The sequence below is a fragment of the Poeciliopsis prolifica genome, unplaced genomic scaffold, assembly GCF_027474105.1.
Source record: "Poeciliopsis prolifica strain line A6 unplaced genomic scaffold, Auburn_PproV2 SCAFFOLD009, whole genome shotgun sequence".
Classification (NCBI taxonomy): domain Eukaryota; kingdom Metazoa; phylum Chordata; class Actinopteri; order Cyprinodontiformes; family Poeciliidae; genus Poeciliopsis; species Poeciliopsis prolifica.
The window spans coordinates 7,104,034-7,245,792 of record NW_026562384.1 but is presented as its reverse complement, the minus strand read 5'-3'; the positions used below and the strand labels follow the sequence as shown (position 1 = coordinate 7,245,792).

At 39.8% G+C, this 141,759-nt stretch overlaps 9 protein-coding genes across 15 annotated transcripts in view; 5 read left to right on the top strand and 4 right to left on the bottom strand.

Moving 5' to 3' along the window:
• flt4 (fms related receptor tyrosine kinase 4) overlaps window positions 1-39,065 on the bottom strand; it is a 46,348-nt gene extending 7,283 nt beyond the window's left edge. The window contains exons 1-17 of the mRNA XM_055034666.1: window positions 38,719-39,065; window positions 20,013-20,109; window positions 18,113-18,387; window positions 13,682-13,815; window positions 13,415-13,577; window positions 12,162-12,301; window positions 11,909-12,080; window positions 10,102-10,219; window positions 9,754-9,938; window positions 8,595-8,760; window positions 5,819-5,954; window positions 5,140-5,248; window positions 4,215-4,574; window positions 3,534-3,680; window positions 2,578-2,709; window positions 2,015-2,121; window positions 20-155 (exon numbers count right to left, since the gene is read on the bottom strand). Of these exons, the coding sequence (XP_054890641.1) occupies window positions 20-155; window positions 2,015-2,121; window positions 2,578-2,709; window positions 3,534-3,680; window positions 4,215-4,574; window positions 5,140-5,248; window positions 5,819-5,954; window positions 8,595-8,760; window positions 9,754-9,938; window positions 10,102-10,219; window positions 11,909-12,080; window positions 12,162-12,301; window positions 13,415-13,577; window positions 13,682-13,815; window positions 18,113-18,387; window positions 20,013-20,109; window positions 38,719-38,776 (2,635 nt within the window). The 5' untranslated portion in view covers window positions 38,777-39,065. The remainder of the gene's footprint in view (window positions 1-19; window positions 156-2,014; window positions 2,122-2,577; window positions 2,710-3,533; window positions 3,681-4,214; window positions 4,575-5,139; window positions 5,249-5,818; window positions 5,955-8,594; window positions 8,761-9,753; window positions 9,939-10,101; window positions 10,220-11,908; window positions 12,081-12,161; window positions 12,302-13,414; window positions 13,578-13,681; window positions 13,816-18,112; window positions 18,388-20,012; window positions 20,110-38,718) is intronic.
• A 4,316-nt stretch (window positions 39,066-43,381) lies between these two features.
• Window positions 43,382-48,975, bottom strand: trim105 (tripartite motif containing 105). Its single transcript, XM_055034720.1, has 7 exons — window positions 48,874-48,975; window positions 48,141-48,466; window positions 47,172-47,267; window positions 45,442-45,660; window positions 45,260-45,273; window positions 45,019-45,134; window positions 43,382-44,425 (listed from the first exon to the last, which is right to left on the bottom strand). Exons 2-7 carry the CDS (start codon window positions 48,432-48,434, stop codon window positions 43,875-43,877), a joined length of 1,290 nt encoding a protein of 429 aa, XP_054890695.1. The 5' UTR covers window positions 48,435-48,466; window positions 48,874-48,975; the 3' UTR covers window positions 43,382-43,874.
• Window positions 48,976-54,191: 5,216 nt separating this feature from the next.
• Window positions 54,192-62,293, top strand: npy7r (neuropeptide Y receptor Y7). Of its 4 annotated transcripts, none has more exons than XM_055034502.1 (3): window positions 58,440-58,501; window positions 58,683-58,725; window positions 60,105-62,293. In XM_055034502.1, the coding sequence occupies exons 2-3, from the start codon at window positions 58,700-58,702 to the stop codon at window positions 61,258-61,260; spliced, it is 1,182 nt and encodes a 393-aa protein (XP_054890477.1). In that variant the 5' UTR covers window positions 58,440-58,501; window positions 58,683-58,699; the 3' UTR covers window positions 61,261-62,293. The 4 variants fall into 4 exon arrangements, with proteins under 4 accessions (XP_054890479.1, XP_054890477.1, XP_054890478.1 ...); XM_055034503.1 differs by having other exon boundaries at window positions 58,464-58,501; window positions 58,683-58,743; XM_055034504.1 differs by lacking the exons at window positions 58,440-58,501; window positions 58,683-58,725 and adding an exon at window positions 54,192-54,287.
• Window positions 62,294-62,619: 326 nt separating this feature from the next.
• prelid1a (PRELI domain containing 1a) lies at window positions 62,620-67,011 on the top strand. 3 transcript variants are annotated; one of them, XM_055034507.1, is made up of 7 exons: window positions 62,620-62,773; window positions 62,844-62,928; window positions 63,359-63,486; window positions 64,762-64,987; window positions 65,087-65,200; window positions 65,427-65,505; window positions 66,154-67,011. In XM_055034507.1, the coding sequence occupies exons 3-7, from the start codon at window positions 63,395-63,397 to the stop codon at window positions 66,273-66,275; spliced, it is 633 nt and encodes a 210-aa protein (XP_054890482.1). In that variant the 5' UTR covers window positions 62,620-62,773; window positions 62,844-62,928; window positions 63,359-63,394; the 3' UTR covers window positions 66,276-67,011. The 3 variants fall into 3 exon arrangements, with proteins under 3 accessions (XP_054890482.1, XP_054890481.1, XP_054890483.1); XM_055034506.1 differs by lacking the exon at window positions 62,844-62,928 and having other exon boundaries at window positions 62,624-62,843; XM_055034508.1 differs by lacking the exon at window positions 62,620-62,773 and having other exon boundaries at window positions 62,925-63,013.
• Window positions 67,012-67,387: 376 nt separating this feature from the next.
• On the bottom strand, window positions 67,388-70,937 carry mxd3 (MAX dimerization protein 3). Of its 2 annotated transcripts, XM_055034509.1 has the most exons (6): window positions 70,748-70,937; window positions 70,002-70,104; window positions 69,822-69,851; window positions 69,264-69,378; window positions 68,995-69,160; window positions 67,390-68,767 (listed from the first exon to the last, which is right to left on the bottom strand). In XM_055034509.1, the coding sequence occupies exons 1-6, from the start codon at window positions 70,815-70,817 to the stop codon at window positions 68,649-68,651; spliced, it is 603 nt and encodes a 200-aa protein (XP_054890484.1). In that variant the 5' UTR covers window positions 70,818-70,937; the 3' UTR covers window positions 67,390-68,648. The 2 variants fall into 2 exon arrangements, with proteins under 2 accessions (XP_054890485.1, XP_054890484.1); XM_055034510.1 differs by lacking the exon at window positions 69,822-69,851 and having other exon boundaries at window positions 67,388-68,767.
• An 870-nt stretch (window positions 70,938-71,807) lies between these two features.
• fam193b (family with sequence similarity 193 member B) lies at window positions 71,808-84,101 on the top strand. Its single transcript, XM_055034345.1, has 10 exons — window positions 71,808-72,080; window positions 74,328-74,606; window positions 75,318-75,516; window positions 77,468-77,677; window positions 78,428-78,839; window positions 78,934-79,117; window positions 79,208-79,441; window positions 80,243-81,299; window positions 81,386-81,461; window positions 82,413-84,101. The coding sequence occupies exons 1-10, from the start codon at window positions 71,919-71,921 to the stop codon at window positions 82,507-82,509; spliced, it is 2,910 nt and encodes a 969-aa protein (XP_054890320.1). The 5' UTR covers window positions 71,808-71,918; the 3' UTR covers window positions 82,510-84,101.
• An 86-nt stretch (window positions 84,102-84,187) lies between these two features.
• On the top strand, window positions 84,188-92,355 carry LOC129362664 (probable ATP-dependent RNA helicase DDX41). Its single transcript, XM_055034346.1, has 17 exons — window positions 84,188-84,357; window positions 84,867-84,962; window positions 85,322-85,472; window positions 85,569-85,643; window positions 85,745-85,805; window positions 85,900-86,036; window positions 86,126-86,198; window positions 86,274-86,427; window positions 87,150-87,286; window positions 87,491-87,653; window positions 88,729-88,860; window positions 88,956-89,027; window positions 89,105-89,201; window positions 89,424-89,573; window positions 89,669-89,740; window positions 91,756-91,866; window positions 91,969-92,355. Exons 1-17 carry the CDS (start codon window positions 84,331-84,333, stop codon window positions 92,103-92,105), a joined length of 1,845 nt encoding a protein of 614 aa, XP_054890321.1. The 5' UTR covers window positions 84,188-84,330; the 3' UTR covers window positions 92,106-92,355.
• A 141-nt stretch (window positions 92,356-92,496) lies between these two features.
• dok3 (docking protein 3) lies at window positions 92,497-103,493 on the top strand. The gene is made up of 5 exons (XM_055034482.1): window positions 92,497-92,764; window positions 97,386-97,676; window positions 97,919-98,009; window positions 100,336-100,523; window positions 101,632-103,493. The coding sequence occupies exons 1-5, from the start codon at window positions 92,708-92,710 to the stop codon at window positions 102,463-102,465; spliced, it is 1,461 nt and encodes a 486-aa protein (XP_054890457.1). The 5' UTR covers window positions 92,497-92,707; the 3' UTR covers window positions 102,466-103,493.
• Window positions 103,494-103,543: 50 nt separating this feature from the next.
• On the bottom strand, window positions 103,544-104,656 carry atoh1b (atonal bHLH transcription factor 1b). The gene has a single exon (XM_055034533.1). It carries the CDS (start codon window positions 104,610-104,612, stop codon window positions 103,866-103,868), a length of 747 nt encoding a protein of 248 aa, XP_054890508.1. The 5' UTR covers window positions 104,613-104,656; the 3' UTR covers window positions 103,544-103,865.
• Between the last annotated feature and the right edge of the window lie 37,103 nt (window positions 104,657-141,759).

The following is a 141,759-nucleotide window of genomic DNA, read 5'->3' as shown; positions in this document are numbered from 1 at the left end:
CTTTCCCCAAGCTGCTCACCCAGTCGGAGTCTGTCTCTGGAGATCTCCCACTGTGACGAGTCGTAGGGCAGGTACTCCGACTGCTCATCCAGCGGCACCTCCCCAGGGTCCATTATGATTGACAGATAGCCTGTCTTTATGTCTGCTGGGTTAACCTGCAGTTCACAGAGGGACACGACTCTTGTAAGGCAAGGAGGAAAGAGGTCTGGACAAACGTTAGACAGGAAGAATACAGGCTAAAAGATGTCACTTAACATTTAGGTTGTTTTTTTTGTCTGTTTGTTTGACAGCATTAAGTAGACCGTCATTTAGCAGAGCAAAAAAAAAAAAACGACAAAAAGTGTCGACTAACAGCCGGAACGCTGTGGTTTTAAAAAACAGATTATTTAAAATTACTTAAAAATCTTTATGACAATACCTAGAAATGCTTATAACAAAGAGTCTTATAGCAGGTATGAGTCCAGTACAGTGGTAAAGTGTAATGCAGAGGGAACGTAAAGACGTTTCCTAAGCTTAATGTTATAACATGAAAGAAAACATGGTTTTTGTTATATAAGAAAACCTCAGAGACAATGTGGGCTGCTGCTCATAAAAAGCTCAAACATGACGTCAAGCCTTTAGTCACTGTGGCTGTTTATAGAGCATCACTGAGTGATTATGTTGATGATTTATGTATTTGTGGTTTAAGTCCACTGACCCAGAGAGGGAATACCTGTTTGTATAACCAGCACAGTGCTATTTCATGTACATAATTTCATTCTTTTTAAGCTTTTTTGAGGTGACAAGAAAATATCAGATGATGATTAAATCATTTGTGATTTACAAATATAAGTTTGAAGAGCAGCTTAATTTAGAGCAGATTATTTCCTCATGAGATCTAGAATAGTTTACATCTCGCCAAAGATATTTCAAGGTCTAAAAGCTAAACCCTTTTTCAATTATTGGATTTTGTGAGCAAATAATAACGATCTGATACTTCAGTGGTGGATCTGAGCGCCACTTTGGGCTGAACTCAGAGATACTATGAGTCTAACACGTGCTCCAAACAAACTCCAGTCCACTTCTGGTCATGTCAATCCAAAATTGCAAGGCAACTGAACATCCACTGCAAACAGACTGACCAAGTCCAAACATTTCACAAAATGCTCCGAATGGGAAGACAAGACAAGGCCAACAGAAATGATGAAATCCACGGGTTCAGCCCACTACCTCATCCATCAAAAACCAGTATGCCAGTAAGCATGCCGGTCATTCCTCCTGGTACACACTCCCACATCAACTCGTCCACCATCCAAATTTCCCAACGTTCCAGCTTGGCATTTAATCAAGTTTGGTTTTAGAACTCAATTGGGCTATTAGAAGAAATAGATTTTCTTTCATAGTTATAATCACTCCAATAAAGCTTTGTTTGATTGAGTAGCTTTTTTTTTTTTACCTTTGAAACCGTTTCTTTGTATTAAAATTAGACAAAAAATGGACAAAAGAGGAGACAAAAACAGAATACATGTGTAAGCCATACTTTCAAATAGTACAGCCATGGGCATTTAAAATACAAAATTTGTAGAACCTAAGATGGGGGTCCTTTGTGAATCATCTTTACTGTTTGAATGATTGACTTTAAATCACATTACAGCCCCTGCCTGATGGCACTTCCTAAAGGCCAGGACATTTTTTCGTCCAGAAACAATAAAATCTAGTGCACCACAAAATTGACAAAAACTAATATAAGGCTACTTTTTTACCCAGGCATTTTCTTCTTGACTTGTATATCATGAAAAACTGCTTATGAACAGCAACAATTAAAAAAAGGACAAAAAGAAAAAAAGACAACCAAAAAGAATATCTGAATGACAGATAAAAGGAGAGTCGGAAATCTCCAGATTAATCACAAAGTGAGTAAAAGAAACAGCAGAAGGAATGTCATCATGTTCAAGGTTGTCAGCAGCTGCTGTTATTGATGAGAAGGCATGTTGTAAGACACAAACACAGAAGGTGAAAAGTAGCGGCGTCTGACCCGTTTCACGTTGCAGAAGATGAGGATGAGCAAAGCCCAGAAGAACACAGCAATGACTCCTGTCCCGATCAGGATAACTATCTCCACATTGGCCTTGTCGCTTGAACCTTTTCAAAAGGAAGAAAAAATTCATTTATAATAAGAAATTACCCCCCCGACCCCCATCCTCACCATCCTGCCTCGCTCTGTGCCGCCTACAGGGGGTGCTGTAGTACAAAGCATCTGCCCCATCTCTCCGACATTAAATCTTGTGCTGAAATCAGTGTGCTGAGCAGGCTCCTTTCAGGTATTTGTGTTGGAACCACTTCTAGCGATCCCATTAGATTATTCACTCTGCATACAAAATGTCCCAGAAGTCAATGACTTTAATTTGCTTCTGGAGAGCCGTGCCTCGGGTAAGCACAAAACGTCAGCAGTGAAAGGTCTGAGAGTTGGAAAACCAGGCACGCTCTGTGTGTGAGGCAGGAGGTCAGGCGCAGCGGTGATTTCAGGCCCGAGTGCACCCGAGAGTTATCTGTGTGTGTGTGTGTGTGTGTGTGTGTATGTGTGTGTAGCTGTCTCACCGATGACCCTCACGGCGGCTGAGGAGTGGACGCAGCCTCGCTGGTTGCAGGCGGTGCAGGTGTAAAGTCCAGCATCCTCCTCTGTGACCCGCTGGATACTCAGCGTGCGGTTCGAGTCATGCAGCTGGATCCCTGAGGGGGAAATGAAGAGTGATCCGTGGCCCTTGCTTGCACATTCTGTGGAAAACTTTTTCACCTCTCATCAGATTTTTCTTGATTTATAAAGATTTTTGTCAGAGGTCTGGACTTCCAAGCAGAAGCTCTCATTTATTATTCCATCAACCTGCACATCTGAGGAGCCTGTCAGAGCAACCTCAGAAAATTAGCTGTCACTCAACCCTGTGCTGACTCACTCATCTTCACCTCTTTATGAGAGATTTTTAGAATGAAAGTAAATATGAAATTAAAATTCTGTCTAATCTTGTTCCTTGAAATTCTATTCTTATATGCACTGTGGCTGTTTTGTCACTTTACTACAGCAAATGTAAATGCATCTTATGGGGATGTTACGTGAGAAATCAAAATAAAGAAGTGCATCCACTTCAGCTGGAAGAATATTTTCTTTTTCAAATAAAAATGTGAAAATGTAGCTTGAATGCTAACTCAGCTTTCCCAGAGTCAATACTTTGATTGAACCATTTTACCAAAAGCAAAACCTTTGGATATAAATTCTTCAGTTGTACTTCAGGTTCATTGTTTGGGGTTGTTGCTTCAGCTCCTTTCCTCACCCTGGATTTAACTCCATCCTTCTTCCCCATCAACATTGACTAAGCTTCCTGCACCATGTTTTGTCATAGAGATGGTTTGATTGTTTACCTTTCCACCACACAGTGTTTTGAATGTAGAGTAAGTTTAATCTCATCTGACCGGAGCGTCTTCTTGTTTTCTTGTTTGAGTGTGACTTTCCAGGTGAGCTGTGGCTCTGCTGGATCACCTGTGTGCATATGTCGGCTCACCTGACATTTGGTGGAGAGGTTGGTTGTCTTTGAACCAGGACAGGCGGGGCAGTGGTCGTCCCTCCACGTCGCACTCCATCCGCAGAGACCCGGTAACGTTCACCGTCTGGTTGCTGAGGCTGCGCTTGTAGCGAGGAGCCTCCAGGGCTGTGGAGGTAAACAGAGATGCACAATCGCAAAGAGAGTTTAGATTTATGGTCCGAGCCTAAGGCATGCCCAACCTGAAATTTGGGCAGAAACCCACTAACGAGCTAAAATTATTTGCTTGGCGGTCGGTTCCGGTCAGGGTCAAGCTTCGAAGGCACGTTAGATAAGTGTGCCAAACATACAGGACAGAGAAAACCAAACCAGAATGCACAATGTAAAGTTGTTTTAATCTCCTTATACTTGCATAAATAGAGAAGTAGCTAACCTTCAGTTTTTCTACTGTTTTCTGTCAGCACATATCTGTTCCATAAAAACACCAGGTGCTCTCTGTGTCTAGCGTGGCTGTGGGTACCTCAGTGCGTGGGCATTAGTGAGTAGGTGTAATTGCGCGCCTCCAGCATTTAAGTACCAGCTTCTCACTGCTGCAACCCTTGTGTATCCCCAGTGCTGAGAGCGGAACTTGAAATAGCTCCAGTTAGGCTGAATCCTTCCTGTGATGTGGGCATATCAGTGTTTGGTGCTTTTCTTGCTCACCTTTGACGGAGATGTATCGAAACAGGCACTGTTTCTCCTCACTGCGTCTTCCCTGAGCTTTGCACACGTAGTGTCCCTCGTCCTGCAGCCGTACAGACTCCATGGTGAAGTCCAGGACCCAGCTGTTGGAGTGCGGCTGGAAGGACGGCTCGGCCAGCAGGGGCTCAGCGTAGTGGTGCACGCTGCCGCAGTCCAGCCCCTGGGGCTTGCCCTGCTGGTCCTGCAGAGCCTGGGGGTCAAGGCGAAACCACTGCAGCTGATCGTAGGTGTAGTTGTCGGCGCTGCAGGACAGAGACACTTTGTCCTGCTCCAGGGGATTTTCAGAAGGACGAACATCCACGCTGAAACCTTCAGGAATGGCTTCAAGGTGGAGAGACAGGGGGCAGTGAGAGGTTTGCAATATGAATTTATGGAAAGAATTGCTTTTTTAAAGCCAAGCCATCTGAACTGCAACAATATATAAAAAGGGCTTGCAAAAGGTTTTCCAAAGGCCCGTAGCCACAAAACGCAGATGAAATGGTCTTTGTTTGAAGTATCTCAATAAAATGGTGCAGAGGAATGTAATTTGGGGTGCTCACAGTGGATTACCTGGAGGCTCAGCTTTTTTTGGGAAGTTTTATTAAGTCGACTTCTTTGGCATTAAAGTATTACAGGTTATACAGGTTATAGTCCTCCAAAAGTACTCATTCTTTTTGAAGTTTTAATATTTCGCAAATGATAAATGTCAGTGCCCCAACACAAGGTACTGCATAATTTGTTCATCTAAAAGAGTCAAAGAATGAAAATATATGATTTGGAAAATGGATTGGAGAAAATTGTTATAAAGCAGGTTATACGATTATGAAAGGTTATAAAATAATAATAGTAGTTTGCGTTTTTATCAAACCAACTTGTGTGTAAGAGACACCAAACCAAGCATACTTACTGGTCACATAAAAGTAGATAGGGAACTCATCTTTGCCCACTTTGTTTTCAGCAGAGCACTTATAGATGACGGAAACGCTGGCGTTGCGTATCTGAAGCCTGCTCACAATCTATCAGGAGAGAACACCAGAGTTAAAAGTTGGTTTTATGCTGAGGAAGAGTGCAAATTTAAAAAGGAAGTGATGTGATGCTGTGATGTGGTGTGATCTGGATTTAGATCATGTTTATTGCTGACTGGCCAAAAAACTGGCAAACCTAAATTGGTGTGATTGAAAGAAATAGGATGTTTATATGTGTGAGCATGAGTATGCATTATTGTGGCCATTTCCTTTAATAGCAGTGGTGTGCAAACGTGCAGGCGTGTGTATGTGTTACACACACACACACACGTGTCTGGATGTGTTTATAACCGACTCCTAAAGGAAGTCTGCAAAGGAAGCCTGTTCTAAACATTTCTACAGTGGAAATGGCTCTTGACTGGTAAGCTATTTTGTTTTGGGGCTCAGAAATCTGGACACTTTTGTAAAACAGCAAAACGATTAGTCTTATTTAACAATTGGATTTACAGGTTCTTAATCAAATCTCAACATGCAATGTATTTTTCTTAAGTATAGAAACATAGTAGTCTTATATTCCTAAGGAATTTCAATAAAAAGCAAATATAAAGAGTTGTGATGAACCTTCTCTTGATTATCCACCACTTCAACAGATGTGTCAACAGATTCAATTTCATTCATGGTGCTGTCTGAGTAAATGTCCTGCCAGTTCTGACAGTCTGCGGTCCTGTCGCTCCCGCTCTTCCTGTCTCGCTGCACTCTGGAGGGAAGCACAGACACACCTCATGACATCTCCTCCTATTGACTTGTGCAGCAGAGCAACCAGTTGGCAAGAATTCAGAAGCATCAAACTACATCCTGGGCTTTAAAATAGGACTTTTTGTTCCCCCTCTTGCCCAAGTTGGACTTTGAAATGATCCTACCAGTCAATTATCACACGTCTCCAAGCAACTAATGGAAAAACCCATTTGTATCATGGCGATCCACAGTGTGAACGTCGTAGCAGAGCTAATGAAACATAAAATAGAATATTTTCGCTTTCTTGCCCAAAGGCAACGTTAATGTATTAGAAGAAGGTAATGGGATTAAGTTTCACTTTACTGCCTAAATAATCGTCAAAAATTCACAGGCTACCTAAACATTTCTAATGACTTAAGAAATCAGTACAATCATTAGGACGTTATAATATTAACTAACCTTATCATCAATATATTGGCACCCTCAGCATGCCAGGACTGGAATTAGACCGTCATACTTTCCTAAATACAGACCCAGATGGACGTATAAAAGTACCTTGAAGTATCTTGAGCAGCACTCAATTCAAGGTACTTCAAGTTATAAGGTACTGTGTTCCATTTCGCAATAATAGTAATATAACATGCAGTCAATGTCCATCCCGCTGACCAGATATAAAGAGTGAGAACGCAAAATAACCTACCAAGTTTACACCAAAGAAGTCATTTGTGATCATGATTAGACATACTTTGATAAAGCACAGATGCGATGTAACCCTAACCCTCAGGGCTATTCATCATGATCGTGTTCTTTAGAAGAAAAATACTTTTGACTGAGACGATAAACTCCAGAGGTTACTGTGAACATTGTGATTATTGATAAATCTCTATCCTCTCTCCTTAAAAGTTTCACCATCTCCTGATAAAAAATACATCTAAAACACAGTGGTTACATCAAACTAAAATTATTTCTGGAAATTATTCTTTTCTTTAATTGAAGATGTTAAATTATTTACCCCTACATTTTATCATTACACATTCACCTGTGGGGTGCACCTTCTAGCTTGAAGTTGAATTTTTCTACTTTCCAGATGGAATTACAACAAGATCCCTAAAGTCTGAATTGTGACTGCAAAGGTCAGAGGTCGCTGACCAGCCCAGTTTTCACTATTGCTGCTTTGTACAGCAAAATGCTGCGATGCACTTCTGACAGTTTCTGCCTCCTAAACTGAAGTCACACTGCACAGCTTCCATCTTGTGTTTAAAGGCATGAAATGGTAACAGGTGTATTGTTCTGAAAACAATTTGAAAATCTCAATGGTTTTCTGACCTGCAATTTTGCCAAATGTGGCATTAAAGGCAGATCAGAGCTTCTACTTCCAAAACAAATAAAGTGCACCATTAAAACCACAAATAATAATAATAATAATAATGTTTCCTACAACAGATGCCATCAGACCAATCATGAAATAAAATCTTATAGAAAGATGAATTTATTTTGATTATATGTGGAATATTTCTTTAATGACAGTGAGCCCTTTTTATGCTTTTTTATGCAATAATTAGCAGTGTCAATAGAAAAGATTAATTAATTGCTTGATTATTATTTTTTTATACCAGAAAAGTTCAATAGTTTAGCAGTAGAATAAGCTGAAATAGCAACATTTAATGACATGGAAATGGCTTGGCACCTTTTATTCACAGCTTGTAGTTGCAAATCAATTCCTGGTGGGCAAATCCAATATTGATGATCAGCAATTCATCTGCATAATGTACAGCTTGAATTTCAACATTCACAGACATGAAGATCAGAAACTAAAGGTCAAACTATTAAAGTAGCAAACACATTGATTAAAAAGTCAAAACTTTTTGATTTATGTTTGTACATAAAGCCTCTAATTTCAAAATCATCCTAGTATTCGTAGTGTGGTAGTCATAAGCTGTAGTGACACAAGGCAGTTTTTCTCTTTTATATTAGAACATAAAAGAAAATTAAATTTGGAAACACTACAAAAGGTCAAAATGTAAATACATCAGTCACTGTCCATGAAATGTTACATTAAATGTTTGACACAGAACATGAAGTGGGCATTTTGAGCTTAATTTTGGCAAAACATGTTACTCTTGTGTGTTTCCATTAAGTCTGTATCTATGCTGCCATTGTCGCTCGGTGGCTCAGACCCGCATAAAAAGGTTAGAGCTGCGAAAGCTTCAGAAATTAAGCCTGAGGGGAAGATGGTGGAGGTGTATAGCTATCTGAAGAACTGTCAAATAGAAGTAGGCATAACATAGAGGCTTACAGAAATAGGAACCAAAGTAAATATGGTCTGTCTGGAAAATCCATTATATCGCGCTGTGCCCTTCAGTGGAGATAGAGACAGGAAGAAAAAAAAACAACCCCGGAGCAATGCTTAGTATTAAGGCTTTGTGTGTTTATTTTTTTTTTCCTCGAAGAATGCATGTGTTTTATATATCACCATGACAAACTAAAGCACACCAGAGTAGTTCATGTGTCGTTCTAACATGCAAATGAATCTGGTTTATCTGCATCTGTGCCCCATAAAATGTTATTTTATGCAATTCCAACGTCTCTTTCTCCCAAACTGCTTAAAGGGTGTAATATCTGTGATGTGTATTGATCTAATGAGGACAAAAGTGTTTCTTACGGCCGTTTTTCAGTGTTGTTGAGGACACAGGGCCCCCAGGCTCTCCACTGCCAGCTGATGTTGGGTGCAGGGAGTCCGTAGGCAGTGCATTTCAGCGTCTGGCTGCTGCCAATGCGATAAGGACTGGAAGGAGCAGCTGCTTTTTTCTCATAAATCTCTGGGGGAACTGAAGAACATGAGAGCAGATCTATAAACCTAACAGTCCAGCCACAGGAAAAAATCACAGTGGAAGGAAACAAGAAGGAAACAAGAAAATGGTAGCCTGAATTTCTCCAAGGCTTTTCCTGTCTGATACCAATTTTCGGTTTTCTTTAGGTTGGACCTATTGATTTCAGTTGTGACTGATTTTTAGAATATTTTCTTACTTATAGGACTTTAACAAATAAAAGGAGTGTGTAAAAATACAAAATAACTTAATGTAAACCAAGAAAAGTTAAGTCAGACGATAAGAAAAAACGTGTTGTCTTTTTAGTCGGTGTTCATGAATATCAGGAATCAACTGCATAAATACAGACTGTCTAGATTTTAATGGACTAGATTTGTCTAGGCATGTTACACCACCATCACTTTTGCATTTGATGCTTATTTACAGTAAGGGCACTTTGAATAGTTTGTCTAATAATAAAACAAAACATGCCATCTGATGCATCATGTTAAAGTGTGACAAGCAAAGAGCTCAAAACTGTAAAAAAAAAAAAAAAACATTTGTAGTTTCACATTCTCTAAAGCAGATTTTTCTAAAAAGGTACTAATAAATGTCTCCACAAAATCTGACTTTGGAAATTATGTACTGTCCCTTTAAAGTTAAAGCTGAAAAAATGTTTTCTTATTGGTTCAAAGAATTTTAGGAAATGACAAAATACAAATTGTATTACATCATGATGTTGAAAGATATTTTGGGTAAAACACATTAAAGTCATTATTAAAGTCAGTATTTTTTGTGTTTTATTAAAATTTCATTGGTATGAATTGACGCTCAATGATTTTTGGTCTTATAAATTCCTAACTTCTATTTTTGTAGCGTTTTAAGGCTCTTCATCTTTCTGTGACTTTGCAAAATCTAATAAGCTTCAAACCAAACTGAAATCAAAGTTTAATACCAGGAATACCGGCCTCTGCCACAAATCCTTTTGAAGAAAGTGACACACCAGGTACATACCATTGACAACAAGAGTGATGTTTAGCCTCTTCTCTAGCAAAGCAACACTGTTTTTCAGCACCACAGTGTACAGACCAGAATCTTCCTGACAAACATCTTTAATCTCCAAAGCGTGGTTAGAGTGCATTCTTATCCTTTTCTTCTTGAACTCCGCCCGTTGGTTTATCAGCATGCCATCCTTGTACCTGGAAAAGCCACACACACACACCTGCCTCAGCACAAAACACACTGCTCCTCAGGTGCTCTGCCCCTCAGTTAATCTCTAAATTGCAGCCATGTCAGGCCTAATTATGCTTCTGAAAATATCCCATTGCTTTACTGTGAACACACCAAAGTAGCTTATCTTACCATTGCGTTTCAGGTGTGGGAAAGGCAGAGACGTTTAATTGTAATTTGAAGGACTTCTGGCCAGCAGTGACCTCCACCACAGGCCCATCTGTATAGTCCAGGTTGATAAATGGCCCTTCTGGAATTGAGGACATTCAGTTTTTACATAAAACACTTCTGGCCTTAAAAAACTTTATGTGTGAATGGCTGGCATTCACCTCGATGGATTGGTTTTTCAAATGTTTTTATTGATGTCTTCTCACATCGTGCTGTGGTTTCACACTTTTCAACACGTCTTGGGTTTGAAAGCAAAGTCTTTCATCAGCATTTGTGAATAAATCTGAAGATTTGTGCGAAAAATGTCAGTTTGCGTTCCAGAGATCCATGACTGAACCCCCGCTTTTGTCGTTTTTGCAACAAAAAGAACAAAAGATGAGTTTCGACTGAACTCAACTTTCATTACAGGTTTGTAATGTGGATAAGAAATTGTGAAATGTTGCAAAACATTTAGATTCGCTATTTATTTTAAAGTATTTACTTTTGATATGTGGGATGCTATGATGAAATGAAATGTAAGAGTTAAGCGTGAAGCTTCATCTCAATAACATAAAAAAGAGACATGTATTTAAATAAAAGAACTGATATTTGCTTCCTAATTCATGATCCTCTGTTTTTTTTACCTGAGACAGGATACAGGATGAGATGGCATGTGAAAGAAACACAGTGATCCGTAGATGTGTAGAAAGCTCAGACAATGAAAGAAAGAGGGATCCACAGTATATTTAATCAAAGTTATTGTGGTGTTACCAATATCCACACTTTCAATACTGCACTGACTTCTTGGACTGTAATATATGGTAGCTTATTATACTGCAAGTGGCATATCGAAAGGAGATATCATGCTGTATGCTGCTCCAGATACCAGCTGTAAGATATACACGTGGAAAATTGATGAATGAGAATAATGTGGACTAGTTGCAACTGATACCATTCAAAAATAACATTGGAATTGCATGCTCCCCTCAGTTCATGCAGGCCAAATATGTAATTTTACAGATTATATTCTGACATCTTATAATAAATCTTTCACAGAAATCCAAATGTAATGAAATGAAGTTTGTTTTTGCAAAAATTGAGACTTGCCATGCCTTTGGGGTATGTGTGTTGCTTAAGATGCATTCTATTTGTAAATTTTATGTATATTCTAAAAAAGCCTGTAGAAATGTACAATTTGCTGCTTTGCAGAGAAGATGTAAGTTACACTTACTGTAACATTTATATTTATGTATCCCATGACCACCTAGGAATGAATGTTCAGAGTTTTTTGTAAACAGACAATTTTTAAACAAATTGATCTCAAGACATGTCAGGTTGTGCTGGTGTCACCTCAAGCACTCAGCATGGCGAGGTTAGTGAATCAATGCAAATGGAGCATCTGAATTGTGTAGCAAAATGATTGGATTATCGGTATGGCATTTCAGTAACAATTAAGTAATTTTTTGGGGTATGTACAAAAACATATATGGCACCTTCACAGAGCTAGAGATCAAATTTTGCGTGCTAAAGTCAATGCCAAAGCTTAAGTTCACATATTTTCATATACTATTGCAAAGAAAGGCAAAAGTGTAATAAGAGTATTATAGTTTAGACAACATTTTGCTTTTGTAGGTAAGGCAGTTTTCTAAAGTCTTAAACTCTTTCACTGAGTTGCTAGCATGTTTGTCGCGTTTTAATTTTAGGTATTTTTCACAGATTACCAAACTTTATGGAATTTTGAAGCCTTTAAAATAAACCTAATTGGTGTAGTAATCCGTTCTGCATTGCTCACCATGAACGATGACTTGAGTCTGGAGAATTTCTGTGCTTTCCATGCTAGTGACATTGCAGACGTACGGTCCAGTGTCTGTGACGTTGACATAGTGGATGGTCAAGACTTGAACCGCCTCTGTGGCATGAGACAGAGCTTCTCGCTGGGGCTTGGTCTCCACCCAGCTGTTTGTCTGTCGAGGAGAAGCACATTGTGGGTATTATTAGGCACCAGCTGAAATATTCGGCTTCTGACCGCAGCATCTGCTGGGTACCTGTTTACCGGGATAAGACCACTGGATGTTCACCCCGGTGTCAAACTCCACTGTCGCCGTGCAGTTCAGGGTGAGAGCGTCCCCCACCATCAACTCTACCGGTTCCTCAGGAAACAGCTTGACTTCATAAATCTTACTTCCTGTCCGGGAAAAAGGGGAAAAAAAATAAAAATTGGGAGTGAGGCAGCGGGAGAGGTCACTGTGACATCGTCAGCAGTTTTTCCGTCCTCCTCTCGGGCCCGGAGGAAATGACTTTCTTTTGGACCAAAGAAGTCATGCTACTATAAAAGGAGGGTCTGTTACAACTTTGCACTATTTCCATTCATGTGACAAGCTGCTTCTGGGAGAAATCAAAGTGGTATATAGTAAAGTCTAGTGGGGGGAAGCTGAGAAAGCTTTGGACACTGGCCAGGGAAGCTGATATAGAACCCATCTCTTTTGGCAGTCGGTGGAAATGTCGCTGATGTCTGTGCAATACACTGTGATTGCTTGATTGTTTGAAACACCCCATTAGTGCTCAAAGTGAAGACTCGGTTTCTCTTCTGACTGATGCAGCTATTATATTTGGCTGGCAGCAGCAGGGTATGACTTTTCTCTCCTCCTCTGAAGAAAGAGGAGAATGATCTCTCACTGCAGAGAAAAGTGAATCAGGCCAAGGTCCTCAAAGTTCACTCACATTGAGAGGGAACTTCAGCAAAAAGTTCAAGTCAGATGTCTAAAATGTGATCATGACTTCCCCTCCCCTCTTTTTTTTTTCCTGTCACATTCTGCTGGCGAAATGCCTTATGTCCCACTTAGAGAAGGGAGTAGCTTTTGAGGAAATAGCATGATTCAATAAAAGTCTTGACATTTTCTGAATTATGACATAATTGAGTGACTCATTGCCACACAGTTATTCTGCAACTAAGCAGTACATTTAGCACAACCTCTGATTTCCCATCTAATTTTTCTTTCAGTGAAATCTTAGTTTAAAATTAAGAATATATATATATATATATATATATATATATATATATATATATATATATATATATATATATATATATATAAACATAAAATCACCACTAAAATTGTAGCAGGTGCTTCATCTACATTCTACAGGATAAACTGTTTTGCTTCATTGAATATTTGTGATTTCAAATAAATTTACAAATATTCAATGACACAGTGAAAAATCATGGTAATTTTTTATACTACATTGCCATAAGCAGAATTTCATAGTAGCCCATGTGTAAATGTAGTGTATTTTTTACCAGTAGTATGAATGTAGTAGTTGTCAGAAGAGTAATCTCTGCCTTCCAGTGTGGCTATGCATGTTACAATGATCAGTGGCGCACTGTCAATGACGTATCTGGGAATGGACCAGCCTTGCTTGTTGTCCCACTTCATACCCCTGGTTTCCAGAGCTGGAGGATACTGTCAATAAAAACATACAAAAAAAAAAAAAGGAGATATTTCACATTTCTGATGTTCTAAACACTTGACAGGTTTAATGGGTGACACAAAAGGTGGAAGCATACCGATTGCAGGATGACATTCAGATCAGGAATTGTGACTAGACATGGCACTATGACGTGCGTGGCGGAGCGAGTGACATAAATGGTCTCCAGTTCGCTACTGGATCCGCCTCTCATGAGGAAGGGCTGCACAGGGTCTGGTGGAAAACAGAAACATGGAGCTGTTGAAAGGTAATCTTGACACAGCAGAGGTAATGGCAGCTATTACTGGGATAACTTTGTGAACGAACACACAGATCTCCCCGGGCCTGATAATGTCCCACCCGCTGGACGGGCGGAATATGGAGGTCATTATGATTACCAGAGGCTCAGTCTGTCTCCATCCAGCACATAGCATTAAAACCCGCTATTATAAGCCCTCTGAGAGACAGGCAGCCAAAGGGTTTAATCCTTCTGCAACAGTTTCACCCCAAGCTGCCTATTACAGGAAAATAGCTCTGCCATTTTGCTCTTTTTCTACTGCCTCACTCAGTGTAGCTGAAAGTGTTTGAGGACATCTCAGGCATCGTATCGCCAGTTTACATCACACAAAATCTCATACTGCTGAGAGATTGGCCAAAAATAACAACAAAAAAATCCAACCACATAATCAAAAACTACTTGAAATGACATGAAGCTCTAAGAAGTCAGAGGTATGAGCAGAAACAGAATATGTGGGGCTTTTAAAAAAAAAAGGCTTGAGATTTTAACATTAATTCTAAATTACAGGCAGTGCAAAAACATCATAATGGATGTAACGTTACTACAGTGGTTCTCTTGTAATCTATAAACTTCGGGTTCAATTTCAGCTTTCTGCCTTACATATGTTGATGTAATGATGTGACCCTGGGCAAGGAACCTAACACTAAATTACCTCCTGACATAAGAACTGGTGTATGAATTGGTGCATCTTGATAAATACGACTCTAGTTCATAGTGCTTTGAAAGGTCAGTATGCAAGTGCTGCACAAAGTCAGTCGATGTAAAACAGAAACTTTGTAATCAGGCTGTCTTTGTTTTGAGATGTTGGAGAAATCTTTCACACATAATAGTGCCATTTCTCCCATTTTAGTATAATAAATGAGTATATCATTTAACAGCCTGTCGCAAAAACAAATCAGAGCTTTTTCATCACAAACAGGAAGTGAGACACAGCTGTTATTTAATTTGAAATGATCTTGATGAAAGAAAATTTGGTGATGTGCTGCACATCTACTTTTTCAGCCGTTAAGAGTTGTGTTTTGCAATCTGTTTGGTAAGTAAAAGAAGGGTTTAGCTGTGCAGATATCCCTGAGGGAATCTCAATGGTTTGGACTAGATATAAGACATCATCACTGTATTTATGCTGTAAATGTTATCCCACTGTGGCAGTTCAAAAATATTATTGGTTGCTTTTAAACAAAGACTGGAAAGACAATCTGCATGTGCAGGTCAGAAAATTGGGCATCAGATTTTGCACATCCTCTGAGTAATTCTTTGGATTAGCGAAGTCAGCACCATAAGTGTCTTCTGTGATATCGAAGGCTAAACCCTGAAAAATTGATTTGGAGAACCCGTTATTTCTGAGCACACCTGTGGTTTCCTTGATCACCCTCTTTTATGAAACGATCTGAGAACAGTTGAAACACCAGAAGAAGCTAATTTGTTTAATCTCTTCAAATAATCTTTTCACATCTGTGTAATGGCTGGAAAAGGAGTAAGTGGAAAAATGTGCGATTTCTGAGCAGCAGAAGAAAGCTTCTTGATGGCAAGTGAACAGCCAGAATTAGGCTCCAATCAGCACAGTTGCAATCAGGATGTAAGCTACAAGTGATCCTAAAATTAATCAGGGCCTTACAATGACCTATTTCTCCACAGAAGCACTTTATACACTGCCTGGGAAAAAAAATGTTGTCACCAGAATTTAACTGAGGAATGACGTATGAGCTTCCTGTTGTATACTTACTGCATTGACAACTTTCTTCCATTTGGCAACAAGTTTTCTAACCTTGTCTGACGCAAAGAGTGGCTCTAACTTATTAAACAACCATGTGAAGAGGCACATTCTGCGGTCATGGAAAGGATGTCCGTCTATTTAAGGCTCAAATCATTGACATAAAGCAATGAAAACATCTAAGGAGGTTTCAGAAGCTACTAAAATTGTGTTAAGAGCTGCCCAACGCATTATTTAAAGCTGAACAGTGGGAACCATCATCTTTATATACTTAAATACTTGGAGACATCAAATTGAAGATAAATTTGAGTACAACTCAGCGCTGTTTAAATTAAAGAGTGGTGAATACAAATCGCAGTGATGGACAGCTGACTGTGGACTACAAATGGATGGAATAGTTTTCTAATGTTTTGGTCTATCACATCAAATCTCAATAAAATGCACCAAAGTTTGTGAGAAAAAAATATTCAGGGAGTTTGAAAACTCTAACAAGACACTGTTTATGAACAAACTCTTGTTTGGCACTAGCTTTGGAGGGCCAAGTCATGGCTGACTCCATCATCTCCACAAGCCACATGAGTTAAAGCACACTGGGAGATTAAATGTTATTGATGGCACCGTAAATGCCTGCAGATAATATGAAAACACTCACTAAACAAGATCACTCCCAGACCTGGAGCTTGGCAGATGATGAATATTTCAGCACAGAAATGTTTGAAGGCACACAGCTGAAATCACAGACAAGTTTCAAAGGGAGAATAATTTAAAACTCTGGTCTGACCAAGAATGTCACCTCGGTGAAATCCGATAGGTCGTCTGTGGGTGTCTGCAGAACTGCTGAATTAACTCAAAGGTGTCAATTCAAAACAAACCTTTGAATTTAGTTTATGTATGTGACAATCTGTCTTACAATAGGACTTACGAGCTTACTTATTAAATATTATAGATTCGGGTAAATAATTTCAAACGTTAGTTTAATGTTATAAAGCATAAAAATGATTGTGCTAGGTAGGAATCAGCTTCCTTCTGAGTCGGCTATTGTTTGAGAGTTTGGTGGACATTAGACAATGCAGACAGCTTGCATGGTGGACATCTGCCAGTATGAATGAATCCATGTGTGCTGCCTCTCATCCCATCACCCGCTGGCTTTAATTTATTGCTGCCATTACATCTGTTTCTGATCAGCACGCTCGTTAGATCTGTGGCAGCTGTTTTGGCACCTTGTCGGAGGGGATAAACAGGCGCTTCACATGAGCGGTCTGGACAGCGGGGCATCCCTACATAACAATCATCAGTTTTGTTTTGTTTTGTTTTTCTGATGGACCTCGTACATCTCTGCCACAACACGCAGAGCAAAGCAAAATAAAGAGATAAGCCCCAAAAGCCAGACTTCTGGTCTAAAATCTTGGCTGTGAATCATCTGTGTGATATGATGTGAAAGGAGCAGGAAAAAAAATAAATAAAAAGCTGTTGGCAGAAAAATGTGGAGCAGTTATCAGTTTGATTACTTTGAAATTCATAAGTCACGACAATTCATTGGGGGGGAGAAACCTGAATAGATGGATTATTATTGTTTTTATCAAAGGCTTCAAATCTCTAATTTCCGAAACTTTAATACTGCCAGCATCCAGGATGTTACGGAGCCTAACTCAACAACTTCCAGTTTTAATAATACAGCAGTGGCTTTGATATTGTAATATATAAGTAATATTAAAACAGAGATTCTGTTTCAATGAAGCCCAAGTTTTTCTGTCGACCACCCAAAGATAACAGGAGCAAATAGCTGGACGTTCTGCTCAGTCATGGAGGGAAAATTACATCCTTAAGAAAAAAAAGGATTATTGTTTCTGAATAGAAAAGAAAAATGACTTGAAATAACATCTCAAAACAGAAAATGTAATTGTCATAATTATCTTGCATTTTGCTCAATTACCTTTGAATTACATGAGAAAGAAATATGAGTGTTACACATTAAACCCAAAAATCACATTCTTGTTTTCATTACCATCTAGTAGGAATCAGCAATAGGTTTAAATACAGTGGTGTTACCTCAGAGAGAGCTTGGAGAATGTGTGTTGTATAACCATTGTTATAAATTCATGAATAGGTTCTAGAAAGTTTACATTTAAGATAAGAAATACTGGATTGTAAAAAGTTACAACCAAACCATATCTGTCAACAATTTTTCAAGCGGTTATAAAATCCTGACTGAAAAAAGATGTGAAGGTGTTGGAAATTCCTCTAGTAATATAACTAGTAATATAACTCCATGTTTACTCTCTGACTCTTTGATTACTTCCTGTCATAGTTAAATTATCACTAGATACTGCTGGATTTCACTTTCATGAGAAATATTTGGACATTTTGATATCGTAAGACCTCATGTCAGGACTCGTCACACCCCAGAAAGTTTAAAAAACTTTCTGGAGTTTTTAAACTTTATTTCTGTGCCTGTGTTCCACGTCAGCACAGGTAAAACACAGGCACAGGTTGTGTACCTGTGCTGAGTTAGTGTGGCTCACCTCTGACAAAAGTGTAAATCCTGACAGCAGTGGTGCCATCAATGATGGCTTTAATGTCCTTGTAATGGCAGCGATAATAGCCCGTGTCTTTGCCCTGCGCGCCATGCAGGACCAGCCTCTTGCAGTACTGCTGCCCATTCTGCCCGGGACATTCACTGATGAAGATCGTCCTCTGACTGAGTGACCTGGTGGTCTGAAACTGTTGCTGGCGATCTGTGAGCTCCTGTCCAATCAGAGTTTCGTCCGGCCAAGTCCAGGCCAGAGTGCGCTGTCCCCTGAGAAAAAGAGCATCCAAATTATAACTTTTAGGATGTAAATATTTACAAACAGGGCAAATTATCATTGCTTTAATATGAGAAAAACTGATTAGAATTAAACTTTCGTAATAGTCACAGTTAGTGTCCCGTGAGTGAAGTGCATGTTGTTTGTTTTTCCAAAAGAAATCCTCACATACATCTGGACACCACTGTTCGCTCCGTCACATAGGTGTTATCTTAACCTGAAGGCATTGTGAGCCGGGCTGCGAGGGATCATAATGGCTCCCTGAAAACTGATGGCTCTGCTTTCATCACCTGCCAACATCAAACGCAAATGGCCAAAATCTATGGGCAGGGCCAAAATGTGATGACTGGATGAAACACTGAAAATGATGGGAGCTCTGTGAAAATACCCTGAGGGTAATTTTCTAAACCGGTGCGAATAACACCCATCTATCTCAAGCCAAGAAAACTGCACACCGCGGAGTATAAATGGTCAAAACTGAAATCTATACCCTGCTTTAGAGGACTCTCAGTTTAAATGCCATTAGAGGTTTACATATAAACAAGTATTTAAGCCATGTTTCGGGAAAGGTCCAAAAGCATCACCAGCTTTCCAAAGACAGCATTTTTTTTTTTCTTCACTCGAATAAAATGGTTAATGGAGTGACAGCTTGGCTGCAGAAAGCAAACCTGAGATTTTAAGAGATTTTGTTCTTACAAGAAAATTTACATGAGGGACTTTAAATCCATGCATCAGAACGATATAACAAAAAACAACAATATACGTATTCATGAAACAAGAACTACAGGTTTGGAAAAACACTGAGCACCCTCAGTAATCAGTGCCAAGTCAAGATGCTTTCAAGGAACATTTAGTAACTAAATGAGCTTTTAAGTCATTACTTTTTATTTGGTTATTCAAACTTGTGTTTTAGAAAAAAATTGCATTAGTACTTCAGCTTACATTAAAACCAATATTAAATGATGACTAAATCCCTAATCTGGCAGTGTCACATGTCATTTGCATAATGCAAATTTTCTTCTGGGAACTTTAAAGATGGATGTTTGGAGTTAAGTGAGGCTTTGAAACCCAAAAACGAGCAATAGACCAATAACACTAGCACTGAGTTTCTGGAAAGGCTCAAGCCTAAATCCAAAAGAAAATGCATGGTTTATGCTCAAGAGCCAATTTTCTGTCCAGGAAACCAAACAATTTAAATAAGGTCAATCATTTCTTTCAGTCAGGTTAAATATGCAGCCACAATTACGCTGCTATAGGGCATTTTATCAAATTTTATCTTGGCATGGCTCTGTGGGTAGCGTAGCCTTCCTGTGATAGGAAGGTTGTAGGTTTGATTCCAGCTTCATATCGGTATATGAATGTGTGTGCGTTTGTTAGTGCGAATGGGAGAATGTGATTCTAGTGTGAAGTGCTTTGAGTGGTCAAAATAATTGGAAAAAGTTCAGTTCATTTGCCATATGTGAGACAGTATGGTTTAATTTTCAGCTTCATGATTTGAAAAAAACTCCTTAATTATTTATGAGTTTTGAAACTTTTATTGATACTAAGTAATGTAGATTTATAAGCCATACATATTATATTCTGAAATTCATTTAGAGTGCACCTTCACAAAAAGTACCTGCATGTAAGAGAAAGTGTTTCGTTGACAGAAATTACACGATCGCCTTTGGAGCTGTCAATCATGGGCGGAGTCATAGACAAACCAAACACCAGACCTGTGGGAACAAACAAAGCAGCTGCGTTAGATTCACGTTACAACGGGTCAGTCTGGACTGAGGCGTTTTGACAGAGAGCTGCTGCTGCCGGTGGGCCACCAAGTCTCCGAGACGCATCGGGAATCTGAAATCAGGCACGCTGTTCTCAACATTTACAGGCTGCGAGGGATTTTGCAGCAAGTCATTCAGTCCCTCGTGCTGAATAACACTCAGACTGAGAAATCATGACCCACTCACTCATGATGAAACAATGCTGCTCTCAGCTCTGTGGACAGCCTCTAAAACAGCCGCAAAAGTCTATTTGGCCTTGATTCATTATTGTTACGTGTATTTCTCTGGCTTGTGCTTGGTTAATGTGGATTCTCAAGAATGTCATTACCATCCCAGAGCCCCCGCAGGGTCATATTAGCATTTAGCAAGACTCTACACCTACAGTATATCATGTATAAATGTGTCACCAGGACTTATGCTCCACCTGGATATCATTAGCGATGAAAACAAACACAGAGCAATAACAGAGATTGAGAGGCCCTGTGGTTGTGTGCAGGGAGATTTTCTTTACACTAAATGATGGCATTTCTCCCCACAAAGGAATCCATGTTTATTTGAAAATGGTTGCAGACACTGATGTACTGCACATTGGCGCCTTTCCCAGCTTTATTTAACTTTCCAATGGACACTAGAAGCAGAATCCTCATTATCTCAAAGCCGACATCTAATGAATTCTCAATACTTAGGGTATGAGTGTAGGTCAAACAGTAGAATCAGCACATTTTGACACAATTTAGTTATTCATCTTGAAAAATCTGCAACATAGACGACGGACAGCAGGAAGGGGCACGGACGGTTTCTCAACACTTTCCAATCACACGCTGCCAATCAAAACCTGGATAGCTGCTTATCTTGCACACAAACCCAAATTCTCCAACACATCCTGCTGGTCGGGGAGCACAATGGAGCAAAGTTATTCTTGTGCAAATATTTTCCCAAACATGTTTACAGTGACGACTGATCCCACTGGAAGAAGACTGATCAGGCTGAGCTCCTTCCAAGTCAACAAAAATCTCAAAAATACCCGTCGGCTTGGAGAGGTCACCGCCGAATGGAGTGCAAAGTCTTCAACAACAATACAAATTTAGGCATACACTTTGATAAATGTGTCTCAGATGTGAATGAAATAGAATGTAAAAGCATTGGTTGTCGATTCTCAACACCATTTAAAAATATAGATGAATCGTTCCAAGCTAAATAATGACTAAACTACAATAGCATTATCCTTAGACACTGTTAAACTATTCTAAATAGCACACGTTTATTTTTATCTGGACTACAGAATCTTTATTATATAGAGAACTAAGCAGACAATTGCTTTAGTTTCGGTGTGTCTTCTTAATTATGGTGCAATGAAAAAGCATTTTTCCCCAATCACAAATTTCAACTCGTTTAGCTTTCTGTCACACTTAAATGTTTCAGGCTATCTGAAGAAACAAATCAAGCTAAAAAATAACTTAACTTAAAGCTCTGCAGGCCTCACTTACCTCTTTAAGGTCGATGTTCATGATTCAACAGTAAGAAGGTAACTGTCTAAAAATCACATTTTATGGAAGGTTGGTTGAGATATTTTTTCTTTCCATTAAAAACTGACAGAAAATCACACATCTGATCAACAAAAAATTGCTTTAACAATCAAACATTTAAGCATGACAAAAATGCCAAAAAAGGAGTGATCAAGTACTTTTTCACACCACTGTTTTGACAGATGTTTTGATAGATAATTGATGAACTTGTACATGATCCAAGGTTGGGATACGAGAAAGTAAAATAGTTCTTTTTTCTTGTCCAGAAAGTAAACTGGAATCCTTTCAGCTTACATTTATTTATTGTCCTTGTGGTCATGAACATCTTTGCTTCTCTTTTCATAACAAATACATGTATTCGGAGTTGAGTTTTAAGAGTAAAAGCATAAGGAAGTATATTTTCTATTGAAGTAAGAGCTATTTCACAGTCTTGAGCGTTTATGCACACCCAAAACAAGACACTAAGATAGAACATATTGCACACTAAAATAAACATTTTGAAGGTAAAAGTAGGAAATGCTGCCAGTGCATGGATTGCTCCCTGCTTGGTGCCCAGCAGGACGTTCCTTCCCCCGCAGCCTCAACTTGGGTTTAAATAAGAATTAGTTTCCCCAACACATTGTCTCACGTCTGATGTGAACCTGCCCCCACCCTCAGTCCCATCTCTACCCGCATGCAACTCAACACAGCTCTGTTCCCTCTTCCTTCACACCTGTCAACCTTAACAGAGTCATCTCAAAAACACAAAGGACTTTCACTATTTTCAGAAAAACAAATGTCCTTCAGCAAACCAGTGAGCTCTTGGCCTCCTGCACCTTCACTTCTAAAGATCGCATGGCTTTCTTTCTTTCCGTGAAAGGCACAACAAACTTTGATTCAAAGTTAATATCTCAGTCTGTGGCTGTGTAACTTTTAAAGATTTGATCAATAAGAAGAACTACAGGAGCACAGCTGGAGGCTAAATTAGTTTGGTTACCCACAGAGAGACGCAGTGGGCTGAAACGGCTGATAAAAAAAAACAAATATTATAAAAGAGCACACAAAATAAATGTTTAGTCCTGCTTCAAGTAGAGACTAATTATATAACTTTGCAGCTTCTTGGAGATGTTCAACTTTACTAACTCATTGTGTGGTTTCCTATATGTGACATGCTGATTTTATTACATACATATCTCCTGAAAGCCAGTTCTCTCTCCTAACTCAGTGGATTTGGAGGATTACTCTGACTCTTGTGCCGATAATTTTCCACAATCAAAGAATAGTCAGATCTAAACAAGAGACCATTAGTGTTCGAAATGGGCCATTAAACTCAGCTGAAAGCTCTCTGCAGGTGCCTGCAGTTTACTGTATATGAACAATCTGCAATTTTAAAGTCAAGGCAAACACACTGTTTCTGTGATAAAAGCTTTTATAATGGAACACACATCTAACCTATATATGGTTTGTAATTGAAAGTGTCAGTGCATGTAGTTCCTGAAGAGCCTTAGTCACCGCTGCAGCCCCAAAGCCTGCATTGTCAGGAAAGAGGTCAGAATGGATCTTCAATAGTTCAAGCTGTTACCAGATCATGTGCTAAATATTAAGCTGATACAAACAGCTCACAAAGTAGCTCACAGTAAGTAGCTCACAAAATCTTTTTGAGGAGCAAATTGGCATCAAGGGGTTTATTCCTATAAAGAGCAATCAAAAGATGCAATAAACTACAAAACTAAGGAAAATTGAAAAAATCACGGCAGCCTGAATTCCACTGTGGAGACCTGTTAGCATAGCTACATTATTGTAATAGTTAGCTCAGGAGCAAGTGTGATGGAGGGCAGTGATATTATCACTCTGATGCACTTAAAATAACATTTAAAAAGGGAGAAAGTCTTATAATTATTTGTTTACCCACAGTTACCGCCAAGGAAACATTTCCATTAGATTACCCATGTTGCACCAAAACACTTATCAAACTTTACAGAAAGATTCCAGGGCTTTCTGGTTTGAAGAAAGCTCCGGAGTGCCAAAATAAGGTCAAACAAAGTGCTCTCGTTAAGAGGATTTTTTGTTTTGTTTTGCAGAGAAACCACCAGTGCAGAGCTCAGTGAGACTGAGACTTTTGAACAGTGGTGTACTGTCTGGAAATGCAGCAAAGAAGGCACTTTTCTCACTTTTGCAAGAAGTATAAGGACTAATCTGCTGAAAGGTGAGATGTAGTTATTTTTCTCACTATGTCCATTCTCCCCTCTGCAGATGTTTTTTTTTTGTTTGTTTGTTTTTCACAAGCTGACAGTGAAGCATCCTTAGACCAGGTCAGTGGTTGAGCCCCTCAGATAAAGAATGAGATCAAAACATCCTTTAAGAACCAAGGGACCAGAGGATCCAAACATTGAAACTTGGGATCAATGGTCCAAAACACACAGATCTTAATTCCATCAATAGCCTATTGAAACTATGCATATATTTGTCTGTTAGACAACATTTTTGTCAAACTCCAAATTATCAGTCATCACTGTTGGCAGCAACAACCACTTCCTTCAAATCCTCTCTAAAAGCTGCTTTGATGATGCCAAAAACAATAAACGCACCCCCATCTGCCCAGATACACACACCATAATGTGTTGTGACATTTATTCGGTTTTGCAACAAACCCTCTTAGATGACTTTTGAATTATTGTAATTACATCTAATATAATATAATTTGCACATCATGAATTCAGGTTTATAACCCAAGGACGGACCTAATTACATGTAACGACATTGTTTCTGCCTTTGGGGTGTGCAGAGTGAGCAACGAACTGCCAGCCAAATGCCTATTGTAGCTGGCTCCCAGTGATGGATGTCTCCCTCACAATCTGTTGAGAGATCAGACAGGATGTGAATTGTAAATCTCTTCAAATGTCAGCGCTGAGTAGCGAGCCCTGAGAGATCAACCGTCAAGATGCTAGAGGTGCATTTAGAGAGGAGAGGAAGCGGGAAAAGACAAGCGGGAGATCTCGGCTTCGGCCCCCGGAAGTGCTGCGACGTTGAGTATCTGTGGCTATCACAGGGGTCTTTACAGAGAGGAAGAAAGTGAAGAAAAATTTCTGCGGATCATTCAAACTGGTAACCTCCTGGTATGTGTGGCTCTGAACTCTTAGCACCTCTGAAGGGGCCTGCTACCAGGGTTAGTTGGAGGATGATATGTGCCACTGCACTTGTCAAGACTTTGTGTCGCTTGTATTACTTGTCATCTTAAGTGGTTCCGCTCTTAAATGCTGGAAGAAAGCTCCACAAAGTCAAAGCTTCTTGAGTGGTGTGAAAAAGTCCAGCCACCTTTTTATTGTTTGGACACTTGAGATTGATGAAAGAAGAGAAGAACATTCTTCTTCTCCTTATAGGTGGCTCTTCAGCATGGTTACTGAAGAGCTCGGCGAACATTGTCCCTTTGCTGCTTCAGGGACAGATGTCTCAGTGTGCCACACCTTGCATACATTATATTTCCAAACTGTGAAACATCAGACACTGCAGCCTGCCCATCCGTCAGCTCTGTAAATGGTCTGAGAAAACAAAAATAATGACGATCCCATTAGTAATTGTTGGCATTCTGTCAGACTCACTAAAATATACAGTTTAACATACAGAAATGTGAAAGGAATGCCAAAGAAAACCAAACCCATCCAATTACAGAGTTTCACTGCTGATAACATGTCTTATTAGGATAATAAACACATTTCTCCGGCAGGGCGGATGGTTAGGACTGCGGTGTCTGAGTTAACTTATACTGAACACTTCAGAAAGATTCACAGGCCCAATTTATTGTGGAGGTTTTGTTTCCGAAAATTAGTGTCAGCCGGACACTCTGAACCAAGTAGTTCAAAGAAGAGGCAAAACTGACCTGACCCCTAAAAGGCATTACATTTATACACAGCAAATTGAAGCTTTTTGAGGGAGAATGTTTTTTTTTTTTTTTTTTTTTGTAGGATCAGCCTAAAAAAAAATAGAACAAAGAGAAAAGGCGTTTCAATCATGGCCCCCTGCACGGCCATGTGAGAGCTTGGAAAAAGTTAATTTTATCTAACAGGCTGAAGATGTTCAGCTTCTGTTTGCTGGGCCGTTTTATCCAAGACCTTCAGGTTCAGTGACATTTTCAGCAGTTTTAGTTGAGCAGGTGTTGTACTTTATGCTGCTATTTTTATGCTTTAAGACTCCTTAATTTACGGTAATGAGTCTCCACCAAAGGATTTTAAAGATCAGTCTATAGTGAGCAAATCTTAATTTTCTACCCCTCTCAGATTTGTTTTCCCCATTCATTCTAATTAAAAGTTCCCACACTTTTATCATTACTAATTACCCTTGGTAATAACATTTAAGGAACTTGAAGATGAATTACAGAAGTAAAATCTAAAATATAAAGTTTCATACACACTAAATTGTATATTTAATATTAAAAAGAATGAATAAAGGGCTGAATTTTCTGAAAAAAATTATGAAATGTTTTTTTTTTTTGTTTTGTTTTTTGTTTTTAGAGAAATCTTAGGCACCGTTACTACAAGCAGCCCTATCAATTTCTACAAACTGAACCTGAAGCTTTACTTTTTAATTTGCTGAGAGTGCCCAGACACTTTTAATTTGTAGTACAATAGCTCCTGTTTCCACTGGCGACAAATGTAATAAGACATGGACACTGTGCAGCTGGTTGCTAAACACGTTTCTGTTCCACATCACAAATGAAAATGTTTTTGGCCATTGCGAAAGACGTCTGGGTCTGTTTTGGTCAGACATGAGAATGAACATTTCTAGTGAAACTGACCTGGTTTTTCTTCCTATACGAAAGGGGGATGATTACATATATGCATCATGCTTTTCTGGTTTTTATTTTTAAAAAATGCAATGTAATTGTCTCTTTTTGTTATCTCACATAAAATCCCAATCAACTTTACAAGTTTGTGGTTGTAATACGGTTAAACGTAAATTATGAAGTCTTCTGATATGTCTCTGTTTCCCAAATGAATAGCGATTGGATTGCTGGCAACCACCTTACGAATGTAACACATGGCTGTGAGCCAAAAATGCATTTGAGCTTGGTTCTCCTCATTTCCCATGCATTCCAGCTGTTGGTGCAGAGATAAGACCCAGCTTCAAGAGATTAGCTCCCAACTACAGTCATCCCATTTTAACCAGCAAAGATAACACAATGCACTTCCACACTAATTTTTTTTATTATTATTATTTACCGGAGTTTGATTTTTAAGGTTTGAGAGGAAGAAGTGCAACATTAACAGTAACTGGTATCAAAATGTCATTTATTAGCATTTTTAAGAGCTCAAAACGACTCCAATGACTTCATAAGAGCTTCTCTCCCAGGATGTGACTCTTAACAGCAGGGAGTGACACAGATGATTAAATTCTGACATCAACAATTTTCAAAAACTTCTTCAATGACAGCCTTTCTCGCACCAGAGTGACAGGTCACGGAAAACACATCTTTGTCATCTAACAAAAACTGACACAGCTCTCAGGAGAAGTGATTTCTCTTTGTCGTTGTGAAAAGCTTCTCTCACTGTGGGGAGGGATGTGTGGATTGTGCACTACGTCCAGAAATGAAAATCCTTAGCCTGAATCATTAGTAAGGAAAGAGGAAATGAAATGCTCTTTGATAGGAAAAAAAATTTGTTGAAAGATAAAGACGAGACGGTGCAAAGAGTTTTCTTGGTGTTCTCAAACGTGCAGGGCTGGGATTGCGCAGAGATGGTTAAATTAGCCACACTTAGCCGGGCTGCATGCCTCTGTGCTGATGGAAGGGCCAAATGTGAGCTGAGAGCCAGAAGCCTGTATTATAAGGACAATTGTGGCTGTTTGCTCAGCATGTGCGTCAGGCAGCACTTTGATGTGTCAAACCTCTCAGACCTGGCTGACAGGGAAGGGGTGAAGAAAATGCACGACTGGTAAAAAAAAAATATTCTCCAGAGGAACATATTCAGTGGCTCCATGATTTCTGCTCAGCAAGTCAGAATACCAAGAAATATGAAAAGCAAAGTCATATCCAAGTGTTTTGCAAGAATGGTTATAAAAAGTGTAAACATGTCATATATCAGCTGTGCAGATGCAGGATGGTGTCGGTTTCCTATCATCCTCCTGGTTCAAATAACAACCACGGAATGATTAACATTCCTGGTTGAATACCAGTATCCCTTGTAGAACCCAGTCTTTGCTGGATGACATTTTATCCGTCTCTGTCTTCCCCTCTCCTGCCTGCTTCGTGCTGTCTCCTATCAAATACATAAATTTCTCAAAAGCCATGAAAGGGAAGACTGCCCAATCTGCTTTCTCCATGGCTACTAAATAGCAGCAGGAATCCCTAAATCCATGTTTCAATTCCTCGTTCCCACTGCTCCATCCACCGCCGCTCCAAAGCGTGCTCCACGTCACGGGGCTTGCAGAGCTGCAAGGAGTTTATCTACTGGCATGTAAATGTTTGGTCAAACCTTTTCCAACGATTTGATAAGAAGTTCAACCGAGTCTTTAAATTCCAGATGTGGTTTATATTATTATTTATTTTATTTTTTTAAACTTAAAAGATGAAAGTGGAATGGATAAGAATGCTTTCAAACTGCATCCAAGCATTCATACTTAAAATCATCTACACAAATGTGTAGCACAAGTATACCCACAAACCAACTAAAATGTGTAATAATGTGAATGTGTTCCTAGTGTACAATGATGCTAAAAAAAAAGTTGTTTGCCTCTTACAGGTTTCTTTGAGTTCAGCAATTATTTTGGAAGATCAAAGTGTGATCTGGAAAGATTAAAAACCCGCGTTCTCAAAAAAGAATAAATGAAATAGTCCACTTCCTCTGTCATCCAAATTTAGATATCAGTGTTTCATCTAATATCTAAATTGATATTAGATGAAACGCTGTCCAAATCAGTCATCTTTTTAGGGAGAAATGTATTCTTCTTGTGGTTAAAAGTTAAATTATCTGTGGTTGACGACATCGTTTTCTGTTTTGGAAAGTTGAATTAAATTTAACCATCCACATCCAGGCTTGATTACTGATAAATAAATCAGTTAAGCAGAAGATGTCTGACAGCATGAAGTAGCATGAAATATAATAAAAATCTTTTTAAAAAATGATCTAAACAGATTTAAGAGCAAATGTGAAGCAAAGTCAAAGGCATCTACTTGACTAAAAAAGGGTTACAAAGTTCTTACTGAGACTTTGGCACTTCAGTCATCCACAGTGAAACCATGAAACATAAATAGAGAAAACGTGGAGCAGCAGTGAACTTTCACAGAAGGTATGAGTCTACCAAAATTATTCCAAGAGCACATTGAAACCCCCCCCCCCAAAAACAGAACTTCTAAATCTACACAGAGCTTTTGACCCATCTACAGGCTTTTTCATTGATTTAACAATAAGAACAAAACTGAGAATGTCATCTATAGAGTTCTGGGGTGACAACTTCTGCTGACCAAACTGAACCAAAAGGTCTGTCTCACTTTTGAGGGCAAAAAAATAAATAAATTTAAAAAAAAGACTATGAACTTTGTGACTTTTTTGGATCCAGTTATATCTGGTATAAAACAAACACAGTATTTCAGAAAAAGAGCTTCATGCTGGAATACTTGCCATACCCCGCATCAATATGTGGACTCTTTACCGAGAAATCCAAAAGCAAGAGATTTCTTGAAGTTTTTAGATGTACAATTTAAAAAGCACTATGATGCAATGATCAGACTGCTGTTCTGTTCAGTTTGTCTGTGCCGAAGTGTGTTTGAAATAAACTTTCAAATAAACTTAAATTAAATATCATCTGTTGAATTGGATTAATATAAAACCTTCACCAGAAATCTCAACCTTTTTGAATTTTGATGCATTGGCATTCAGATTATTCTCCTATGTGGGCTCACACTCATCATCCTGTCGCATTCAGACAGCTTTGAAAGGAGCCTTTCTAACCTGTGGAGAACACCTGCTGATATGATAAATCAGGAACACAGAAAGGGGAAAGAGTCAAATGTCAGTGCCAATGAAGGCCTTTGAGCCATTCAAAAATGTAAAGCTTCTCTAAGAGCCACGCATTTTGAAAGCGGGCGCTGCGAGTGCAGAAGGTAAGGTGGCAAGCGGAGAGCTCCTTTCTTCGCGGATTTGACACGGAGGCACATCAAATCCCGTGTGAAAAGAAAATCAGCGAGCAAATTTTCTGTGTTCTTTGTCACAGTGATGATTCTCCCACACTTCCCGTTTTCGTGTACAGCGAAAAAGATTTGGCATCAGTTTGTGTCACTCTTCAGTAGTTTGTGCTTCTGATAAACTGTGTGACAGGAAAAGAGAAACCTTGAATAAACTTTCAAGCTTCTTACAGAAACGCATGTGGATGTGACTAGGGAATAAACAAAAAGTATGTGTTGTTGCTTTAAATCTTCAACATATAAAAATGTCTCTGCACTAAATCAAAAAATAAGACAGGTTGAATCAAATTGTAATACATATTCAGATTTGGAGGGCACAGCCATGTGTTTACTTCAGCAACACAATATCTGAAAAAGATGCAGGCTGCAACTTTTTGAAAAAACTCTGATCATCTGCAGTGAAATGGGATGCAGTGCTCTGCACATGGAGCCATCTTGCCTCAGGCTCTGAAACACACCCGCGTTCTCAAAAAAGAATAAATAAAATAGTCCACTTCCTCTGTCATTCAGATACAAGGACAAGGCAAAGCCGGGCGATGGCCTGACTGGCAGCCCAGCTTTGATTTCATTGTTACAACAGAGGGGAATGACACCCACCACGTCCCTGTCCTCTCCACCAGTAGTGACGGGGACAGGCTTCTCCAACTTCCTGCCAGAGGAGGGGTGTAAAATGAAGGATGCGGCAACAAGCCATCTGGGCCAGCTTCCTATGTTTTAGAACCTCTGTCCCTGACCAAAACTTCCTGTATCTTCCTCGCAGGCACACAGGACAGCTCAGTCACTTCCTCTGTGCCGGAACATTTTGGCTTGTCATCATTTTCGTAACTGAGAAATTGCTTCCCTTGAACATTCTGGTAAACAATTCGCCCTGTCTGAACTAGTAATGACATTTCACTTGGAAAACTAAATATAAAACAGTTTTTTACAACAAAAGTGTAAAAACAGTGCCCTTCAAGTCTTTCACTGACAAGAAACCAAGATGCCTGCTTCTAACCCTGAAAAAGCAGTCCACTTTGTTTTTCTGTTCAGAAATATGGCCTCAGACTTGATGCAGTTCATTCTCTTCACTGTCTCTTTACAATAGGCAATGAATCACTCCAGAGCACACCGAGGGTCATGATGCCAACAGAGACGCATCATCCACCAAAACAAAAACTGACACTTTAAGCTTCTCAAACCAGACATCCTCTCTCAACATCTAAACCCTAAGATTATGTTCATGAGCGCCACAAAAAGGATCAGAAAACCAAGCTCCTGTTACTTCCTGGGCAACTCAGCAAGGGTTTTGACATAGTCCTTATATCCGGATGAAAGCCACAGTGCTCCTCCTAAATTAGAGCTCTCTATTTCAGCTAGGTACTCTCTCAAGTATGATCACTTGATTGTTGGAAAACCTCTCTGGTACAAATCCTTAAAGGCTGGGACTAGCATCTCTGTCCGCTACTCCATAGGGGTTATTCCAGTCCATGCAACATCAAAGATGCACATTAACCATATCAGCTTCAAAATGTACAGAGTTTTCATGCCATGATGCTGGGTAGCTTTGAACTTACTCCTTGATTCCTCAATAAGGAAGCTGTGCTGCAGAGCAGCATTAGTGAACTAATGCTAGCCCATTGTGTAAGCTAATAAACAGGAAAAGAGAGGAGATTCTGTTTCAACTGTTATTTTTTTAATTCAGTGATTTTGTTTTTAAATAAACCATACTGTTTATAGCTCAGTCTATGAAAGATAGCCTTGGTACTCCCTCCCTTCTTATTCTACTGTCTTGGAGGATAAATCATTGTGTTTGTTGCTCAACTCCCAGCGATTCAGAAGCTATAAAATAAGCCTCTGCTGCCATGCCAGATCTCATGGTGAGGTAAATCATTGCGGAAGCTCAAGATGCTGAAGAAAACAAGGCAAACTAGGGAGTGCAGGGTCAACTATTATAGTACTGAATGCCTATAGGGAGGAAAGCTGGCAATTTCCTCAGGCTTTGCCAATAAACATTTTCCCATGCATTTGAACCATCTCAACAGCCCAGTAACGATTATATACACCAAGTATGCAGCTGATTTTGAACTGGATTTTAAAGGGTTTTGAGGCTGGGTCTATTAATAAATACTCTAAATGATTCCAGTTTCCAAGCAACAAAGTCACTTTAGCGTGTCGCCTTGACTTTATTCAGTTTCAGACATGAGTAGAGACATCCGTCCTCCGTAAAATGTTCCTCAACAGTCTAGCAACACTAATTGCAATAAATGTCCCATTATTGGCTCGTATTGGTGAAAAACAGAACGCAATAAAGAAAAATCCATTCACGCAACATATTTGTAGTTTCAAGTTACCGTCTATGCAGTTAATCAGCTTGTGTACTTCTCATTAAGAGTCAGCATACAAAAGATTTATGTATAAAATGCATCAGCGTTTCCCTTGATGGGGGTTTTAAGAACCCAGCAATAAAAAAAAACCCACTCTGAAAACATTATGTTTATGCACACTGCAATCTGAAACTCCAGAAGGACTTAAAAGGACCAAAAGAGCAGGAGTCCCAAGAAGGGAAGAAATCAATAGGTTAAACCTTTCCTGCATGGCAATTGCTCTGAGAATGGTGGTGCCTTTATAAACAGTAAAGAAAAGAAAGCAGAACGGAGACCTAATAAAGGCCATTTTGTTTGCAACAAAGAGACATACACAGGCTGTCAATACAGAAATGTTTCTGAATAAACTTGAAATAATCTCTCTGCGTCTTAAGTTACAGACACAGAGAGATTCCTTCATTCGAGAGAAGGAACAGTGTTTGATTCTGAGAGAACAACAAAGCTATGAGTTGTTCAATTGATTTGTATCATTTTACGGACAACAAGAAGTACAGGTGTAAGACGTCATCTGTTTCTGTCACCCTCCGTCTGCCGTGTTAGATTGCTTTCTGAATTTCAATTCCCCACATGATAATGCTAAGCAGAACGTACAGACCACTTCTGGGAAGTCTGACTGTTATTTAACCTTCTGTCTCTGAGCTCTGGATCTTCTCATGCACTGAGTACTTTGGACCATTGCACAGAAACAAACTTCTACAACTATGTTTTTCTACATTGATCCAGAACCCTGCTAATGGGGAAAGGCTTGTTTCAGATTGGAAGACAGACCTGGAGCCGTACAAAGGCGAGCGGCAGGGGTGAAAAATGCATCAACACTTAAAAGTCTGGCCATGTAATTTACTTACTGCATAATGTAGAATAGACAACTCCTACAACAAAAGAGATTATTTTTTTTAGAATTGTGTCTTACGTCTTGCATTGTGAAACTGCAAGAAGTTATGCGTCTTGTTTTGGATCCCAAATTCAGGTTTTAAAACAATTCTGTTATCTGCTGTACATCAAAATATTCCAGAAAGTTTGGTGCAAAAGTTTCCCTGCAAGTTTTAGAGTCAAGACACAAAATGTCAGCGTCAACCACTTTGTATCCAGGAGATGTGTTCGTGTGAATTCATTCAGCAGGAAGGGACGTGAGGTCACCTCTCACGTCTCTAAGAGCAAACGCACGTCTTTAACGAGTTTGCAACACTGTAACGCGGCTTATTCTGCTGCTGGGAGCTTTCTCTCTGGCGCGGGAAGTCTGTTGTTCATTCAAGTTGCAATGACAAATCATGTTGAAAGCAGCTTGATTGAATACAGGTAAACAGTCTGTATACTTCGAAAAACCACCGGAATGTAGCGGCCATAATCAGCTTAAAACCATCGACAGCTTGACTGCAGTCACACTGCCCCAATCTACATGAACAAACCAAAAACATTATAGAACATAACTAAAATGACTGAGACGAGATGGACAATTATTTTGCCTTTCTGAGAACTGAAAAACACGTGAGAGAAAATTCATATGCAGATCAGTATCGCAAGCAGATGAGACAGGTATTAGTAACAGCATCTTGAACTTACAAAAGTGCTTCACAAAATGAAACAAGTAAATACATATAAAATGTCCTGTTAGACCAGCAGACCAGCGATTTCTGCCATGCTGGTGGGTTTTCAAGAGTTCAGAAACGTAGGGTGGTGAAAGGACGTTCAGTGCTTTAAAACAAACAGCGACAGTGTAAACTGTATCCTAACCTGAACCCGGAGCCACAGCAGAGATAAAACTGAAAAAAGTTATTTTTCAAAGCAACTGGTTTGTCCAGATTCACCCCCCCCAAAAAGACCGAGACTGGATGAAATGTTATAAAACATACTGGAAGCATCAAACTAAATTTTATTATTATTTAGGTCAAGAAGTGTTTGATTGATGGATTGGAGAATTAAATCTAATTCTTTTGTACAATTAGATTTGTGTAAAACATTCTGATTATAATACATTATGATAATTTCACTGCCGCAGCCAGTAAACATGTTCTCCAAGCATTTGTTCTGATGTAATGGTGCAAATAAAATACAAAGAAAAAAAGCAAAAACAGAATCAAAAATAAATTAAATAAAATAAGAAAAATACAAAAACTTAAACTGTGCAATAAAGCCAGTAATATGTATGAAAACAGTAAATTGATTCTCCTGCAAAACTGTTAACTCATCCAGTATCAGATGTTTCACTTTAGCACAATTAATGTCAGAAGCACTTCTTTATTAATATTCACAGTGAGTTCAGTACAAAAGATCTGTCATGTTTTATTCTGTAACTATTCTTCCGTCATGAATGTTGTCTTTCGGATCTGCTTTGTTCTTAATTTCTGCTTTCCCTCAACGTCAAAAAAATTACATCTTGAATCCTTTTCCTCACATACAATAATATTTTTGCTTGAGTTGTCAAGCCAATCAGTCTCAAGTTAATGTCCTTTAAATGGCTTTGTTATTGTTTCTCTTTTACTCTTAGATTGCTCTGCTCAGCGAAACCTGGTTCCCGATATCTTCATTTTCATACTTTTGGTCGCCTCAATTTTCTCAGCCATGTTTAACAGTGAAAACAACCATTTATAATATTCATACTCCATGAAACTTTTTCTGTGGTGTTAATATTTATAAGCAAAAAGGGACTTGCTCCATTTGCTGAAACACAGCTGATAGCATATTTTCATCCACAAGCACCTGGACTCACTTGTTGTGCTGTGCCCTGATTTATATGGCTTAAAACATTGAAACTGAAATCGAGGAGGAATCAGAAATATGAAGCTAAAAACACCACAGATGGTTTTCATCTACTGTCCGACACCTACTTTGACACACTTTTGGCTTTCCCCTGCAAATTCCTAATGCTGAGAGAGCTTATCACTCTTCTCCAGTCATAGTTGGTGCTGCTGGTGCTTTAACATGATGACCAAGCATCCAAAGGCCCAAGGGCCCTCGAAATTCTCGGTCAGTGATAATGGAGGCACCAGAGACCTTGTTTATTTGGGCTTTCCTGCCGAAACCTTCCCACAGGGTGCAGCCCCGTCTGAGCTGTTCTCCAGCTGATAGAAGAAACTATTCTTCAATAGTTTCATCAGACGTTGTGAGTTTGCTCCTCTGAGTCCTGAGGTTGAATTCTGAGATCAGCACTGAGAATATCGGGAGGGGGTAATGTCGGCCAGTAAAAACTCAACCTCCATGATTTGACAGCTCTCATAACACCAAGAGTTGAGAGTCCGATTTCTGGGATGATCTGATCAACCGGTGGTATGCGTACAGAAAACACTCTGCTTTGAGAGAAAAAAAAATCAACAGTAGGAAGCAAAACCTGAACTAAACATCATCTGGTCCTTCATATTAGTCAGAAATGTTCATCATCCTGATAACGTTTCGTTATTTAAGCTCTGTATCCTCTGCATGGCCAATTTATCTGTAAAACAACTAAAAGAAGACTAATGAACCAATTTCCAGCAACAGCTTGCCCCATCTCGTCATCATTTCCTCAAAATGTGATTTCTATAACAGTTCGAAAACCCACATAATTTAAAGCAAAGACTAAGCTTGATATGAAGATGGCAGAAAATGTTTCTAGATGAATCTTGAAGCCCAAAACTTCGTAGCTGATGTGTAAATGATATCCCCCTCTGATTTAGATTACAACCTGCCCTATTTCTCTAACCTCTGGTGAGCCATTTATTCCCCTCAGTGTCTTCCTGTGAGGCTATATTAGAAAAATGTTCCTCTCTTACATGGAGTGCTTTGCCTCCAGGACACATTTCCACATTTTGTTGCATTAAAACCACAAACTTCAAAGAAATTCGTTGGGATTTTATGTGATACAATAAAGCGCAATAGCATTGTGAACTGGAAGGATTTAATCATCTGAAAAGTGTTTGGTATCTGCTGTTAGTCCTCTTTGCATTGTTAGCGCTGAGTAAAAACCAGAGCAAATAATTGTTTTCGCATGTCTTCTAATTAGTAAATAGAGCCCACCTGTGTGTAATTTAAACTCAGTATAAATACAGCTGTTCTGGGAAGGCTTCAGAGAAGATAAAAAAAACAAACAAACAGGCTCATGAAGAGTGAACAGCAAGCCTTTAATCGGCTCTCGGAGCTTTGTTTCATCCAAAAAAATGGAAGGAGTATTTCGCAACAACTAAACTATCAAGACATGGCTGGCTGCCTAAAATGACAAGATGGGCAGGGAAGATATTCATCAGAGAAGCAACAAAGCTGCTCCTTGTAACTCTGGAGGAGCTGCAGAGATTCACAGATCAGGGGGGGAGAAATTGTTGACTGGACAACTATTTCTCATGCCCTGCAAAAATCTGGGAATAATGAAACGGTGACAAAGAGAATATATTTAAGACGCGAATCACAAGAAGCACTGTCTGTGCTATATAGGCCGCAAAGTCAGCAAGTGGCACGATGTGTTCTAGTCAGAAGAGACCAGAACTGAACCTTTAGACTTTTATGCAAAATTCTATGTGTGGTGAAAAATTAACACGTCGCCTCACCGTGAGCACATTCCCACAGTGAAACATGGTGGTGGCAGTGTGATGCTGTGGCGATGCTTTTCTTCAGCAGGGACAAGGAATATATAATAGTAGTACTTTTGTGGCACACTGTGACAGACATTATGTTATTTCCTTCTAGATGTTTTTATTCCTACATTATAGTCTTGTCAGCTGTGATTATTTATAGAATATGTTATGAATCTTATTCTTGTTTATCATACTGAAAAATAAATCTGCATAATAAAACAGTCGTAGCGTCTACTGTAAGTAAGGCCTCAGCTCATTTATTTATGTTCTGACTGCATAAATCCCAGTCAGCATGGCAGCTCTGAGATATTAGAAAGGAGCAGGAGTTCAGATCTGAACAGCCAAATGTTGACTGCCCCCTTCACAGAGCCTTCTCCTGTTCTTGAACAGCTGCTAAGCAGCAATCACAAGTGTACAAGTCAACAAAGACATTCAGCGAAACTGCAGACACCCATAATGTAAAGCAGGGAAGCAAGTCAAAGGGGTAAGGAGAAGGAATGTGTTTTACATTACACAGCCGTACATGCCTTTTCCACTGGAGCACAACAATGCCCACATGAATGCAAATCAAACCCCTGCTTCTGGAGGATATGAACAGATCTGAGCCCTCTGCCCACCTCCCTCTCCCCCAAATGGGTCTGGTCCAGATCAGTGGTCTCCCCTCCCACTAAATGTGCCCCTAAAAACGGGGCCTATGCGAAAAACACGATCTCTTAAAAGTCCCACAACAAACCCCTCTATAATTTACCCCTCTGACTCGGTATCAGCTTCATTTCTAATAAACACAACAACAGCTTACCTCCCCCTAGTGCCTATCTGCATGCAGACTTGTGACATTTGCTTTTTAATTGAGTTTCATTCTGAGAGGAACTCCCTACATAATTTATAAAGGCTGTCTTAGTGGTTAACGAAAAAAGATTATTGTTCATTGCTTTTGCAAATAATTGTATTTATATAATTGCACTAGCTTGAAAATTGTTACAAATTCTTGTAACAATTTACTATATTTACTATCCTTGTAACAATTTACTGTATTTACTATAATAACCCATCAAGCCTGATGGGTTATTATAGTAAATGTTTCTGAGCAGGTTAGACAGCTAAAAGGCACTTTAAATCAGATACATTTCAACCACATTTTAAAACGTGTCTACTAAGTTAAGTTCCAATTAACTTAGTAGACACTAAGTCTACTAAGCTGGTTTGTCCATCGATATTACAAAGAAACATTTATTTTAACCTTACTGAAATAGCTGTAATAATGAAACAAACAGGCTCACCCCTACCAGGGTGAACAAATTCCCTTTGACTTTGAACACTGCCACTTATTTTCACTGAGACAGCATTGAACTTTTTAAACCTCCTTTAAGAGTGAAAGAATGAATGAAACCGTTTCCCTGAAAAGAGCCTTAAAATGCGTCAAACACTGGAAACTCTGGCTTCAGTTGCAGCCTGCTAGCAAGTTCAACTTTAGCATTAGCTTGATGCTAAGCTAGTTACGGTTGAGCGCAAACTTGAACTCTTGTTCTCACGCAAAAGCTTTCTTAATTCCAGTTTTTGACAGCTCGGTTGATGTTTATTCTCGATTAGGGAAAAAAATAATAATAATAAAAATAAAAACATACAAAGAAAAACGTAATAAATGTGAGCCTTGCTGTACTTTTCTAGACTCCGCACGAATTTGTGACGTTAGCTTTTCCAGTTGAGAATGTTCAGGGAAGGTGTACTGGACAGTCAAATTAAACTTCATAATTCATGAGCATTAAATGTACAAAACAGTGCCCTTGGATCAAATACATAATTTCAATGGCTAATATTTAATACCATCCCAAAATCCTTACTTTAAGTGCAGTCTGACTAAATAAAGAAAAGTTTCCATCCTATGGTTATTAAAACAAAGTAAAGCGACTTAATACGTATTGCTCCAAAGACTATTAGCTCAAAGTTTCCGTCTTTCCGGTGGAGTCGCTCACCTGAGGCGTATGCTATTCCAATCCAAGTCCGGCAGAAAAGCGTGAAATCTGTCTTCATCTCCAGATCTCCGGTCCAGAATTGCCCGAGCTTGGTAGGAGTTTTTATTTTATTTACTTTATTTATTTTTGGCTGTTAATGCAGCTAGAAAGAGATTGAAAGTGATTTTTTTTTCTTTTTTTTTTAATGGATGACAAATTACAAATCCGCGATAGTGAGAGGAAGGAGGCGGGGTGCGTTCAGGTGAACCTCGGTCGGTCGGTGCGCACTGCTTCTGTCTCGGAAAACCGAAGTTGCTGAGATAAAGAAAGGACGTGCAAAAAAAAACTTACTAAAAAAAAGAGAAGGGAAAAAAACCTTTTCCTCTTTTGTCAAAAAGGATGCACAAGGTACTGAATGAGATTTACAATGGTTTCCCTTTCCTTTGCTCGTGACTGGAGCGCACCCACCCACTCACTCAGTTCATAAAACAAGCTGATTTGGAGGAGTGTGAGAGAGAGGAGGTGTGTAAAGAGAGGCTGGGGGTAGGGGACGGAGAGGAGTTCACACTAACATCCATGACAAATTTCCTTCCTGCAAAATCCCATCCTTTCTCATCCTCTGTGTGTGAGCGGCTCCACGCACTGTGAAGAAAGTAAAGGTCTCGTTGAAGCACATCGGGAGCTGTATAGAAATGCTGTTATAGACTTTATTTTCAGGTTTAAGGTATGTGGAGGAGTCCTGGCACCTGAATAGCTCAGCAGGTTATCCTGGTGCAGTGGGAATTGCAGTCAAAGTCACCACAGGAAGTGCCAATAAATGCCCCAAGATAGATGGACGCAAAAAAACACCGCTTCAAATGTCAGGGAAGCAACACTTAAAGTGTTACTCTGCACATAGGCAGGTATAGTATGAACTTATTTCTTATACAGGTTTGGCCTAAATTAAAGCATACTTTTAATAAAAATAAAAACGGCATGGTTTTCTCTTTAGTTTCATCGATCTTCCAATTACCTTCGACCAGCCTCCTTGTCTTTGATAACATCATCCTCGCCACATGATGCTACCACTACCGTGTTTCAAAGGTTGGGTGATGTTGCGTTCAGGGTGATGTGCAGTGTTCGGTTTCCTTCTCACACAATGTTTTGCTTGTCAGCTGGGGAGTCCAGTTTTGGTCCCATCTGACCAAATTACCTCCTTCCACATGTTTGTTGTGGAAGAAGACTTGAACTTTTTATGCCTTTTATTCAAGCTATAACTTTCTCCTTGCCAGTCTCCCATCCATAAAGACCAGATTTGTTTGAGTAAAACGACAATTGCTTAGAGTCTCCTTTCAAGACTCTTTCAGTGCTACCATTGGCTTCTTGGGTTGATGCTGTCATTGCCTAACCTGTGACTTCAGTAGACATGTCTTGGTTTGTAGCGATGTCATACTTTTGCAGCGTAGAGCCATGGATTGAGCAGTGCTTTGCCAGATGCCCAAATATTTTGATGTTGTTTTATTTTGAAAAACTGCTTTGAATAACTTCCCCTTTGACCTGTCTTTTGAGTTCCTTGGTCCTAATGATGCTGATTTTGTTACTAAAGTGTTTTCTAACCAACCTGAGACCTTCACAGATCAGATGGTTTTTGTTCACTCACATGTAGAATCTGTATACTAAACAGTTTCTACACTGGGTTTTATTTAGGTGTATCACTTAAGAGGATTCTCATTACATGCATAACACAGCTTTTCTTATGTTGTACAAAATGAGAATCTGTTCTTCCATAGTTACATGGTGTTTTGTGAATTACAATTCTAAACAAAGCGCTTATCAGTTCAGATCAAATTTTAGCGATTACTTAATGTTCAGACAAGATGAACACAAATTCTTCCTGAGTTTTGGGAGTGTCTTATTTTATTAAGAGACTGCAGTTATTCATTCAGAGAGTAAGATATAAAGGTGTCTCCAATGAACTGCATGGAGATCTTCCAGGCTCGTCCAGATCCCGTTAACCTCACTCCACCCACACATCCATCACCTCAGGGGAGTCTTCAGAGTGTAAAGGAATATCTTCGACGGAGAGTGCAACAGACGGGCCCCACAGTGAGCTGCTGTCAGCTCTGTTTTATTTCACGGGCAGGGATCTTTGCAAATTGAAAACCAGTGTAAACTCAAGAGTAAAAAACAGGGCAGAAGGGTTGTGCACTTTGGAGATGGAGTGTCAGGTGCAGCTTGTTCATTAACAGCCAGATCTTGCATAAGAGCGACGATCAAACCTCTGGTGGAGAAGAAGCAGAATGCAGGTCCGGGCCTGGGTAATCGATCCCACACATCTTTGCGTCCAGTGTCAAGGGTATGCTGCAAATCAACAAGGTGCTCTATCTCCACTTAAAGACTGGAGACTGTTACAACAAAAATAAAACCACCACTGACCCCAGATTCTTTGCTAACTCTGCCCTCACAGCCAGCGGAGCCCTTGTACATCCATCATACTGCTGCTGACAATGAGACAAAAGAGAACAAAATATTTTCAGACGTGAATATGTTGTCATTCTCAGCTTATGACGAACATGAAGCGTGTGGAATAACACAGAGCCAGAGGATCACGGCATGTTATTGTGGGCATGTGTTTCCCTCTGGATCCCTTAAGGCAATCCACCTCTGTTCATAAAACACAATGTTGTGATTGAATGGTTGTAATTAAAACGTTTTTCCCTGGTTTCAGCCCTGGAGCGACGTTGCCTTCAGAGGAAAATAAACACTCCAAACTGTGCTGATAATGGAGCAAAGCTTAGGCCGGGACTTGCCAAAACTCATTTTGGATTTAAAACAGATAATGCTGATGTAAGAAGAGGCGAACGGTCTCATTAATAAGACACTGCTTACGTCCAGACAACGGCAACAATGCCCCTCATGAAGGATGTCTCGGATGTCTCTGCTGTGTCAGATGAAAAGGTTGGAGTTAAATAATCTCACTGGCTCCAGAGAGGCATCCAAGAACTCAAGGACCCGTCCTTGAAGTGCCAGCACTCCATCCGGCCCATCCTCAGGTCAGGAAACAGACCACAGCTCCGCACAGCAAGTACCATAGGAAGGATGTGGACCAAGTAAAGCTCACTCTAGCTCAGCGAAGTTCATATCCACATACCTTTGGGACAAACGCCACTTCGCTGAACTTCTTTGAAGTGGTATATGGCTCTCGGTAAATGTTTTGTTTTGTTTTGGTTTGAGAACATCAGCCAAAATTTCACGTCAGCCATGTAGTAGTTCATGTTTGTAATGCGGGAGCTCAGTTTTTCATTCACAAAATCAGCTGCCATAAAATCAATCATGAGAGGAAATTGTACATATCTACAGTATAAATTGATTTATGTTGCCTAATAAATGAGGCTAAATATTTGTTCATATTTTTTCTAATTTTTGTCATTTCTGTGATATAAATATGTAATAATTGGGTGTTAGTATAAAATAGACAATATAAAAAAAAAAATCAACAATGGGTCACTTTTTTAGTTAGTCATAGTGCTAAAAGTCTCAGTTATATTTTGGCTTTAACTGTGCAGATGATTATTGATTACTTTCATTTTGAACTAGACCAGGATCCAGGCAGTAAGGCACTGCCTGATTTGTTATTCTACATCATAACAAATCATTACATTTTTAGAGAAAAAAAGGTTTATCTTCTTCAGAGTGGATACATTATTTTTGTAAGGAATTAATAATATTAAAAGAGCCTTGTCAGTTTACCATTGTTCCAGTGTAATCAATAGGCATCCTTGGGTCTGTAGTTTTTCTTGAAAATCCCTTTATTCCAAGTACACAGTGACAATGTTTTGTACTATTTATTAATAACAGTGGAAATCTGATTAATATACAGCAAATATGCATGTCAGTGACAGATAAAGCTAAACAGGATGTCAAATGTTTTGCTCACGTCATAAAAATTTGGACAATAACTAACCCACCGTAATGCATGTGGTGAACATACAAACTCAAGTGTCGGGCGAAGTCATTTCATTTTTAATACCGTACTGTAACCAATTCTAACTTAACATGCACGTTTAGAAATCTGTGTTTGATCAGTAATTCTGGTAGAAGACTCCAAAGATAACAGTGTCGTGCTGGTTTTGTTCGAAAGAAGCAGACATGCACGACATCTCAGCCTCACAGAATAAAAGTTCAAATTTTGGTTTTGCTTTTGCCAATAAACAAAACATTTCACAGGAAAAGCACAGATCCCCCGTTTGGTGTGGTTCATTGTGCCACTCCTCCGTTCAGAGGAGCAGGCAGCAGCATCCTGCTTCTCGTGCCCTTGAGGGCTGTCAAAAAACAGAACCTCAGAAACAACCACACTGTCACTGTTTGCCTGACCTTTCACCTGACGGGAGGAAACAGGACGTCGGTGCTCTAGTGTGTTTGTGGAGATAACCAAAAGCCCGCCCGTTCTCGCTGCTCTGGTGTCAGAGATGGCTCACACGTTCACAAATTCCAGTCCAGGTGCAGCAGAGTCAACAAGCTTCCACTGTCTCGGGGTTTAAATATCTTTGGACTGCCATCAACCGCGGAGTATGCAATTGTGCAGCCTCCTTTGATGATGCCTTATAACATCCTTCATAGGTTCGAATAGTGAGGACGTTAACCCTTCAGAGATGATGAATCCGTGCAAAGTTGCAGCTACTGAAAGGAATCAAAGGCAGTCAGCTTAAAAGGAAATTGTGACTTCATTTATTGTCCGCATCAGCAGGTTTACATCTTACAACCATGTATACAACAATGAAACAAAACGCATGCTTTTGTGTTTTAAACTAGGCACATAAAATGCCTACGAATTAATGTTTATAATTCAATTCTGTGAAACTGGAAAGCTTACAGACTGAACCGACTTATTTCAAACTCATACATGAAACATGAGGAAGCCATTTAATCAAATATAACAAATCAAAGTGCACAGATCATTTATGCTGATTAAAAACAAAATGGAAAGAAAACATCTTCCTCAAAACACTAAAAAAAAACAACCCTGATATTTTTCTTATGAGAAAATGCTATATCTATTTCTACATAATGTAAACCTGTAACAATTACCGCTTAGAAAATTAGAGAAAAACAGAAATTATCCAAAAGTGAAGTAATGGCAGGTGTTTGGTGAATAACAGAACACGTTTTTAATGCTGAGCGGTATCGACCCACTTCAGTTAGTCGCACAGAGGCCCGTGGAGGAGCTTCATAGGGTGAGGTTTCCGCCCGTTTTCACTGATGCACAGGCTGAAGAAGGGGAACACTTTCCCTCTCGGCCCCTTGCTGAACAAACACAGCAGGTTCATATCTTCGGCGTTGTAGAAGGCCACCTTCCTCTCGTCGCAGTCCAAGTACACCCCGATCCTCTGCGGGGGCGACCCGAGCTGCAGCCTCGTCCATGGCTGCGTCCCGGCCCAGTATTCGCTCCCCTTCCGCAGCCGTAGGGTCCAGTAGCCGTTCTCGGGGCTGAGTTTGATCCGGGCGCGCCTGTCCACGGTCTCGGAGGCAACGCCCAGGTCCCATTTGGGACTGGAGCCCACTTCAACTTCCCAGTAATGTCGCCCTGACTGGAAGGCCTGAGCAGCCAGGATGTTGACGCACTGGACGAAGCGCTTGCTGTTGCTCGTGTGCGGGGTCATGACATCGCACTCGACAGCCTCGGTTTTGTCCCGGGAGACGTGGATGCTGGGATGTGCTGTCTCTACGTCAAACGTTAAGGCAGCAGGACCTTTGGGTTGAAAAGATTCATCAGGCGTTGGCACAAATATTGTTTTTGCAATAACAATTTGACATGAATTCACACCTCTTTGTGTTTTTCAGTTTTTGACACTTTACAGCTACAATATTCAGTGGATTCATGAGGAGATTTTACGTGATAGACCAAAACAACAGCATACATCATTGTGAGGGAAGAAAAATACTCAATTCAAAGCCTGTAGTGTTTAATGGTGAATGATAGTACGACTGTTTGACTGGGGACCAAAATTACAACATTTGTTCCATCTTTAGTTGATGTTGGTGCGAAAGCAATATAAGATTAATTCATTTACGTAAAGCTGTTGGTTTAAATTGATTTTATTCAGGACTAACAAAGTAAATGGGTCTAAAGACATATGAACCCCAAACATTTCTGACTTTTAGTTATTCAAAATATTAAAAACCCATCAGCCATTTCCTTCTACAACATAAATATGGTCATGATGTGACCATGGGAAGAGGTCGACAAGGCACGAATATTTCTGCACTGTCATTTCTCTAAAATGCCTCTGAAAGTTGCAGTATCAGTCTGTGTTTAATGAAGCTCATCAGATGGAAAGTTACCTGGCTTCAGGGCCTTGAACATCCTTCTCCATGTGATGTATTGTAATGGAGCCAAGTATTTGCCACTGAAGGCATTGATATCAAAATCTGGCGCCACGTTCACCTCCGCACAGGGTCTGTGGATTAAACACATTTTATCAGTGCGTCTAAGATCAAATAACATTAATTAGATGTCAAATTCTAATATGTGTTAAAAGGCCTGGAGCAATTACCGGGTCACCCTATGGCAGTAAATGCTTACCTCAACTCTGGAAACTGTCAGGAAGGAAACCAAAGAAATCGCATTAACTGCATGTTACACACTGGCAGAAACGTTATACATCAGATGAAACTCAAGTTTTTATTCCGCCATAATATTTTAAATTATGGGTAGGAACAAAATAACGTTACAAAATGAATAGACTTGGACTGAGAAGGCTCCACCTCAGTGAGCGCCATGTTCGACTGTTGCAGCAGCTTTATGTTATTTTCCAGCTCCCTCATAGCCAGCTCTGTGGCCTCCAGGTGACGTTGGACCTTCTCCAGTTCCTCCGCTTCCTCTCTCCTCAGCTGATCCAACATATGATTCTCCTCCTCCAGCAGGATCTGATGCAGAGCTCGGAACTCACTTTTGACACACCCCTGCAGATCTGCTCCAACCCTCTGGAGAAGTGAGAAAGTACTGGTCAGGAACACTGACGTTGCCAAGTGACTTAGATACGTCAAAATACAGAGGCCTTACAGTATTTAATTTTAAATTCCAAATTTATAGACCAATACAAAGCACAAATGATTGACAAGCTGGAGGAAAGTGATCCACAGCTTTATAACTGCTTTAAAAGAAAAAAAAAATGTGTCAGGATTTCTATTCAACCCACGAGGTCAATATTTGAAAAACCGTGCAAATGCAGAATGGATCTCCTTTCACTGAACTTTCTGCTGCACGACTTTAGGGGAATGACATTTACACATCTGGATAATGTTGTTTGAATTTTCTGCTTTGTACAATAAGTCAGGCTGAGTCCGATTGGCTGGAGAACTTCAATGAAGAGTCGTTTTCCAAGTCCTGTAAAACATTTTTCAATTGGAGCTATTGTGGGACTTTCACTAGGTCATTCAAAACCAAGTCTTTTAAAGCACCAAACAAGTTTCGAGGTAGAACTACACTCTAGCTCCATCCCTCTTGCAGTTAACCAACTTTTGATTAGCTAACTTGTTGCTGCTAAAGGAAATCTTCCCCACAGCATTACGTTTTCACCACCGTGCGTCACTGTGGGCATGATATGTTCAGGCTGATGTCCGGTGTTCTCTGCCACATAGCATTTTATGTTTAGGGTTAAACATGCAGCCTTGATGTGGATTATATTTACTAATTCACTGACTTCTGGAGGCAATTTGTTGCACTGGATTTTATTTTGAGGTTTGCATTACAGTGAACTAAACACAAATGCACATTATCCTTATCAGAAAACCACATATCCTTTTTGTTCCACTTCACGCTGCTCTATATTTATCCAATAAAATACATTGAAATCTGTGGCTAAGCTGAATGGGGAATTAACAAAAAAAGCAGTGTAGAAATATTTAAACCCATTTCACACATTATAACAAACCTTAATCTACAAACAGAGAGGAATGTCAAACTATATTCACAAGGCTCAATACAGCACCTAGATCTTGCAGCACAATCATGGGAGATGAAGGTTTGACCAGCACACGCAGTAATTTATCAGATCAGCTGTCTGAATTAGCTGGATGCCACTGAACTAAGTGTGTTTGATGAGGTCCGACCTTGTTAAGACTGCTGCAGAATGGTTTATCAGAAAGCATCAAGGTTTTAACACCAATCCAGCAGCAGCACTCCAACATTTTTTAGATGAAGAGCTGTTCAAATGATGTAAAGCAGTTTAAAAGGGGTGGAAATTCTAAGAAATGCCTCAAACAGCCACAGGAAGTTTGCACTGATGAAGGTTTTCTTTTCATCTACTCAGAGCACACAGCAAGCTCATCTGCTTATCAACACTTGTATCTTATTTGCAACTGATATTTTGTTACATGTGAGAAACAGAATTGTGCTTAGACTTTTGAGGAACACAATAAGAGACTATGAACGCAGCTGAAAACACAACTGACTGTGCATAAAGAAGTATTAGGTTCTGTTCGGTCGAGCCTACCTTTATGATATCCATCTTGTCTTTGTCTTTGCGAATGGTGCAGAGGAGCTCCTCCTTCCTTGAGTTATGGGTCTCTAGTGCCGTGCTCAGCTTTTCCTGCAAAGCAATATGCAAATGATGTCTGGGGAAGCTAATTTATAAAATGTAAATCTGTACAATGTAGTGGGATGGGAAAGCCAGAGCAATCAGAACCCTCACCGCTACCTATTAAATTCCTTTAAAGCTATATTTTGTGCTGGCGCTGCATGACTTTGCATTTTAGAAGAAGCTGTATGTTTGTATTTTATCTTAACCCAATGCAACAGTGGTATAAAGTCCAAGTGCTCTGGATGTGGAAGAGAAATCAATATTGCTATCAGCTCCCAAGATTAGAGTGCACCAGCTGTGCACATAAAAACATAAACAAACATCGCAACAACTGCAGTTTGACAACAAAAATGAGGGATTTTGGTTAAACAATGATATATTAACTTTTTACATATTTTTAGACTTTAATATATTTTACTGGGATTTCAACATGAATCAACACAATGCATTAAAATGAAGAAAAGAAAAATCTAAATGTTTTCAACCCAGGCCGTTAAATCTATTTACAAGATCACTGTAAGCCAGGCGAGACATTTGTAAATCATCAGTGGAAGTTATTTTGGTGTGGCTTTACATAACGATCCTTATTTAGGTTCACTGAGATATTCTGCCATACCAGGCGATATAAAAATAAATGGAAGTGAACTTTGGCGTGATCGAGTCAGTCAACCACAACATGTCATTAAGACACAGATGTAGAATGAAATATGGCACACAGTTATATTAAACTTTTACAACTCTAATGGAAATGGTCTGATCATTACGCAGTTTACTTTGGGACATTTTATTATATCCATAACACACACCAATCTAAAAATAAATGTGAGACAGCCAGATGATAAAACACACAGGGGGAGGAGAAAGCAAAACCGGTTAAGTCACCTCCAGATCCCTGATGTAGGTCTCTGAAGAGGAAGACCGAACCTTGTCAACCATCGCTGCCACCAGGTAGTTGGTCTGAAACTGCTTGGACCTGAACTCTTTGCGACACTGTGGGCAGGTTACAGGACCCAGTGTTCCCCTCCAGTATCTTGAGATGCACGCCTTGCAAAAGTGGTGCATGCAGGACAGCATGACAGGCTCCCGGAACAGGTCGCAGCAAATGGCGCAGGTCAGGTCCTCCCTCAGGCTGCCTTTGGATGAGGGAGGAGGAGGAGCAGCAGGAGCAGCAGCCATGCTGAGATTTGTTTCCTCTCCAAACTGAGGAACTGAAAGCAAAAGAGTCCAAATCAAGAAGAAACTCGGGGTGGAGATCTGGATTTTGCTCCGTCAGCAGAAAAACTCTGATGGCAAACTAAAGACATTACATTGAACAGCTACATTCCTGTTATGCACGCGTGGCAAAAAGGTTCGACTACAGCTATCAGTTATTTATTGTGAAATAGATTCCCAGAGGATGTGTGAACAAACAGTTTCAAGTGTAAATTCAAATCAAGGTGATCAGGACTGGTAGGAAGCGACAGATCACATGACTCGGACTGTAAAAGCCTTTGCTTACAGGGTTAGCATTTACAACCACATAGCCGCCCAGGAGAAGTTCAACGGACTAAAAACCTTATCAAAACTATAATGTCACAACGATATAAGCGGATATTAAACACTTTGATGAACTTACTGTGTCTGCTGTTAAGTGAAATGTGTGTCCAAACACTTCAAGGTCCCTCCTTCTCTGCTCCTTGATCCTGCGCTGTTCCTTCCTGTTGCTGTTGTGTCCGGGGAACCGCAGCAGTTACAAATCAAATGAGCATGCGCACGATGAAGGGCCGAGTTTGATTGGTTCACGTGAACCCCGGAAGTATGGCAGCCAGACAGTGGTCTGTTACAGTTTACCCCATTATCTTTCTAGTCTGCTTATTCTTTTGCTACGCTCACACGAAATGCCTGGTTGCAAAGAGCAAAAACACGCTGTATGCTTAAAGTTATATTTTCATTTTTGTTTATGGTTTTCATGAAAGCCGAAACTGATAGAAAGTCGACATAACAAAATGTGAAGCGTTGCCTTGACTACAAGGGTTTCATATCCAAAACGAATAAGCAAAAAAGAAAACGACAAAATATGAGTTGAAAAAGCTGAAAGAATTTTTGAAATGTTTTTTTGTGTATAAAAAAGAGAAAAAATAATACTACTTATATGGCATTAAAATATATAATGTCACAATATATTTTATCTACCCATCCTACCATATAATGAAGGCTAAAAAGAATATTATGTAATAGATTAGAAAAAAATCTATTAAAATACGTTTTTCTTGTTTGTTTTATTTTTACTTATAAATATAGCCAAATTAGTTTTTATTGTGCCTTTTCTTTCTTTTTTTTTTTTTCTTTTTTTACATTTTATGAGGAACCCAGGACATCTTGCTTTACAAGATATGACAAAGCCCATTAGCTTTTGGAACTATGGAAACAAGCCTTTTTGAAGGTAAGCTGAGAAATGCCCAAGGAAATAGGTGCCTGCCAAAACTTGCTTTCCTTTACACACAGAATTAATAGGTCTAAAACAACTGCATGATGTTAGAATCAGGTCTGAACAAGGACGCAGGTCCATTTTTTTCCCACTATACGTAGCAGAAAGGATGTGAAGGTTTTACTAATACCCAAAACACAGTGCTGGAATTGTTCAATTTGAACTGATCTTGCCAATTTACCACAAAGAACACAACTGTTTTAAGAAAGCTTTATTGTAAAAGCAAATTTGGTAAGAGTATTTTGAGCTTGACCAATAAAACTGTAAGGCATAGGTATTATATCTATCTAAATATTACATTGTTTTGTCACAATTGTCAACAAGCATAAAGTCTCCTGGAAACGTAACTAATCACTGTTTATTCCTTTAATGATTAATCTAAATATTTCCTCTTTTTCATTTCAGAATTATTATTTGTTTCATTGTTTTCCAAACTCCAAGTTGTGCGTAAAACAGAAACCCCCATAGCTTTCAGTCATTGTCAGTGTTGTAAGTCAGTTGGGTTTGCTCATTATGAAGAACTTAGTGAGCTACCTGTCTTAGAAAAATCTCAAATTGGAACACAGGCTTTTTGAAATTCCTTTCTGTGTTTAAAAAAAAAAGTCCTACATGGAGTGATTTTGCAATTTTATGAAAGGTTCAATGGATTTCAAAAGTGGGCTTGACACCTGTAAAGCACATCTAATGAAAATACTGTCTTATATCCACTAATTGTATAATTTAATCTCTCTCCCTCCCAAAGCCTGCAAATTCACTGAAAGTGAGATGACCCTGAGGAACCCCGGGGTCTTTCCAAGGCACTAGGTACAAGCTACAAAGTTAATGTCATTAAAAGTGAATTCAATTGGACAAAGATGGAAGAGAGGAAAAAAACTACAAGATCAGTTTTACTTCTTGGAACGAGTCCCGAGGCATAACAGAGACTTCCCACGCAAACATTTACCTCAGGAATCCAATTTGCAAACTTCACAGACTATCCATCCCTCTGAATCAATATGTCCAACCACCTGCGACTTAAAGGCTTTCATCTGTCTGCTTTAGAAAGTGTTTAGCCGTCAGAGTAACCTTCATGAAAAACATCAACAGCAAAAGGGGGAAAAGCTTTGGCACAGAAAGAGAGCTATAAAGCTGTCGTTTATCTTAAAGAAACATGGAGAACCCACCCATTCTCTGTAAACATGATCAAATTTCATGTGCAGAAGTTACATGATGACTCACTGCCTGTAAAAAAATATATAGTAGCATCACGTTTTTACTAATACAAAGGAAGTCCACCTGAACATAGCTTTATTTGAGAAGCAGACGCAGCTTAAAGAATATGTTAAAAAAAAATATGTTAAAACAGTCTCGCTCCGCAAATCTTTTGAGTCTGTTTCTTTACATTGTTGAAAGAAATCCATAACAAGTGATATGCCTCTCACTTCAGCAAATGTGGAAAAGCTGAGTGGATGCAAATGCTTTTACAAGTCAGTAAAAACAACAGAAATAAAAGCAGTGCATTTGGTGTTTTTTTTTTATAGGGAAAAATTATTAGCTATGTTGTGCATAACATTAAAAGGCAACAGTTGGGACTGGTGGATCATTTGAAAGTGAAACTGAAGTAAAAGGTTTCCAGGTGAATGTGATAATACACTCTGGACGGTCGCATTAAACAACAGGGACTTATAAATGTCTGACCTTCATAATGCTTTGTGGAAGTTTATTGTGGCTGCCGTAAAGCTTTCAGAGGACCTCAGTAAAAAGATGTCGGCAATCATCAGGTTTGGAAAGGTAACAAAAAGTGATTGAAAATTTCAAACATTTAAGACCATTGTCACCTTCCCCAGGAGAGGTCATCAAACAACGGTCATTCTAGCAGCATCGCTTGTTAAAAAAGAAAAACATATTAGAAGTAAAAGCAGCAACCGAAGGCTCAAGTGACCGTGGATATCTGCCTTTGTCCAGAATGCTTAAGATTACATAAGCAAGCAAGATAGAGAATGCAAATAATAGGTTTAGATTTAAAGCATTACTGTGTGACAAAAGAAAATGTCAGAACATCTGTCAGTGAACTAAATCCAAGAAAGTGCCATTTTTCACCAATAAAACTACTTTCAAAAGGTCTTTAGCAACCTTTCAAAAATGATTGCTAAAAAAGAATAAAGTTATCGATTTGAAATGACCAAGTAAAAGTACTGACCTTTCTCAGATAGAAATGTTGAGATGGACTTATGAGAGAACTATTCATCAGAGGAAAGAACACCATCATCACACATAAGAAATGACAAAAAAAGAAAAAGATTAAATTAAAAATAAAGCAAGTGTTCAAGTTGGCTCTTTTTTGATATTTTGATGGGTTTTTTTGGGGGGGTTTCTTTTTCAAAAAATATAATCTTGTTTTCACACATTTTCAGCAGAAAAGTCTAAAGATTTACTAGCTTGATGCATGATTGTATTCCAAAGATTGCTGCAGTCACAATGACAACCCAAAACTTCCCTCAGTGCCTCCTGTTTGACGGTCTCCAAACTCAAACGACTCCGTTTACATGTGGAGGTTGTGAGTGAATCTCTTTATTAAGACAACAGGCTAAGGCCAAATGGCTGCCTCACCAGATCAATAAGGCTGAGGCTGATCAGCACTGTAAGAACAGGAGAGAACTGGGCGCATCTTCAAATCCCCTGAACCCAAACAGTTACTTAATGTGACTCATAAACAGCTCCAGGAAGGTGGATAAATTAGTCTCTAGAGACCAAATAGAGAAAAAAAACATCCTCTTATGGATTGATAAAATGTTCTTCAGCTTGTAGGTTCTTGTTTTCTCTCTAGTTCTGAAAAAATAATAACTCTGAAACAGTCATGTGACAACAAGATAGACCTCAGGATTGGTATTCAGCCTAATGAATTGGATGAGATGAACATACACAAAGATCAAAATAGTGAAGTGAAAGGAAAATTATATCTGGTTTTTCACCCATCCATCCATCCGTCCATCCGTCCATCCGTCCGTCCATCCATCCATCCATCCATCCATCCATCCATCCATCCATCCATCCATCCATCCATCCATCCATCCATCCATCCATCCATCCATCATCCATCCATCCATCCATCCATCCATCCATCCATCCATCCATCCATCCATCCATCCATCCATCCATCCATCCATCCATCCATTTTCTTACACCTTTCTCCCTAGTGGTCTCGTTGGAGTCTGTCTTCTGCAAGACGTTTCGGGCGAGAGGCCTGGACAGGTCACCAGTCTGTCGCAGGGCAACACAGAGATGGACGGGACAAACAACCATGCACACTCACTCACACCTAATGAGAATTTAGAGAGACTAATTAACCTCAGAGTCATGTTTTTGGACTGTGGGAGGAAACTGGAGTACTTGAGTCAATATTGGCTTGAATCATCTTCGACTGCAGTTACAGCGAGATGCTGTCTGCCCTTTCTCAAAGCTTCTGTAGTTTCAAACAGGTTTTCTTTGTTTGCCCTTTATTTAGGTACATTTATCTGACCAACTTCCCTGTGCAACATGAAGAAAAGCATACCAACACCATGTTGGTGTCACAATCATATTTTGGAACAAATGTATTTATACTGAGACCACACACAGGCTTTCCAATTAATCATATTTAGAATATCAGAGTAAGGGGGCTGAGTACAAATGAATGCCAAACTTTTCATCTTTTTAGTTGGACAAGATAGAAGTAAACGTTTTTCTTTGGACTTTGCACTTTTGGTTCATTTGATGAAGTTCCATCACAAAATCTCCCAATGAAATACACTGAAATTTGTGGTTGTAACGTAACCAACTGCGAAACCATTTCAAGTGTATGAAGGCTTTTGGAAGACATTGAATGTCACACTGAAATGACAAATCGTCCTCTAGAGACTGAGACACCCATTCAAAATGCATTTACAGTCCTTCAGATTAATAAAACAGGCCATATTCAAATAGCATGTCTGCAGCTCTGAGCCTCAAATCTTCATTTATTGACCTGCCGCCTTGATGAAGCCCCTGTATGTTTATGTCTGCAGTTGACACCAAAAACATTGTCCAACAGCTTTCATCGTTTCCAGGTTGTCATGGAGCTCACAGAAAGGAGTTCGTGATTATTTCCAGGGGAAATCAATCTACCCTGGCCTTGTTCCTCTAAACTAACTTGATCCCAATCGTGGAAAATAAACGACTGCATCAACTTGAACACTGTTCGTCTGAGATCAGACTGCAGAACGATGAGGACCATAAACTGAAATGACATAACGACATGTTCGTGTCAGAGATGCGTCCCCACTGTGCACCAGAGCCTCGGAGGCAATAAACTTTGGGATGTTCGTTTACACAATAAAAACGAAGATGAGAGAGAGGCGCCTCGGCCGTTGCGCAGATCTCCAGCGGACCGTTCCTGGCACAGATGCTGGCGCCTCACTCCTGCCGCTGGACCTGACTCGGGAGCGCTCAGCGGATCCACAAGATGCGCACGCCAGGCAGGGAGGAGCTTCCGGAATCTCACGCCACTTGTTCCACGCCACTCTTGAGTGAAGACTCGTTTCCCAAAGTAGATATTGCGGCGAAAGGTGAGTCCATCAAGACGCGATTGATATGCGTGTAGACCGTAAATGGACCGTGCGGGGCTCGATATGTGTCCAAGTGCACCAGGGAGGCGCTGGATGTGTGTTTTGTTCTGTTCTTCTGACGCGGGCGCAACCTGCAACTGAAACTGTCACATGTGCGTAATTTGGATGTGAAGAAGCCTTTGCAAAGCAAGACGACGAAGAGTCCAAATGATGTGAGACAATTAGAGTAATTTGCATATGTTTTGGAGGGTTAAATGAGCCTTGGAAGCTGCGAAAGACATATTTAAAGAGTGAGAAAGTGAAACAAATGGCCACAAATTGCGCGTCAATGCATAATTGAACTGGGTTATTAAAATAGTAACTCGCCATTGATGCGAGCTGGATCGCTGCTTCAGCAGGTGCATCGTAAAAAAATCTAAATCATAATAACTCGTAGGATAAGAAATTATAGAAAGTCCTTTTTGTGTGTGTGTGTGTGTGTGTTTTTAATTACTGTGAAAATGTTGCCTGAACGCAGATAAATCACATCCATTTGCTCTTGGGCATTTTTGCGCTTTGGTGGCTGGAGGGTCCTGCTTGACGACAGGCACATTTTCTGATTTGCTGTATAGCTTTTCCAGTAAATCTTTAAGCTATTTCACAAACATTGAATGGATCAACACTACTTTAAACAGTCAAGGAGAGACAGAAAATGAAAACTTTATAAATGGAGACAGCCTTAGTTTATAAAGATAAAAGATAAACTCTTATCTTTCAATCAGCTGGGAACACAAGTATCATGTTTCTGCCTGTGCTGCAAATATCACATACAAACTTTGAAAGTTGGATGAAAAAAGAAATCCAGTAAACATGGTTCTTCTGGAGACTTGAAGCCTGCATTGACAGACCAATCAAAGAGAATAAGAAAAGACTTCAATAAATTATGCCTGTTTTTTTTTTCTCAGTTCTTCCTCCAAGAATCAAAACTCGAAATATTCTATGAGTGCTGTAACAGCTCTCAAACTCATTTGCACAATACATTTGAAATACAACTGAGAAAGGAGTCTGGAATTGTATGACAAAATTTCAGATAATGAGCATAAATATGTCGTTTTAGAAGGACAAAATCGGCTAAAACTTGCTTTTTGTGTGTTTGGATCATGATATTAGGAGGCACATTAATGGGCATGATCACCTGGGATGGTGAACATAATCTCAGAAAACCAATTTCAGCATAAATTTTATAGCATGTGATTAGGAAGGGGCTGAGCCTTATGTGTTTTTTCTCCTCATATATTTCAGGTTCATTAAATTTCTGTTTGAGTTTTTTTTATGATTAAATACATCCCATATTTTGCCCACATGACATTACATGAGTCAGTACAGCAGGGGCACCTGCCGTCTACTTCTAGTTTACCTGAACAGTTAAACAGTTTTTCACTGAAAATTAGTAAAATAAAAGAAACTAATTTCATTGTGTCTTTCCCTTATTGTTGGCTGCAATGATGGAGATGGTATCTGGCTGTACTGCAGGTGCATGAGTGGGTTAGTAAGGACTGATTCAGCAGACCGAACCTCACTGAGACTTGATAGTCATCCTAATGGAAAGCATCGTCCAGAACATGAGGTCTTCGTAACACCTTTCCTTAAAATGAAAAAGGAAGATCTTTGATTATGAAATCTCACCGGTCCAGTTCATGCCGGTCCTCTTCACAAATCTCTTTCATTTGTTTGGGTGTTGAAATAGATTTTATTCATCTTCTGATGATGAACTATTTCTTAAGCATGCTTGAACATTTTTACAGAAAACTGTGACAAATAGATTGAAGTAGACGCTGAAAACAATTCTCCAAGATTCCTGTGCTAATAAAGTCTGATAGTTTAACTCTAATATGGAGTTTCTGTATTTATTAATCAAAAACCTTTTCTTACATTACATGACAAACAACAACATTAGGATTAATCTGGCAAACCATTAGTTGACAGTCTAACCCACCAGTAGCAATAATTGAATATATACCTGTATGCAGCAGCAGCACTTTGCCTGCATGTGTAAATTAACAGGAAAAACAAGATGTTTGAATTGGATTTATTTTTCCGTAATATTAGACCATCATTTGCTCTCTTCAATATGAGCTGCAAGCTGTGTAGGCACACATTCTGCAGCTCTAATGATTGAGCTTTGAGCTCACTGACTACCCCTCGTTGCATCTTTCATCGTCTCCTTTCGTGTCAATTGACAAACAGGTGTTCCTAAGGAAACAAAAGAAAGCATGCTGTAAATAAACAGGCAAGCAACACATAGAACATGAGGAAAGATGTTGTCTCATGATTGACACTATTTAGTGCTTTTTTTTGTTGTTGGAATTTCTACTTCTGTTCCAGGAAAGCTAATTTTCTATTAATTTCTCTCTGTGACTGCGGCTCATTTTTCCTTTTCTTAGCTTTTTGTAACATCCACCTTTCTCCCTGCAATCAGGGAAGATTATGTGAATGATGAGACTGCGCGCATTAGAGAATCATCTTATCTGCAAAAATCCACTGAGTCCTTACTCTCTAGCTTTAAATAATAGTTGTCTTTATGGTGGTGACATTTTTTATGGAGGCTGAAGCCCGGTAAAAATAACATACTGCTTCATTCTTGTTTCATAAGAAGCTCTCATACTGAGGAGGACATGACATCGGAAACAAATAGCGTAGTTTTAAGATACATCACCAATACTATCTTTTTGCTTTCATGCAGCCAGCGCTCATTTCTATAAATGACAGAGTCGCTTTTGACAGAGATGAATGGGAACAAATAAAAGGTGTTGCACATATAAAAAAAGGGGTCACAGAACCAACTTTCAGCCAAGTACGTGCCGACTCCCAGCTAAAAGTCTGCATGGTTAGGTGGCAGGATTTGACAGCCAAATCCTCCCAACAGCACTCAGGAGCCCCACTGGGAGTTGTTGTTCTGGAGAATATGTGAAGGTTGGTACATGTCGCCCCTCTATGCAGGAGCAAATGACTGATGCAGATCCCACTGTGCCTGCACACACAAAAAATACAGATCACAGGTCTTGAGAATTTTGAATCAGACACTTCTGAAGCAGCTTGAGTTTATTCCCTTACTTCTTGCTCTCATTTACTGAATGGGTGAAGAAATTAAGAATGAACAAACAAACAAATGAAATATATATTTTGAACATATAAACAACACATTCGTGAAGAAGAACAATAATCAAACACAGAATAAAAAAAAGACAAAAAAAAAGAATACTTTATCATCATTGCAGTTACCTGAACTAAAATTATCCCCTGTTTCCTCACAAAATGAACCATGTTAACAAGATGAAAATCCAGTAATGGTTTCTCTGCTTAGCCTCATCCCCAATGCCTCCACACTGGGGATCTATTAAGTTGCTGACCCATGAATATTAGGATGGATGATACACATGATCATAACCCATGTATTGTCATATTTCACTAATCAATAAGGGATTGGGGGGCTGACAGAAGTTATTGTTAAGTAAGCACATTTTAAGCTAAGTATTAAGGCTACTTCCTATCAATATAAATATTTACAAAGTATACTAAAAGTATGCTTCCATTAATTCTGACATGATAACTTTAAACATACTTAAATATAATTATACCAAAAAACACTTTTAAGAAATATATTAAATAAACTTTAAGTGAACAAAATATGTATTTGGTCAAACGTCAAATATTTTAAAGATATTTCAAATATCTTTAAAATATATGTTTTACAGATATTTAAATGTGCATATGTTTTAAAATGCTCAAAGTAGAATTTTTAAAATTTCACTTAACACTTACTTTAAATGATTAATTTCAGTATGTTTTAAATTACATCTCAGTGTACACTTTAGGCCAGGGGTGCTCAAACTTTTTGAGACCAAAATTTACTTTTTCTCTCACCAGCCGGCTGAGATCTACCTCATGGCATGAAGACATACAAATTATAAATTAAACTCTATTGACTAATTTTCTATGCAAATATACTATACATCAGTTATATCAGAAATGATAAAGTGATAGAAAACCTAATGCAGTTTCTTCCCCAGTGAGATTCTGACACTGGGAGCAGGTTACTGGTTTCTCAGTCAGAAGCTGGTTGCAAACCTGAGGCCAGCAGGTGTCAGTCAGTTACGGTATGTCCGAAATTTGGTTTGATGACGTCACTAGGCGAAACTGCAGACTGATAGGAGGAACCAAAGAGCTCTGCAGAGGTACAGACAAATCTTCTGAACTTGGGATATAATTAATGTAATTTGACACAATTATTGTGGTAGAAGCCATTTGTTTGTTAAAACTTAATCAAATATATGTGTCCTATTTGATGTTGGTTGTGACGTTTACCGTAAACGAACGAGGTGATTAGTCCAAGTTTGTCGTTTATTGAACGTTCAGAAACTCCAGCGGCTGTGATGAACCACAGCGAAGGACAACAAAGGTAAAATAACCCGAACAGGTGATCAACTCAGAACCACTCTCACTTTTTAACTCTCTTTCTCTCTTTATCGTTAAGCACACCCGTTGCCGTGGCAACCGCCTGCGCCCCGCAAGCCGAGCAAAGATTACGTTAAAAAACGTTCAGTCCGTTACGATATCAGGTTTCAAGGCTTTATTATTATGTAATGAACCCACAAACGTTTTGGATCTTAGTGAATATTTTTGATAAGCCTGTCAGAAGAGGAAGTGCTGCTCTCAGCTTCCTGGAAGCCTTCAGTTTGTCACCTGCTGCCGAGATCGACTCAAAACGTGCCCGCGATCGACTTGTAGATCGCGATCGACTTGTAGATCGCGATCGACTTGTAGATCGCGATCGACCTGTAGATCGCGATCGACCGGTAGATCGCGATCGACCGGTAGATCGCGATCGACCGGTAGATCGCGATAGACATATCGAGCACTCCTGCTTTAGGCTAATAAAGTATGCCGTTTTAGGTGCCTTCATAGTCTTTTACTATGTTTGTCAAAATATTAAAGAATAAAAAGTAACTGTCCTTATAGTGGAACTGGATGTAATGTCGATTAACAACATTCATATTTCAAAATATCAAACACTGACAGTTTAGTGACAGCGGTTCTACAACAGACACAATACTTGTCCTTAACACTAAATGTAGCGGGTATCTTCAGTTCTCCATCTCTCCGAGTATGATCTGTTGTTATCAGTTTTTTAACTAAAACACGGAAGTTGTCTTTACCCAATCCATTTTCAAATGTATGAGGTAAGATCTGTTCATGAACGGCATTAGCTCCAGTTCACACTCCAGACCAGATGGTGGCGGTATTGCACACTCTTAGTTTTCTTTTAAAAGCGCCATAAAAAGAAGAAAAGCCATGAATCCAGAGAAGACAACAGATGCTGTTCAAATTTGCCATTTTTACTCACACAATATTGAATTAAAAGTAGAGACGGCCTTGACAGTTTTGGTAAATCCAAGCTGGTGATGTCCTAGTCCGAGTTAGTATCCAGCTGGGAACCTCAGTTTTACCAGAGTTTGCGGTTCTACCTGTCCATTAGACAGTCTGGCCAGCTAATCGAATAACCTCGAGATTTGGTAGTGCTTGTCAATGTAAATTAGCTTTCATCTACATCTAGATTAGCTTTCATCACTTGTTTCTGGTCAAGACTCGCATGGAGGCTCCTGCACTTGCCCCTAAATCGACTAAACTTAATTGCTCCTATTCTGTTTGAAAAGGAGTAGGCTTATTACATTCTGCTCCTTACTTCTCCAGAATATCCAACAAAGCTATGTTCTGTCTGAAAGTAATGTTCTATTAATTTTGTGTCAAGCTGTTTTGTTTTCTCTTTTCTCTGCTCAGGTGTTGGTGCAGCCTCAGTATTGTGGACCTTCCAGTAAAAATGAGCCCCCTTGACACATCCAACACCTCAGCAGAAGGGGAGCCTAGCGAAAGTGATCTGTCGTTTTTGTTCAACGGCAGCTTTGATTCATTCCAGCCCGGTTTTAGCTCTGATATCACCAAACACCTTGGAGTCCAAATCACTCTTATAATGGCTTATTCCTTAATAATCCTGCTGGGACTGCTGGGCAATTCCCTCGTCATCTACATGATTATTCGCTACAGGAACATGCGGACAGTGACCAACTACTTCATAGCCAACCTGGCCTTGGCAGACCTTCTGATGGTCACTCTGTGTCTGCCCTTTACTCTGATTTACACTCTGCTGGATGAATGGAAGTTTGGTGCCGTGTTGTGCCACATGGTCCCGTTTGCCCAAGCTCTAAGTGTTCATGTGTCCATCCTGACCCTGACTGTCATAGCTCTGGAGCGTTACCGCTGTATTGTTTTCCATCTTGGTCAACGGCTAACATGGCATTCCAGCCTCTTCATCATGGCATTCACCTGGACTATTTCTTCTGTCCTGGCAGCTCCTCTTGCCATCTTCAGGGAATATCGCTATGAAGAGATTCCTCCTATCAATTTGCGCATGCCTGTCTGCTCTGAGAAGTGGCCCCATGGCATCAACAGGGATGGAGTCATATACAGTCTCTCAATGATCCTGCTATTGTACATTCTTCCTTTAGCAATCATCAGTTATGCATACATATGCATTTGGGTCAAACTGAAAAACCATGTCAGTCCATCCAGCCGTAACGACAGCATCAACCGACGCAAGAAAACCACAAAGATGCTGGCGCTGGTAGTAGTGGTATTTGCAACCAGTTGGCTGCCTTTACATGTGCTCCAGTTGGCTACTGACCTGGACTTGGTGCTCCGGTTTGAGGAGTATAAGCTCATCTTCACGGTGTTTCACATTGTGGCTATGTGCCCTACCTTCACCAACCCTCTCCTTTATGGATGGATGAATAAAAACTACAGGAATGGCTTCATAATGGTGTTCCGTTGCGAGGACAAGGCAGATACTTTCCACCCAGATGGGTCGTTCAGGACACGCTCTGTAAGAGGGCACACTCTGAACGGTCGTAACAGCAGACACCCTCCAACTGCTGTATGAGATTTGTCTCGTTTAAAAGCAGAAATTTAGCACATTAACTAGACCTCTGCTTTAAGGGGTGTATATTTCTCAAGAAGCCTTTTGACATAAAACAACTGAATTATCCTGAAGCTTTCAGCTCCTTGTTGGTTTTCAAAAACCTTGAAAATCATTTGTCCACAAAAGTTCAAAGTACAGGTACCTTAAGTACATATGGGTCACTTACTTCTGGTCAATACTCAACTGCTGAGGTGTTGCTGCTGCTAACAGTGTCTTAAATTAAACAAGAAGGAACAAGAGATAATGACCCGTCCTCTGCATAGAGACAATGGTTGACACAAGGCATTGGTCACTAAAGAGGGCCCAATACTTTGTGGGCCCTCTTTAGTATCACTTTATAGATCTCTTTATAAGGCTCCTTGTTGAATTGTGAGTGGTACTTATAAAGTACATATCTAATTTATTCAAACATGTATCGACAATGTTTACCTATGTCTTATGTAAACATGTTCCACTGTATGTACAAAATTCTTGTTGCTGAATAATGTTCAACTTCGCAGTACATTTTCTATAGAGAAAGCAGAGACTTATGTGACAGTGAATGTAGGCTTCTCATGATACTTCGGTAATTGTTTTTATCATCCATTCAAATCCTCTAATCTGGAAAAATCAAAGTTAATTGTTCTAATCAAGAACCAGCTGTTCTTGATTAGACGGAGCAGGGGGACTCCGTGTCCAGAAGAATGGGACTGGAAATCAGTGACCTGTGTGACGCCAGGGCAGCACACTGTTGACGTCTTCATTACAGAAACTTGTTCAAGGGGATGTGAAAAGAACATGCGATTCTGTGTTTGTTACGTTGCTGCTAAAGTGACCTTTCTGTTGATCGTATTTAATAAATGTGGGGACATGAATCAACAATGAGGTCTCTGGAAAAAGGTTTCAAGCCACGACCTGATACATTACAGCTGCTGTTTCTATAAAGACAACTTATTGTTCGCTCCTCTGTGTCAAATAAAGAGATTGGTTGTGTATGTGTGGAAGTAAAGTACATCTGGATTTATAAAAAAGGATTGAGTAAATCCAATAAAGCTTTAATAAAAATTAATAGTGTGAGCCACACATTTTCTTATGCATTGTAGGTCAAAGAGAATAGCTATGGCCTTACTGGTTCCCAACTCCCACATTGCAGATTTCCTGGTTTAAGCATATTAGTATTATTTATTTCAGACTTTAAGCCTTTAAGAAGAAAAACAAAATCTCTTCTTTAAAATGTACAGTATTTCTATATAGTCTATTTCGTGATGTCGGTCACAAACACAACAGAAAATGAGAGTTTGAGTTGAGAACTTATTAGGAGTGACTTTTTAATTGGGCAGGAAGAAACTGCAGCTGTCAACTCTGAAACATTCAGCGGAGGATCTCTGCTGCCACCTAGTGGCCAAAACAAGCATCATCAGCGCCTCCCGCCGGATGTTCCGTCAACGCTCAACGTTTGACCTTCTTCTCGGCCCGGTGACGTTTGGCATCTGATGTACGTGGACTTTGCTCCTCACGAATAATGAAACGTCCGTTCTGATCTTTTGAATATCGCCACTGTGCAGGTCAGTGTTCATTTCGTTTGTGTCGAGCCCTTCCTTCTGAGTGTTGCTATGTGACCGAACACCGAGAGAGCCATTCATTCACGAGGTTAGCCGCATGCTAGGCTAGCTCCTGCCACCCAGGAAGCTCGGTAGTGTGGACGTGACGAATGTGACAGAAACGTTGACCTCAGGTTTTTTTTTTCTGTTTTTTTTTTTTAAATATACGAAGACCTTATTTAAACTGCAAATAGATCATGAAGCCGTCAGTAAAAATGGCCCACTGTGCTATTTTATAGCTTGCTAGGTTTTTATGTGGGTTTTAGCCACGTTTTACCATTATTCTACAAAATATGAATGAAAAATGTCCGTACAGTCATGACTGACTTTTGCATGCATGGACTTAAATCCTGCTTAGTCGCAGCAGTCATTTAAACCCGGAGACGGCAGCAGAATGAGCTACAAATATGATTACTGTCAACCTGACTCTACTTCTGCTTTATCTGATTGTGAGTGACTTTCATTTTTTTGTGCTGTAGTTCCACAGAGTACTGCCAGAGTAAACCAAGGGAACAATGGGGAAATACGTTTGCTGTACGGGTTTGCTGAAAAACACCTGGGACCAAGTTTGCATTGCTTTCTGGCAACGTTATCCCAATCCTTACAGGTGAGAAAAAATATCTCGGTGTAAAAGTGCACGAGTATTAACTATACTGTATGAAATTGTGCTGGTGAAATTGGTCTTTACATTGGCATACTGCAGAAGTTTGTTAATGTTAATGAATTACTTGATGTACAAACACTCTTATAAGTATACACATAACTATAGTGTACCTACAACCTTATTTTTTTGTTATAAAACATCAATTATTGGCCATTTGAAACCATAAGGGGGTATCATGCCAAGCTGAGAAATGCATTATGGGAATTTTCTGATGATACACAGACTTTGAAATGATCAAAGTAACATTACTAAAAAGTGAGCTTGCACTATAACATGCACCTGTCACACGAGGAAACAAAGTGGGACATGATAACTTTTCTTACATAACTACAAAAGCACTTTATTAATAATTAGAATCGCATTACATAATATGCATACTTGCAAAAGTTGCATATTATGTAAAAGTTCTTCATACACCTTCAATGTTTCCACATTTTGCTACTTTGTCACTATAAACCTATCTATTTATTGTGATTAGCTGCTATGCACTAACACAGTTATGCACAATTGTAAACTAGGAGAAAAATTATGCATCTTTTTTTGTTCTTTTGCAAAGAAAACTGAAATTTGATCCAAGTATTCAGTCTCCTTTATTCTGCCTTCAGAATCCATCTGAAGGCAGATGGATATGTTGAGGTTGTAAAATATTCCGAGCTTTGACTCCTTCCCCAAACACTTTTCAGTTTGTTATCGACAGATAAAGTTCAGTTTGCTGGTAGCCATGTAAGGCAGTGATCCCCAAACCTTTTGTTACCACAGACCGGTAAAGACTTGGCAATTTTGATGCAGCCAGGGTTTAGATTTATCAATCTCAACTTGATAAATAGAGATTATCAAGTTGCGGTAATCTCAACTTGATAAGATTACCTCATAGCAATCAAATAGAGCGTTGCTATAGAAGTAAACAGTTGCTATTTACCACAAATATCCACAGACACTAAAGTATTACTGATGTCGTGAGGAGAAGCAGAAAACTGAGCTGTGTTTCCTGAATTCTGTGAAGTCCTTGTTGAGGAAGAGGGACATTTTGCTGACCTAAGTTTGATTTACTGATCTAGGATTTTAGGTTTACTGTTAGTAGTCAACACAGAAATTAAATCCATAAAACAAAATACAACACTAATTTGTTACTTTGAGAATTTAAAGTTGTTCAAAAACAAATATATTGCAAATAAAACCTGATTTTTTAAACTATTTTATTGATCCCTTTGATTTCAGTAACCATGTCTTGACGGAAGACATCATCTTCAGAGAAGTTACTCCGTCCAACTGCCTCATTTCCAGACGTCTGTTGACCAAAACCAGCCGTGCACCTCGCTGGATGGAGCGGTACCTCCCAAAGCACATGACCAACTCGGCGTACATCATCGAGGACTCCGTTGTAGATCCTCAGAAACGGACCATGACCACTCTGACCTGGAACATCAGCCACGCTCGCCTCATGGTACGCTCCGGTTTTCATCCAGCAGAACTTGGCTTTTGCTCAAAGTCAAAACATAATTGTGATGTTTTTTTGTTTTTTTTTTCCTGCATGCTATGCCAGTCTGTGGAGGAGCGCTGTTTATACCAAATCAATCCAGATAACGGCTACTGGACGGAAATTAAACGGGAAGCCTGGATCTCTTCCAGTCTCTATGGGCTTTCTAGAGCTATTCAGGTCAGTAGAGCAAAGTGGAAAGTGGTACTACAGCACAGAAAGCAGCATGGAGTGGCGGATGGGGAGACCTCCCCACCTGTTTTCTGTACTGTTCTGGCATTATAAACAACACAATGCCAGTGTTAAGATGTAACAGCTGAGCAGTTAGTCCAAGTAGTTTCTCATTGCTGCTGGGTTTACTTAAGTACACTGTCTTTTCCCTTTACTGAGTTTGTTCATTTTTCAGGAATTTGGTCTGGCAAGGTTCAAGAACAGCGTCACAAAGACAATGAAAGGCTTTGAGTATGTGCTCTCCAGAATGCAAGGTACATTGTCATTTGAAGAGTTTTTTTTTTCCAGATTACTAGATTTATAGTAAACCTTCCAGGTTCATGTAGTTCATTCATATTTACAAGCATGTATTTGGAGGGGTGGCATTACATTAATTGTTGCAGATACAGTTTGTCATCTCAAACCAGTTTTTGTTGACCAAGAATGACAGAAAATAACAGCTAATGTTTTGTTTTGAAATGTGAAAAACATTTCTAAAATGTTTTGAAATGTCTTTTACGTTTCTAAAATGTAAATGTAATTACATTTCTCAGAATGCTGACACATCAAATTCTCTGAGTCAGAATAATACGAACAGGAAGCAAGTTAATGCTAGTCTGCCTTTTCAGAAACTCATATCTATGCACACATAGTTAGCAGAAGCGTGCTGCTGATCGGCTGTGAGACTTTTTCTCTGTATTTCTTTTTGATGACTACATGGATTTGAATAAAATTGATTCTGTTTGTGAAACATGGGACATTTTGATATTGTAATCTTGACATAATATACATTGCTGTGAAAAAGTGTCTGTTTCTAAAACCTACCAGTTTTGTTTTTCACATCAGCTTAACCTTCACCTCTACATCCTGAGCATGAGAATGTCGATGTGTTCCATTTAAAGCCATGCTTTGTGTTTCCGTAGGCGAAACTCCGTCCAGAACCTTGGCAGAGACCGCTACAGAGCGGGCAAGAGAGAAAGCACTGGCAGCTAAAGAGAAAGCCAAGGACCTCGCCTCGCATGCTCAGAAGAAACAATACGTATGATGATGCAGCTGCAGCCTTTTATATTGTGACTATTTTACATGTAACCACTCTCATAGCTCATGCAGTTACTGGGCATTTTGCAATGCATCCCAGTGTTGGTTTAAAAACACCTCTGTGAGGACACATCCTGCTGAAAGTGGTGGTGAAAAGGCCTGAGCTGGGTTCAAGAGCCTGCTCCACCCGCTCTGATTGTGTTTATTGTACCTCTGGTGTCATGTCATTTCAGTATTTACCATAGAGATCTTGAACATGGCCCGGGTGCCATAAAAGTAAGGGTGACGACCTATACTTGAAGTGTTCCTTAGGCTTTTGCTCAGCCTCTCTACCCACCAGGATTTGCCTTTTTTAAAAATTCCAGTTCACTTCACGTCTTGTTTTGTTTCCCCCCATGTTCTTTATTGTCAACATAGAGCACTACTTTAAAATATCACATCAGTTCTTTATGATTAATATATGTTATGAGATCCCAATTGTTTTGTGTTAGTTCAGTTTACCCAGTCCTACTTTAGTCCTGATACTGAGACTGGTTAATGCTGAAGTTTGCTAGCTTCACATTGTTGGGAGATAAAAGCTTGATAACATCTCATCACCTGGCATCTCTCCTGCTGCTGTGCAAGAGCTGTAGATGAAGCCTCCTTTTAACTTGTTACCTCGCTGTATACAGTCATGTAGTCCTTGTGACAATTCTTGCTTAAATGAAGTATCAGCTGGTCAATAAATTGACATTTCCTAATCATATTATGGTTTTTTGCTGTATTTAATTGGAATTTCATATGGCAACACAACACAAAGTAATGTGTAATTGTAATATGACTTTCATTCTTTGCAAAACGGCAGTGTTTTTTTAGTCTTACCACAGATTCTAGATTAGAATTAGATCTAGATTTTAACAAAGCCGTTCTAACATTAGTATGCTTTGATCTAAATCATTTGATTCTGGCACTATCACTGCGTTATTAGAACATCTCAATATAAACACTTTCTGTATTTAAAAGTATGAATACAGAAAGTTAAAAGCAGAAGTGGGTAAGAAACGACCGGTTGGGATGAAACGCACAAAGCTACAGTACGCCAAATATTCAGATTTCGGGATTGCAAAACTAATAATCATCCTGTGGACAGGTGAACCCACCTTTAAATTCCTCCACAACTTTATTTAAAGTGGCATCAGAGTTAAGTGGGGCCAAATACGAATGCAGAATACCACAGTATACTAGTTTTGTTTTGTAGAAAAAAATTCTTACAATCACACTGCAATACACTTTTTTTTAGTTTTCATATGAAAAAAGTATAAATGTATGAATACATCAGAATAGTTTAAAAAAAATGCATAAATTTATATAGAAAATATTTATTTGCTTAAAAAAAGAAAGAAAGCTTACAATGGTACAAAAAAAATGCTACATAATATTACTGGGTGGAAAGACGAACTAAAAGTAATAAGGCATCTTGCATATATGAAAAGTGAAGAAGAAAGCAACTTCAGTTAAGTCCATGTTAAATACTTGTAATCAGCATTAATTGCATAATTATAGCAGATAGGTGTCGCCTGCTTTGACTGATTTTCAAATGTCCAACTGAATACTCAAGATGGCCAACGCTCCTCCCCAACTTGAACTCTCTCGAGATCCGACCGATCACATAATGCGTCAAAAGTCTTTATTTTAAATAGAGATGTAAATGCGTGCTGATATGAAACCTCAATGTGCAAACGTGACTGAGGTTTTGTTTTTCCTTCCCCCATTTCCTGGTTGTTGGTTTTTTTCCCCCCCATTTCTTGCTCTACCTCTCGTCCTTCTGACAAAACAAGTGCAACGGGTGGACGTTATGTGCAACAGAAGAAAAAGAGCTATAAATACATGAAGGGAACTTACGTTGGACAGAACAAAAAAAAAAGGAAAACAAAACAGAAATAATGTTTTAAGTGCATGATAAATGAGACATTGCTGCAATATAGACTTAGTGCTAAGGAGAAGCAGCGTAGAACGTTAGTTTAAATCTGGTTTAAGGCAGAATTCAGCACAGACATGAAGGAAATTTGTATTAAAGCCCTTATTTAGATAAAAAAAAAACTGGATTCCTAAATGACAGAAAGGTTCACACCTCATAGCTTTCGGGAACAAAAATACATAATTGATTTATCAGAGGAACGCTTATTCATGCTGTAACATCCATCCCAGTGCAATTGAAAACATTATTAGCCTGAACTTATTTTGAAAGAAGACACCCCTCCCACCCCCCCCAAAAGAAAGCTGTCCAGTAAAAACAAGTGTTCGGTTGTCTACAATATCCACATCCTCCCTCATCGGTTGTCTTGTTTTTGGAATGTTTCCTCCCGACCCTCCCTCTGGTTGAAACCCTGTGTCATGGTGGTCATAGCCAGGACCTGTCCATGCTGGAGTAACTGTGGTCTGCGTCCATGTGTGTAATGCTCAGCCCGTCGGAGTCCACGCAGTCAAACACGATGCTTTCCACATCCACCTCCACGTCTTCTGTAATGAGGACAACAGCAAAGATCAAACCCATTAGGAGAGGAAACTCAAGGTGAAAGAGCTGAAAACTGGGGCAGCATGATGTGATCTGTTTTAAAAAAAAAACCCTCCCGTTATTAGTAGACTTTTTGTTCCTCCGTCATTCTAAAAGTTCAATTCAAGCCAAAAACAGTAAAAACAAAGTGTGACAAAAGCAGATTTCAGTTGAGAGCCCGTCATCCACCGACCTCTGTCTGAGTCCGACCTCTCAGAGGACATGGTGGACCCCTGGCTGTTGTTCCTCATCCTCTCCGCTCCCCTCTGGAGCTGCTTCAGCCGAACCCGCAGCTCCCTCTGCTCCCAGCGAAGGCGGTCCTTCAGCTGCTCAGCACGCTCGTCCTGCTCCTGCAGCTTCTGAAACGTCGCAGACGAAGGGGAGCGAGACGTTCGAACAAAGATGCAAAGAGACAGGAAGGGAATGTCGTCGGAGAGGTCAACGTGAGGCTTTCTGAAGTACCTTTATGTGAAGCTGAGCTTGCCTCAGCAGGTTCAGGGTGGTGTTCCTCATGGAGTCGGCAGAGAGAGGAACCTGCTTCTTCAGCTGCTCCAGGCACTGCCTCAGCTGAGCCCGTCTGCAGATTACAACAGTCAGCAACGTTACTTTTTCATACCAATGTGCTGTGGTCACATTACGACCACAACCTTCAAAGGTACGGAGCTATGCTATAGACCCGCACAATGTGATTGTGAAGTGGACAGAGATTCATGTGGTTTTCAGTTTCACTTTGCAAATATTGTAAAGTCTGTCATGAATTTGCATACAGTCCACTTCACCATGACAACCTTAAGGAGTCAACTCATTAGGAAAATGTGTCTGTATGTGATCTGTGATTTGCAAAAACCTCTGAGGTTTTCAGACATTGCACAGGGGAAACTCCACGGAGACAATGTGACGAAATGTAGAAAAGTTGGAATTAAAAACGAAGGAAAAGTACTATTATATTTCTCAAGACAAAAAAAAAGACATTTCTGATGTAATTTAATTAAAAAAACAAAACAAAAAAAACACGAGTACCTGTTTTTCTCCAGCTCATTGTGAACTGTCCTGCAATTAGAATTAAAAAAACACACTTTTCTTAATGTTATAAAAATGCATAGAAAATGATGAAACAACTTTGATAGGTAAGGCTTATGGTTCCTTATCAGAACTGAAAGACACGCCAAGTGCCATTGATCTGTTACATAATGCATTCACCTTTTACCGCCAGCAGCAGGAATCTTCTTGTTCTTCTGTTTGCTTCTTTTATCCGGGTTACCGGGGCTGAGAGGCGGGGGTGAAGCATATCCATGTTCAGCCTCTGCACGGGGAGGAAGTCCATTACAGGCGAGAGTTAATGTTTATGACGCTGGTAAAATGACTGTAGCAATGTCATAAAGGTGTTTTTTGTCTTTGTAAACATGTTAATAGTCCTTGGATTCTGGTTAAGGACGTGTTATAGCAGAAATAGCGTTCGAGTGAAGCGATGAAAACAATCCGAGGAGTCATCAGCTGAACGTTTATTTGCTTTTTTGGCGCCATCCGTCACATTCAAACCGAGGCTTTTCAGGTTTATTACTACAATTCAACTAGCACTGACTGGGTCTGCAGAATGCGCGATAAATGTGGCTCTCCTGGCCAGTCGGGCTTTTCATTCATCGAGCAGGGCTGATGAGCGCCCGCCCCGGATTCATTTTCAAACTCGGTGAGATTGGCGCCTTGCAATACAAAGATGCCACCGATATGTAGGTCACTGAGTCAAACGGCACAGATCGGCCACGGAACCATCTAGCTTGAAATTCCTGTGCAATCTCAAAAAAAAAAAAAAAATGCAAACACTGTGATTACTGTATCATTAACCCCGTAAGTATTAATAACAGCTTATCTAATGCATATTGTTCCCCCCCCCCCATTAGCAACAATAACTCCTGCCCCGAGGCTGACTGTTGACATAAAATACGAACCTCGGCCTTTCCTCTCCACGAACTCGGCTGCCCAAAGGAGAACCTGAATGCTGCAAACATTTCCTTCCATTATTGAGCTGGCAAGAGTAAAACAAGCGGAGGTAAACAAACTACAACGAGACGAGCATCCACTATGAAAGAAGGACTGTCTGTGCAAGCTAAGTCCACAGTTCACCGAGAGCCAACAATAGTGCCGCCTTCAAGGACTTGGACGTAAATCTCGGAAATTCCGCTCTTTTGGCTGCCTTGTCAGAACGCTATTGACAAAAAATAGTTAGCCCATCACAATCTGGTACTGGATTAATAGACTGCTCTCAATATGAAAACAATGTAATGGCCCTTCATTATTTCAAGTGTGCTAAAATTCAAAAGTGAAAATGTTACCATTTCCAAAAGCACGTGAAGGGGTCGCGATGCCTCGTAAAACGTCATGGTCAAGCCAGCCACTCCCCTCCGTGAGAGACGTGTGCTCGTTTCTAATTTGCTCAAGCGTAATTAAAGCATTTTCACGCCCATTTACGGCAGTAATTGGGGTAGTACTGATGGTTTTTTTTGTTTGATTTTTAAAATTTCTCACATGCAGAAATCATACAACTTTACATCTGTCATATAAATCTGTTTCCTACAACAACAAGAACAACAACAACAATAATAATAATAAAATAATAATCTAAAGCAACATGTTTATGGGTATTTTTAAGTTAAAAAAAACTCTTAATCGCTTTAGCTGGCACATTCTTTAATTGCATATATTTAATTGCATATATTAAATCTGACTTAACAATGTATACATGCTTGTGATAAGTATGCTATTATAATATATATTAACGATGTGTTCTAATTAAAGAAATTCTCGGAATTTGGGCTGTGTTTTCAATTATACTCTAAAGGGAAAAAAAGATAATTTTGCCCTTCCTAAACATGGCGATCTCTGGCTTCACCAACTGAACGTTGCTGTAAATTAATTCACCGGTTGGAGGCGAAGCCTGCGTGCCAGTAGTATCTTTAACCTCTGAACCCCCGAGTGTGCCAGTCCTCCGCCATATTGACTGTTGTCTTGACTGGAGGAGATAGAGAACATTTTGAGGTCCGAGAAGAAACGAAAGTGTGCTCGTTAAAAACATTGAAACTGGTGCAAACTTGGCCAAAGCGTCCCGCAAACACCACAGTAATGGCGAGGAAGAAAAGCAAGCAACAAGGGGTCGGCCAGAAGGAGCTTGTGCCTGGACAGCAGACCGCACCGAAGAGCTCTGTCTCTCCCGGCGATGCAGCTGGCGGTGGCGGCGGAGGAGATGCTGGGTTGGAGAGGCTGGGCAACACCAGGGCGAACCAGGTAGCTAAAAAAGCAACCCGTTTGTAAAAGACTACTCGGTGTTCCTTCTCCACTCCGCTAATCCAAACAGAACCGCACTGTTCTTTTTTTTTAATTTAATTAACGAGAACCGCTGAGGTGAAATTAAATGCATTCGCTCTGTACTTGAGAGCTATTTCACACTTGATGTACTTGTCGTGGATGTGGAGCTGGATCGCGTTGGATGTACAGGTCAACAAATAAGCTGAATGGATGGAGGAGGATCCGGGAGCTTTGCAGCCCATCTCCCGTGTCGGACAGGTGACATTGTACCTCGCACAGGTCGTCCCATTTCCAGCCTTTACAACTCTTCATCCGCCCAGCTAACGTTAGCCTCAAGGCTAGTCAGTGTGCAGCAAACGTGCTTCATCCCTATGTGCAGGAGCGCTCTGCAAGCACAAGCTAACAGCTTAGCATCCCGTCGGGCTACAGGAGAGAACGGGTTAAAAATTATTGTGCCAAATCTCAGTTATGATTTTCTTCTTTTTTTTGTCGTGTCTTGGTTTTTTATGATCTATTCGGGAGGTGAAAACTTTAACTGTAAACGCATCATTTTGTTATGTCTTAATGACACCGTCATTTGCACTGAGCATCTAAAGCGATGTGCACCATATGATTCAAATTTATCAAAACCGTGACATTATTCTGAAACTTGATGAATCTGCAGAGTGTTTAAAGAGGGTTTCTGAAAGGTTTTAAAAAGTCAAAAAGATAATTCTGAAAAGTTTTAGGTTCTTGAAAGGGCACATATGTCCAGTTAATTCCTACCTTTGTGTATTTACTGCTGTTTTTTGCTGGGTTAATTGTTCTGTGATCAGCAGCTCCAGCAGAGGATTTAGTTATTACTTGTGAAATCGTGTTTCATCTCCTGTGACTAAACTATGACTCCCATGTTGCAGGGAAGCAATAAACTCAGCTGAAAAATAATGATTACAAAATGTACAGCGTTCTGTAGCTCCGGAAGGTAAGATAACCTAGCTGTAAACAATTATATAGTCATACAACGATGTGTTGAATTAATTGTCCTCTTGCATTGTACTCAGAATTTGTATTTTTCAAGTCCTGAGTCAGGAAAATAACCAGAATGATCCCTAACGTAAATCTCTCGACCAGAAAAGCTGGAGCTGATGAAGAAACTCTGAGTTTAATATCGTAAATACTTGCATGCCCACAAAATGTAGTAACAGTTACCCATATTAATGATCTATTCGGGAGGTGAAAACTTGATTTATTAATACGGGAACTTTTGTATGGGTTTCATTAAACCAGGGCAGCAGAGTAAAATATCTATTTGCGAATATGTTCCTTTAGTGTTTGAATACAGGAAGTTGACAGAAATAGGCTTGATGCCAAAAGAAAAGGCAAATCCCTCAGTTTTCCCTCTTGCAACCAGAACCCTGTAACTCAGGTGTGACTCCCTGCTCTGAAATCTGAGACTACTTGAACACAGATATAACTTGTTGTAATCAACGAAGTTAAAACTATATTAACGGGTAAGCATTATTTTTTTCACGCAATTCTTAGATTTAAATCATAATGACATCAGAAAGGTACTCAGTTGTGTTTCTGTTATTTTTGTTTTTAGTCATCCTTCCAATAATCGTAAATGAAAAAAAAAAAAGACTTTGCTCCTTACTAGTATCACTTTGTCTTTGCATTATTTAAAATTGCTGGCTAGTGCAGATTATAAAGCCTACACACTGCAGAGCCCCTGAAGTCTGTCTTCTGATATTAAGCAATATAATTTAAAATTAACTTGGCAAGTGAGTGACAATGTAGGGCCATTATTAAGCACAATGTTCATTTATGCTCAGTAATAAGCCAGTTATAGCACTTAAAATTGACATTTTATAGCCACCTTTAAATTGTGGTTCAAATCTTTTGAGATGTTTTCAAGCAAACTGAGTCTTATGCAAACATTACAAGTGATATCTAGATTATTATTGTTTATAGCAGGCTTTAAAAGAGCAAAATGGTGATATCAAAATGTGAAGGAAAAAGAAAAATGGTGGCTGTCTGTTTATTAAAGCAAACAAAGACTCAGTAGTAATTCTTTGGCCAAAAAAAAAAAGCAAGCAACTCTTCTGATGCTTCAAAGTTTTCTATTTATATTCACCTGGCTTGAAATTGGTTCAAGTTTATTATGGCGCTACATAAAATCAGGCTTCAATTCCACAGTTCATTCGATGTTAAACAGTAATCCCTTTCTTTCTGTCTGGATCTACCTAGCCCATGCACACCTGCTGCCTGCTGTGCCATCGAGAATTCAAGGACTGGGGAGCGGGTTCTGTCAACGGGCTTCCCGCCGGCCACGGGACGAAGCTGGCCGACGCGGTGCCTGCACTCTCCCAGGCCTTATTGCGGGAGGCGCCGGGTCGAAAGCTGGCCGACGCGGTGCCCTCGCTTTCCCAGTCCCTGCTGGGAGAGGTGCCTCTGTGGATCTGTCAGAGCTGCTGCAAGAGTGTGGAGGAGGAGGAGAGAAGGAGCACGCAGGAGCAGCCCTCATCGGTACATTAAAAAACAAAATAAAACGGTTTGGCTCAGGCGAAGTTTTACTCTTCTCCTGCTTTCTTATATTCGGACAATGTGTTTTGATTGTTTTGATTTCTAATGTGTGTGGGAGAACCTGTTTTTGATTCTCTTCATATGAGGATGCAGGTTCTGAAAAATCTGATTTGACTTTTTTTTTCCCTAATTGTTGAATGCATTAAAACTAAGAACTTCCACCTTTCTTTGGTCCATAATGCATCACACAACAGCATGCACTTAAATGCCCTTTTTTCAGCTAACTAATTGATGCATAATTGGGCATAATCAAGTTTTTTTTCTTTTAGTTGCATCCATGTTAGATGCAAAACAACATCTAACATGGAACACATTTTTTCTGTTTTATTTGCCCTGAGAAAATTAAAGGTGGAATTGCTCAAACTCATAATTAGCAGCTCAGACATTAAATAAAAACAGATAATGGTATCTCAGAAAAAAGTCTAGCTTGTGCATTTCCATTACAAATTGTAAATGTGTTAAACGTTAGTGAAGCAAGAAGTGGTCTTTTTACTGTTTGTTTTTCTCATTAAAATAGGTTAACGCATTTCTAAGCTGTTTGACTTTTATCTCACTCTCCGGTCAGGTTCTTTTACTGCCAAGAGTGAAGTTAATAAAAGAAGGCTAGCTGAGTACCTAATTGGTGTTCTGTTTTGTATATTTCTTTCAAACTAGGTACCATTGTCACACTCTTCCTCTTGTAAGTCCCAAAGCTGTGGGAACGGTTACCCAGAGCAAAGTACTGTAGACTGGGACCCGAGTTCCTTCCTGTCGGCCCACAAACTGTCAGGTCTCTGGAACTCAGCCCACTCCAATGGCGGCGAGCACTGCAACCACAACACTTCTTCGCACTCACAAGGTCTGTCATCACAAGGTAAGAAACAAATGACACACACACACACGTGATGGCTGAAGGCATCTCCAGGTTTAAGATCCAGATGTTGAGTTGATGTTGTTGTTCAGAGGAAACTGAATTTAGTTTTGTTGGCTGGCATCTTTGCTACACCAAAAGAGAGATAAAACAAAGTTTTGGCTCAGAATTATTGCAGGTAAAATGATGTTTGCAGAAAGAAGGTTGGCTAAACCAAAAAGGAATCTAAATTAAAGCTTTTATTCATAACTCCAAAGTTACTGCGTGTTTCGTCTGAGTTATTAGTGAATGATAGTGCCAACATAAGAAAATAAAGAAGATGAAGCAGTGACTCAACTATTGATCAGCCAATGAATGAAATAGACTTGATCTGGTGACTGGTGATCGCCAGGTCTAATCCTGAAAAATTAAATGCTGTTCTCTGGCACAGACAAATGGTATGTTGGATACTTTTTTATTTTCAGTTGAGAAAAAATCTTTGTGTTTAATTGCTGAATTAAACCTAGTTTATCCTAAATTGGTATTGAAACTTAAAGAATGTCAGTAATCTGCCAGGCAGTGATGATTTGATCAGAGAGTGATGCAGAAGCTGCTCTGTCTTAAACTTGTTCAACAACTGAGAAACATTTAAATAGACGAGATCATTTATTGTTCATCATTTTTAACATTTTAATGGTTGGAAAGGAATAGAACCAACAGTTTATTGCTCCTCTCAAATGTTCAAAAATAAAAAGTCATTCCAAAGAGTCAACTTCTTAAATGCACAATGTAAATTACTCAAAAACAAACTACATATCTCTTAATAGTATTGCAGAACTGACGACATCCACTATTGTGTTCTGACCTATCGTCAATTCATAGTCACAATGTGAGTTTTAAATAAGTACACAAATTTTTTTGCATTTGTTGCCTAAACCAACACTTCAATTTTAGCTCCAAAATGCACCCATGTTTTTTCACTTGCAAAGTTGCTAGACCTGTGAAGCTGTGCTCAAACAAGAAAGGTCAGCGACCTGTCTTGGTTTATGAATTTTACGAGTTTTGTTAAACGTAGGCAGCAAAAAGATGTTTTCACTTCGACAGTCTTAAAAAGCCACAAAACACTTTGACCAATGAAGAGTAGAGCAGGTAGTTTCCTAGAAAGTAAACATTAGTGTTGAATAGAACAAATATAATTAATGAAATTAAAAAAAAGACTAGAGATAGAAAAAAAATTATGTAATTACATTCAGTGTTTTTATGTTCAATTCAATTAGATTTCAAGTCAACTGCATACTTTGTTTTCACACAATTCAATCAAGTTTGGTTTATTATTCAGATTGGTTGAAAATACTTAAGACTTCATTGAGTCTTTGTTGTAGAGTTTACCTTAAATGCACCAGACTTCCTGGAGCTCTGATCTGGAAAGAAAATTTGAATTGGTAATGTAAGATTGAGGCTTAAAAGTGGAAAGTGAAAGTAGTCAAATGATGCTTGTATGCGTCATGAAGTCTCGTGTGTCATTCTTGAAAGGTTTAATTGTTTAGTGAATAAACACCAGTGGAACAACATAAATAAGAAAGGAACAAGACATGTCAATGTCTAATAGTCTGAAGTGACTTTCTACATCAGTTTTGAGTTGTCAAAACTTTAAAATGTAACTCAAAGAGATTTGCAAGCTGGACCGAAAAGTGTCAAAAAATACTTTTCAGCTTGTTGTTTTTTCGTAGGTGCAAAAATAATTAGTTATAGTTGGATAGTTAAATGTCTCCTCAAAGAAAAGAGACAATTTCACAAAACAAACTCTAATCCTGAATGACTTCTACATGCTTCTTTCTGATATTGATTGTTCAATTACACCAAAAGGCCCGATTCTTATTACTGTTTCTATGTGTTGATCGGTGTGAACTATGGCAATGAACAGCTATGAAGCCCTCTGTCATCTGAGATATTTTAAACATGTTTCTGTTTACAGGGCTAACAGCCTGTCACGAAAAACGGGGGCTTCACGAAGCACCTGGAAAATCGTCAAAAACCTCTAGTCCTAAAGTCTGTCCCTACAGTCACCCGTCATCCCAGAATTCCAGTGGATCCTCTGCTGGGAACTCCCAGTCTACCTCAGCAGACCTCTGTAAGACCACTCCCAAGCACTTCAAGACCATGTGCCGTCGACCAACGCCACCAGGTATTTTGTTTTGCTTAGTTTGGGTCAGTCGGCTTATTAAAAGTAGTAACGTACCGATGAAATATTTTGTTGCCAGTTTTCAATTTCTGACTTTATTCATGCACAGGGTAATTAAAAGGGCTTTAAAGAAAAAGCTCTTGGTGTTTTCTAGAATGAAAGCAATCAGAATGTACAGTTGCTTTCTAACTTGATCAAATAAGATCAAGTTAGTAAGCAACTAACTTGCTACTTTCCATGCTGGAAGTAGCATGGAAAGTTTTTTTCTTTATCTTAAATGAACATCTGCTGATCAGGAACAACCTTTTGGTAAAATAAATAATAAAAAAAAGAAATTGTATTTGTCTTAGGAACAAATATGGTGGAAAGCTTAATTTCATCCAGCTGAATATTTTACATTATGCCACTAATTTGAGTTCAGTTTTTTCTTTGTATCCCCAAAAAATTTATTTAATCATTTTCATGTGACTAACTAAATGTACAGCATCTATTTTAACATAAAAAACATTAAGTATTTTTTATTAAAAAAAACCCATAAAAAAACAGAGTTTAATTTACCACTATCTTAAGCAAATGCAATCCTATCACTATTTTGACTTCCCAAGTTACATATGACATGCAAAAACATAAAAAGTGTCCCAGTAATGTAATTTGTTTGAAGGCCTGTGCATACAGGAATCACTCATTTGTAATTCCTACAGTCAATCATTGTATATAACCCAGAGCTTATTTTTAATTTGAATTGTTGTCCAGGGGAAGCCTTTCATCCCAGTGACCACCATCAACATGCAGACTTGTCGGTACCGCCCAACAGTCCCACCGGTCTCTCCTCCCAGCATTCCTCCATCCTCCCCCCAAAGCCAAACTCCGGACAGCACGGCCACGTCACTTCGTCCTGCGGCACTGGGGTGGCGGCCCAGACGTCTTTCTCCCCGTTGGTACCAAACCTACACAACCCCACAGCCAAACTCAACTCCCCAAGTCCAGACAGTCCAACATCGGTTCATAAACCCAGTTCATGCAAAAATTCCCACATTCCTGCAGTAAACACACAACACGGCAAACTAGGAACGTCTCTAATGGGCTGTAACCACTCTTGTAACGGACACAACCCGGGAACTGTGGCCGCTTCAAATGTAGGGCATCTGACGGCTGGAGCCTGCAGGTTAGAACTGGTGTCTCTGCTTCTGTGAAATTAGAACATTTATGTATTTATGTATTGAAAGTGAAAATGTACTTTTGGGGGGGGTGTTTTGCAGGGATCAGGCATGTAAAGGGCACAAAGTGACAAATGGCACGTTGTGCCACCCATCGTCTGAGCTGGAAGAAGGTGAGGATGAAGACAGCAGCTCTGAGAGGAGCTCCTGTGCCTCTTCTTCAACCAATCAAAAGGACGGGAAATACTGTGATTGCTGCTACTGCGAGTTCTTTGGACACAATGCGGTAGATTTGTTTTTCCTTTCTTTAAGACAGAAATATAGCATTTGCTCTGCTAGACCTGCGTTATATTTAAACGTGCTTCACGTCTTACAGCCTCCAGCTGCACCAACCAGCAGAAACTACGCTGAGATCCGTGAGAAGCTTCGCTCACGTCTAACGCGACGTAAAGAAGAGCTGCCTCAGCGTCAGGATGCAGAGCTGACCGCAGTCGGTGCCATCGACAACAGGGACGTGGACGAGCTGCTGGACTTCATAAACAGCTCGGAGCCTAAACCAGTCAACAGTGCCAAGGCTGCCAAGAGGGCTCGACACAAACAAAAGAAAAAGGTGTGTTGACCTTTGAAAAAGTTGCTAAACTTCTCACAAATCATTTTACTTAACTGTGAATTTTAAACAAAACATATAGATATGATTCCTTTAAAGCTTAAAGCTCAAATCTTTGTGTGGCAATAAAAGGTTGAGTCAATTGTGAGCTTATTTTTAACTTCAGGTTTAATTTTGTCATAGTAAGAAACACAATAAACTGTGATTTGGAACAGTTCTGGGCATAAGATTATAAAATTGAACTTCAAGGACATTTTAATGAGCTTCAACCATGCTTGACTTCTGGTACAGTGGTCCTCGGACTGATAATACTTAAGTTGACTCCACCAAACATACTTCTTGTGGTCTTGGCCAAAAAAAGATAAATATTGTGCTCAATATAGCTTTACCTGCAAAATGCATTTGAGCCTGAAGGTGTCTGCTTTGGAGCGGATGCTTCATTTTGAGTAAGTCGTTTCCAACCTATGTTGATGTTTGACTGGACATGTACACTGGTGAACCAGCATCTTCAGACTTGTGAAAAAATGAAATCACATTGGCCCTTGTGTTGTTCTTGAACATTATAACTAATAGTTTTAACCTGCAATAAATTCAAACTTGTGCATCTCAATTTTGTTTTCAAGTCGTGATGTTGTTTAATCATGCCACCGCAAGATTAAACAAGTCCAATAAATAATCAAAAAAACAGGATCAATATGACATTCCTGTAGATGAGTGCATATAAACATCTCTAAAGAAGTTCTGAATTGTGTGTATGTGTTTTTACTTAAGTTTGCTCCTGAACTTGTTCCTCTTGTGATGCAGGAAAAAGCTCAGCAGGTTAACACGGGTTCTGCTGGCAGTGAACCCCAGTCCGGTGTGGCTGAGGAGCCCGTAGACGATCCCACCGCCGATGGGCCTGAAACCAGTCGGCTGCTTGACTGGCCTCAGCTGGAACTCGAGCGCGTCAACAGTTTTCTCACAAGTCGACTGGAAGAGATCAAGAACACCATCAAAGACTCGATCCGGGCCTCGTTCAGCATGTACGACCTCAATCTGGACGTCAATGACTTTCCCAAGAAGGCGGCTACATTGGAGGGAAACCACCTGCTGTCCCATCTCAACGGTTCCTCTGACTTGCAGCAGATAGACCTGGACCTTTCTCCTCTCTCGCTGGGAAGCTTTAAGAGCCACCTGGACCTGGTTAATGGATGGGAGGACACGAATATGTCCTCTCCTCCCAACGCTGCTGCCAACACCCCATCAGGTGTCAGTGCTGCTTCAAAGGACACCCAGCGGTTGCACACTACAAGCGGTCTCTCAAAGCTCGCTAGAGTTCGGTCCCCAGAAAGATGCACTTCCGCTGGATCTGACAGTTTGCCACAGGTGCCAGCCCAAGCGACGGCAAAATCAAAGGAGGATGCTCCTGATCCCAAGAGCGCTGGAAACGTCAGCGCAAAGTCGAAGAAGAATAAAAAGCAGCAGCTAAAACAGGAGCAGTCAGTATTGGAGCAAAACTCTAGCAAACCAACCAAAGCTGCCTCTTGGAACGAAGCACAGAAAACCAATGAGTCTAAAGACGCGGCGTCTCACGGCTCAAAGGCTGGGAGCAAACAGCTTCAGCAACCAGCAGACAACCAGAGGAACGGGCCTAAGAAAACTGAGGAGGGGAGGTCGTCCAAACATGTATCAAATGGAGCGAACGGCCTTGTGGGTGCACCAAGGGGTAAAACTGACATGGAGACCCGAGGAGGTCGATCTGAGCAGGAATCAGAGAGCAAAGCTCCCACCTCCATTCCTCCAAATGGACCTCCACAGCAACAAACCAAGGGGAAAAATAAGAAGAACAAGAATAAGGGAGAAAAGTCCAACAGTGCTATTGGTACGGGGGTAACAGCTTTATATTTACCACATTATACTGGATTTGATCATCCCATCTAATGTCGCATCTTTACTTTACTTCTTCAGATGACGTATTTCTCCCTAAAGATGTGGATCCCACAGAAATGGATGAGATTGATCGGGAAGTTGAATACTTTAAAAGGTAATCACAATACAGCTGTTTAAAAAAAAAGTGTTTTAGTTCAAACCATATATGCACTAATCAGAATTTTGAGCTCGGATTCCAATCTTTGGGTTTTATCAAGCTTTGAGCTGCTGATGCTAATTCTTGCCCTTTGTCATTTTTTTCTTCACAAAAGGAACAGCATGATAAATGAACAGTGTTGAAGATAGATTTTCTTCCTGACTGAATGTAGTGTAAAGTGCTTTGGAGTCCTCTGGAATAGCTAAATCACAACACAAGTACAGGCCATTTACTATTCTATATTAGCCATTGACAGAGTTAGCTTAAATAAATTTACAAAAAAAATTGTGAAGGGGTTGTAAACCTTTAAGTAGGGGATGTCTAAAAGGTTGTCCTAATTTTAAATTAACAGTGGTGCGTTGAACAAAAGGTAAATGAATTAATTCCAACATGTCTGTTTTACTATATTGAGCCTTACTATATTGAGCCTTCCTGTTATCTATTTAAAGAGTCACTTTTCACACTGGGACATACGGTTTTCTGATTTTTTTTATCCCTTAATAATTAACAACTTAATTTAATGAAACGCTGAAGTGTGACAGACATGCAGAAACAGGAAATCATGATGGAGACAAATTTTTCACACCACTATACATTTTTGTGATTTTCTAACTTCATTTTGAAGATCTCAGTGGTTCTGGTAAAAGTTACATTTGAGTCTTCTTCAGTCAGTCAGCAATTCCACATGGAAAAGTGTTGTTGTTTGGGTGAACTAGTCGCTCTTACTCAAGTTATCAAAAGAAGATACGGTTTTTGATCCATCTAGAAACCCATAGATGCTGTTCTAGATGAACATCTGCTGATTTCTCTGTTCCTGTCTGACAGTTTTAGCCTTACTTGTATCACTAATCCAGTTTTTTTTTTCACTTCTTGTTTTTTTTTGTTTTTTTTTATCTTTGGTTCTCATAGGTTCTGCCTTGATTCAGCAAAGCAAACTCGCCAGAAAGTAGCAGTGAACTGGTCCAACTTCAGCCTCAAAAAGGTTCCTTCCAACGCAGCTCAATAACTTGGGATGAAATTCAGAGGGGGAGAAAAAAATTCGTCACGTCACAAACTCTCTCAGCAGAACCCGGTTTGGCCTGAGCCCTTCTCTCATTCCCGGTTTTCTTCTCCTGATAAAGCCAAGGGACCCTGGTTTTAAAAACTCGCTCTTCACTAAAAAGACTGAAAAGCGACTCGTTGGCTGTGAAGCCACTTGGCGTTCTCAAGGCCAACTCTACCCTTTTGCTATGATTGCAACGTGAACTGAATGAGTTTTACAGAAACAGAAAAAAGTCTGTTGATTTAACTGCATCCATGTGCTTACATATGTAGTATGTAAACAATTACATGAAATAAATGGTTTTATCACAAATCTGCGAAATTTTAACGTTGTTAAACTGATGAATTACGATGAAGTCAAATGGAATTGGTGCTCATCATCCATCACAACCTGCAGTCTAATCCAAATATGCTAATAATGTACAGTTGTCAGAATGGAGCACAATATAATATTTTGAACTAATATTAAGAAAACACAGCTACCATCCTAAGTTACAGTTATAACAGGATTTGCCGCTTTTATTCTCAAAAAGACTGAAGTCAGTCCTGGCACTGAATTGGATACTTTGTTCCTACACTTGATTACGATCAACAATCTACCTTTCACTTGACCTACCTGCTAGACTTTCTTATGAAACTGAAAAAAACTAATACAGCATGTTTTTTTTTTAAACAATAGATATGAGAGCAACACTAATAATATTCATGTTGTCACTTATTAAATTAGGTTTTTTTTTTTTTTTTTTTTACATTTGGCCGATGGGATGCATGATAAATGTGATTTCTATCAGTCCCCCCTGCAGATGCATCCCTGTGCATGATGAAAAGGAACTACACTCTTTGCTCCTATCTTGTATTGAAAAATTGTGTTGCTTCAGTGTCGGCCCCTCTTTGGTGTTAGTTATGAAGAACTACGATATCCAATACACTCTGAGACTATGTGTTGAAGAAACCCCTTTTGCCATGAAGTGCTTATTCTCTAAACTGCTATCTCAGCCCCTGCTTGGCAGCGCACTGTGCAATGTTCACTCCAACGTTGGAAACACATGGTTTGTTGCAGTTAATTTAAATGCTTGTACATATTGAGTGAATATTTTTGGCCCCTTCGAGTCTTTTTCTTACCTTCCTGAGGGTTGTTTGTGTATATGTGTGAGCTTCATTTTTCATCCATAATGCTCTGACCTGTACTGTTAACTTGATGCTCTCCTCCCAAGTGTTTTCTTGGCAAAAATAATAGAAACAGACCTTTAGGACACAAGCCTTTGGCTTTACACCGGTATCAATGTTTTTGCCTGATGGCTTTCATGAAGATTGATGATTTTTTTTATTATTATTCTAGATCTGTGCTGAAATTCTGTTTTTAATGTAACATCTCTGATGCTTTCCAGGTTATACTCGACTAGAAAAGATTACCTTAATGTTTCGAATGTAGATTTATACTATACCAATAACAGCCAAGTGTATGTTGGCTTGTTTCTTTTTTTAATTCACTTTTGATACTGTGAAAAAAAATCTTTCGTTCGGAAAGATTAAAACAATACAGTTTTGACAAAATCAGGTGTGGTATTCATCTTTTTTTAATTTTGGCTCATATCTGTACCCGTACCGCTGTCTCGCCTGTTTGCAAGATGTGGCTCCGGTTGGTCTGACCCTCCTAGCGTTCCGTACATTAGCAGCTTCTGTTGTATAAACAGGAGGAGTTGATATGTTGAATTAAGTTGCTGTATTGTGATCTGTAGCTAACTTATAATATATACAGAATAAAGTTACGTAAATATTAAATAAAATGGAGGCCGAAAATCGGACTCTAAAGGTAAGTTAAGACCAAACTACGGATGATAAACGGGTGAAGCTAGCTAAGAAAAGCTAATATAAAAATGCTAACAGTTTTGTTGTTTTTTTATCAGTGAAAGTGTCGCATAATTTCACATAAAATAATATATTTAAATGTAAATAAAAACACGCAGAAAGTGTAAAAATAAATGTTTGTATTATGGTGCAGATATTAAAACTATATCAACACGGGCCTCGCAAAGTGAACTAGCCGCGCGATGTATGCAATTTTGGCTTTTAGAAGGCTATAAGATTATCTGTCTTCTATTTTAATGTAATTTAAAACTGAAATGCGTATCTGCATCAGAGCATTTCTAGGAGGCTTGAATGTTGGTGTCCGTGGTACCAGCTTTAATTACAAAAATTAGGGGCACTACGAACAACTATATTAAAAAATGAATCATTCAGCCACAATGCACTTTTACTATTTTTTCTCAGAATATGATTTTTGAATTATCATGGCGTCTGTCATTTGTTTTTTTTTTCCAGAGATCACATGGAGGTGAAGAAAAGTCTGGCTCAGAAGGATCGGAGGATGATGATTATGTCCCATATGTCCCAGTCAAAATCAGGAAACAACAAATGGTGAGTTATCTTGCATTAGTAATGATACGAAACAAAGAAATGACAAGTCTGTCTGCAAATTTAATGTTATTCCACGTGACCAAATGAATTTACATTAACTTATTTTCTTAATATTTATTAAATCCTTTTCCCCCCTTACATTGATTCCTATATGAAACCACACACCAATAGTTTTAATCTTTTTACTTCATTATTACTAATAATCTGAATCTTGGGGAAGAAAAATAATTTTCTTTGTCAAAGTCGGATAAGTGAATATTAAGGGTTTGTTTGGCCTTTAATATTTTGAGTTACTTAACTTTATGTTGTGCAGTTGTACTTTAAGTTAGTATGTAGTCAAGCTTTTTGAATGTTTACAGCTCCAGAAGATGCTAAGGCTGCGTGGAAAGGCCGTAGATGAGGAGCAGAAGGATAGCGGAGAGGAACAAAGGGATGAAGAGGAGGGCCTTGGTCCACGCTCCAATGTTAGTCTTCTCGACCAACATCAACACCTCAAGGAGAAAGCAGAAGGTACAGAGCAGAGCTTCTCCATGCTACAACACTTGTCTCTGTTTTCTGTCTTTATGTTAAGGGATCTGTAACAGTTTTACTTGTCTGTGTACGCAGCCCGTAAGGAGTCTGCAAAAGAGAAACAGCTGAAGGAGGAAGAGAAGATTCTGGAAAGCGTGGCTGAGGGCAGAGGTACATTAACACAACACTCAGAAGTCAGAGAATTCAGTAGTGAAATTGAGAAATGTGTAGATGACAGAACTAATTGCACAAACTTAAATCTTTTCTTCTAGCTCTGATGTCTGTAAAGGAAATGGCCAAAGGTATCATATACGATGACCCAATTAAAACAAGGTGATGCTTTACGTAATTAAGCTTTTTTTGTGTTTGTTGGACTTCACTTATTTGGTGGTGAGGACTCATTAAACTGATTCATATTCATTCGTAGCTGGAAGGCACCACGATACATCCTAAATATGCCAAACACAAGACATGAGCGAGTCAGGAAGAAATTCCACATTCTGGTGGACGGAGAAGGCATCCCCGCTCCCATCAAAAGCTTCAGGGAGATGAAGTTTCCGCCAGGTAACGCCAGTCGACACCTCACATGTTTAAACTGCATTCTGTGGCTTCATGTCTCTCCTGTTAACATAGTTCTATTTTTACATTTGCAGCAATTCTAAAAGGTTTAAAAAAGAAGGGGATTGTCCATCCAACCCCAATTCAGATACAAGGAATCCCCACGGTGTAAGTGATGTGATGATCTCTGTTAGGATTTAGTGCATGTAAAACTGTTCATGAATCGACAGTGCTTGTGTGCAGTCTATCAGGTCGAGACATGATTGGCATCGCCTTCACGGGATCAGGAAAGACTTTGGTCTTCACTCTGCCAATCATCATGTTTGCCCTTGAGCAGGAGAAACGTTTGCCTTTTTTCAAGAGAGAGGGACCATATGGACTCATCATCTGTCCCTCAGTAAGACGTGCCAGACTCTTTTTTTAAAATTATTATTTATTTTTTTCTTGAAGAAACGAGATAGATATTTGACCTTTTACTTGACAAACATCGGTTGATTATATGACTTCAAAAATTTTGGCAAATTGCCTATTAAATAATAACTTCATTGGAAATGTGCCCTCTGTATTGTCGCAGACAAATAAAGTTGAATGGAAGTAAAACAATAATGGATTTTGATAACTTTTGACATTTTCTCCATTATAAAAGTGAGTAGAAATTATTCAGAAATAACAGAAGATGAATGTGTTGAGTCTAAATAATTGTTAGGTTTAATTTCAGAGAGTTTATATTGTAATAATATTGTCATACTTTAACTGGTTACATTTTACATTCTGGTATTTATGTGAAAGAACCGCATGCTTTCAAACATGAAAAGTTATTTTGAAAAGATAAATTGTAATCAACAGCTGAAACACCTGGAAAAGAAAGGTATCTGAATCAATTAGGAAACACCTGAATCAAAATCAATTAAATTTTATTTATATAGCACATTTCAGCAGCAAGGCATTTCAAAGTGCTTCAACAATGCATCTCTACTATTCTGATTTGTTCAGACCAAAATTTGCTGCACATCTTAGTCCCCTCGTATTTTTTTTCAGTTTTAAACCTCAATTACATAAGCAATGGAAAATCTTCTACTTGTCATACAATAAAACATCTGCAACCCCCCCCCCCCACAGCGAGAGTTGGCGAGGCAGACTCATGGCATCATAGAGTATTACTGCAAGCTGCTGGAAGAGGAAGGAGCTCCTCAGCTGCGCACAGCCCTCTGCATCGGAGGAATGTCTGTCAAGGAGCAGATGGAGGTGGTGAAACAGTAAGTAAGATTGATTGGCTTGTTCAGCGGTGAAAAATCTGTTCACTGTGCCATTTGGAAGTGTTCAGCTACGTCATTCTGAGACAAACACAGGCACTCAAGAAGGGGTTCCTATGAACCGTGTCAAAGTGTAACGTCAAAAAGCAGACTAGCTTACCTGTATGTGAGGATTTACTTATTTATTTTTTGTCGTATTGTTTTCAGTGGCGTCCACATGATGGTCGCCACCCCTGGAAGATTGATGGACCTGCTACAAAAGAAGATGGTCAGTCTTGACATTTGCCGCTACTTGGCTCTGGATGAAGCAGACAGGATGATTGACATGGGGTTCGAAGAAGACATCCGGACCATATTTTCCTATTTTAAGGTGAGGCACTTGTGGTGTACATAAGCGATGCTGGGAAATGGGCCATCAACATGTTGTTATCAGGAGTGTCCAGAGAACCACTTCCCTGCAACTTTCAGATGCATCCATTCTCAAGCACACCTGAATTAAATGGCTGGCACGTTGCCAGGCCTCAACTGGGACAAATGGCTGCTGAGGAGGGAATTCAGTCATTTGATTCAACTGTGTTGGACAAAGGATGTGTCTAAAAGTTGCAGAACAGTGGTTTTCGAGGACTGGTCTTGGGCTCCTAACGGATTAAAAGGAATGGGGTTTTGTGGAAAAGAAAAGTTAAATGAATATTGTGGCCTAATGTAGTAGAATTTCGAGGAAAGACATTCATTCGGTGCAAATTGAAATAAGACTGGAACATAAAACATGGGAAAAGTGAATTGCTGTAAATACTTTCTGGATGTACCATCCCTGGTTTCTTAAGTTATTTATGAAATACTTGATACAGTAACAAGTTCTCAGACAAAGCCTTTTTTGATCGCAACACTTGTCAGGATCATTAAACTAGTCACATTTTGGAGTTGTGTGGAAAAAAATGACTGTTTTGGCTGGAGCTAAAAGGTGATTTTAGGCCATTTTGAAGTGACGTGAGCAAGTGTAGTTTAAGTAAGCGAGTGGTCAAATCTGGAGTGTTTATTTTTCAATACACACATCACAGTGCTGTTGTTGCAGTTTTCACGTTCATGTTTCAGTGCTGATTGCTAATTGTATAATTTAATCACTGAATAAAAGTTTTTTTTTTTTTTTATGTAGCAACATTAAAAAAGTGCTTTCTGGTGACATTTCTGTGGAGTAAACTTTGTTTTTCCTAAATTGTGTTTTCATTCTGGATTTTTCCAGATTTTCTTTTTTCTTTGTGTTTTATTGCTAATTTTTCTCACACTCCTAAAGCTCTCAGAGGAAGTGAAATTAGTCATCCAGAATTTGCCACGTTGTGTGTTCCAGCTGCTGCACTCAATCTGTTCATGCAGACTATTTTCTCCATCTGTAAAACAAAAAAACAGCCTTCCTGACTTTGTGTGTGACTTTTGTCCATGTTTTCTAGGGACAAAGGCAGACCCTACTTTTCAGTGCTACTATGCCGAAGAAGATCCAGAACTTTGCCAAGAGTGCTCTGGTCAAACCGGTCACTATCAACGTGGGCAGAGCCGGAGCTGCAAGCTTGGATGTAATCCAGGTAGGTTTTTCTGTGTCGCTGTAAAGCTTCTCAAATCTTACTCATAGATTTCATCTTAAGGATTTTCATGAGCTTATTTTTTTTCCCCAATGCAGGAAGTGGAATATGTCAAAGAGGAGGCCAAGATGGTGTACCTGCTGGAGTGCCTCCAGAAAACCCCGCCTCCAGTAAGAATCTCAATTTACTGTGCAAACATCCTGACAAAATGAGTGAATAAATGTGAAGTCACTGTTTGTTTTGACAGGTGTTGATATTTGCTGAGAAAAAGGCTGACGTGGACGCCATCCATGAATATTTGTTGCTTAAGGGAGTGGAGGCGGTCGCCATACATGGAGGAAAAGGTATGCAGAATTATGTTGATGCTACTCTGCAAAGCTATCAGGAGACAAAAATGGTGAATGAAGGAGCGTTCAACCCTGCATGAGATTTTCTTCTAAAATCTGCTTGTATCTTCTCATTAATACCAGCAGATGTCGCCCTTATCGCAGATGTCACAAAGTTCTGTCAAGCAGTCACTAATCAGGTGTCAAAACTAAAGTTTTATTTGTTGATTCTTTTTGCAGATCAGGAAGAAAGAACTAAAGCCATAGAAGCGTTCAAAGAAGGGAAGAAAGACGTTTTGGTTGCCACAGACGTTGCATCTAAAGGTCTCGATTTTCCAGCTATTCAGCATGTAGTGAACTACGACATGCCTGAGGAGATAGAAAACTACGGTAAAGAGGATATATGTTGATAAATAAATCTAAACTGCACCAGATTGTCACTGTGGACTTCTCTAATGCCTCCATCAATTTTTTTGTTGTTTTAGTCCACAGAATAGGAAGAACCGGACGATCAGGCAAGACCGGTATCGCCACAACGTTCATCAATAAGGGCTGTGGTGAGAAAACATTACTTTTTTAATCCAAGTTATTCATCCTCAAAATTGTTGTGCCTTCACTTTTACTTTGCTGCAGATATTACAAATCACACTTTGTATTTGTGTCAGACACTTTAGCAAAGAAGTTTCAAAACTTTTAATATTTTGAAAGCAAATTATAATTTTCACTGCTCCATAACGTTATTTAGCAAATTATTTTGTATTTGCTAAATGTCACAAAAAATTAGAGCAAAAGTGTGCCAGAAATGTCTTAATGTCTTTAAAGTCAGATGTTTAAAGTGTTTGGTAGCATCTGACTTCAAACCTTTGGAGTTTTCTTCCCTCTCAGGTGTAACTGAGTCCATTTCGTAGGCCGCCTCACTCACACTTGTCTTTTTAGATCTTCCCACAACTTCTCCATAGGACTGAGGTCTGGACTTTGTGGTGGCCACGTCAAAACATTGCCTTTGTTGACCTTAAGCCACTTTTGTCTGTTTGCTCAATGTTGTTGTTCATTTGGAAGGTTAATCTGCACCCAAGTTTTAACTTCCTGGATGATGTCTGTAGTTGTCGCTTTAATATTTCCACGTTATGGTCTTTCTTCATACAGCCATCTATTTTATGAAATTCAGTTCTTTCTGCAACAAAACGGCCCCACATCATAGTTCACAGTGAGAATGATACAAGCAATTCCCCTGTTTTTTCTTCTGGATGTCATTACGGCTAAACATGTCCACTTTGGTGTCATCAGATCACAGGGCACGTCTCTAAAATGTCCCCGTGTCCATCTGCAAACTGCAGTCTGGCTTTTTAAGTTTCTTTTGAAGTAAAGTCTTCTTTCTCGCTGAGGGGCCTTTCAGTCCCTGTCTGTAAGTACAGAACACATTTCACTGCGGAGAATGACACTGTCTTACCAGGTTCAGCTTCACAAGGTTTTTGGCTTTAATTCTGGGGTCAATTTGCACATTGTGGACCAAACATGAGCAGTGTGATGGTTGGACGTTCCCACCACGTCTGTACTTGTGTATAACACTTTGAACGGATGAATGCAACACCTGGAAGCATCTAGAAATAATTCCCAAGGATGAACCAGAAATTTCCAAATCCATGACATTGTCATCGGGGCCTTCTCTTGTTGCTTAAAGAAACAGTAATCTTTCGGTATGTTAACTTCTGATTCTAAAGACATCAGTAAATAAATCTCACACATTCTTTTTATCCACTATTGTGGCTGTTGGTAAGTAGAAATAGGTCTGGTCAGGCTGAGCTAAAATAAGCCTGGTTTAAATTCAGTGTCAGACAGTAAGAAAAAATGTGTTTCTTTGCTTTTATTCGGTGTATGTAAACTTCAATGCTACAATGTCACTGCATCTTGAAAAAAAGTGACAAACTGTACACAAGATACAGTGATAATGCCTAATGGAAGTGCTGCATAATCATCCTGACCAAGTCTTCATCCGTCTTAGCACGTTAGGCCTCAAGTGGCTACTGGATTCAGACATTAAAAACCACCCAACTCTGCAGCTCAAGCGACTATTTTCTGTACACTATGTGTGAGGAAATGCTTGATGACGGTAAACGAATTAAATCTCTTCACCGCAACACATTTTAGAAAATGAAGCTCCAAAAGTAAACTCAAATGGCATTCACCAAATGCAAAATACCAGCTGGCTAGTTCCTGTATGTTGGCTCTATTTTAATGTTAGATTTGTATTTTCACGTTTTAGTAGAACAAAATAGACGCAAACTACTCAAACGCGGTCGAGAGAAGTAATGAGTATTAGACCAGTATGGTGGAAGAATAAGTATATTAAGTAAATGTAGTAAGATTTACAAAGAAATGCTTCTCAAATAAAGTATAAATGCTCCAAAAACTGTATTTAAGTACAGTACATAAGTATTGTACCAACATGGAAGAGTTGATAAAAGCTAACTGCAGGGTGAAACCAGCTAGACTTCAGGGGACAAGAACTTGTGACTTTAGCTGGCCTCTTCCCCGTTGAACTCAGCAGCGTTCGTCTCGTCTCTCCTAACAGACGAGTCTGTGCTGATGGACCTGAAAGCTCTGCTGGTTGAAGCCAAACAGAAGGTTCCCCCGGTCCTCCAGGTGCTCCAGACGGGCGACGAGACCATGCTGGACATCGGAGGTGAGCTACTTTGTTGTGACATTCCTGAACCCATACCACCTCACTCCGCCGTGCGGCTTAAGCGGGTTTATCCTGACACGTCCTGCTGCTGTGTCTTCCCAGGGGAGAGAGGCTGCACGTTCTGCGGTGGTCTCGGCCATCGTATTACCGACTGTCCCAAGCTGGAGGCCATGCAGACCAAGCAGGTCACCAACATCGGTCGGAAAGACTACCTGGCTCATAGCTCGATGGACTTTTAAATGCTGCTTTTGTTACGTTTTTTTTTTTTACAAAATGCAAGTGATGGAGGTAAAAATATTTCTGTGGAAACTTTACACTGACATGTAATGTCTCTGAATTGAGGAAGTTTATTTTATCTTCCTCCTCTAGGTCTGTTGGACAAAAGTGATTGTTTGCTTCTTTTCCTGTTAAGTTACTTGCTGTGAATATGTTGTTGTTTTTAAATACTGCTAGTATCATCTGACCTGTAAATAAAATCTTTATATTTCATATGATCTTTTTGTATTATGTACAAAATTGAAGAAGTGTCGTGAGTTTCTCTACGAGGAAGTTGATGTGGTTGCAAAAGAATTCAAAGGGAAGTTGGACTCAAGAAAACAGCAGCACACACAACTTGTGTGTCTTTTCTTTTGTAACGGGTTGCATATGATGATTTTTAAAACTCTTCCTTTAACCGGGGGCACAGGTCGACGGCAGTATGACAGCAGTTCATGACGTCAAGGAAAAAGTCAGACTTGTGGTCGACGAGGCCTAATTTTAACCTCATCACTTGTCACATTTTTCGCCACATCGCAACAACTGCTGTCAGCGTGTGAACAGTTTTCATCCAAAGCGTACGAGCATGGAGGTCATTTTCAAAGAAGGGATGCTGCATCTTCAAGGGGCCAAGTTTGGAAAAGTAAGTTGAGTTTTTTGCCACGATAAACGATGAGAAAAACTCTGCTTTCGTTTTATTGCACAGCTAAACAGTTGAGTGTCCAGTTCTTAGAAAAGGTAGAGAAAGTTCAAACGGACATGGTGCTGCAGCAGAAGAGCGCTCTCACAGTATTGTCGTTTGTGCTGTGTGTTACGGCACAGTGTTCTATTTTTTGAGATTATTTTAAAAATAATATAGATGTCAGTAATGCTATCAGGTTATTAGTCCTCTCATAGATAAACTTCTCCAAATATTTCGAACTAGATTGATACGAACAGAATGGTCTCTGTCACTTTTCTGCAGTAATAATGGGCCAATGTGAAAACTCATGATTACCTGTATGATTTTTTTTTCTTAGTAGGATTTAGAGGCTAAATGAGTGATAAAATAATACTTGGCATTTCTACAGAAGCGGCGTTCTAAGTTCCATTTCAGCTTCCTCAATCGTAATAAATAGACGTCCAAAATAAAATCATTAAAAAAATTAAAAAAAACTGCTGCAGCCACATGAAAATAGTACACCAAGTTCAGTAAATTTAGAATTCAACACCCACATACAGAATTGTGTATTTATTCACATGTCTGCAGTGCAAAGGAAAAAAAAAATGAACCAGTCCCTCAGCTCCTCTTACACATTTCTTCTGTTTCTGCTTTTTGGCGAAAGTGAGATGTGACGAAGTACAAATACTTCGTTACTGTACTTAACCTGTTTAATCCCAATTTTTTTCTTGCAAAATAAGTACATTCTTTTCAATCCTTGGACCTCCCTAACACATTATATTTATGAATTAATACATTTTATGTTGGTTATGTTAATGAAAATGTAGGTTTTACTGCATAGTCTAAATTACACAAATATGGGCTATTTAAACGTATAAAAATAAGACAAATATAATAGGTACATAACCTAACAAAGAATGGTTAATGGAGAGTTCAGAAATATTTTAGATGCATAAAGATTCAATGCCACATCCAGCAGATGTCACGTTCTCAATGTGCTGAGTGACCTTTGACCTCATTTGGTCATTTCATCAATGATATGAATGTTATGGGATTTTTGTTCCAAAACATCAAGTAAAATATTTTATGTAGCCTTAAAATATTTATTTCATGCAATCTTTAGATTTTTAAAGGTGTGGTGAAGCTTTGACTTTTCAGACTAAAGTTTAAAATACTCCCACAGAAAACCAAGTCACAGGAGGGAAGTAACGAAAATAATTGCAGTATTTTGAGATATAAAGTAACTGAAAAGTAAGAATGAAAATGACATTTAAAGAAATTTACAGAAATAAATGAAGTAGCTTTAAAACAAGTTTCTCTAAAAAGCGTTTTCTTTCAATCAGTAAAGCAATGAACCTTTTAACAGGGGAAATGGCATTTCATTGTAAACCAGCAAATATGGATCTGTAAAAATCTGGAGCAGAGATCGGCTTTAGTGGCAGCTAATGCTCCAACTTTTATCTTGCATTTTTCTCATGCGTTTGGTAGATTAAATTGTTACTTTTTAATAAAATGAAACGATCATTTGATTAGCTGATGTGGCTCAGAGAGCGACAGCAGTTTGGAGCTACACTGTGTTTGTGGTTTTCACATTACAGTGCTTTAGTGCACCAAGTGGAAAAAAGATTTATAACATGTGGTGCACAGTGTGAGAGCTTCTCACACTATACAAGTCATAAGAATTATATAAAAATTATATATATGTATTTTTTAAGCTAACCAGATGGAACCAAATGAAGAAAACGCTCCTGTTCCAGCCATCCATTGTCTATGCCTGTTCAAACATTACATTTTTCAACCATATCAGAGTGAAGAACATCTCTTCTGACTGTGCTGTGCAGCATTTGTTCAACGTTGGGGGTGTTTCTATGGTTCTTGGAAATTTCTAATCAAAAATACACATGCAAGAGGAACTCTCCTAATACTACCTTGTCATTGCTGTGTTTCCCCCCCAAAGTGAGACGCCATTTGATTTCAAAGAAATTTGAAAGGGGAAGAGCCCACAGCAGCATCCGATCGATGCCTGTAGAGGAGCTGATCCAGTCATTTACACGTTCTTTGCGTTATTCAAATCATTCCCTTCCCGGTTCTGCATGTAAGCTTAAATCTAAATCGGATCAGTCCTTCCAGTTGCCCAACTTATTTATTTTAAGTCAGAGTTTAATTTACTACCTTAGTTTGTAGTATGATACCAAGTTCTTTTAAAGACCTGACTGAACTTACTTTTGGTTGATTAAAAAAAAAAAAAAAGACAAATATAAATACATGATAACTGAACAGATGACTTAGAAGAAAAGCAGTAAATGTTTGTCTTACTACAGTTCAAATGTGGGTTTTCTCAGATCAGTGCTTTGCTGTAAAAACATGAAACTTGCTGCTTCTTTGGGAGTAAGTGAAAATGTTCGCTGCTTTTGGGAAAATGTCTGAAAAGTAAAGGACTGTCACTATGAATTAAATCTAACCTGATTATGGCACCAAACGCAACTAGAAGTTTGTTAAAATGGTCTGATGGCCAGAAACACTTAGCAGAGTGCAAGTTTTTACAGTATTGTTTTGCAAGGTCTAAATTTGGTTTTCCAGAAGTTGCCGAGAGGAAATAATGAGCTGCCTGTTAAAAACTGATGCTTTTAGATACACTTTCGCACCTTCTTTTTTTGACCCCTACTATTAAGGTCACTTCTGCTTTCTGCAGTGTGTGAGGCCTCATGGATATGTCAGAAATTTGGTATAATTCCATCCTGCAGACTCAACCATGAGAAGAAGTGTTACAACACAAAATCCAGACTAACTCAAATAAGACTCGTTCAGAAAATGCAAAACAGAACAAACTACAATGCAAAGAAAGGTTCCTAAAATCAGTTTCAGGTTCTACACCAGAGGTGTAGGTGGTGATAAGTGAGGCTTTCCGTTCTGGTCTTTGTAACAGAAACCATGTGTCACCTGTAAACTTTTGACTTTAGTTTTCACTTCAGCTCTGTGAGTACGATGAGGATTATCAAGATGTGTTCAAACAACAGCCGGTGGTTTACCTGTTAATCACGCTTCCTGTACGAACAGTGCAAACACACATTCTGTCGCCGCACACACACCCAATCACACACTCTGGCATTGAGCTCAGTCTTAAACAACAATTACGTAAAGGTCCATGTAATTCTATTTGAGTTTTTTTTAGAATTTAGCTTCATCCATCTTTCGATTAACGCTCACCGACTTCCCCATACCTGCTTAAAATCATGCAGCGTCATGCTGGATGGAGATGTAGTTTTAAACTGATGCTGGGGCCAATAAACGTCTTCACTGCCCTGTTTGAATCCTGTCTTCCAGGCTTAAGAAAGAATTTTAACGTTTTCCACGTTTGATGTGACGTGCGATCATCCTCAAATTGTGATACTGATTCTGCTTGTCTGATTACTTGAAAAATAACTTTAAATCAGGCATTAAGCACAGCCTTCATTAAGTATACGTTTCTGAATTGAACGTATTTTTAATGTTAGTCTAATGAAATTCTAATCATTAATGTGTTTTAATTTGTACATGGAAAATCCTCACTACTGTCGGCATTAAAAGCCTTAAAATCATCAATTCGTGCAACTCATCTCCATAATGTATGGAGTTACTGAAATAAATAAACTTGTCAGTAATATTGCAATATGACAGTCAAATCTTTTAGAAGTATGCACACTTTCTGAAGCAAAAGCAATTTTTGATTAATTTCAGCTTTGAGTTTTCCTGAGTTCGAACGGCACAACTTGCGTGATTGTGATGAGCCAGAGTTTCCTGATCTTTTGTTTGTTTGCATCCTTTACTTAACTCTGGAGAGAGGTCGCAAACGATTAAGAAAAAAAAAAAAAACCTTCACTGCATGACAATATCACTAGAAGATGCAGATCAGAAGAAGGGTTGCAAAAAGCATTGCGCGTCACCAAACAGTAGATCATAAGCGCTGTGAAAAGTGGTGATGGCAGCGTCGTGACCTGGAGTTATCTCTCTTCTGACTGAACCCGGGTGAATTCATAAACAGTTTGAATGACGAGCCAGTTTGGACCCCGAACTTCCAGGTGTCTCATAGAAATCTGAAAGTGAAGAGGGGCTTCGTTTGCTGCATCACTGTGAGTCCAGGCAAACATTGAAATCGGCGACAATATATGTTTTCAGCAAAAAAATGAAAAAAGGAGGCGAGTTTTTTGAACGCCGTCCCAGAGAACAAACCTAAATCCAAGAGCAAATACATGAGATGACTTGATCGCTGTGGACAAGAGATGTCCACCCAATCTGAGAGAGTTGGGAGACTTTTTCAGACGAGTGAGCAAACAAAGTTCAGATGTTGAATGTTGAAACATTCCATGATGTATCTCACATTAATGGTCTCAGTGTTTGAAGTTTAGAAATCTGAACTTTTAACATGGGGCCATAGCCTTATCAGATCCATTGTTTGTTTGTTTTGTTGGCAGGTAAGTAAGTAATTTAGACTAGACAAGCAAAAAAGTCATTTTTAGAGTTTAAATGACAGCTCTAGCATTATTTTGCCTTCTGGCTCCCACTTTCAAAATCTGTCGCCAATAAAAAAAAAAGAAAAATAAAGTCTCCTTTCTTTTCTTGTCAGAAAACATGGCGGAAAATCTGGATGGTGCTTTACAAACCCAGCTCCATGGGTGTGGGTCGGCTGGAGTTCCGCTCTATGTCCAACAGTGAGCAGCTAAAGGCCGGCCGACAGAAGACACAAGAGAAAAAGGTTGTGCGCTTAAGCGACTGTCTGAGCGTCACCCCTGCTGCCAAGGAGTCGTGCCCGGCTCACTGCACGGCCTTCTACCTGAACACCACACAGCACACCTACACCTTCGCCTCCGTGGAGAGCCAGGGCTGGATCAGTGCTCTCTGCAGTCTTGCCTTCCAGGTATCAGGCGTCTCCTCGTCACAATTTGGGAAAAATGCTCAGAACCCCCCACCCCCACAGCCAGACATGATAAGAACATGGGGAAGTTGAAACATTATCTGGAACTTCTGCCACTTCTCCAATTCTTGTGCTTGCACAAGCCATGTTCTTGCTTCCATCTTACCACTCTGAAGTCATAAAAAGCAGTGATAAGAGGGAGGCGTTTACTCTGTGTAATGTTTACTGTGCCACCGTGTTTACAGAGGGATCCTGGAGACTCAGAGAAAGGGGATTTTGAGGAAGCGAATGGCCTGACCATGGAGGATAATGACCTTTACTCGTCTTGGAAAAGCGGTAATTCCCATCATTTGCAGCATTCATCCAGTAGGATGAGCTCAACACTGCACTGTTTCTGCTAATTGATGATGTATTGCTATGCATCAGCAGACTCCTGCTGAAAAACTGGAAGATGTGCTTTATTCAGAAAATGAAACAGCAGAGCGAAGAGTAATACTGCATTTTTACTCAGGATAAACAAGAAAGTCTAAAATATCACCTTGCCTTTCATTTTAAATACTTTCAGGCAGGGAATTTCCACTGTGAATTTATTAGCGTACATTCATAGTGACAAAGATCATAAGAATCATCACAAAATAACAAGAACCTAAACTTTGCCAGGTTCTAAAATGATTCGGTGCTCTGCCTATAAATGAATGAAATAGAAAATGGTTTCCACAACACTGTTACACAGCGAAGAAAAACAGAACCAACATATGAAAACTGTGTTCAAAAATCTTACCACAGCCCTACTGCTTCTGAACTTGATCATCATTAACCCTCTCAGGCTCAAGTTACTTGAAAAGACTGTTTAAGTTGTTGCAAATCTGCAACCCCTGCCTGGAGAGGGTTAAGTGTGACCACTTGTGTGAAAGCAGGAAGTGCTGCCAGTGTGTTAGCATGATGCCAAGCAGACACCAGCAATGACGTTAGAGAGGGAATTGATGTAAACATGGTTATTAGGTCATTTTTTGAAAACTCCATCAGTTTTTATTGAGAAAAACGATTATATTCAAGATCATTGCCAGAGGGTGCTCGGAAAAAATACTAAAAGCAAACAAACAAAAAAAAACCTGTGATTGATGAGCTTTTTTGGCTTGTTAGTTGTGAGAGGTCATGATGATGAGAATTAGAAAAAAACTGTCTTCTTTGAAAGTTTTTTTTTTCCCATGAGAAAGCATGACTTTGTTCAGCAAAACGGCATCTGATGAAACAATTTTTTTTTTTGTGATGTTTGGCCACAATAACCTACACTATATTTAGAGGAAACCAATCACAATATCAGCACAAACACCTCATACTAACCAGTGAGGAAGAGAGGAAGAGGGCGTGTTTTGGGGCCACGAGGTCCGGGTCCCTCGGAGTCACCAAGATGACCACAAGCGTTTTGTTACCCAAAGCTTTCAAGAGTGAAATTAAACCCCTAAACTAAAGCTAGCTCCAAATAACAGGACAGAAATTGTAAACACATCAGCAAATCTGCAGCAGAGTATGCCCAAAAGAACAACATAAAGGCATTGCAATGGCCTACTTAAAGTCAAGGGCTCAAACTAATTGAAACCCCAATGAACTAAAGTAGCTGTGCAGAAGAGTTGGCCAAAACCCATCCTCAGTGACATGAGTGACTGATAAAATCACACAGGAAACAACAATTTCAAGCTACTGTTAATCATGGGGTGGAGCTTTTCATGCAGATCTTTTCCCACCCCCATCACCTTTCTCTTAGTTTCATCAATTATGACTCTTTTGAAGCTGCTGGATGTTTTTTCCACACCTCAAAACCATATAATCTCTTGTTATGGCCTAAAACCTAGATCTGAATTTAGAGACAATGTGTTTTCTTTTGGTTAGAAAGGAAATAACAAAAGAAGATGGTGGTTTCCTTCCCAATCTGCATGTGCGCTAAAAACATCCCAAGAAGTTGAACTGAGCAACAAGAAGTGCAACACCTCTCATCGTAAACAAGTGTAAAACACCTTCCCCTTTATCTTTAGTCCGCCCCACAAACTGTTCTCACCCAAGTACAGTACAATATCATCATCAAAATCATAAAACGGATTATTGTCCTTTAACCTTAAAAACTCTTCAGTACTCTCTCTTTTGAAAGATTGAACTTTTGCTTAGATAAACAGATACTTTTTACAAACACCAGGAAGTCTAGCTCTCACCATCTCTTCACTGTAATGTAGTATAAATACCTGGATGATTAGTGTCAAACTAGTTATCACTTTCTAAATAAATGTATGACGACCAGACACACACAAAAAAACAACACAATAAGTTCTAAAACTCGCTGAAACTCGCGTTATTCGTCAGAAGCAGCTAAGTGTGCTCATTTGTTCAGGCGTTAAAGCTCGAACGCTTTTGGCATCAGCAAGTACCGGCTTATAAAAATGCATTTCCTTTTCATTTCCGAACGGATTACATTCCCAAGTCACCCGGGTAGCTCAAATGCATGGAGAGATTAGCAGAGTGCAAGTAATTTTAAATCTGACTGTCTGTTTGAGAATGTGGTGTGTGCTTGTTTCGTTTAATGACACTCCGCTTCTCAAGAGCTGCTATAAAAAGTTTCTTGGATTTGCTCGGTCCTAATCTCCCTGCTGGGTTGTTTTCTGACGTGTAGAGCCGACACTTCCTCCTGGCCAGCACAAAGTGAAGGTTCTGGGCACGGATGCGGCCAAGAGGTGCAAACTGGCCGGGGAGTATGTGGTGTTCACAGACAGTGAGGCCTTGGAGCTCCTCGATGTCAACACAGGTGGAGTCATCTACAGCTGGCCGTACAGACTCCTGCGCAAGTTTGGACAAGTGGAGGTAAAGGTGTCGTGACCCTCATTAATTCATCTGAATGCCTAAAGATTATCAGTGAAGTCTTTGTACGTACAATGTCCTACAAAATTAATCATGCACTTTTTTGACGACTAAGAACAGCACATGACATGGTTTTAATTTAAAATAATAATCTGAAAGTATAGCATTGGCCTCTCGTCCAGCTAATGTTCTGGGTGAGAGGCGGGTTCACCCTGGACAGGTCGCCGGTCTGTCGCAGGGCAACGCAGAGGCAGACAAGACAAACAACCAGACACACACTCTCACACTGAGGGAGAATTTAGAGAGACCGATTAACCTGACAGTCATGTTTTTGGACTGGGGGATGAAGCCGGAGTGACCGGAGAGAACCCACACATGCACAGGGAGAACATGCAGAAAGACCCCAGGCCGGGAATCGAACCCAAGACCTTCTTGCTGCAAAGCAACAGTGCTACCAACTGCGGCAGTTAAATAAAACACATTTGCATTCTCCCCTCTCTCCCAATCAATACTTTTTTAATCACAATTATACCTGCAAATATTTTGGGGTTATGTTTCCACTAGCTTTGCACAAAAATAACTCACGCCCGTATAATTTAGGTGGAGAACATCTTTGAACGTCTCTGTTCAAGACGTGAAAAATTCTAGACTTTGACTGGGCCTTTTTATCGCACCAGTATAGTCTTCTCAGACCAGGATTGTAGGAAGGTTTGAGGCAAACAATACATCTTCTATCCTGGCTGTATTTTTGGATCACTAACGTTGTCTTGCGAACCACTGATGCAAGAGCTGAAATTAAACTGAAACACAGCTGGACTCTATTTTATTTTATTTTTATTTTTTGCCTTCATTGTATTTTACGCTGACCAGTTCAATTCAAAAATGCAATCAGAGTAAATGGGGCTGCTTACAAACGCAGGTCACACGTTTTCGATTTTTTTATTCAAAAATGTTATGTCACACTTCACTTTGTAGTTATTAGCTGCTTTGTGTTGACCACATAAAATCCCAACGCCAAACAGTGAACATTGTGGTTGTAACATGACACGATGTTACCCTTCAGTATTCGTAATAATATGCTAAATATGAATTGGTTTGATTTTGATTGCAGGAGGGCTTCTGCATCGAAGCGGGCCGTCGCTGTGATTCAGGAGAGGGAGTGTTCACCTTCCTGACCCGTGACGGTCCCCAGATCTTCGAGGCTTTAGCGAGGCAGTGTTCGCTGCAGAAGAAACAGGGTGTCAAGAAAAGGTCATCATTTGACGCGGCCTCTGTCGCCCTTCCAGCCACGGCCGGCCAGACCGACGCGTCTCCAATCTACAGTCTTGTGCGGGTTCGTTGTGACAAGGAGGACAGTTCTGTCAGCCAATACTCTACGTGTGATCTCCCCTCCGAGGACAGTATGAAGCACATGTGCCTTATCCAGCCTTATCTCTCCAGCAGCAAAGAGGAGGTGGGAGAGGAAAGCAAAGAGGAGGACGAGGAGGAGGAGAAGAAAGAGGAAACCGAGGGTGAGGATGATCGGTGTCATTCCCTTGAAGCTGTAGATGAGGATAGCGACACACAGGACACCATTTATTACAACTTGAGGAAGACCACGCCTCCACTGATGAGAAAAACTGAGATTGGTGAATTTCAGTGGATGTGCAGTGAGACCAAACGCTACTCCTCCTCCTCCGACCTCCATTATTCAAATGAGCCCTCTTGTCTTCCCCTCACCAATGCGGATCACTTTGCCTCAGCACGACCACAAAGCCTGCATCTCCCCCCTGCAGATGCCTATGAATTTGTGGCGTACAACGCACAGGCAGCGGACGACACGGACGACCCGGAGGAGGCCATCGGCTCCACCGTCCCGTCTGAGACCCCCGGCAGTTTCAAACACAGGCTGGCAGAAATCATTTCTAAGGATCTGGCGAAGTTCCAGCCTCCTCTTCCCTATTGAGCAGGCAGCCCCACGTTTTACAGTAGGCTTTCAGCTCACAGACTGACTGGGAAGAGCCGTTTCAAACATGATGAACTGTCACGTGCCATAATTAGTTTCTTTACAGCTCGAAAATCCCTTCCACTGGGCGCCTGCTGTCAGGCTTCTGGTGCTTGCAGATGTTTGTATGTTTTTGTGCTTTGAAAATGGATCTAGAACTGCCCTTTTTTTTGGAGGAGGAGGTGAGGGGGATTTGCAACAACGAAATGTGATAATTGGTTTTATTCTTTGCAGCTTGGACATCAGAGAAGCGTTGTATCTTTTAAAGCCACTTTGCTTGGCCGGGTGAAGCAGAAAGCAGCTGTTTATCAGTAAAACCTCGAGCTGATACAGCGTTGAGCTCTCTAATATTTTGTCACATTACAAACCAGAAACTTGAATGTAATTTACTGGGACGTGACCAACACGAAGGACCTCGACATTGCGAAACGAAAGGAAAAGGTTGCATGATTTTCTAAATTTTTTTCCAAATGAAAAGAATAAAGGTTTGTCATGGAGTTGAGTTTAGCTCTCTTTGCACTCCAGCCGTCGAGTGCCACCGGCCTGCAACTTTTAGAAGCAACCCTGCTCCAACAAACCTGGACCAGCAAGTTTTAGAAAAGAGCTAGAGTGGGGGATGCATCAAAAAGTTGCAGGACAGTGGCAGCCAAGGACAAGAGTCACAGACCACTGAAAATGATTTAACACAATCGATCATTGCTCTGCACTGTCATGTTCTTCTTTGTGTTGGTCTTTGACAAAAAGGCCCAGTAAAAAAAAATTTGGTTTGTGGTTATTAATGTGGTATCATTTGTGAAAACTTAGCTATTATGCATGCATATCATTGCAATGTATTTACTAACCTAATGACTTGTGCACCAGAAAGGGTCATTGTCTTCTTATCTTATCAATGGAATGTATAGCTTACTTATAAATCAACTAGTTTGTATCATAAATAATCATTGTGCTTTGGTATGAATTGTGCACATATTGCTGGAAGTGATACATAAATAAATTACAATGCACACCCATTAATTCATTATATCTTTATTGTAGCAAAACAAAAAAACAAAAACTCTCTCAGAAAATACAGATTAGCTACTCTTAAATAGAAAAATACTTGATTTATTTCAAAATTAAAAGCTGGGCTCCAACCACAGACTCTGGAAAATGCCACAGGTTATTGTTCAGGACCTTAAAGTGCAGATGAAGGCCTCTCTTAGTTCATCGAGAGGAAACCAAGTCGGGATCTCTGAGAAATGAATGACTTCTCTTCACTTTTGAAATCCAGCAGTGCAGCATCTCATCTATTGGAGACGGCGCGGAGGAAACTGCAGCTCTGCCGCACTGAACCACTTAGAGATGAACTGCTTCTCTGTCTGTCACTGTCTCCCACTCTGACTGTCCTCCGTGTCGCTGAGATTCGAGGATTCTCCGTCACTGCTGGAGGACGCTTCCGACGTGTTGGACTCCATCACAGATGAAGGTCCCAGGATGATCAGGCGGTTGATGGATTGGTCTCTCTGCTGCTGCTGCTGCTGCTGTTGCTGCTGCTCCTCTCCGGCCAGCAGGACGGCCGGCTGCGCGGCCGCGTCCGGCCGGATCGAGTGAATCAAGTTCCTCCTGGGCGTCTTCTCTGACCCCGAGCGAGGGCCTCTGGACTCCTGCTGAACCACGCCGGCCAGCAGCTCAGACAGCTCAGTGATGTAAATCTGCGCCATCTGCAGGGTGTCGTACTTAGACAACTTCTTCTCGTTTTCCAGCGACGGAATGACGCTCCTGAGCTCGTCAAAGGCTTTGTTCAGACCGTGCATCCGCCTGCGCTCCCTGGCGTTGGCTGCGACGCGCCGGTGTCTCTGAGGCCCCAGGCCGCTCCCCTTGTCTCCATCGGATGCCCTCGCGTGACCCGTCTCTGCGGACGCGCACCCGTGGAGTCTACCCACCGACCCGAGTTTCTCCAGTGAAATCCCAGCCTCTGCGGCGTCGTGCGCTTCCCTGCGCGAAAAGCCGCGGACCGAATTGGAGGAAATCCACGTTTTGGAGCTGGTGTGGGCCAGATTTTTCTGCTGCAGCAGGGAGAAGTCCTCGGGGTACTCTGGCCAGCCCGGAAGCTCTGCTTTCGCGGTCATCGTCAGTGACAGCCCGCGCTCGTGCAGTGCAGTGGAATTGCGCACGGGATTCTCCGCGTCTTTTGGAGAGGTTTGCTCGGCGTCGCCAATTTATAGAGAACTCCCCTCAGTCACCTTGCTGTCACTCCCTGCCCAGTGACAGCCCTGCTGTCTCAGGAGAGAGCAGCCTCTGACCCTGTCAAAGAACAATCAGACAAAGCTTGACTTTTTTCCTCTCCTATTGTGCTTTGTAACTCAATCACGACCTTGTTGTTATCCTCACACATGAGGGGAGCTGGGGTATTAATCATTCAGGAGCGTGGTTGGCACTGGAGGTCCAGAAAGTTTGGATAAAGGAAGAACTGGGTGTAACATCTCTCTTACTGGAATGAAAGCAAACTTCGCAAACACAATTTTAATGGCTGAATGCAGACCATGTTACAAGTGTGCTTGCCAAGACTCAACGTTATGCACAACCACTTTTGAGCTTGAACTGAAACGAGAGCTACATTGAAAAACAAACAAACTGTTATAATTCACCCAGTACATTTGGCCTAGCAGTTTATTTTGAAGGAGCTCAATCAACATTCTGAGTCGAAATTTTGCAAGATTTATGGCAAAAAGGTTCTCAAATAATTATGTATTGTAATATATCCAGAAGACTCACCACAGAAAGAGCGAGTAAAATCAAATATATCAAGTTTGACTTGTATTTTAAAATAGTAAACAGTAAATATTGCTTCATTATTCAGCGTAGTTATCAAGAAATTTATTGTGCCAAGATGGCATGAAAATATTTTCCCTGACAACAACAGATGAAGGTGTTTAAGAAGCTCAACTTGCTAGTAAGTTTGACTTGTGGTGCTGCTAAACCACCTGAAGCTGGATCCAAGCTCAAATTTTTAGTACAACAGAGAAACCTTTTCAATCACAAATATGACGGCAATTTTTCAAATATAATACAAGCCGCAAAATCAATGTCATTTTTACTGCTGGTAACAACACACAATGACTGAGAATTAAGTACTTTTCATCTTCTGTTAAATTTGATGAACCTTTGAAGATTAGCAATCAAAATAAAGTGCTGAAGTTGGTATGATTCAACCACTAATCAACATTACATTTACAATATAAAATCCTTGATAAGAGTGTAAATCCATTTAATGACTGATGTTTAATACCACCCAAAAAAACCTTCTTACGGTGGTTAAAATAATTGACAGGGTTAAACGTTGGTGAACAGCAATCCTTTCTGGATTCACCATGAACCCTCATCAGCCATGGTTAAAATGAATTTGAGTATTTTTCTGAGCATAAGGCTAACTATTGGCTCTGATCTCTGAGAGAGGGAAAGGGAGATCTGAAGAATAAATGCATGCTCAAACAAACAGTGAAAAAAAAAGGCCAATCTTTCCCTGATTATTTGCAGAAGAATAATAAAACGAACAGGTGGGAGACAAGGCTGAGACACACCTGTCTATACAGCCAAACCATGATAACTGATAAGTTGTCTCAAGGCGATTTATGAATCATTTAAGAGCAGGACGAAAACATTCATAAAAGAGGTGGTTACACCATTAAACAACCCGGTTCCTGTTATAGTTGTTGTTGCCAAAATGAAGATGTTGTTGAAGGATGATTGATTAGGCTACAAATTTCAGTTTTAGTAACTTGGATCCTGCCCTGTGCCTATCAGCTGGTGTCCCCTGGCGCCCCTCACAAGCCACGCACCTCTGGTGGACACAGTGTCACCCACGTCTCCCATATGCTGCCCACGGCGCTCCGAAGCTAATCACTCATTAGGGCGTCAATTACTGCAGAGGAGCAGCTTCAGCACCAGCGCAGACCTGTCCCGCTGGGAGATCCTGAGATCATGTACACTGGCGATGGTGACTTGGACACGCTTTATATTCAGCCCTTTTCACCCCCCCAAACCCCTGTTGAAGTGTGTGGAGTCGGTGTTTGTGTAGTTCTGTGTGAGAGAGACAGTCGGGGTCGGGCAGTGTTAGTGAAAATCACCGTGACCTGCCTCGCCGCCAGCAGTTTAATGAGGCCTGGTCTTAGTTGAATAAATCGGCACGTTCTTCTCCTGGGGAGTCCATTCAGGGTTTTTTTTGTTGTTGTTGTTTTTTTTTTTTTGTATTATTTGGGGGCCTGCATGAATATTTCATTCCTTCAGCATCACTGCCAGCACAACAGCCTGTAACCCTGCGTGCAGGCTTTAAAAATGCGGCTGCACTTCCCATCTGGTGCAGGGCGGGAGCGGAGGAGTGGCAGCGCAGGCCGAGGAGGTGTGAAGAACATTGCTGAGGTCAACTTCTACTGACCCTCTCAAGCGCCCTGCAGCTCCTGCTGGGGGCCTTTACTTTACACTGAGATGTGGTAGACAGTATGGACTCCATGTTAACTCGCTGCAGGTTAGTCACAGGTTAGTTAGTTGTGAAGTCATAGGCTTCACAAGTGAATTAGAAGGCTGGTCATTTTATGGGCAGCAACTATGCAGTATAGATTTCAATTTATAAATAGATTGTAATATTAATCTACTTTAAAAAATTATCTTGGCCCAAGTTTGTTTCCAGTTACCTTAAAATATACTAATGCCTTTAATGAAATTATAAAATAACCAAAAGATTCATATGTCAGCAGAAACAATGTAGCAAAAATAATTACTGAATAAATAAATGTGATTTTTAAAATAATTTAAAGTTTTAACAAGATTATTTTATTTATTTAAAATTGTCATCTCAATAAAATGTGTGTTAATTTTTACTCAGCCAAGCAAGCAAATACAAAAATAAATATCATGACTAAGAAATAAATATATTTAATATTAGATATTCTTGCTTTTAAGCCCAAATTATGTTTTACAATTGTATAAATATATGTAAAGTTAAAAAATAAGTTATCTATTACGTTATGTCCTTAAATTACTTTTTAGTCCGATTAAATAAAATTTATGCATAAACATTGTATAAAGAAAACAACAGAAGTTGAATCTGATGCCACCAAATAGCCTAAAACACATAACTTCTAATAAAAAAGTGATTTCACTAGTAATCACTTTTCCACTGATTTTCTTTCCCGACTCTCTGCAGAAAGAGTTGACCAGCTCCACTGATTTCAACCAGGTAATCACTGATGAGAGTTATCCAGCATGGTTAGTCCAACCTGGCTGGACAAATTTCCCTCAGCAAATTTCACAACATCCGTTTACCGCCAATGGCTGCACACGACTTGTCACCGGCCTGGCAACCAGAGAGCTGCAGATGACTGCCTCTGGCCCACGATGTCAGTGATGGAACCTGGCGTCGGTCCAGGCGCTTTGTTTCCTGAGCCTTAACCATTATTCAAACCTTAATCAGCCAAGAACAGCAGCACCCACTTGTGTCGACACAATGCCCCCATGGCTGCTGTTCAGCAAACCACCGGAGCTGCTGGATTTAGCATCGGTGGCTTGGACTTGACCCCAAAGGAGTTCATTGCTGTTAAAAACATCTGACCAATAGCAGCAATTGTAGAAGCAAAATGTTTTGAATTTTTTTTTTTTTTTTAGATTTCACTTTTTTGAGATTGGTGTATTTTCTTTAAAGACAAACAAAATGTCTGAATGTCTTGCCAGAAATTCTCAAATGTATCCAAGCCTATAGGCTTTGACTAGGACGTTCAAAATTCTTTGATTACCATTGGCTGCCAGGTCTTTATCTGTGTGTTGTAGTGTGCAGGCTGATGTCTCACATAAGAGTTTTTGCACAGCAAATAAAAAGTTCAGTTTGTCCTCATCTCATAACTAATATACTCTAAAAGTCCCTAGGGCCTTCAGGGAACAGGTGTGTTTTCACTGAGGTTAATAAACCGACAGATGGACTCCATTCATTAATTAGGTGAGTGCTGAAAATAATTGGTTGGGTTTAATTTAGGTGTATTGCACACTTTTCAAATGTCCATTTAAAAAAAAAAAGAAAGAAAGCATGTGTCCTGTATGTTCCACCTCTGTGCCTCTTTATGCTACTTTTTCACATGCAATTCCAATTGAATGCACTGAAGTTTGTTATTTTGTGGCAAAATGTGAAGAAACCCCCCATAGAAATTTATGGCCTGGTTATTTTAATAGCAATCATACTTATTAACACAGTGTGGCGGCTGATGTGCCAAGCAAAGCAAACAGTCTTGATGTTTCTCAGGGGACGCTCTCAAATCCACTCAATGAACTCCCTGGGGAGCCACCAGGGCCCCAAATGTGCTCTTGTCTCTTAGGCTTGATTTAAGACAATTTTGCCCAATTTGAAGCTCAACTCATACTAAATTTGTTTTTTTTTTTTTTTTTTTTTTCCACACAAAACAGTCAAAATGTGCCTTTAATATTGCACAAGTGACTAATTTTGTATTTGATCTTGCTGAAAGCTCTAATCCACATGAGTATATAGAGCAACCTAAAGCCTGTCCTAAAATAATGTTGCATCATATTATTAAATTATTATTCCAGTGATACTGGAACTTATTGGAAGTATTTGCAAAATACAAGTCTATAAAGTGTAATAATTGCGATAAATAAGTGGAAACCTCCTCCCCCGCCCCAAGAAACGTCAAACCAAAGACACCTTATTTAATTTTTTTTTTTTTTTGTTTAGTTCAAAACAGAATCTTATTTCCTATCAACAGAATTTTTCGGATGCTGGTAATGATGTGAAGTTGATTGAGTCCTAGTGGAAGCATCTGGGTCCACTGTCGGTTTATTTCATTAAAGATCCCTTTCATTTCCTCTGCGTGGATTATTTGACTCCATCGCGCATCGGCAACAGAGGACCTCTTGATGTTGGAAACCGTCCACGCTCTGTAATTATCCCCTCACACCCGGAGCTACGGAGGTGGTTCTGGTGAGCAGAGAGAGAGAGAGAGAGAAAGAGAGAGAGAGAAAGCTTAATGCTCGGGTTTCAGACGCAAATTAGGACAATTAGCGGCCTCATTAATTTGGGAAGAGGGAAGTAATATTCTCCTTACAGAAACGGTTCATTAAGTTAATGGTATCTGTGGCAAAGGGCTAATTGATGAACTCAGAAAAGACAGTGGGTAGTTTTCTCTCTCTCTCTGACTTTATGCTGCGTGTCATCATCTTTCTCCTTTCGGTCACCTCGAGCGCAGCCGCGCGCTGCTCCAGTGAAGTGGAAGGAAACGTCGCGATGCTTTGAGTCGAGGTCCTGCAGGGGGGGCGTGGCGCCTCTTCGGTCCGGGTCCGACAGACGGGGTCCGGAGGAGCGGGACTTCGAGCAGAACAAAAGCAGGTTCTCACAGGGCGGACTTGCACCGATGATCACAGAGTTCCGGGCGACGCGTGCCGCTCAGCTTGGATTGACTCTCATCGGGCCAAGCGAGATGAGAGGATCTTGCTTGGATTGGGCATTACAAAAAAAAAAAAAAAAATAAAAATAAATAAAAATAAATAAATAAATAAAAAGTTTTTTTTAAAGCCACCGAAAATAACGCTATAACCAAACCATTATTTACTTTAACTAGACAACCCACTGGAGCTGTGCGTATGTGGAAAAAGTGAACTGTAACTTAAAAAAAACAAAACAAAAAGCAATAAAAAACTTTTCATGGATAGCCTTATTATATAATTTTTATGTAGATAACCCCGTGACCCTGCCAGCATAGCGGGTATAGACCATCAATCAATCAATTAATTTTATATTTATACCATTAAGTAGAGTTGATTGGATGGCTCACCATGCAGGAGGCTCACTGTTGATTGTCAACTCAGGCTAACCAGCAACATTCATTTGTTATTGCTATGGAGCCGGTAGGTTATATAAAGTCTCTTCATTCACACATACAGCTGTTTTCAGGTCCTTATTTCCGCTTAGTGGGTTTATTTTCTGCTTTCATCTAATGAAAACTAATTTAGTTTTTTTATTTTTAGAAAATGTGAATGCTACATGCAGCTCAGAAGCTTCCCCTCTGCATTGTGCTGCCACCACCGTACTAAACAGTGAGGATGGTGAGTTTGTGGCGATATGCTTGGTGTCTGCCCAGCTTTGTTGCCTGGTGGCCAAAAAGCTCAATTTTGAACTCGTCAGCTCAAAACACTTTCTTCCACTTGACCATGACCGTTCAGTTTTCACTTTGACATTAAATGTTTGTTTTTTTTTGTGAAAGTCTTTCAGGAAAAACAGGATGTGATTTTTTCCTAATGATTAATTTGTAAAATAAATAGAAGGGTGAATGTGAAGTTAATGAAAAATATGCGTAATACCAAACAATAAGCTTTGGTACAACAAAGAAACAAGCAAAAGTTTTTTTGAGCTTTGTGTAGAAAATCACCTATCTTATTTCCAAAAGGCAGTAGTGCTGATGTGTTTGGTTGTGCAAAGTTACAGCAGTAAGCCAAACATTATTCCTGAAATTCTGAAAATATCCATTAAACATCATTAATACTTGCGCCACTCAATAAAAGCGGAGGACGTGTTTATACAATTAATCCCATTTTTGCATGAACTTTTATGGTCTTTTCTAATCTTGCTCAGTTTCTTTCAAATGCTATTAAAACCTTGTGAAATCACAATGAAATGCATGTTTTAGTGTTTTCTTTTCTTTTTTTAATGTACCAGCACACCATATGGCAGATAGGCAAACACGTGCGTTGACTGTGTTGTAAAGAACCAGTCCATCAACTGAAAGAAGAAAGGCGTCCAGACACTTGAGCATCAGGGACCCTGAAAGCTGTCAGCGGTGGATAGACACTTATTATCCATTACACACTGAATGCCTGGGCGGGCTATTGTGGTTGTAATGACATCATTATATGCCGTTGATGGGCAGGCGTGCAGATGAGTGAACAGCATCTTTAGTCCAAATCCATTTTTGTCATGAAGGACTCCATTGAAACTTTGGCCCTGGGCCCAAGTGAAAGTTGTTTTCTATTGTTCACCACACTGTTACACATTTCTAAGACCCAGAAAGGAGAGAGCACTTTTTCATTTTTATTTTTAATGCACATCTTTTTTATTTTTTTATTTTTTTCATCAGTTTACGGGGTTAAAAAGGTGAGGCTGCCCTGTGGGGATTTTTTGAAGCCTTGGTTCAGTTCGTGGTGGTGTTGTTTTAGTGACCATTCGCATAAAGATGAAACCAGAAGTTTACATACGTAACATAAAAAGACACGTTCACGTTTTTGACTCACTGCCTAAAGTTAAATCACACCAAATATTTCTTGTTTTAGGTCTGCTCGAGTTGGCAAAAAGGGAGACAAAGAAGATGGCAGAGACTTATTATTCATGTCTTCAGCGTCTCAAGAACATGTGCATGTGCTGAGTGTGTTTAATCTTCTGGTTTCAAGTGTTAACAGCAGAAGTTTGACGTATGGATGTATAAAAACAAATGAGAACAAACTTCTCAAATGTTCCCTGAGGCTGCAGAGCAACAAGACTAAGAAAGTAAAAATCAATTTATCTTCATTTTTCCCATGGCTACTGTTTGCCTCTGTGATAATTTTTCAATTCTTCCTTTATTCGTTTCATTCTCTTTTGTGTTGGTTTGTATTTATTGTACGGATAGCCATTTTTATTATATTATTTGTCTTTTCTTTTATTTGATTTTTGGTGTCAGATCTCCAATTTCCGTCTATGAAGATTTTTTGCAGTTGTTTGTTGCAGATTTGTGTCGTCTCCTGACTGCTGTGAGTCCTTTTGATGTGTCTTTGTGGTTTGTTCAAGGAGCTGAAAATCTCTGTGGGCTCTCTTTGTGATTTTCTGTCCTACTTGTAGTGGGAGCCAAAAAATCTTTGTTGTTCATCGCCTCCCTTTGTCATCCAGGCTCTTTGCGGTTTGACTGATGACGGACACGAGATCCCAACAGCCTCTTTAAATGAAATCTCTTGTACAATTCTGTTGTTGGGTATGTCTTTATTTAGTGTTTTAATTCCTACCGTTTATGGTTTACGGTAAAATTTCAGAACTGTAAAGCGGAAGGGAAATTATACATCGCTTTCATTTTTTTAAATTATAAAAACTGCAATTGCATCATGTATTTGTATTGAACTTCCTTTAAAAGGGGTAAGTATTTTATGTATTTTATACCTGTTTTCCAGGAACAACGTGTCCTTTCATAGCACAATCAGGTAACCATGTTATTTTCAGCATAAAAATGCTGTAGTAATTTTGCAATTTGACAGATTCTGTCTCTGTAAGAACCTTCCCTCCACTCCACCTTCAACATGTCATCACAACAGTGCTTCTCATCGTGCTGTTTATGGCTGTGCTAAGGAGTGTTGGAGTAAGAGGTAGTTCGTTTGATAAGCTCAGCAGACTCAGAGTCTCACTGGGTGTTTGTTTGTTGCTGCTACCGCTAGTCTAGAGGAGCTGAGTGAGGAAGGCATGGGGGAAGGAGGCTCTGTGAGGTGGAAGCTGAAAGAGACCTGAAGAGACTTGAACAAGTGTTTAAGCGCCCTGAACGGCTTCCACAGAGTATTCAAAGATTTCTCAAACATGCATGAAAAAATCGAAGTGACACTCCAGGTATGTTTTTGATTCGGTAATAACATTATGACGTGATATGAGGCTAAAAAAATTAGTTGTGCATGATACCTCTTCCCCTTTACAGCTGAAAAAATTCCCCATGCGGACAAATAATTAAGTGAAACAGTCAAATCAGGTTTAGATCATAAACCAGCGTCCTAAAACCCTCGACACTTAATCATTCAATCTGTGTTCCAAAAAGCGAAAGAGCATCTTACATCTGTAATCCCCCAACTAAACCAAGGCTAATCAAAAAATAAACTAAAAATAAATTAAATAAAAAGAAGGCCATAGGAACTCTCCAAGTGCTGCAAAGATCCTTTGTTTGCCCTCTAATACTCCTCAAATGTGGTGAAAAAACTGCCCCATTTCACATCGGTTTAAAAAAATATCACACACATGATGAAGTCTGATAGTGGATGCATAATGCTGTTAAGCTTCTTTTCTTTAATATAGCTTCTGGTCAGAGTTGATGGGAGGATGAACGGAGATAAATCCTGTGAAATTCTGGAAGACAGCATTGAGAGGCTGCAGCAGACTTGAGACATATCTAGTTTAGTGGGTATGTTAAAATGATGAGAACACAGATGCTTTCCCTTACTAAATTTACACTTTTTTAAAATTTTATTCCTCTCATATTTCGGCTCCAAACTGGCTCCAAGTAAATAGCAGTTAGAGATTAGCTTTATTGTGGTTTCAAATAATAAGCTTTCAAATGAATCTGAAGAGCTTTTGGGGCGAGGTTGCCAGGTTTGCTGCAATGCACCCAGATTCCACCAGATGGAGACAACACAGCAGGCAACGAACGTGGCATTAATGGCATCATATCAGAGTGGGTTCATTGTTCAGTCAGAGGAACCACATAACACATTTCAGACCTGCCAGTCAGATAAAGATCCTGCAGGATACGGTGATGGAGTTGATAAAAAAAATATGGAGGCTTGAGTAAGAGTCAGAACCAGACGTTTGATGGGGCAGAATAGAAGTCACGACCCCATAATACTGCAATCCAAATTGTCATGAACATATAAAAGATGGACCTTTCTTATATGAGCAACTAAAAGGGATCATCGCCACATTGTCATTCAATGTCAGATTACAAGGTAAATCTGACTCGGGCTGTCGTCAGGTACATTAAGTGTCTTGCAGCCATCAGTAGAGAGCAGTAGCACTCTTTGCAGGGAGCTGAGCAGAGCAGCATGTGGCTGCTTGTCAGTTGAGATGAGCAACACTTTGTCCACTGACCCCTCTGACCTTGTGGACTGAATTAAATGTGCCTCACAAAGTGAGAGTCGTTATGATGTGGCTATCTCTGAATCACAGCAGACTGTTTTCACTTAGGGATCGGCTGAAAGTGCGTGACCTTCAGCGTCTTTAATGTCCATAGAGTGAGTGCAGTGCCTCAGAAATCACGGCGGATTACTCTCACCTTACCCCGTCGTCCTCTTTGGTATCATCTCTGCATGTGTTTGGTATTTGGCAGAAATGCTTTGGATTTATTTGTATGTCAGACACTTTTACAAAAAATCTAAAAGCGGACAGAGAGGGAAGGTCTCAGGAGGGACTTTGTTCTTAAAAGGGAGATTAATAACAACAATGTCTGTCAGTGATCACAGTCAGGAGGTTAGTACAACAAGATTATTTCATCAGAGAGAAAGAGACAGACTCAACCAATTGCAATTATAGTGATGCAATCCCTTTAATTTGGCACTAAAGATTATTCATCAACCCTCCATATAGATTTTCTATGGTCAATAAAAAGAATCAGTAACCTCGACTTCCAGTGAGGGGAGGTATGTTTTCCAACCTTTATTTCATGTTCCTGCGTTCAATTATTGCTGCTCTGTTTTTGGGGTTTTGTGTGTTCAGAAAAAAATGAGAGCAATGTAAAGAGATGAAGCCTTAACCATGATTCAGCTGGAGGAGATGGGGTGGTGTGTGTGTGTGTGTGTGTGTGTGGGTATGTGTGTGTGTGTGTGTGTGTGTGTGTGGGTGTGGTGCGGGGGATGTCCACATAACTAACATTTATTATGAAAAGAGCAGCAAACTGCACCTGCTAGCTAATTGTTCCCATGCTGACACTCTGGATGGGTGCGATCTCTCCTTTTAAAGCCTCGCCTTCAGACGTGGGAGTGTGACTTGGGAGTGGCGAAGACTGAGAAACGCAGCGAGGCAGAGGAAGCATGAGACAGCTGATGGCAATCTGCGTCTTAATCCAAGCAGAGCTGATTTTCCTGCTATAATCCCCAAGTGATTTCCATCTGTAATGTACGCCGGCGGGGGACGCCAGAGGATTTGTGAAGGTGGCCGTCGCTCCTGCAGAAAGACCTTCCTTAATGCTGCCTTCATGGTGGCGGCACAGAGAGGATGAAAGGTCATCGTCATAGATCTGCTGCATGTGGTCTTTCATTGGGATTCTCAGCCATATGAAGCTACTGAGGGCAAGTGGCACGTGTGATGTAGGCTGAGTGGAGCAGTGAGCAGAAAAGGGAAAGAAGAGGGATGACTTTAGAACAGAAGTGGGTAGCAGTCACAAGGTAAAAGTTTCTACTTGGGATGAGAGGTGCTAAAAATGTGTTGTTCCTCAGATTGCTTTGTCACTTGCCAGAGAGACGTCCTCCTCCTGATAGTGAGACGCGTAGCTTGCTACCACTAGTAGATCACATCGATTTTACGGCAGAGGACATTGGGTTTTATCTTTAAGCATTATATTCGTCTTCAAAAAGTTATTCTTGCTTAACAGATCTTCCAACATTCACATTTCAAACAGATCAAGTGCCAATTTTTATTTGTGTGATTATTTCAGCAGAGTGGCAGGGAGGTCAGTAAAACTGTTGTCTCACTTCTTCACTGGCATGTTTCTGTTTTGGCTCAAGTCCACAACACCGATGGAAACTGATTTCTCAGATAGTTTTGTTCTGTCCTGCTGCGGTTTCAAACATATAACACAACAGATGGAAACGTGCATATTCTGTAGAAATCTGACACACACACACAAAAAAAACATGCTCTTTAGAAGAATAACATTTGAAGTTAACCAGCTGAGTCAATTTTAGTTTCTTATTTTTGAAGTAACATATTAAATGTTGTTGTCTCGCCACAGTAAAAAAAATCATGACTGTTGGGTCAACTGGTCTCTCTCCAGATTTAGGTGCAAATGACCCTTTTAATTCTTTGAGATTCATAAATTTAAGATTTTTTGATCATGGAATCTTACAATCACTTTAAAAATAAACTCTCATGATTTTAATTTTGATTACTGCTGTAATCTTCAAGCAAGTTGTTGCTCTTGAGATGTTATGAATGGATTGGAAAAAAAAAACACCCCACTAACTAATCAACATTATTAATATATTTTGTTGTTTAAATGTAACATTTATTCACGAATCTTCCAAATTGTACCAACATTAAAATCTGAAAATCCCATCATTTGCCTCAACATTGAAACTGATTGTTAAAAAACAAGTCAAATGTGGCCGCTGCGTCTACAATTACGGTGCTTTTTGACTCCACACAACTCTTCGTGTTTCAGCACAGACATTATCCTCTCATCGTGGGTGGGATCATCATGAACTGTGTGAAGCTGCAGCAACATTAGACCCACAACAGCCCTGTGTGTCTTCATGACATTATGCTGATTTAGCAGCCACATTTCCCCAAACGATGAGGAGCACAGACGAAGAGCGTCACTTATCTGTCATATGACAACGGCGATTAAAAAAGTGGCAACTCTGAGATATGAAACAACGAAGGTTTTCAGTTTAGCTTCTTTTTCTTTCTTGCACACACTTGAGCACAAGTCCCACAGGATCAACAAAAACTATTATGGAGTTCTGCTTGAGAGTAATTGTTTGCTTTACCATGACAACAATTGTGCGCTGGAAGCTCAGTAAGAGGCGTGTGGCAGCACTGCAAAGAATAAAGGATGAGTATTAGAGGGAGGAGAAGGGGGCCAGAAAGGTGTTGCTGGGAGGAGGGCGGGCTGCCCAAAATGCCTGGCATCTCAAGGTCAGCGGCAGCGCCCTGAGGCGGGAAGCGCTGTGAGGAATGGCGATGTCAGTCAGAAACCTCCCTCACCTCACTGGCCCTGTCAATTTGCCAGCAATAATTAATCTCTCTCCGGTTAAATATAAAGATTGTAAATCACAGCTTGAACCGGCACCAACGGGGGGCCTTTATCTGTCAGCTACACACCTCGGCTAATGGCCTTTTGTAAGCAGGTAGCACAGCAGCCACCGACCAGTCGTCCTCTTGGCTTCTCCATCGACGATGCAGCCTTTCTCCGAGCAGCTCAGCAGAGGATCAAGTAGTTGCATACAGGGGGAAACGCTGATTCTTCAAAAGCAAATGTTTTCTTCACACTCACGAGCAATACAAAGAAAAGTAGAGATTTCTACTAAAGGTGATGAAATGAAGTGTTTACAATGGCTTGTGAAGTATGAGGACGCTGACAACGACCTTCTTCGAGTCTCCGCTCTTGTGCTTGGTGCCTTGGCTTGAATGCATCAAGGAAAAAAAAAAAAGACACTTTTTCTCAATCACAAACTGGCCATTCATGAAGGACAAACTGTTTATTTCTTACTTCGCACCTTTTCAAACTGCAAACCCGATGCCATGTTTACAGCCGACGCCTATGAATTTCTCTAAGATGGCCTGACGTCTGCGTGATAGTCACTGAGAGAAAATGTTGCAACTATTTCTCAAGAGGGTGATGACATATTGCGTCCTACTTTATCGTGATCTCACTTGTTTCCACCACAGATCAACTCTTTCTTCAAAACTTGCGCAAGTATTTTTACCACTTTTTCAAAATTTGCAACGTTTTAATCACAATATCATGATATACAGGATTTTTTTGTGACGCACCACCTAATTATGGCGTCACTGAGAAAAAATTTGGATGATGAGGTACACAATAGTATTCAATCTCTTTTAGTCTGATACCATAAAAATTAAGTGTAACCAGTTCCCTTGATTCACAGGTATTCAGCTCCAGTCCTAGAGACTGGACAGGCGTACATGTCTTTGTATGTACACCTGAATTAATAATTGGGTCAAATGTGATGCCTGCTGAAGATGTAATTTGATCATTTGATTTATTGTATTAATCTTGGGACACATTTACAGGATACCAGACCTCGAGGATTTGACAACCCAGCCTGAAGGAGTGATCCAATCAGTGAATAGAGCCCTCCTGTGTGTAACTTAATCTCAGTCTAAGTCCAGCTGTTCACTGAAGGCATCAGAGGTTTGCTGGAGAACACTGATAAACAAACAGCATGCTGAAGTCCAAGGCAGAAAGCAGACATGTTTGCGGGGGGAAGTGTTGGAGAATCTGTAAAAGTGTACCACAGAGATCCAGCTGAGGAAAAAGTCCAGTAATGTTGCAAGTTCTCCAAGACATCAACATTTGGATCAGGCAAGGGATGTAAGAGTTCAGAAACTCCTACATATGCACATGCACATCACCATCGCATGGAAACACATTGGAAGCAGGATAATCATGTGGGAATGCTTTTATATAGCTTGTACTCAGAAAAACTGAAAAAGAAATCCTGTTAGAGGCTACAAAAGAGCTGACTGAGACTTTCATATTTTGCATGGAAGAAATAGCAACATTTTCCATCTCTTCGTGTTCAAAGCTGGAGGAAATAAATGCACTCGGAAAGACTTCCTGCTGTAGACGCAGCAAAAGGCACGGAGTCCAACACCGGAAACCGCATGCCGTACATTTCAGATTTTTCATTTTAAAATGTTTTAAGATTCGCATGTTTTTTTCCTTCCTCTTCCCCGCGCCACCTGAGAATGTGAAAATGAGTGTAAAAAAACCCAAAAAAACCCCCAACAACGTTCAAGAGGTATTAACGCTTTTGCAAGGCACTCTCTTTACGTCCAATTCCACGAAGCAATTTGCTCTGAAAAAAAGTGTCTTTTTTTGTACTTTTCATGAGGCGGAGTGCATTGTTTTCTTTCCAGGAGCTGCGAAGGCTGCACACTATTGTGCTTGGTAAATGCATTGCTGGGAGTTTGATGAAACCTCTTTGGGTTGCACTCAGATGCTGGTTGCTTAAATTTATTTCGTGCTGCCACCTCTCCCCCCATGAATGAGGGAGGCACAACAGGGTTGCAGAAACAGCAAATGTGGGCACATGTAGCCCCCTTTAAAGTGCACGAGAAACCCCCGCCCAATGCTGCCGCTGCCATACTCCATGACTAATGCAGCCAGTCACTGTTTCTCCTCAACTATTCCCCAAGAGCTGAATTAATTGGCTGTCATCATCCTAGCTCTCTGTCTTTCTGTCACACACATGCACACGCCAGCATGGACGGCATGATCAAGATATAAATAACTTGAGACAACATGGCATTTAAGTGAAAGGCAGCTATAAACACAGTGTGCTATATTCAGTGGAGACTGCTTATTTTGGGGGCTGGATCAGACATGAACCACCTTCATAAAACTGAAATAATCACAACTATGAGGTGGTCGCTTGATTGAGAACTTGATTGGATCACATGGCTGCTTTGATGCTAAGAGTTTAAAATAAAGCACCGGCGACACTCTTAATGTCGCCAAAACAGCTTGAAACGTACAGAAACCAAAAGTGAAGTGTAAAAGAAAAATTGTGATATCTTAGCAGTTTTATGTTCTGTATTTGGTGACATGTAACTCATTAAGTACTGGATATATTTTCATTCAACAGCTTCGGTTTTTGCATGTGGATAAAGCTCAGTGTTCCATCATTCAAACTATCAAACCTTACCGACTACAAATTCAGTTTTTGTTTCCGTATCAATATTTAATTAACAATCTGTCAGGCTGATGTTTTAGAGGGCGACCACACCCTTACCGCCCATCGGACCAAGGCATCGCTCCATCCCTGCAGCGGTTTGGGACCTAAGCTGGAGCTTTGTTTGTGTACAACGTGGCAAATTGTTCTCTGGAAAGCAGAAAACTGCTCATCCATTATTAATCCCACTGTTACCACCCACTGTTAGCACTTTAGTTGCAGCCTTATTCAGTCAAAATTGACTACTTTGGCTCCATTTCATATTTATAAGATAGAAGGAGCACAAAAAAAATGCTCTATTTGTTTCTCTAAAGCAATCAAGGTTAGCTCATTAGCACTTTTGTCATACCTAACCTCTGTGTCTTTCTGTTGTGAATGGAGTGTCACACTTTGTCCTGAAAGAAAAAACTGAAACAAGAAAGGAAGCTTAGTTGTTATAACAGGGAGCATCACGGCAGTTTTCAACCTGCGCTGGCGACGCTGATTGCATAAGTGATAACAGAGAGAAAAAAAAGTCTGATGGTTGTTTCTTTGATTATTGTTGAAGTTTACAAGGACACCAGCTGCTAGTCTATGGAAATTAAATACAAGATTATTCTGGGCTTGAATGTAAATCACATATAATAGTGTCATTATTGAGTTTTCTTGGTATGCCGCTGTCGAATGTGAGCAATGAGGTTGGCTTTGCAGTCTGGTTTCATTTCTTCCCACTGAGTTGTTTGCAAATGATTTCAGCTATAAGTATCTTTAAGAGGTAAAACTCACGACCTGAAATGGTTGTGGAGTTCATCACTGATACTGACTTGCAGAACTATGCTTTCTCATTTGAAGCATGTTTGAAGAGCGCCAAAGCCAGGGAAACAATCAAGCTCTCACCACAATGTGGCAAATTGTTATTAATCTTGATGCTGTTCCTTAAGAAAAACATTTACACCCTATCAAACCTTTTCACAATACTTTTCAGCGTAGATTTCCTCATCAACAGGTTGGAATCTCTGTTCGTTTCTTATTACATTGTTTTCCGCCCCACCATAGAAAAAAGATGCATCCTGTTTTTTGCTAAACATTACTTTTACCTTTAGTTTAAATCCTAAAAATAGAAATGAAATGGTGGTTCTTATTTACCTAAAACTCTTAGTTGTCTTGTCAGAAAGCTGTGCAACACTTGCTGCTCTAAATGAGTTTTATTTGACTGCCCTGACAGTGGAAATGCCTCTCGAGGATGTAAAAGTTGCAGATCTCTGTGATAAACCAATGCAGCATACAACTGACATTCGTTTTAGAGGAACTGTACAATGGCACAGCTTAGCTGGAGAAATATGTTGGCAGCACAACTAATATACACCCAGCAAATCTGGCCGTTATGTAGTAGAAGCAAGATGAAAGCTTTTGTTAATGTCTAATTGAAAGAAATTAATTTAAAACCTAAGAAAACGCACAGAAGATCTTCTGGTCAGATGTCAGATTTTTATCCAACATGGAAAAGACTGAATGGCAAAAACTCTTCATTCCTGAGTGTGACCACACCATCTGGACAGGGGAGCCTGGTGGTGGCTGTATCATGCTGCGGGAGGACTTGTTTAAACCGAACAGAGAAGCTCCTCAGATGACTGGAGGTAACAGAAGGGCAATACACCAGACTAGAAAAACATCAGACTCGAGGTTTGTCTTCTTGCAGAAGATCAACCCTCGGCTTACAGACACACTGGAAAACCGTATCGAAGGAGAAACGTGTCAGAACAACCCAATCTGTATTTCTACTAAGAACTTGTGGTGAGACTTGATAGTTTATTTTCTCAATCTGATTTTTGCTTTTCAAAAATCAATAGGTAGAATTTTCAGTTTGCAGATATTCAACGTTGATTGAAAGACCAAAATATTTGGTGCAATGTCTGTTTTTTTTCAGACTGTCAAATAAATACATGCCTATGTTTAAAAAACAAAACAATCATGTACCTTCTTGTTCACTATTATCATCTACTTTATGCATTTCTAATCAAATATACTGAAATTTGTGGTTCTAGCATAAATCATTTTTAAGAAGTATGAATATTTTTGCGTGGCTGTGTTTTAATTACAAAGTGAGAGGAGGTGAGATATTTTGGTTGTGTTCACTCCTCTGAGCAGCACTTGTTGAATCAGGGTCATGCAGCACTTTTATCCTGCTTTTAATAATCTCCTTTCTTAAATTATTATTATTTTATATATTTTTTTGCTTCTCTGACGCTCACTGAAAGCCAACATTTTAAAGACGAACAGGTTTGAAATTCTTTTCTATTGAAGCACGCTGAAGAGATGGAGCCTTATTACTTTGTATTTGTCTGTGCTTTGAACCGTTAAAAAGACTTTTTGTTTCTCAGCATTTTGTTCAGAGTGAAAGCAGTGTCACTCCGACCCCGTCGCGTCTGCATATTGCGGTTGCAGCAGCCCTGCAGTTTAATATCTGTCTGTCTGAAATGACTTCACCTCCACCGTGAGCATCATCATCAGTTTACTGTTTCTGAGCAGCAAAAAAAAAGTTTTTTTTTGTTTTGTTTTTTTTTTAAATGCAGTCATTACTTCAATCCAAGCGAGTTTCAGGCATGTTTGCGTACATATGTGTGTGTGTGTGTGTGTGTGTGGGTGTGTGTGTGTGTGTGTGTGTGTGTGTGTGTGTACGTTTGGATGGAGGTATGCTCTGCCTTCCTTTTTTTTTTTGTCCTCAGAGCTTTCTTTTCCATAACACTCCAGATGTTGTCATTTGCTCATTTGGGAGGAGACAAAGCAGTCAGGTGTGTTAGAAATCCTCAACGCTGAGAAGATGAGCACAAATAAAGCTCTGCCATGTGTTGCTATATGCCTCTGTGTGTATGTAAAGTCAGAGAACACTTATCAGCAAAGTTATTACCGAGTTTTGTACAATCGTTGCGCGGCTCCTCTGCTGCTTCACTAAGCTGCAGAAGCTTAAGAGAGAATCTTGATGCCTTTTATGGTTAAAAGCTTTATGAGACTATTTAAAGCTGGGAGGCAACACAACAACCCTTAATACCTGCAAAAAAAAAAAAAAACATAAAAAGAAAGAGAGGGAAACATTACTGGAGAGGAATAACACCACAAACAGCACCAGGTGTGTGCTAAATATAGCTTCATGTGTCATCACACAGTGAAGTGAAACTAAAACTAACTGCAAACCTCAAATGTATTTAGAGCCAATTGGTCTCTGCTTAAGCTGGTCCTGAAGCAGTAAAAACATTTTGAATACAGCAAAGTATTTTTGTTATGAGAACGTTTGTCTAGTAATCAGTGGCCTGATGCTTGAGAACAACACTCAGGCGTCACACGTCATCCTAAACCCATAATGATGAACACGGTGGAGGCAGCGTCATGGTGTGGTGGATGTTTTCTGTTCCCCAGGAACAGAGGAAGCTGGAAAGAGTTAAAAAGACAATGGACATAAAAAGGTAACACTTTATTTGACGGGTTGTGAATAAGACTGTCAAGACACCGTCATAAACATGACATAACGCCTGTCATGAACATGAGTAAGACTTCATGAATATTTATGGCTGTTGTCATAAAGTGTCATCCGGTAAATCATGACACCGTTATTTCACCTGATGGAAAAAAAAAGAATATAAAAGATTACTCACATATTTATTAAGAGGCAACATAGAGAGCCAGCTCCACGTTATGTAACTGTTTACTTAGGGAGCTGAGCTGAGTTAAAACAGAGAGCAATTTGTCACATATAATGTAGGTTTTTTAAAAACAATTTAGTGCCCTGAAATACAGAAGAGAGATCTAGTCCAGCTAGAAATAAATACAATATCATAAATTGGATAAACTGACAGCATATTCTGGATCTAAATTAATATTATCAATATTATCAACTCAAGTTAGGCAAAAAAACAGAACAAGGAGGAAAAACATTACACTACCACTAAACAGAGATGGAAAGCTTCAGTTTGCAAAGCAAGTGTGTTTCACTGATAATGTTATATGGAGAGGAGGAAATTATTTCAGAAAAAATACATAATTGTCAGTAAAACAGGATTTCCATCATGCGCTGGGTTAAAAATGCTGCCTTTGGTGCCACAAGCTTTTAATGATTCAAATCAGTGATGATTCTGGAGCCAACTGAGGCATTTGGGGTATTTCAGAGAAAAGTGTCTGACAAAGAATTTAGTAGGTTTAAAGCAAAGTGAGCAGAAGTGCACGTCCAACACCAGACAAATGGTTGAAATGCTGAAGATGATCTAATCCCATCCAGGGAAAAATAAAAAATAAAAAAAATAAAAAAAATCAGGAATTAAACTCCAGCCAAGAAATTTTGATTTGCAGTAAGTTTGAAAAATATACTACTAAAAATTGCAGTAAAATCATCAGATGCAAAAAAACCCAGAGAGGTTATCATTCTGGCCAAATGCTATGCCAATAATAAGTCAATATTGAGCTTCAAATTAATTTGAACATGCATATTTTACTTGCTTTATATTAATGTTATGTTACTGGAAATTTAAAATAGACAAAACTGCTTCATTTGTGCTCATCTCTGAAGAAGTTCATCATTCAGTTTGCTCTTTAAGAAATAAAAACAACAACACATTCATGTGTTTGTAAAGCACTCAATGACAAGTTTAAAAACCTAGTATTCTAATAGGGACATCTAACACGAAAATGTCTTAATCTGAAAACAAAAATAGGGGAACAACAGACAAACGCATAAATGGAGAAGACGTCGGAACAGGTCCTGAAATGTTTTATTTTTCAGAGTGAAGACATTACTCCAGACCCATGCACCACCGAGTTTTCATCCCACAATTTTGAAGGCATGTCTTCATACTCCAGCGTTTTGGTAGCTAAGTAACTGCTTCAAGCGGGCAGCCTTGGCATAATTTCCAGAAGCGCTTTCAGTTCGGCTCACTCAGAGTTACCAGGCAACACTTAATCTGCTTCAGAGGGCGCCGAGGAGCCTCTTTTGTCAAGGTGCCTTGCTCAAGGAGCTTTTCAGTCAACATGACAGGGAGATGTAGCAGCAGATGTTACTCCAGCTAACCTCCAGGAAGAAAAACTGGCAGCTGGAGCAAACCCAGCCTGCGGTGGGACAGATCAAACTTACACCACCGATAACTCTGTGACTTTGCTACCACTTGGCAAACTCCGCAGTTCTTCTTTGGAGTGTGAATCTATAAATATGATTAATTTTCAATTTGAGGGTAAATTAAATTGATACAACTTGAGAAAAAAAAATAATTACAAAGCATAATCTTGTTGTTCTGGTTAATGACTAATTTAAATCATCCCCGCGTCGCTCAGAGACAATGAAAATCATTTCCATTTTTTCGGTCCGGCCTCTAGATTCAAGGTGCTACGTGGATAAGGATGATGTATCGACATGTCTTTTAGTTGTGAAAGGCAGAGAAATATTATCACATTAACACTTGATTTCCATTTTCCATGAATAATTTCTTTTCTTCCCCATTTTTGGGAACATATTTCACCGCTCGGCTCAAATGAAGAAAGCTATGTCTTACCAGTGATGCGGCTCCCTGCAAAATTATGATTCACTGTTGAAATGAAACATGAGACATGTCTTAAATATGCCCTCTGGAAGTGTTCTTACTAGCAGTCCACTGTAATCACACAGCCTGACAGGCAGCTATTTCCACACTGTTATCAGCCAGTGGAGTGACAATGGCTCCAAGTGTCTGCTGAATATCTTTTGTTTATTTTGCCACCATATGTGCTGTGACAGCCGTGCAAAGTGAAAATCATCTCCGTTGTTATTCACAGGGTGTTACATTTGACAAGCGATTCCGGTAAATTATTTCTGAGAAACAGACTTTAGATAAGTGATAACAGTTCAATCCTATCAACACTGCTGCAACCCAGTTCAAAACGTTTCGCAATTAGTGATGACGAATCTTCTCCCCTCTGCTTGGCCTTTGTTGGGATGAATCAAAACGAGAAGTTCGCGTTTCTCAGATTGCGTCGGTTTGATCTCGCTCATCCCGCTGAGAGCGACGCAATAAAAACAACCGGCTCGCTGCTGCTTTCAGCCGGCTGACTTCAAAAAAGAAAAAACAGTCGGCAGCAAATAATCGTCTGAATGAGTTCAACCCCTGTTTGTAGGCTCTCCTTTGTTTCTGGACACAGTTTGGATTATTTCATTTATTAAAGAAAAAAGAAAACAAATGCCTTTTACATCCTCATGTAAAAATGTTATTCAGCCTCCTGTTAAGTCATGGATTAACTTTAATTGGCCTTTTTATAAACTCAGCTGGCCCTGATTTCTACTTAACCTTTAGAATCAAGAAATCTCCTAATTAGAATCTGTCCGACAACGAGAAGCAGGCTGAAAGATTGCAAAAGTCAGCACGTTGCGTCGGAATGTGAAAAAATTCAAGACCAGATGAGCAACAGAGTTATTGATTTATATTAGTCTCGATGGGTTTACAAAGTAATTTATAAGGCTTTCTTTGGGACGCCGGTGAATCACACTGAGTGCAATTATACACAAATGAAGATTAGATGGATCAGTGGTAATTTTTCACAAGACTTTCTTCCATCGAGTGATCTAAAAAGTCTAAAGAAAACCCAAGACAACCCTTCTCCAAAACACCTGCTGAATAAGGGAGAACTGCCGCACCATCTGATTCAGGTGTGTTGGAGGAGAGTCGCAGCTGATAGCTGCAGTTTAATGCCTCTTAAGGACTGACCAGTCAGTCCAACTCTGTTCAAAAACCTTAAAAGGTTTTGGGGGTGGCTTTGTCACGGTTAAAATTGAGAGACTGCTGGAGGACCCTAGGCAGAAGTGCATGATTGAAACAACCCACAATGTTGCTAAACTGAAACAATTCTCCTCGGAAAAGCAGGTCGAAATGACACAACGGTGGCGTAAGACTTTCTTACACTAAATCTTAAATTTCTTTCGACCATTTGAAAAACTGAACGGAAGCAAAGACTACAAAAATGTGACAACTTCACAACATCTGAGTATTTCTAGAAATATCTTCATTGAATATATGTTGTTACAATAGAAACAAAATTAAAATAAAAATCAAGAATAATGACATGTAAATGCATCAGACACTCGAGGGATAGTTTTGTTGTAGTTGTTATTTTAGCACTCTTGAGATTTGTTTGTACAACCTATGACAACATTTGCCAAAACATTTTTCTCTTATCCTAATAAAGTGCCAAATTACAGCAAAAAAATATTCCTAGCGTAATTTACATAATATTGTTCTTTTGACCCTAAACTGGGAACAACCTGCACTGGAGAGTAGAGCAAACGGTGCTGCAATACACTGACCATCATTTGCATTGACCATTTAAGAAAATCTGAGCAAGTATCACTTGCATAATGATTTGTAATTCTTTGGAACACCTACACCAGCGTCGTGGCAGCGCCCCCACCAGGCCAGCACTGACGCTGCAGTCGCATCAGAGCCTGTAATCAGTTCGCTCTCAGATCAACTTCTGCAACTCAAAGTCAAAAAAAAAAACTTGATTGTTTCTATATAATTTAAGAACTAAATTCAATAACTCTAATTGGTGCGCCGGTGGTCCCCTTTGATAACAATTGTGTGATCAAGTACAGATCGAGGCCGTGAGAGAGATGCTCCGTGAGGAGTGACTGACTCTGGGGAGTCAAGAGGTTCATTCACAGGTGGTCTGAGTCTTTTGCCCTGATTGATGATTATTATTTAGTCATCATTTGGAGGTGGGCTTTGACTCCTCCCCACCCCCCTTGCAGTGTTTCTGTTTGCTATCTTGTTTTAAACTGCTCACAGTAATCATGGCTCATTGTTTGGTTAATAAAGAAACCCTCAGGGAAATAGGGAATACGGTTTTAGTCACTGCGCAAAACCCTTATTTCCTTGGGAAATTCCACTGCAATTTATAGGCAGCCCTTGGGTTCGAAAAAAAAAAAATTTACTTTCACTTCAACAGCAGGGGATGTTTTATTATTGCATGGATGTGAGGGATGGAGAAAGCGTCGACTTAAACACATGGTTTGTGGACTTACAACCGTTTGTTATGAAATAATCAAACAAGATTAGAAAAATTACTAGGTACACAGATTTACAAAAAATACACATTATATAAACATATAGTCTCTAATTTGCGGACTTGTAATTGACTGCTGTCAAAACTCTTTATGATGAAATAATCGAAAAAGCTCACAAATTATTATTTGCAGAGGTTCAAAGAAACAAATACACTATAAATATACGGTGTATAGATTGTGCTAGGAATACAATCAGGATGTTTGTGTTTATGATGAATATTTTTGTCTTATAAGACAAGAATGACAAGAAAGATGGATTTCAATTGGTCACAATCTTCATTTAAAGAGACACTCATGGATTGTTTTTCAATAATCCTGTGGAGCTGCAAGTTTCCACAAGACCAACAAATTACTGGCTTCTGTTAACTTTCTGTCATCCATTTCAATCATTATTGGTCCCTCTACTAACCTCCTGCAGATCGGCGCTTGTGGCTGCTGCATATTAAAAGTTTTAGTGCACTATATTTTACACCTATTTAAAGTGGCAATAACTTTTTACTCCGAGATGCTCGGCTGTGCGTGTGTGAATGTTCTGATCTGTCTTTCTTCTCCTCTGGGTGGGACTGGCTTCTCGTTCCTGCGTGGCAGCAGACTGTAAGTCCCTGCTGCAGAGTCCAGAGAGACCAAATCTCCAGATTTTCTCACAAGTACATCACGTTCTTTAGCTTAAATGTCTCTCCCATGAGTGAGGATATCACCTCCTGTTTCTCTTTTTTGTTTTAATTCACGAAATCAAGAGATCTCCAAGCTCACTGGATATTAGGCCAAGTTGATTTGTTTAGAGTTCATAATGCGTAGTAAAGATACTATGCTAATTTTAATGCCGCATAGTGATACTTCTTTTCTCCCTGATAGGAACTGCACCACAACGCTGTGAATCTGTGTTAAATTATCTAAAGCGGAGAGGATGATATTATCAATGATTCTAAAGGTGGAGGCTCATCTCGGGAGTGGGTGAGGAGAAGAAGCCTCCGGTTACTGATTCTAGCTCAGGTGACCTGGAAGAATGAATGCGATGAGAAAACGGATTTTCCAGGGAGAGAGAGGATGCTGTTCGCAGTGAAACAGAGATGAAGTGAAAAAAAAATGAGAGAAATACTTCAAGTGGAATGAGAAACAAGAAGGAAAACAGGATGCGGAGAAGGAAGCGGGAGAAGAATGAATGGGATGAAGAAACTTATGAGGTAGGACAAGGATGCGAGGCTGAGAAAGAACGAGGAATTTAAAGAACAAGGAAGATGAGTATGTGCAGGAAGGAGATGAGACACATGGGGTGAAATGAAGAAGGGATGAGGTAAGACAAGAGGTGATAGGAAAATAAGGGGGATAACTGAAGCTGCAAGTGAGGGAGAACAAAATAATGAAAAGAAATGACTTGAAAAAGAAATATGGATATAGAAGAAAGATGAAGAGAATGACTATACCTGAAAGAAATCCAGGTAAGGTTAAAAGGATGAACACAAAACACAGATGCATGGCGGAACTGGAAACCTGATATAAAATGTGGTGATCAGGTGAATCAGAAGAAGAGCTGGGATTACTGCTGAACCTAAATTAAATGGGCGGCATTATGAATTTTCCAGGCACACGGTACCATTATATAGCACAATCAAGTAACTAGGTTACATTCAGTTGCTATAAAAATGCTGCATACATCAAATATAACTGAAAAGAAAAACGACTTCACAAATTTACACCTTGAAATTGGGCCTCCGTCCCTTTAAGAAACTCCCCCTTCGGCACGTCATCTCCATCTCCATCAAGCTGGTTACAACCGTTCTCCAGAGAGTTGGACTGAGAAAGTTAAGCCAGGTTTTTGATAGCTGCTGTTGCCGCGAGTCTGACACAGCTGAGTGAGGAAGCTGAGGAGGAGAGGGGCGAGGGGCTCCGTGGTCGACTGGTGACTGCAGCTCCAAGGATTTGTGAGAGCAGCCACTAAGGCATCCCCAAACGGTTGCCATGGCAGATTCAAGGATTTCTCAAACATGCATGAAAGAATCAAAACAACATCCCACACATATTTTTGATGAGGGAGCCAATGTTCAAAAAAATGTAACATAAAGCTCCAAAAGGTTGATTTTATGCAATGCCCTTCTTTTATAAATCTGTATTTCATTTTCCTTCAGGCGCTCCTGGGTGTGATGGCATGATGCTGAGCTAAGTACCAGGACTGACTCATCAACCAGTGAAACTAACCATAAAACAGCTAACCAGCAAGAATCAGCTTATCTTCATCCACATGCACAAACTAACCTGATGACTGACTTGTTTTCAGTTTATATAAACCTGCAGTCTTTTTATCAGAAGAGTAATATTTTCACAGGCCTTTCCGAAATATTAAAATGAGCAGACAAATTATTTGCTTGCTTGTTCTTTGGGGGGAGAAAAAAAAAAAGAAGTTATTTTCTGTGCACCATTTCCAGTGTTCAGCGATGTGAATTTACCCAAAAGTCTTCCAAACAGGAAAGTGGAACATCTTGTTATTCATCCTCACAGTGTATTAACATGCCAGGCAAGGAAATTATAACGAGTTTTTAAATCACTGTCACTGACCAAAAGTGGAAAACTGAAACTGCAATTTCTTTTTTCATTTGCTCGGAGAAATGCCTTCTCTGGTCGCGGTTTTTTCTCCCGTGCGTGTGTGTGTGCACATGGGTGTGTGTGCGAGTGTTTGCATGTGCACATATAAGCTATTGTTTCACTGTAATTAGATTTTATGCTCCAGCAATTCCTTGTTTTAATCAAATGAAACTTAAACTGAATAAATGTGAAAAAGTGTGTTGCCAAGGGAAAAAGAAAAGAGTCACTGCAGATATAAAACTCGATCATCGTTACTGAAAATTTGCCTGCTTGTGTGTCTGAAATGTCTCTTAGGTCAACTCACACACGAGAGACTGAGCAGGTGCTTCTCCAGACGAAATTATTTCCGCTGAAGAAGAGCATGCCGTTCTTTATTCCTCCAATGAAAGATGTAACATCTGCTTCTCAGGGAGTGAACCCTAAATTAAGCTCGACGTTGCCCTCCGCTGTCAGATCCCACAGTGACCTGGACTTCCTCAGCTCCTGCCGCCCCTCACCTTCCTTCTCCTCTTCGCCGCTGTTGTCTTCCACCTCTCCCCTTTGTCTTCCCTGAGGCGAGCCTCTCGAGTCAGGAGTTTTGACAGCGCTTTCTGACTCAAATGCAGCATGGGAGGCTGACGCGTCCCGGGCCACACAGAAGCATCACTGCGTGTGATGACACCTCAGCCCCCGCTCTCAACAGAAATCAGTGGGATCCCTGATGAGGGAAAAGAACCAAGGAAAGATCCTCAAAGAGTTCCTGTGCGGTCATTGTTGCCTTCTAAAAGGAACAGCTCAAGAAGTTGCTCCGAGGAGTTAATGCAGTATAAACAGCAGCTAACAAGGTTAAAGGCAGATTACTTGTCGGTGGAGGTTGAGTCTGACAGGTGGTCTTAGAGTATTTATTATTTATCGTTCACTCTTAGGTAGAGCACTGAGTTCTGCTCTCTTGGATTTAGTAAAAACTTTTCTTCTCAAGGTCAGAGTTGAAAATATTGAATTTGAGCACAGCGGTCACGCACAAAACTCCCAACAGCAAGCGACCCCAGTTTTCTATTATTTAAGAAAAGGCATTTCATCTTTATTAAAGTTGAAATTATCAATAATGGCTCTGTGCTCAGAAATCTGTAGCTTCAAATATCACTACAATGAATACACTGTGTAGCGAACACCTAGCTTATTTAGCGATGGCAATATGTATGTTGCAGTCCCTCTAATTAATTTTTCTTGACAGCATATTTTGTCTCAAATGGAGTTCCTAAAGGTTAGCCTCAATATGCTGCGCTGACAATGATTAACAATGATTAAGGATGATTTGAAAGCTGTTATTATATTCTGGCAATGTCTCACTTAAACGCGCATAATTTTATCATCTGGACACTTACTGCATCAAAAAGTCCTCATCTTTCTTTTGTCAACATTATTCTGCGTTCATTTTAATCAGTTCACTTTGGCACTATGAGGTCTAGCCTTTGTTTTGGCATTAACCACTAGCAGCTCCGCCCTGCAACATGTCTCAGTGCATTTCCAGGTAGTTTGGTTCAGACAAAATTAGCAGAATCATTCCTTGTGACAAACAAACGAGGCGACTTCCAAGAATGTAAACTCTCACGGGAAGATGAAAACGGGTTCACTCGAGGTGATCCGCGAGACGGCAGCAGGAGAACATGTTTATTGACCGCGTCGTTCTTTTCTCCACATGGAACGTAAAAACAGAGAGATGGAGCAGGAGGGAAGGGAAGCAGATGAGCAGAACAGTGAAGATGTGACAGAATCAGGAAATGTGTGAAAACAGAGGAGATCCTGCTGTGGCAAGATATTTAGGCCACACTGAGTTTTTATTTATTTATTTATTTTGTTATCGCTTGCACAATATGTAATGAGTCTTCTGCTGTGCTTGTCCAGCTGCTGCTGCTGTTCTCTGGGGTAGGAACAAGGAAATTATGCCATGACTCCTTATGCAGAACATGCTATTATTTTCCCAAAGCAACAATCTGATCATTGAGCATCCCTAACCAGCAGCAGGCTCATAAATCCCTTGGTTTTAGTCATATTTTCCTAGAATTTGTAGCAAATCGGGCTGCAGGATTGATTCAGCTTAACCTTTTCATCAGTAATCAAAGGTGATTATAAGCGTTTAGGCATCCTGTGATGCAGAATAGAGACATGGGTGGTCAGTTCGGCTGTAATTACTCTGCAGTAGGTCACCTGACTTGGATTTTCTTTCTCTCTTTCTCTCTCTCTTTTTTTTTTTTTTTTGTCTCACACAAATTTCAGCTCGACGGGGGAAAGGTTCAGCTGGACTGTAATAAAAGGAATTCACCAGGCTTATTTACAATGTCCAGGCTCCATTTTTATATTAATAATACTGTGGCAAAATCAATAAAGCCGTTTCCCTTTGGAGGAAGTGTTTTATTGGAGGCACTCATCCAACTAGGCTTAGCACTACTTTCTCCATTTTCCAATCTAACAGATGGATTTTCTAAAAATTTCAACGAACAGATTTTTCTTCCATCTTTGTTTCCTTGACAACACATCCAAACAAGGAATGGTCTCCCGGACAACATGTCTGCAAGTACCACAAATATCTGTGTGTGTGCGTGAGTGTGTGTGTGTGTGTGTGTGTCAGAGGGTTGAGAGAAAAACAAGAAGTGATTGCTGTGTGCGTGGCATTCACATTTCCTTTTTGCGTGACCATGGCAGCATGTGTCGATTGATCGATTTACTGCAACACACACTATTAGCATCAGGAGCAATGAAGATACAAAAGAATGGTGCAATTTGTTGGTTAGTCAAGGCTCTGCTTACTAAGATCCATGAGAGAAAAATGGTGGAGCATGCCAGCTGGACTCTTTTCATCGTCGGAACAATACTCTCTGTGTGAAACAAATAGCATTATGGCTCGAATTTGCGCTGGAGTCGGAGAAAATGCTCATCCTAATCTCAGACGTACTCATTGGGGCCAGCAAGTAAGCTGTCCCTCTGTTATTGCCTCATACTTTAGCGAACGGAGTGTGTGTATTTTTATTTTTTTCTTTGTATATTTTCCTTCTCACTTTACAATATTCGCAGTAAACCAGAAAATTACAACTGAGAAACGGCAATTAAAGTGTTCATTAGGAGTGTTGCTGATCGACATCACCTTTACTCTTAGCAGATTGTGCATGTGTGTGTGTGTCTGTCAAGCCATCTGCCACATTAAGGCATCACTAAAAAGAGCCAGTCTTTTACAAGACAAATAGAAGACAAAGTTTGATGGTTGTTTTGGAATTTGGCTCGTGAAGAGAAATGAGAAAAAACACAAAATTTAAGATACTCTGACTGTTTTTTTTTTGTTTTGTTAGTTTGAGAAATATTATTTAATTTCTATTTCTAAGGTTTGTGTTGGTAAGGTAAGACTGTATTGTAGGTGCAAGCACACCTTCTCAACAGTAAAGAAGGTATAAAGCATTTCAAACTTCAAGACTTGATTTGCTTCTTGACGCTCATCTCTGAGGAACAGGAGCTTCTCAAGTTTTATCCACATTGTGCAATATTATAACCTCAAAAACAATATATTCTAAAGGGGTTTTATGAGACATTATAGACCTTAGATATTATGTTGTTTGCACACTGGCAGTGTGGAAGGAAAATGATGCAAGATTTTTCAAACGTAAAAATCTGAAAAATGTGATGTGCACTTGTAATCCTTTAGTCTAGTATTCCTTGAAAAAAACATCCAGTGTAATTACCTTCAAAAGTCACATAATTAGTAAATGCTGTCCTCACGGTTAGAGTGGTCCTGTGAAGGCCTTGGAGGTTTGTCAGAGAATATTTGTGAACAAGCAGCATTATGAAGACGAGGAAACGCAGGAGAAAAGTCAGGGATGAAAAATGTTGAAGAATGAAAAATACCTTTTCAAGGTGCGACCCCTCTAGACAGACCTAGAATGTCAGGTATCTCACCTGTGTATCTTGCATGGGTCTGTCTCAAGGCCTCTTCCCAGTTAGAGATTTCCAAAAGACCTTCTCATAAGTCTCGGGAAGGCATCCTTAGCAGGAGCTTAAACCTCTTTGACTGTCTACTTCCACTGAGGAGGAAGAGCAACTGCTCTAAGTACCTCATGAATAGATTAGCTCCTTATGCTGTACCTGAGAATTAGCTCAGATTAACGGTCTGGGGCTGCAGAAAGGATTTAATAACATTACTTGTTTCTATTGTGTGAACTGTCAGGTAACTTTTCTTTAGACAGTAGAATTTCTCTCATGTATATATGAAGAATTATTTTTTTCTCGTAGACGTGAAGCTGAATTCTTGATGAAGTGCCAGAGAATATAGTTTTGTCATTCAGAATTATTAGTTTTAATTCTGAGTTGTGACTAGATGGTATAAAAATTTGATTAGTACCTTTTTGATCTCATGCAATCTTGCAATATTTGAGATTTTTGTTTCTCCAACAGACAGTTTGTGTCTTTTTGGCCTTATCGTAACCTTTTCTACTACGCAGTCAATCTGTTGCAGTAAAAGCTTTGGAAGAGCCCAACATTGATGCTGCATATTTAACACAGCAGAATTTATTGTCTAGCTGTTGGCAGATGGACTCACCTTTGACCCTAGGACACTTTGGTTTACAGAGGAGTTCATAGTTGTATCACTGAGCTGCCGCCACATGTGACACCCTTAGCTTCTCTTTTTCTCCTCAGGTAAATCAGACAAGTACATTTTAACTCTGGCTTGCAGGGAATGTTTTGTTATGTTGAGGCACACTGCAGTCTTTCAGCTGCAGGTGAAAGACTTTCACTTTCATCCAAAGAGGGGTTGTGTACTTTTTGGAAAGCTAGGGTTTAAAACTATTTTCTCTACATATTTTTTGTGCTACTCATAATCATGTCGCGCATTCAAATAAATTCATTGCCCTTGAATTATTATTATAAATGTTTTCCTTAGATTTTATCATGAGGATCATTTTTATGAGTAGGGTATTGAAATTTGGATTAGTTTAACCACCATGGAGGATTTTCCTGGAATGTTCAGTGGAAATATGTTTGATCTTGATAAAATGAAGCTAAGGTTTTATCAGGCAGGGGTTAGTCATCTATGCCAACTCATCAACGTCTCCTGGTAAACGCGTCATTTTACCGGCTTGCATCTCCTTACTGGAGCAAAGAGCTGAGATGTGGCAGGAAGGCTTTTTGAAAGTCAACAACATGTCAGGAGGAGAATAAGAACCACAAGAAGAACCGAGTAAGAGAAAAGTTGTCAAAGTCAACAGTCTTATCCGTCACAAAATGAACTGCTGAAATCCTTATGTTTGCTGTTGTCATCACTGCCTGTTTGTCTTCCTGATGCTTTCCTGAGACTTTTCACTCCAAGTCCTCCTGAGACGAACTTTGACTTTTTCATCCGAGGTGGAACATCCCTCGATTCGACGTGGAAATTAATCTTTATTGACTGGTTGTTTTATTTAGAATCGGTTTCCTCTTAGATTTGAAACACTTTTTCCATCCACAAAAGTAACTCTGTCTTACAGAAGCCTAATGCCCTCTCTCATTCCTAATGGCAGCTGGAATCTGTCAGTGGTTTAAAGACTTTGAGATGAAAAGAGAAAGTTAAAGAGCTGAAGTCCTGTCCTTCCTGATGGTGGAGAGCCTGAAATCCAGAAAGTTATAAATGCCGTTCCACTGACATGAGGTTGGGGAATTCTGTTACTCTGCTGATATGAATTTGATCAGAATAGATTTCTGGAAGAAAGAATGTTAAATCCATTCCTCTCCCTCTCCTATTATAAATGTGTAGAAATAATAATAATAATAATAATAATAATAATAATAATAATAATAATAATAATAATAATAATAATAATAATAATAAATAAAACAGATTTTTGTTTTCATACAATATTTTACAAATATTGTATGTTGAAGAATGACTAGTTGTACTAGTTGCAATCTAGTACAACTATTTAGACTATTTGACCATCATTCATTAATAAGTAAGATTAATACAGACCTCTTTCTTTGTTGATTTGTTTCCTGTTACTTCAGTTTTCAAAACTATCTATATTGGTTTGATTAAAATACATTTAATCAAATTCGCTCATGGTAAGTTTTGTCAGCTATGTTTTATTTTCTTGTTGAAAATAAAACAACAAAAGTTTTATTTTCTTGTTGAAAATAAAACATAGCAGTGAGAAAAAGATTAACTCGTGGACTTTTTGGATTTCTAAAAATTTATCACTCACTTGAAAGGTCAAAGTTTCATATGAGATTGCTAAAAATATATATTTGATTGATTTGTAAGCTAAATAGTCAACTCAGTGAGAGCAGGGTGTGCATTTGGTTGTGGTGTTTGTGATGAAACACTGTGTTTAGTTTTTGTCGTAACCTGGTGCTGTGAAAAATCTCTACTTTGGTTTCATCAGTCTAAGGATATGATGACGCGTGACGGTAACAGGAAGAAAAAATAAATAAGCACAGAGTATTGTGTGTTGCTTAGCCGTGTTAGATTAGATTAGATTAAAATTGAAATTATGAGGAAAGACAGACGACGCAAACGGAGAGTATAGATAAAATGTACATCAACAGTTTAGTTGAAAGTATAAGGAAAAAAAAGTCAATATGAAAAAAAAAACATGTAAATGATGAGAAAAATACATCAGAAATAAGCTTGACAGAGAAACTGGTACCATGATGTGTGCACATATTGAATTGTTTAAGTCAGATAGTGCATTAGAATAATATTTAATTATAGTATAAAACATTGTTTGGATGGGGCCAAACCTACTCGGGACAACAAAACAAAGTCAGCGCTTACTCTGAAATATTACTTCCGCTTTATCCTCAATATTTTGACTTGAAAATTAGCAAAATATCTTAGAAATGTTCTACTTTTAAAAAATATTGTTTATTGCTACACAATGATTGACTTCTAGTTGTGTGAAAATATCTATACATCCCTTTTCAGATTGATGCTCTGCAGCAGTAACTTTTCTAAGGTCATTCCTGATGCCTTTCCTTCTTGTAATTACGCTAACTCACACCTGTATGCTCCGGACCAGGGAACTGTAATATGATCTGCTTTTATAGAGGTGGTCACACTTGCTGATGACAGTAATTTAATTAGTGGCAGATGGCTGGCTAATGTGTTTTTTTTTTGTATACTGGAGCTGAAATTTAAATAATTTTAGACCTTGATGAGGATAAAATACCTTTTCTATGTCTGAGGATGAACAAATACAATAAATGGAATGGTAATTAGTTAACTTTAGTATTATGCTCATGGTGTTGATATTTTTTTCCCACCACAACATACGGAGATATGAGTCATCTATAATTTCATCCAACGTTTTAAGTAAACAACTTACACGCGGACTATTTTTTTATGCTTTGAATTCTATAAAACAGTCTTAATGTGAACCCTTTCCCAATGGATCTCCTTTTCTGCAGGGAGTCTAAAAGCAACCAAAAGTCTGGTGAGACTAGATATTTCACAAAGTTCCATCCTTAAGTTTCGAGCCTTCCACCCCCCACTGTGCAAAATGAATTATCAATGCTACACTTTCAAACTCTGCCAGTATTTTTGGGCCCAGCGTGGCAGGCTATGGTTGTTTGTGGAGGCTGCTTTACTGCAGACAGCTCAGCATTCGCTAAATATTCATATGGTCCTACAGGTGGCAATCTAGGCAGAGAAATGTCTGTGACCACCGCATCTGTCAGTTCACTTTGCATTGCATCTGGCCTGCTGTACTAAAGCCAGATTCTGTCATAAAAGACAGACTTCACATTTCCTTCTCCCACCCCCTGTTCTACGCACAACACTTCACCAGTGCCAAGCAGCCCAAATTAAATCAGGCTTAAATAAGATCCATCTCCATCTCTGTATGTAAGGATAGACTGATCCTCACTGTGGAGCTTTGACATTTCTTTCAGGCAACGGGATGCCTCTGAAGGATTACCTCTGTGGGAGTGGGCTGCATTAGCTAGCCAAGACGACGCACTCTATTGATACCCATGGCAGGTACAGCTCAGCAAGGAGCCCCTGAGTGGCCTGGGGAGAGATGTGAAATGAGTATAAATTGTGGGTGTCAAATCTAAAGGGGAAAGCTGGTCATCTGTAAAAGGAAAGATATATGAGCACATAAGGATGGGTGATTCCACTCCTCTGCCAAGGGAGCACACCGAGAAGATGACATTCACTCCCCCAAGCTTGTGACTGTGGCTTGAGAGTAGCTCTTGACTGGATATACCTGGTATGATTACCTATCCCACGACTTCATCCGGTTGTAAACTGAAACAAAAGATTTTGACTTATTCAACTGTTTTTCCACAGGTCCCATCAATATTCCATCCATCCATGTATTATCTTCCACGCTTATCCCTAGTGGGGTCCCCACCAGGGGAGCTGGTGGGGTCCCCACCAGGGGAGCTGGTGCCTATCTCCAAGGGTCAACGGTTGACAGGCGGGGTACAACCTGGACAGGTTGCCAGTCCAGCACAGTATCAATATCCCCTTGCTGACATTTTTGCTCTATCTTTTCTTCATGGTTTCAATTTAAGGAAGACAATTTTTCCTCGACTGCATCATTCGATACATCCTAAGTTTGCTACTGATTAGCTGAGCAGTGGCAAACTGATCAGCTGACTCCAGCACAGGAGTAGCAGGTGTCTTGAAAGCAAGTGCTCAATTCACACTGAGCAGAAAAGAAAATCCGACCCGTCTGCCAGGCAAAAGTTTTACCTCTACTGTTAGAGTAGAGTCATTTTGTATAATATTTAAAGCTTTGTTCTTCAGCCATTTCTTGGAAATGCGCTCACAACCATCAACTAGGTTTCTTTTTGCCCAGATCTGTGAGGAACTACCAAGACCTTAGCCAGAACCAATTGTTGCCAAATGACTTCCAGTCAAACAAATCTGTTCTTGGAGCAGCAAAGCCAATAATCTCTCAAGCCGAGAGAAAGGAAAGGTTGGAACCGCACGAGGAGAAAGCCTGGTTGTCTAAACAACCCATCAATGAATCAAAGGGATGTCAGGGCTTTAACTTCCTCTCTCCTTTTTTCCCCTTCCTTTCCATATTAATATTGTGATAATTAGAATGCACAATCAGGCTACAAAATCTATCTATCCATTTGCTAAACCTGCTTATCCTTGGAGGGTTTCAGCAGGCCTGGTACTCTGAGTGAGTGGCAGCGTACACCTTGGACAGGTTTCCATCTATCACAAAGCAACACTGAAACTCTGAGGGCAAACAACCATGCACACACACACGCACACACACACACACATGCTCACACCTAAGGGGAATTTTAGAGAGACTAATTAACCAGTTTTTTTAATGGGTTGAGGCCAGAGTACTCAGAGGGAACTCATGCATGCCAGAACTGTTTCCTGTAGGACAACACCATGCAGCCCCAAGTCCCTTTTTAAAAAAAAAAATAAAAAATTGTCGAAAGGCAACTGATTTGCAACAAATTTCCGATATTTAATCAGTTTAGACATCCATATTCTACAATTTAATCCCAAGTCATAAATGTAGAGCAGCATTATCATTAACATCTTTGTTCATTAGACGTGTTTGTTTGTCTCTACTTTAATTAAATCATTAGTAAGGAGGTGTTAGTGAGACAAACAAAAATTCAAGTCTTAATGATGCCGATTATCAGTTCTGCTTTACTTTTCTCATAACCTGGTCCTTTTAATTAAAACATAATTATTTTAGTACTAATTCAAATTTTAACAGGGATTATTTAATGTGAAGGAATTCATCCCACAAAATGATTTCTGACAGGTTGTGAGACTGAATGTATCACTCTCATGCTCCAGTGCTGATTGCAACAGTTGCAACATTTTATGTGTACAATTTATTTCTTGTTATTTTAATCCACAGAGCAAAAACTTAGAGCTTTAGCATGAATACACTCTTAAACCCCAGGGTATGAATATATACCCCGCAAATGAAGGAATTGAGTGGAAAAAGCTGCAACATACAGATCAAGGAGAAGAACAGAGAATTTGCAGAGGAGGTGAGGGAAGAAAGAGAGTTTTTAATTACTGGGAGGATTGATGAGTAGCATAAAATCTTAGTGCGGCTATTTAGAAAACCTCATGGTAACTGGAGAAGAACCTGAGCAGCAAAACCAAGGGGGAGATGACTAATAAACACTGAATGAACTCAAATGGAATGACAGAAAATCCTAAATCAAAAGATAAAGACTAATGCAAACATAGCAATCCAATCAAACACACAAATAGCAGAACGACAGAAAAAAGCTCAGCACAAATATGTTAAACTATCTTTAGAGCATCCCTGTGTCAAAAATAATCAAATTATAAAAACATAAAAACCAAAAGCATAAAAACCCATGAGAGCACTATACTGCGTAACTCTTATTTAGTAACACAAGTGTGTTAAGTGCAACTGATTCTTTTCTTTTGCAAACCACTAATAAGGTAATGATGCAGCTTGCTGATCAGCAGTGTGCAGCAACAGGTGGAGGCCTGTGGTGCAGCTGGAGAAAACCCTCTGGCATGTTCTCTGGCCTCTCATTAAAACGACAGAAAACCATAGAAAATTAATGAAGGACATTTTTAGATGTTTTACACCAGAACCTTGTCATACTTTGACACCTCTAATCGGACCATGTCTGCCCCTGCTGTTTAGTTTACCTACAGCTGACTTTGTGATCTTTGTATTTGGGTCACATTTGCACATTTCCAATTCAAGCCGCTGTCAACGGTGCACTCCCTCCCATTGATCGGCTTCTGATTTGTACGTCACAGAGCCGCGGCTTTCTCCACGTTAGAAAGTGAAGGGAGCTATGACCCAGCCATCAGTCAGGAAAGAGAGCGAAACAACGCCTTCCTCGTCGTTAGGCGCGCACGCTATTTGTTAGGCAACACATCGAGTTCCCAAGGTCGCCTCAAACTGACAGCTGTGCCAAAGCAAATGTTGAACACCTTCTGATGCAGCCTTTACAAATTAGTTTAATGAGGAATTGATTTTCACCCGAGTCTTTCTGTTTTTCTTCCTTTTCTTTTTTTCTTTTTTCCACATGAGACAGGCTGTCCCCCAGGCCTGGCAACAGCAGGCGGTTCGGCTCCACGGGAGCAACAATAAGATGGAGAAGGAGAGCTGCACACTGTGAGAGCAGCAGTGAGGAGAGGCTCTCTGGGCTGAATGATTCGGAGACAAGGCTGCACGGATGCTCACGGTGATGGCCTCAAACCCCCTCTTTTGCAACCACTCCAGGCCGCTGGGCCCGAACGAATAGACCCCTTT

Excerpts from the sequence above, each read along its gene's own strand:
- trim105 (XM_055034720.1), bottom strand. The coding sequence starts at position 48,434 with ATGGCTGCTGCTCCTGCTGCTCCTCCTCCTCCCTCATCCAAAGGCAGC. Across the intron at positions 47,268-48,140 it reads CCTACATCAGGGATCTGGAG|GAAAAGCTGAGCACGGCACT; the intron begins GTGACTTAACCG and ends ATTGCTTTGCAG. Across the intron at positions 44,426-45,018 it reads GTTCAAGGCCCTGAAGCCAG|GTCCTGCTGCCTTAACGTTT; the intron begins GTAACTTTCCAT and ends TTCAACCCAAAG.
- npy7r (XM_055034502.1), top strand. The coding sequence starts at position 58,700 with ATGAACCACAGCGAAGGACAACAAAG. Across the intron at positions 58,726-60,104 it reads CACAGCGAAGGACAACAAAG|GTGTTGGTGCAGCCTCAGTA; the intron begins GTAAAATAACCC and ends TTCTCTGCTCAG.
- prelid1a (XM_055034507.1), top strand. The coding sequence starts at position 63,395 with ATGGGGAAATACGTTTGCTGTACGGGTTTGCTGAAAAACACCTGGGAC. Across the intron at positions 63,487-64,761 it reads CGTTATCCCAATCCTTACAG|TAACCATGTCTTGACGGAAG; the intron begins GTGAGAAAAAAT and ends CTTTGATTTCAG. Across the intron at positions 65,506-66,153 it reads TGTGCTCTCCAGAATGCAAG|GCGAAACTCCGTCCAGAACC; the intron begins GTACATTGTCAT and ends GTGTTTCCGTAG.
- mxd3 (XM_055034509.1), bottom strand. The coding sequence starts at position 70,817 with ATGGAAGGAAATGTTTGCAGCATTCAGGTTCTCCTTTGGGCAGCCGAG. Across the intron at positions 70,105-70,747 it reads CGTGGAGAGGAAAGGCCGAG|AGGCTGAACATGGATATGCT; the intron begins GTTCGTATTTTA and ends CTCCCCGTGCAG. Across the intron at positions 69,379-69,821 it reads AATGAGCTGGAGAAAAACAG|ACGGGCTCAGCTGAGGCAGT; the intron begins GTACTCGTGTTT and ends TGTAATCTGCAG.
- fam193b (XM_055034345.1), top strand. The coding sequence starts at position 71,919 with ATGGCGAGGAAGAAAAGCAAGCAACAAGGGGTCGGCCAGAAGGAGCTT. Across the intron at positions 72,081-74,327 it reads GCAACACCAGGGCGAACCAG|CCCATGCACACCTGCTGCCT; the intron begins GTAGCTAAAAAA and ends GGATCTACCTAG. Across the intron at positions 78,840-78,933 it reads CTGACGGCTGGAGCCTGCAG|GGATCAGGCATGTAAAGGGC; the intron begins GTTAGAACTGGT and ends GGTGTTTTGCAG.
- LOC129362664 (XM_055034346.1), top strand. The coding sequence starts at position 84,331 with ATGGAGGCCGAAAATCGGACTCTAAAG. Across the intron at positions 84,963-85,321 it reads AAATCAGGAAACAACAAATG|CTCCAGAAGATGCTAAGGCT; the intron begins GTGAGTTATCTT and ends GAATGTTTACAG. Across the intron at positions 86,199-86,273 it reads ATACAAGGAATCCCCACGGT|TCTATCAGGTCGAGACATGA; the intron begins GTAAGTGATGTG and ends GCTTGTGTGCAG.
- dok3 (XM_055034482.1), top strand. The coding sequence starts at position 92,708 with ATGGAGGTCATTTTCAAAGAAGGGATGCTGCATCTTCAAGGGGCCAAG. Across the intron at positions 92,765-97,385 it reads AAGGGGCCAAGTTTGGAAAA|AAAACATGGCGGAAAATCTG; the intron begins GTAAGTTGAGTT and ends TTTTCTTGTCAG. Across the intron at positions 97,677-97,918 it reads TCTGCAGTCTTGCCTTCCAG|AGGGATCCTGGAGACTCAGA; the intron begins GTATCAGGCGTC and ends CCGTGTTTACAG.
- atoh1b (XM_055034533.1), bottom strand. The coding sequence starts at position 104,612 with ATGACCGCGAAAGCAGAGCTTCCGGGCTGGCCAGAGTACCCCGAGGAC.